This window comes from Pseudophryne corroboree, chromosome 11 (assembly GCF_028390025.1).
Source record: "Pseudophryne corroboree isolate aPseCor3 chromosome 11, aPseCor3.hap2, whole genome shotgun sequence".
NCBI classification, from domain to species: Eukaryota; Metazoa; Chordata; class Amphibia; order Anura; family Myobatrachidae; genus Pseudophryne; species Pseudophryne corroboree.
The window spans coordinates 38,376,857-38,521,035 of record NC_086454.1 but is presented as its reverse complement, the minus strand read 5'-3'; the positions used below and the strand labels follow the sequence as shown (position 1 = coordinate 38,521,035).

General features: G+C 47.1%; 1 protein-coding gene across 1 annotated transcript; it reads left to right on the top strand.

Annotated features, from left to right (window-relative positions):
• The first annotated feature begins 30,541 nt into the window (after positions 1-30,541).
• Positions 30,542-141,413, top strand: RIC3 (RIC3 acetylcholine receptor chaperone). Its single transcript, XM_063944034.1, has 6 exons — positions 30,542-30,738; positions 72,588-72,805; positions 75,875-75,953; positions 106,103-106,196; positions 111,801-111,946; positions 139,328-141,413. The coding sequence occupies exons 1-6, from the start codon at positions 30,624-30,626 to the stop codon at positions 139,813-139,815; spliced, it is 1,140 nt and encodes a 379-aa protein (XP_063800104.1). The 5' UTR covers positions 30,542-30,623; the 3' UTR covers positions 139,816-141,413.
• Positions 141,414-144,179: the final 2,766 nt, after the last annotated feature.

Sequence of the window (144,179 nt, the reverse complement as noted above, 5' to 3'; positions counted from 1 at the left end):
CTATTGGCATTCCTGGGGAAGGAGGAAATTGACACTGAGGGAGTTGGTGGGGTGGTTTGCGTGAGCTTGGTTACAAGAGGAAGGGATTTACTGGTCAGTGGACTGCTTCCGCTGTCGCCCAAAGTTTTTGAACTTGTCACTGACTTATTATGAATGCGCTGCAGGTGACGTATAAGGGAGGATGTTCCGAGGTGGTTAACGTCCTTACCCCTACTTATTACAGCTTGACAAAGGCAACACACGGCTTGACAAATGTTGTCCGCATTTCTGGTGAAATACTTCCACACCGAAGAGCTGATTTTTTTGGTATTTTCACCAGGCATGTCAACGGCCCTATTCCTCCAACGGACAACAGGTGTCTCCCCGGGTGCCTGACTTAAACAAACCACCTCACCATCAGAATCCTCCTTGTCAATTTCCTCCCCAGCGCCAGCAACACCCATATCCTCCTCATCCTGGTGTACTTCAACACTGACATCTTCAATCTGACTATCAGGAACTGGACTGCGGGTGCTCCTTCCAGCACTTGCAGGGGGCGTGCAAATGGTGGAAGGCGCATGCTCTTCACGTCCAGTGTTGGGAAGGTCAGGCATCGCAACCGACACAATTGGACTCTCCTTGTGGATTTGGGATTTCGAAGAACGCACAGTTCTTTGCGGTGCTTTTGCCAGCTTGAGTCTTTTCAGTTTTCTAGCGAGAGGCTGAGTGCTTCCATCCTCATGTGAAGCTGAACCACTAGCCATGAACATAGGCCAGGGCCTCAGCCATTCCTTGCCACTCCGTGTGGTAAATGGCATATTGGCAAGTTTACGCTTCTCCTCCGACAATTTTATTTTAGATTTTGGAGTCCTTTTTTTACTGATATTTGGTGTTTTGGATTTTACATGCTCTGTACTATGACATTGGGCATCGGCCTTGGCAGACGACGTTGCTGGCATTTCATCGTCTCGGCCATGACTAGTGGCAGCAGCTTCAGCACGAGGTGGAAGTGGATCTTGATCTTTCCCTAATTTTGGAACCTCAACATTTTTGTTCTCCATATTTTAATAGGCACAACTAAAAGGCACCTCAGGTAAACAATGTAAATGGATGGATACTAGTATACTTATGGATGGACGAGCGACTGCCGACACAGAGGTAGCTACAGCCGTGGACTACCGTACTGTGTCTGCTGCTAATATAGACTGGATGATAATGAGATGAAATCAATATATATATATATAATATCACTAGTACTGCAGCCGGACAGGTATATATATTTATTATGTAATGACTGATGACGGACCTGCTGGACACTGTCAGCTCAGCAGCACCGCAGACTGCTACAGTAAGCTACTATAGTAGTATGTATAAAGAAGAAAGAAAAAAAAAACCACGGGTAGGTGGTATACAATTATGGATGGACGAGCGACTGCCGACACAGAGGTAGCTACAGCCGTGGACTACCGTACTGTGTCTGCTGCTAATATAGACTGGATGATAATGAGATGAAATCAATATATATTATATCACACTAGTACTGCAGCCGGACAGGTAGATATATTTATTATGTAATGACTGATGACGGACCTGCTGGACACTGTCAGCTCAGCAGCACCGCAGACTGCTACAGTAAGCTACTATAGTAGTATGTATAAAGAAGAAAGAAAAAAAAAACCACGGGTAGGTGGTATACAATTATGGATGGACGAGCGACTGCCGACACAGAGGTAGCTACAGCCGTGGACTACCGTACTGTGTCTGCTGCTAATATAGACTGGATGATAAGGAGATGAAATCAATATATATATATATATATATATATATAATATCACTAGTACTGCAGCCGGACAGGTAGATATATTTATTCTGTAATGACTGATGACGGACCTGCTGGACACTGTCAGCTCAGCAGCACCGCAGACTGCTACAGTAAGCTACTATAGTAGTATGTATAAAGAAGAAAGAAAAAAAAAACCACGGGTAGGTGGTATACAATTATGGATGGACGAGCGACTGCCGACACAGAGGTAGCTACAGCCGTGGACTACCGTACTGTGTCTGCTGCTAATATAGACTGGATGATAAGGAGATGAAATCAATATATATATATATAATATCACTAGTACTGCAGCCGGACAGGTATATATATTTATTATGTAATGACTGATGACGGACCTGCTGGACACTGTCAGCTCAGCAGCACCGCAGACTGCTACAGTAAGCTACTATAGTAGTATGTATAAAGAAGAAAGAAGAAAAAAAAACACGGGTAGGTGGTATACAATTATGGATGGACGAGCGACTGCCGACACAGAGGTAGCTACAGCCGTGGACTACCGTACTGTGTCTGCTGCTAATATAGACTGGATGATAAGGAGATGAAATCAATATATATTATATCACACTAGTACTGCAGCCGGACAGGTAGATATATTTATTATGTAATGACTGATGACGGACCTGCTGGACACTGTCAGCTCAGCAGCACCGCAGACTGCTACAGTAAGCTACTATAGTAGTATGTATAAAGAAGAAAGAAAAAAAAAAAACACGGGTAGGTGGTATACAATTATGGATGGACGAGCGACTGCCGACACAGAGGTAGCTACAGCCGTGGACTACCGTACTGTGTCTGCTGCTAATATAGACTGGATGATAATGAGATGAAATCAATATATATATATATAATATCACTAGTACTGCAGCCGGACAGGTATATATATTTATTATGTAATGACTGATGACGGACCTGCTGGACACTGTCAGCTCAGCAGCACCGCAGACTGCTACAGTAAGCTACTATAGTAGTATGTATAAAGAAGAAAGAGAAAAAAAAACCACGGGTAGGTGGTATACAATTATGGATGGACGAGCGACTGCCGACACAGAGGTAGCTACAGCCGTGGACTACCGTACTGTGTCTGCTGCTAATATAGACTGGATGATAATGAGATGAAATCAATATATATATATATAATATCACTAGTACTGCAGCCGGACAGGTATATATATTTATTATGTAATGACTGATGACGGACCTGCTGGACACTGTCAGCTCAGCAGCACCGCAGACTGCTACAGTAAGCTACTATAGTAGTATGTATAAAGAAGAAAGAAAGAAAAAAAAAACCACGGGTAGGTGGTATACAATTATGGATGGACGAGCGACTGCCGACACAGAGGTAGCTACAGCCGTGGACTACCGTACTGTGTCTGCTGCTAATATAGACTGGATGATAATGAGATGAAATCAATATATATATATATATAATATCACTAGTACTGCAGCCGGACAGGTATATATATTTATTATGTAATGACTGATGACGGACCTGCTGGACACAGTCAGCTCAGCAGCACCGCAGACTGCTACAGTAAGCTACTATAGTAGTATGTATAAAGAAGAAAGAAAAAAGAAAAACCACGGGTAGGTGGTATACAATATTATATATATATTATATACAATTATATATATATATATTAAACTGGTGGTGACTGGTGGTCAGGTCACTGGTCACACTATCATCAACTTGCAAGTAGTACTCCTAAGCAGACAATCACAATATATATTATACTGGTGGTCAGTGTGGTCACAATGGCAGTGTGGCACTCTGGCAGCAAAAGTGTGCACTGTACGTTATACGTACTCCTGAGTCCTGCTCTCAGACTCTAACTGCTCCCCACTGTCAGTGTCTCCTCCACTAGTCAGATAATATACAGTCACACTATCTATCACTTCAGCAAGTAACTAGTACTCCTCCTAATGCTCCCCAAAATTACTACTGTGTCTCTCTCTACTGTCTCACTCTCTTCTCTATAAACGGAGAGGACGCCAGCCACGTCCTCTCCCTATGAATCTCAATGCACGTGTGAAAATGGCGGCGACGCGCGGCTCCTTATATAGAATCCGAGTCTCGCGATAGAATCCGAGCCTCGCGAGAATCCGACAGCGGGATGATGACGTTCGGGCGCGCTCGGGTTAACCGAGCAAGGCGGGAAGATCCGAGTCGCTCGGCCCCGTGTAAAAAAACATGAAGTTCGGGCGGGTTTGGATTCCGAGGAACCGAACCCGCTCATCCCTAATAAATTTAAACAATCTGTATGTCTAATCCTTTGTTTCTTGGATTTTATCAGACATATCCTTATCCTTAAGTTCTGTAATACCTCTGGTTCAAAGCTGCCCACCCTAGGGAATGGTACCCTATCTTTGTCAGTCATACGTACCCATTCAGACAAAAAGTCTTCCGTGTGTGATCCATATTTACCACACATAACAAACCTCGCTGACCCCTTGGGCCGCGGCTCTTCAACCTGAACCCTGGCTACAAAACGTCCACTGCTTGTGCAATTGGATCCCATCGTGGACTTTTTCCTTTTTACGCAATCCCCAATGCACAATACGAATAGACGGTGAAAGTTCTTAGAGCGCTTTCACCCACTCCTTCTCCGCTGAGTACCACGACTCACTCCAATAGTGACCACCGCGAACCCAGTGAGGCCCCTATCTGGTTTCTATTCACTGGAAGTGTTTAGGAGTGACTTACCTATTCCAGTGAATATACACCGCTAGAGATTTTCCTGAGAGAGACCAGCGAAAACTCCCTATACACTTATACACAAATCACGCTTGCGTATGCTCTACACAGCGCTAATGATACCGCGATTTTACGCAAAAGTTCGTAAAGGGGTATCAAGTTGCGCTGTATATATCGCACCCACAAACGCTCGGTCCAATTGCACAGCGTATAGGTACTTGTTACCTATCTGCTGTACAACCGCGGGTCAATGTACAAACTGTGACCCTCAGCCCGGAGCGTAATACAAAAACCTTTTTACTTCAATACTTCGCAATACTAATGCACTATCACGCTCCTTTGCAAATCACCTAACGATTTGCGTATTAAACCTTATACTAACATGAGTCAGCCACTTTACACCTAACGATTTGCGTATTAAACCTTATACTAACGTGAGTCAGCCACTTCACGCCACGATTTGCGTATTAAACCTTATACTAACGTGAGTCAGCCACTTTGCAAATCACCTAATGATTTGCGTATTAAACCTTATACTAACGTGAGTCAGCAAACCTTATAACTAACGTGAGTCAGCCACTTTACTTGATGTACCACACGACGGGATCCCGAATTCCCTGGGTTCAAATATCCACTCACTCCTACGTTCGCTCACTCAAATACACTTTGTTTTTCTGTACAGAAAATTTGGATTCATTCAGGTTGGCAGCTTTACCCCAGAGGCAATTTAAAAAAAATGTTTTTATACTAATCTGCTTTAGAAACCGGGAAGTTTTGTGCTATTGTAGCGTGGCTACTGTCCCACCTTTAAACTAAACGAACTATTGTGTGGTTTTATTATGCGCACACAACCCTACGCAAGCTTGCGTAATTACGCAACCGTGCGTACCTCTATGCTACGTGTGCGGCCTTGAGCCACGTGCACATTTTCACGTTCCGTACCACGTGTACCAATGTGCGTACGCAATAAAACAAATCACACAACTTCTATAAATGTGAGCAATACTAACTATAATCGCTCACAACACAGTTTCTTTCTGTATAAACCTTTACAACCAGGCCAGACTGCGTTTGTGCTTTACACTTACTTCCTTAAACATTTATTTTAGTTTTAACTATATAGCAACAAAATGTAACCGGTTTCACACAGATCTAAATGAATCTAACAATTTGAGTCTTATGGCAACAATATGAGAGGGTATACAAAGGGTATGGGTGCCTTTTGTTGTGTACGCTTTTGGCGCCAAAAAAAATTCATCGATTTTTAAATAGCTTTTTTCCTGTTTACTTTACGGGTTCTACCAGCATCTCCACAAACCATACAGAGCAGACGTCATCTAATCAGCACACAAGTAGGGTTTTTAGTGTATCCACCGACCAAGAAAAGGTTACGTAGGATACTTTCTGTCCACCCTTTTGCTGATAGATTAAGTCTGCTGTGACCTGTTAGGCTGTGAGTATGTGGAATCCCTGACGGAGCCCCCAATTGATAATGCTGATTTATATACAGGAATGAAAAGCTATACCTTAAACACACTTTAAATACACTTTACCATGGAGCCGCTGCGGCCGCTATACTTAATACACACTCTACGTACTCTTTACGCTGTTAGCGTAAAGAGTCCCGTACTGTGTACGGACTTTGCGCACAAACGCCGTGCTGACGGTACAAAGTACACACAGCGCATACACACCCAGAGATACACCGCAAACCCTTAACAGCTATGCAATGCGATAATAATACACTTTAAACCTTAGCAGGGAAAGGAAGACATGACACCAGATTGTAATTTAACTGCTGGGTTCCGACACCACAGCATATTATTACTGAAAGGGGGTTACAATATATACAATACAATACAATACAATACAATACAACAGAATAATGGCTACAGTCAATGGTACATACGTGATTGGATTCGCCGCGCTACCCAGCCTGGTCCTCAGTCATCTGATAGATAACTTTGTGAGTCTTGTGTCTGACCAGGCCTGCAGCAGGCTCTCTTTATACAATTCTTCCAAAACCTAACACAATGGATACTGTAATCTCTTTGTCCATTGGACACAGGGATGGTCATTTACAGTACAGGAGAGGTCATAGGTCGGTTTGAATAGGTGGGCGATGTCTGTTCCAACTGCTCTTGTAGGTGGTCTCCTCTGGATTCCCGCTGCATACATAATGTACAGTAAATACAGTTTATATCTATATTCTGCTCCTGCACATAACTATTCGCAGAAACATGCGATCTTCTTCAAACCAACCCCAGAATATTACCCTTACAATACCCTACGGCTGGATACCAAACACCACCTTATAACCTTGTTCTGTCCCCTCCTATCCTGTAAAGGTGAATCCCTTTGTTCTGTTACCATTTAAACTGCTGTAACTTGCTGCTGTGGTGCAGGGAGGCTATGTGTAAAATGTGCACTATTTGGATTAAATATGTAATGTGTTTTGATGGCTTTCCATGCGTTCACAAACTCTACCGTAAATACCCATACCATGCGCTAATGCGCAGGACCACGGGAGCGACCATACGCAAATTGCGGATATGTGCACGCACAGCAGAATAAGTACGCGCACGGAGGCCATCTGTGTGTAGTTTGTACTTGATGTGTGTACTGCAATATTTTTCGACTTTGACAATATATATATATAAAATTCAGCACTCACCATAGCAAGCTCACTTATCCTTACCATGAGTATATATATATATATATATAATTACACTCACATTTTCAGCAATTTTGAAAACAGAAATCACCAGCACACGTGAAAAGAGTTTTCTTCTTCAAGAAAAATACATGTGAAGCACAATCTGGTAGCTGTGGCCCAACAGCTGTTTCAACCAAACCGGTTGGACCTCTAGCATCTGTCTCCTCCTAAGTGGTGGCCATTTCTGGAGGGACATTTTAAGCATATTTACATGCGGACAACCAGACCACATCTAATCTGCATAACACAGGAGCCGGATCCCCCATGCAGGATCGGACTGGCCCACCAGGGAACAGGGGAAATCCCTGGTGGGTCCCGCTGTCTGTCCAATGTCAGATTCCTGACAATTCACTCAAATGATACAGTGTTACTCTATTAGACGGTCAGATACATGGTCTCTAAGGCTGGCCTAGACTGGTCTCACCCTTTGGTAAGTGGCCACACCCGTTAACAATGGGCCCCTAGCACTGCATTCCCCTGGTGGACCCTTCATGCCCCAGTCCAACACTGCCCCCAAGCCACCGCGTGGCCTGTGGGAGCTATTGCTTTACCACTGTCTGTTACTTACAGGAGTATAAGGATCATTTCAGGAAGCACATTACAGCCTGGACTGCAAATTATTTATTATTTATTAACAGTTTCTTATAGAGCGCAGCAGATTACGTTGCTCTTTACAACTTTGTGCTTTGGTTGACATTAGAGTTGTGCGGTGGAAACTTTTCGTGTTTTGTGTTTGGATCCCCGCTCGTGTTTTGGATCTGGATTGGTTTTGCCAAGACAACCCTTTCGGGTTTTGGTTTTGGATCTGGATGATTTTTTTTAAAAACACAAAAACAGCTAAAATCACAGAATTTGGGGGTAATTCTGATCCTACATTATTATTAACCTCAATAACATTCATTTCCACTCATTTCCAGTCTATTCTGAACACCTCACACCTCACAATATTGTTTTTAGGCCAAAAGGTTGCACTGAGGTGGCTGTATGACTAAGCTAAGTGACACAAGTGTGCAACACAAACACCTGGCCCATCTAGGAGTGGCACTGCAGTGGCAGACAGGATGGCACTTAAAAAAAATAGGCCCCAAACAGCACATCATGCAAAGAAGAAAAAGAGATGCAATGAGGTAGCTGGATGACTAAGCTAAGCGTCACAAGGGTGCGGCACAAACACCTGGCCCATCTAAGAGTGGCATGCAGTGGCTGAATGTTGAAAGTGGCCCGCATTTTTTCAGGCCACTGACAGCATCTCCTGCACGCCCCTGTAATTTTTCAAAAAATTCTGCATCACCAAGTTAATTGTATGTGCAAAACACGGGACATGCTGGAATTTGCACAGATGTAATGCACGCACAATATTGGTGGACTTATATGACAGTGCCCCTGGTCTGAACTTATACGGCAGTACCCTGGGACTTAATACGGCAGTACCCCTGGACTTTTACGGCTGCACCACTGGACTGGACTTATACGGTAGTAACCCTGGACTTATACGGCAGTACCACTGGACTGGACTTATACGGCAGTACACCTGGACTTATATGGCAGTACCTCTGGACTTATACAGCAGTACCCTTGAACTTTTACGGCTGCACCACTGGACTGGACTTATACGGCAGTACCCCTGGACTTATACGACTGCACCATTGGACTGAACTTATACGGCAGTATCCCTGGACTTATACGGCAGTACCCCTGGACTTATATAGCTGCACCACTGGACTGGACTTTAACGGCAGTACCCCTGGACTTATACGGCTGCACCACTGGACTGGACTTATACGGCAGTACCCCTGGACTTATATGACAGTACCTTTGGACTTATACAGCTGCACCACTGGACTGGACTTATACGGCAGTACCCCTGGACTTACACGGCAGTATCCCTAGACTTATAAGGCAGTACACCTGGACTTATTCGGCAGTACCCCTGGACTTATATGGCTGCACCACTGGACTGGACTTATACGGTAGTACCAGTGGACTTATACGGCTGCACCACTAGACTGGACGTATACGGCAGTACCCCATGACTTATACGGCAATATCCCTGGACTTATATGGCTGTACCACTGGACTTATACGGCAGCACCACTGGACTTACAGCAGCACAGGACACCACCACTGGACTTATGGCAGCACAGGACACCACCACTGGACTAATGCAGCACAATACAGCACCACTGGACTGGACTTATATGGCAGCACCACTGGATTTATGGCAGCAGAGGACACCACTACTGGACTTATGGCAGCACAGGACACCACCACTGGACTGATGCAGCACAAGACAGCACCCCTGCACTGGACTGGACTTATACAGCAGCACTGGACTTATGGCAGCAGAGGACACCACCACTGTGACTGGACTGATGCAGCACAAGACACCACCACTGGACTGATGCTGCACAAGACAGCACTGGAATGACACATAAGAGCAGGTTGCCACCCCACACGCCACCCCACCTTCCCACACAGACACTGAGGAGACACGTCCTCTCGCTGCTCTCTCCAGGACTGGAGTGAAAATGGGGGTGACGCGCGGCTCCTTATATGAAATCCAAAACCCGCGAGAATCCGACAGCGGGATGATGACATTTTGCATAGTTCTGATTTCCGAGTCTGGCGGGAAGTCCTGAGCCGGACTCAGATCCGGGTTCAGGACGTGATGTTCTGCGGGGTTCGATTCTCAGGGAACCGAACCCACTTATCTCTAGTTGACATGTGGCCCTTTCTAAGTGAAATCACTTGATTTTGCGCAACATGCATGAAATGTGTATACGCTCTAACAATGACACGGCCTGTAGGGAAACAGCTTCTAGCATGTTCTTATGGGCGGAGCTGAGCAGGATGGGCCATTGAAGACAACACAGGGCCTGGGCAAACTCCTGAGCCACATGTAGCGTCCAGAGGCGAAAGTGATGGTTTTTTTTGCAGGAACTATGTTTAACAGGTGCAGGGCAATATTCTGGTGTGTGACTGGAAAGGGGTGGGGTGGAAGGGTGCTCTAAGAGTAGGCATGGCCCCCTCTGGTGGCGGCACACACTGAGCCATTCAGATGGACTGTTTCCTGAGCTAAAATTTGGCAGTCAGCTCGGTCCATCATATGTACTGAGCCTGGTCATGATTATGAATTCATAGCATTTTCCTGTATATGGGCCCTCATTCCGAGTTGTTCGCTCGGTAATTTTCTTCGCATCGCAGCGATTTTCCGCTAATTGCGCATGCGCAATGTTCGCACTGCGACTGCGCCAAGTAAATTTGCTATGCAGTTAGGTATTTTACTCACGGCATTACGAGGTTTTTTCTTCGTTCTGGTGATCGTAATGTGATTGACAGGAAGTGGGTGTTTCTGGGCGTAAACTGGCTGTTTTATGGGTGTGTGTGAAAAAACGCTGCCGTTTCTGGGAAAAACGCGGGAGTGTCTGAAGAAACGGGGGAGTGTCTGGGCGAACGCTGGGAGTGTTTGTGACGTCAAACCAGGAACGAAACTGACTGAACTGATCGCAGTTGCCGAGTAAGTCTGGAGCTACTCAGAAACCGCTAAGAAGTGTCTATTCGCAATTCTGCTAATCTTTCGTTCGCAATTTTACTATACTAAGATTCACTCCCAGTAGGCGGCGGCTTAGCGTGTGCAAAGCTGCTAAAAGCAGCTTGCGAGCGAACAACTCGGAATGACCACCATAGACTGTAGAATAAGGGGGGACATTTACTAAGCAGTGATAAGAGCAGAGAAGTGAGCCAGTGGAGAAATTGCCCATGGCAACCAATCAGCACTGAAGTAACATCTATAATTTGCATACTATAAAATTATACAGAGCTGCTGATTGGTTGATAGGGCAACTTCTCCACTGGCTGTATCCGCCGTCGGGCACTACACTAATTGTGTAGGGCCCTTTACAGTAGAACTTCACCAATTACAAAAATGTTTTCCTATAACACAGGCTGGGCTGCAGGTTTCAGGTCTCTCAGCACCCCCTATTTACCAATAGTAGTAAATACAATTGTGTTCATTATTCTGCTATTTTATCTTCTTTACAAGCTCACAATGAAATAGCTGGGACAGAGAAATAGTTTATATTTATATTAGCATCTATATACAGAAACAAATGTGGTGTTTGCTAGACTCAGGTGAGTGATCGCAGAGGGCAGAGATCTGCTCACCTGGACGGGTATAACAAGGGGCAGTCTATATAAACGCAGCCGGTGGGCTCTGGCCCATTCTATGGGAGTGTTTAGTGAAGGTTAGAGCAGGGCCGGCCCTAACCAATATGATGCCCTAGGCAAGATTTTGGCTGGTGCCCCCTAGCACCACCACTGGTTGCACCTCTTTCCCAGCACCATCACCCCTCACCCATAGCAGTCCTTATTTTGGTGTTTGTACCCCCTATATTTTAAATAGGAACAGTTCGCACATTTGGCGCACAGCCCAAAAAGGGTGTGTTTTTGCTGGCAAGGGGCATGACCACACAATAGTAACCCCAATTCCAATTAGGCCACACAGTACTGCAACTTTATTCACATTTGATCATGCGATAGTGTCCATAATTCATATTGCATCACACAGTAGTATCACTTTACCTTATAAACGTTACTCCTCACAGTAGAGCCCCTTATTCACATTACATCACACTGAATTGCTCCTTATTCACATTACACCACACCCTATTGCTCTTTATTCATATTAGATGACACAGTAGTGCCCTTTCTATACGCAACGCCACATAGTAGAGCACCCTATACACATAATGCCACACATTAGTAATGCATTTATACACATAATTCCACACAGTAATGCCCCTTACACATTATTAATGTCCTTATAAACATAATGTGCCTTACACATTATGACAACCTTTATTAATGCCTTTTTACACATAATGTCCCTTACATATATGCCGCACATTATTAATGCCCTTATACACATAATGACACATAGTGCCCCCTACACATTTGCTGCACATTATTAGTGCCCCTATACACATAATGACACACATACAGTAGTACCCTGTTACACATATGCCACACATTATTAATGCCCTTATACACATAATGACACACATAGTGCCCCTTACACATATGTTGCACATTATTAATGCATTTTTACATGACACACATAATGCTCCTTACACATATTCCGAACACTTCTGCACAACCAACCCACTCACATGCAAACAGCACTCATACTGCCACTAACACTGTGACCTCTGCCTCTGCTTGGATACAGATGTGTCCTCATAAATCTTGCCTCAATGCTAACGTCGGGCACCTTTTTTTATGAAAATGCATCTTATTTGCATTGCTATGTGGCTAGGATGCACAAGCAGATTCTGCTGATTAAAATGATATGCAGCATGCCTATATACTGTGTGAGACTGTGGCTGTATCTGCATATGAAATGCTATACAGAATATAGGCATGCCGCATATCATTTTAATCAGCAGAAGCTGATGATGCCCCTAGGCATATCAAATGCCCTAGGCAATTGCCTAGTTTGCCTATAGCTATGGCCGGCTCTGGGTTAGAGCTATGTGGCCTGCACATGTGACAGACGTGACAGAGTCTGGAGACGTCAAGGAGAACATTCTGCTGCCTGCAACATCCTCCAGCATGACCGGTTTGGCAGTGGGTTAGTAATGGTGGGCAGTGGCAAACGCAGGATTTCCATGGGGGGGTGTCCATACATGTATGTCACTGCATGGAGATTTTATATATATATATATATATATATATATATATATATATAAAACATCTGTGCAGTGATTGTATATATATATATATATCTCCTATATAATAGCCCAGATCTGTGACTTTGTGATTCATTTGCTAACGCTGGGCGGAGTCACAACACTGGGCGGAGTTAGTCAAATGAGTCACAGATCTGGCCAAATCTACAGGAGACTAGAAGCAGAAGCAGATGGTATGGGCATGTCACAGGCAGGGGTGCAGACCTCCCAGCTTTCTGCAGGAGCTTTCTTCAGGCAGAAGGAGGGACACACACTCGGCGAAAAGGGGGCGTGGCTTCACGGGAGGATCCCCGTTTTCGCCACTGAGGGGGCATGCCCAGCGCTCTTTGAGCTGCTGGCATGCCCCCAGGGGCTGATTATGAGTCCGGGGGGCCCAGGGCACTTGAGACAGGGGAGCCCTATCCAGGGGCGGATCCAGAAAAAAATTACAGGGGGGGCACCATAAGGGACGTGGCTTCGTTGGAATGGGCGTGGCTTCGTTGGAATGGGCGTGGTATTGCAGGAAAAGACTACCTTATACCCCAGTTTTGCAACCTGCACGCCCAGACGTTGGCCACCACAGAAAAGAAAAATAATCCTGATTCATGCCCCTTACATTATTTGTCATTTTTCCTCCTTATAGTAATGCCCAGTATACATTATTCCACATACTGCAATGGCCCTTAGACATTATTCCACACACAATAATGCACATGACACAATATGCACACACTGTAATGCCCCAGACACATTATGCCACACACCGTAATGCCTGTGACACATTATGACAGGAATCGCAATGCCCGTTATACATTATGCTACACACTGCACTGCCCCTGATACATTATAGCACATACAATGTCTGGGACACATTATGCCACACACTGCAATGACCTTGAGACATTATACCACAATGCCCGTGATATAGTATACCATACACCGTAATGCCTGTGACACATACCGCAATGCCCGTTATACCCTATGCCACACACCGCAATGCCCGTTATATATTATGCCACACTGTAATAACCCTGAGACATTATACCACATACCACAATGCCCGTGATATAGTATACCACACACCGTAATGCCTGACACATTATGACACACACCGCAATGTCCGTGATACATTATGCCACACACTGCAATGACCCTGAGACATTATACCACATATCACAATGCCAGCGATAGAGTATACCATACACCGTAATGCCTGCGACACATTATGACACACACCGCAATGTTCGTGATACATTATGCCACACACCGTAATGCCCATTACACATTAAGTCCTACAGTAAGGCTTCTAATTACTTTTCAAATACCTGCTCGTTGTCAGGGGTTTCATGCACTGGGTGTCATGCTCGTTGCCAGGGGTTTCATGCTCTTGGTTCCATGCACGGTGCCAGGGGTTTTCATGCTCAGGGTGTCATGCTCGTTGCCAGGGGTTTCATGCACTGGGTGTCATGCTCGTTGCCAGGGGTTTCATGCACTGGGTGTCATGCTCGTTGCCAGGGGTTTCATGCTCTTGGTTCCATGCACGGTGCCAGGGGTTTTCATGCTCAGGGTGTCATGCTCGTTGCCAGGGGTTTCATGCACTGGGTGTCATGCTCGTTGCCAGGGGTTTCATGCACTGGGTGTCATGCTCGTTGCTAGGAGGTAGTCCTTGTTGCTAGGGCTGTGCTCCCAGTGCCACATATGTCCCCAGTGCCAGATATTCCCCCACGGTGCCAGGTACTCACATGCCCCCAGTGCCAAATATAGCCCCCCCATGTGCCAGGTACACATATACCCCCAGTGCCAGATATTCCCCGACAGTGCCACATATGCCCCCAGTGCTATATATGCCCCCATTGCCACATATGCCCCAGTGCCAGATATTCCCCCCCCCCAGTGCCACATATGCCCCCAGTGCCAGACAATGCCCCAGTGCCAGATATCCCTTCCCTGCCAGTTATTCCCCCCAGTGCCAGATATCCCCCCCAGTGCCACATATGCCCCCAGTGCCAGATACCCCCCCCCCCCCAGTGCCAGATATGCCCCCAGTGCCAGATATTCCCCCCAGTGCCATATATGTCCCCAGTGCCAGATATTCGCCCCCCCCTCCCTGCAAATATGCCCCCAGTGCCAGATATTCCCCCCTAGTGCGTCCCCCGTCCCCCCCCTTCCTCCGCCGCCGCCGCTGCTCCCCCCGCTCCCCTGCTGTTAGGAGGGACACGGAGGGCACAGTGCACGCCTCCCTGTGTCCCTCCTGGGTCTCCGGCGGCCGCGGGTCACTGTAATAAAGGAAGTGCTCACGAACGGCACTTCCTTTATGAGACCAGCGGCCGCCGGAGACACAGGAGGGACACAGGAGAGGCGTGCACTGTGCCCTCCGTGTCCCTCCTAACAGCAGGGGACGAAACGAGACCGCAGACTAACATGCGGACACTCGTCCGCATGTCAGTCTGCACTAAAAATGACAGGGGGGGCACGTGCCTTGGTGCCCCCCCCCTAAATCCGCCACTGGCCCTATCTCATTGCTGTGCCTGCTGTGGGGTTGGGGGCGTGGCCTAATCGCGGACCGCGCGGCCACGCCCCCTTATGCAAATTCCGATTTTTATTTTTATTTTTTTAATGGGATTTTGGCCCCTCAGCTAGGGCTAAATCCAGAGGAGGTGGTCGCTCCCCCCTACACACCCGCACAGGCAGAAGAAAGCAGGGAGACTGCTGCCTCCCTGCAACACCACAGACCTGCCAACACGCAGCAGCGTGTGCTGACTGTAGCACAATGCTGACGTTGTTGCTGGCAGGACGGGGGGGGGGGAGCTTCTGAGCTGGGACAGAGCTACTCCAGCCGGGGGCCCCCTAAAACTGTGAGGCCAACGGTACGTACCCCCTGCCCCCCCCCCCCCCCTTAATCCGGCTCTGCTGCTGGAACCCCCCCTTAATCCGTACCCCCTGATGCCCCCTCTCCCTCTGTCTCCACTATTCACCGCTGCTCTGCTAAGCAGAACAGCGAGTACAGGAGCTTTCCAACTGCCCCCCCCACCGCGGGACACTGCGACCCGCGGGTGGGACAGCGGGACAGACCCCGAAAAATGGGACTGTCCCGCGAAAATCGGGACATTTGGGAGGTATGGGGGTGTGTGAGGGGTATGTCATACAGACAGACGGGCACCGGCTCACTGTGTGCTTGACCCCCCACATCGGCATTCTCAGCAGGGTCTCTCTGGTGCGGAGGAGCGTCACTTTCTGGCACACTCCACGCTTCTTAGCTGCAGTTTTGTGGGGCACTTTCCGCTGTGCAGGTTCCGTACTGCCTCTGTTATCTCCAGCCCCGGCAACCCCATCGCTAGCTGCAGCGCTGCCACCCGCAGTGAGGTGCGCCCAGCTCATTCACACACTTTAGCTGGCGGGTAGCGCTGCAGAAATCCGAGCTGCTTGCAGGCTCCGACCCACTCCTCCCTCCAGCCGCAGCGTCTCCTGGGAGCTAACCAGTCACTCCCAGTCTCCCCTTACCACAGTGCCCGGCAGCCGCGAGGTCCGCGCCACGTACATGCTATGACCCCCTCCTCCCTCCAGCCGCAGCATCTCCTGGGGGCTAACCAGTCATTTCCAGTCTCACCTTACCACAGTGCCCGGCAGCTGCGCGAGGTCTGCGGTGTGTGACTGAGGAGGGGGGGAGGGATGCGGACGGGCAGAGGAAGCAGGACTCCAGCCTGAGAGAGTCAGCCATGCCAAGTCTCCAGCAGCAGCAGATCCCAACAGGTTGGAGTGGAACAGCAGCAGCCAGCAGCAGTGACTCCGGTAAGACACATCTGTCTGTCACCACTGTTTTGTCCCTAATACCAATCTCTCCCGTGCCCTGTGTTCTGTCATGTCCCTGTCACCCCTGGCCTTGCCCTGCCACCCTTATCCTGGCCCTTTCACCCTTATCCTGGCCCTTTCACCCTTATCCTGGCCCTGTCACCCTTATGCTGGCCCTGTTACCCCTATCCTGGCCCTGTCACCCCTGTGCTTGCCCTGTCAACCCTATACTGGCCCCGTCACCCCTGTCCTGGTCCTGCCGCCCCTACCCTGGCCCTGTCACCCCTATCCTGTCCCTGTCATTTCTGTCCTGGCCCCGTCGCCCCTGTCCTTGCCCCGTCACCCCTGTCCTGGCCCCGTCAACCCTGTTCTGACCCTGTCACCCCTGTCCTGGCCCTGTTACTGCATACCCTCCAACTACCTTTTATGGCATGTACAGTACCCGCAGCGCCTCCAGACCTCTCCCCAATGCACCATACCTTTGCACCTTCCCCTCCACCACATGCGGCACTCCACCCCTCCCCCACATGCTGTGCCTCCAGACCTCCTACACCACCCGCGGCTCCCACTCCTCCGCCCCTTCACCACCCACAGCACCTCCATGACCCCTCCACCATTCACCCCCCTTATATGTCTCCCCCCGCACCTGCCCGCCTCCACCCGCAGCATCTGCAGACACCCTCCTCCATCCGCGGTCCACCCCTCCCCCACCAATGGCACCCCCGCACCTGCCCCTCCACCACCTGCAGCACCTCCGGACCTCCTTTCCCATCCGCCGCACCACCCGTACCTGCCCCTACCCTAACCATGGTGCCTGCGGTCCCCTACCCCACCCCCGGCACTCCCGTCCCTTCCCATCCCACAGCACCTCCGGAACCCTTCACCCATCCACAACATCCCCACACTTGCCCCTCTCCCACCCATGGCACCCCTGCCCCTCCCCCACCTGCAGTGCCTCCGGACCCCTCCCCCATCTGCATCCCCCACTCCTCTGCCCCTCCCCCACCCGCAGCACCTCCCGAACCTTCCCCATCCGGGCCCCACCCCCACTTCTGCCCCCCCTCCACCCGCAGCATCTACAGACACCATCCGCAGTCCCCCCCGCACCCGCTACATTCTATACATCGTGCCCTGCAGGTGCTGTTCACGCCGTCGCAAGGGGCTGCGCCTCCTTCACCATCGCACGCCCTTTCATTGTGCAATATTTAACCACTAACAAAGGAATGCTGGTAATACTCCATATAATACAAATATTAAACCCCAGAAAGGCATGCAAGGGTTAAGGGGGCGTAGCCCCTTGCGACGGTGTGAAGAGCGCCCGTAGGGCGCGATGAAGCACCTAGTATATATATATATATAAAATCACTGCACAGATGTTTCACTCCTGAGTGATGAACCATATGCAACACACACATTATATATATATATATATATATATATATATATATATATATATATAGCATATCACACTCAGCAGACAGGCTGACACACACACACACACACACACACACACACACACACACATACAGTATCCACATCCCCACTCCCCATTAGCACCTGGCCAGCACAATGCATTACAAGCAACCTTCCCCCATTGCCCCCACCCACTGAGTCTCCTCAATTGATGATACTTTACAGTCACCTGCCTGCTCAGTAGAGAGGAGACTGACTCACTGCTTCTGCATTTTCCCCCTTCGCCGCTACCCCGCACCTCTTCCGGCTCCCTGAACTCCCCCTGCAAGAACTGCTCCCTCGGGTGAGCTCCGCGCTGCCGCTGCAGTTCCCTTCCCCGTACAGGTACGACAGCTAGTCACTGTCTGTGTCTCTGTTAGGACGCTGCCTGCTGCCGGAGCCGCGCACAGACACAGCCTGCCCGCCTAAGCTCTTCACTTGAAGCGGTATGTACCGCGGTAAAAACAAAATAAATACGTCTCAGTTCTGACGGATCGGCGGCCAGGGGGGGTTTCTGGATACTCGGAAACCCCCCCTGCGTGCGCGGGTGGTGTGGGGTGGCATTTCTTTGGGGAGCCGCACAGCCCTCCATGTGCTCGCCAGAGGTAGCCTGACTGCCATGAGGTATCGAGATGAGATCCTCAGACCCCTTGTGAGACCATATGCTGGTGCGGTTGGCCCTGGGTTCCTCCTAATGCAAGACAATGCTAGACCTCATGTGGCTGGAGTGTGTCAGCAGTTCCTGCAAGATGAAGGCATTGATGCTATGGACTGGCCCGCCCATTCCCCAGACCTGAATCTAACTGAGCACATCTGGGACATCATGTCTCGCTCAATCCACCAACGCCACGTTGCACCACAGACTGTCCAGGAGTTGGCGGATGCTTTATTCCAGGTCTGGGAGGAGATCCCTCAGGAGACCATCCACCACCTCATCAGGAGCATGCCCAGGCATTGTATGGAGGTCATATAGGCACGTGGAGGCCACACACACTACTGAGCCTCATTTTAACTTGTTTTAAGGACATTACATCAAAGTTGGATCAGCCTGTAGTGTGTTTTTCTACTTTAATTTTGAGTGTGACTCCAAAGCCAGACCTCCATGGGTTAATAAATTTGATTTCCATTGATAATTTTTGTGTGATTTTGTTGTCAGCACATTCAACTATGTAAAGAACAAAGTATTTAATAAGAATATTTCATTCATTCAGATCTAGGATCAGTGGCGGAAGTCTGGTAGGCAATGGAGTCGGTTGCCGCCGGGCTCCAGCAGTGAAGAGGGCACCTTCTCCATTGCCTCTTGTGACCGTGTGGCTGCCCCGCTCCAGCTCCTGCCTTCCACCTCCCGCATGACACCCTGGCTCCCAGCCCCTGACAAGTGCGGCTGCAAGGCTCCGGTTCCCGCATTGTTATACCAAGGCTCTGGCTCCCGCCCCCTGACAAGTGCAGCTGCAAGGCTCCGGCTCCCGCCCCCCCTGACAGCTCAGCTGCCCAGCTCCCGCTTTCGCCGGATGACAGCACGGATGGCCGGTTTCCGCTCAACAGCGCAGCTGTCCGGCTCCCATATGCTGATACTCCGGCTGTCCGGCAACTGGTGAGCAGGGAGGAACTGATGGAGGAGAGTGTTAGGATGGGGACAGTGTGTGTGTGTGTGTGTGTGTGTGTGTGTGTGTGTGTGTGTGTGTGTGTGTGTGTGTGTAAATATGGCTGTGTGTGTATTTATTAGAGATGAGCGGGTTCGGTTCCTCGGAATCCGAACCCGCCCGAACTTCATGTTTTTTTTCACGGGTCCGAGCGACTCGGATCTTCCCGCCTTGCTCGGTTAACCCGAGCGCGCCCGAACGTCATCATGACGCTGTCGGATTCTCGCGAGACTCGGATTCTATATAAGGAGCCGCGCGTCGCCGCCATTTTCACACGTGCATTGAGATTGATAGGGAGAGGACGTGGCTGGCGTCCTCTCCATTTAGATTAGAAGAGAGAGAGTGAGATTGATTTGAGACAGAGACACTTGATTTACTGGAGCTTAGGAGTACTGTAGAGAGTGCAGAGTTTAGTAGTGACTGACCACAGTGACCACCAGACAGTGCAGTTTTATTTAATATAATCCGTTCTCTGCCTGAAAAAAACGATACACAGTGACTCAGTCACATACCATATCTGTGTGCACTGCTCAGCCCAGTGTGCTGCATCATCTATGTATATATCTGACTGTGCTCACACAGCTTATAATTGTGGGGGAGACTGGGGAGCAGTGCCAGTTATAGGTTATAGCAGGAGCCAGGAGTACATATTATTAAAATTAAACAGTACACACTTTTGCTGCAGGAGTGCCACTGCCAGTGTGACTGACCAGTGACCTGACCACACTGACCACCAGTATAGTTAGTAGTATACTATATTGTGATTGCCTGAAAAAGTTAAACACTCGTCGTGTGACTTGTGTGGTGTTTTTTTTTTTATTCTATAAAAAACTCATTCTGCTGACAGACAGTGTCCAGCAGGTCCGTCATTATATAATATATACCTGTCCGGCTACAGTAGTGATATATATATATTTTTTATATCATTATTTATCATCCAGTCGCAGCAGACACAGTACGGTAGTTCACGGCTGTAGCTACCTCTGTGTCGGCACTCGGCAGTCCATCCATAATTGTATACCACCTACCCGTGGTTTTTTTTTCTTTCTTCTTTATACATACATACTACATCTCTTTATCAACCAGTCTATATTAGCAGCAGACACAGTACAGTAGTCCACGGCTGTAGCTACCTCTGTGTCGGCACTCGGCAGTCCATCCATAATTGTATACCACCTACCCGTGGTTTTTTTTTTCTTTCTTCTTTATACATACATACTACATCTCTTTATCAACCAGTCTATATTAGCAGCAGACACAGTACAGTACGGTAGTCCACGGCTGTAGCTACCTCTGTGTCGGCACTCGGCAGTCCGTCCATAATTGTATACCACCTACCCGTGGGTTTTTTTTCTTTCTTCTTTATACATACATACTACATCTCTTTATCAACCAGTCTATATTAGCAGCAGACACAGTACAGTAGTCCACGGCTGTAGCTACCTCTGTGTCGGCACTCGGCAGTCCATCCATAATTGTATACCACCTACCCGTGGTTTTTTTTTCTTTCTTCTTTATACATACATACTACATCTCTTTATCAACCAGTCTATATTAGCAGCAGACACAGTACAGTACGGTAGTCCACGGCTGTAGCTACCTCTGTGTCGGCACTTGGCAGTCCGTCCATAATTGTATACCACCTACCCGTGGTTTTTTTTTCTTTCTTCTTTATACATACATACTACATCTCTTTATCAACCAGTCTATATTAGCAGCAGACACAGTACAGTAGTCCATGGCTGTAGCTACCTCTGTGTCGGCACTCGGCAGTCCATCCATAATTGTATACCACCTACCCGTGGTTTTTTTTTCTTTCTTCTTTATACATACATACTACATCTCTTTATCAACCAGTCTATATTAGCAGCAGACACAGTACAGTACGGTAGTCCACGGCTGTAGCTACCTCTGTGTCGGCACTCGGCAGTCCGTCCATAATTGTATACCACCTACCCGTGGTTTTTTTTTCTTTCTTCTTTATACATACATACTACATCTCTTTATCAACCAGTCTATATTAGCAGCAGACACAGTACAGTAGTCCACGGCTGTAGCTACCTCTGTGTCGGCACTCGGCAGTCCATCCATAATTGTATACCACCTACCCGTGGTTTTTTTTTTCTTTCTTCTTTATACATACTACATCTCATTATCAACCAGTCTATATTAGCAGCAGACACAGTACGGTAGTCCACGGCTGTAGCTACCTCTGTGTCGGCACTCGGCAGTCCATCCATAATTGTATACCACCTACCCGTGGTTTTTTTTTCTTTCTTCTTTATACATACTACATCTCATTATCATCCAGTCTATATTAGCAGCAGACACAGTACAGTAGTCCACGGCTGTAGCTACCTCTGTGTCGGCACTCGGCAGTCCATCCATAATTGTATACCACCTACCCGTGTTTTTTTTTTCTTTCTTCTTTATACATACATACTACATCTCATTATCATCCAGTCTATATTAGCAGCAGACACAGTACAGTACAATAGTCCACGGCTGTAGCTACCTCTGTGTCGGCACTCGGCAGTCCATCCATAATTGTATACTAGTATCCATCCATCTCCATTGTTTACCTGAGGTGCCTTTTAGTTGTGCCTATTAAAATATGGAGAACAAAAATGTTGAGGTTCCAAAATTAGGGAAAGATCAAGATCCACTTCCACCTCGTGCTGAAGCTGCTGCCACTAGTCATGGCCGAGACGATGAAATGCCAGCAACGTCGTCTGCCAAGGCCGATGCCCAATGTCATAGTACAGAGCATGTCAAATCCAAAACACCAAATATCAGTAAAAAAAGGACTCCAAAACCTAAAATAAAATTGTCGGAGGAGAAGCGTAAACTTGCCAATATGCCATTTACCACACGGAGTGGCAAGGAACGGCTGAGGCCCTGGCCTATGTTCATGGCTAGTGGTTCAGCTTCACATGAGGATGGAAGCACTCAGCCTCTCGCTAGAAAACTGAAAAGACTCAAGCTGGCAAAAGCACCGCAAAGAACTGTGCGTTCTTCGAAATCCCAAATCCACAAGGAGAGTCCAATTGTGTCGGTTGCGATGCCTGACCTTCCCAACACTGGACGTGAAGAGCATGCGCCTTCCACCATTTGCACGCCCCCTGCAAGTGCTGGAAGGAGCACCCGCAGTCCAGTTCCTGATAGTCAGATTGAAGATGTCAGTGTTGAAGTACACCAGGATGAGGAGGATATGGGTGTTGCTGGCGCTGGGAAGGAAATTGACCAGGAGGATTCTGATGGTGAGGTAGTTTGTTTAAGTCAGGCACCCGGGGAGACACCTGTTGTCCGTGGGAGGAATATGGCCGTTGACATGCCTGGTGAAAATACCAAAAAAATCAGCTCTTCGGTGTGGAAGTATTTCACCAGAAATGCGGACAACATTTGTCAAGCCGTGTGTTCCCTTTGTCAAGCTGTAATAAGTAGGGGTAAGGACGTTAACCACCTCGGAACATCCTCCCTTATACGTCACCTGCAGCGCATTCATAATAAGTCAGTGACAAGTTCAAAAACTTTGGGCGACAGCGGAAGCAGTCCACTGACCAGTAAATCCCTTCCTCTTGTAACCAAGCTCACGCAAACCACCCCACCAACTCCCTCAGTGTCAATTTCTTCCTTCCCCAGGAATGCCAATAGTCCTGCAGGCCATGTCACTGGCAATTCTGACGAGTCCTCTCCTGCCTGGGATTCCTCCAATGCATCCTTGCGTGTAACGCCTACTGCTGCTGGCGCTGCTGTTGTTGCTGCTGGGAGTCGATGGTCATCCCAGAGGGGAAGTCGTAAGCCCACTTGTACTACTTCCAGTAAGCAATTGACTGTCCAACAGTCCTTTGCGAGGAAGATGAAATATCACAGCAGTCATCCTGCTGCAAAGCGGATAACTGAGGCCTTGACAACTATGTTGGTGTTAGACGTGCGTCCGGTATCCGCCGTTAGTTCACAGGGAACTAGACAATTTATTGAGGCAGTGTGCCCCCGTTACCAAATACCATCTAGGTTCCACTTCTGTAGGCAGGCGATACCGAGAATGTACACGGACGTCAGAAAAAGACTCACCAGTGTCCTAAAAAATGCAGTTGTACCCAATGTCCACTTAACCACGGACATGTGGACAAGTGGAGCAGGGCAGGGTCAGGACTATATGACTGTGACAGCCCACTGGGTAGATGTATGGACTCCCGCCGCAAGAACAACAGCGGCGGCACCAGTAGCAGCATCTCGCAAACGCCAACTCTTTCCTAGGCAGGCTACGCTTTGTATCACCGCTTTCCAGAATACGCACACAGCTAAAAACCTCTTACGGCAACTGAGGAAGATCATCGCAGAATGGCTTACCCCAATTGGACTCTCCTGTGGATTTGTAGCATCGGACAACGCCAGCAATATTGTGTGTGCATTAAATATGGGCAAATTCCAGCACGTCCCATGTTTTGCACATACCTTGAATTTGGTGGTGCAGAATTTTTTTAAAAACGACAGAGGCGTGCAAGAGATACTGTCGGTGGCCAGAAGAATTGCGGGACACTTTCGGCGTACAGGCACCACGTACAGAAGACTGGAGCACCACCAAAAACTACTGAACCTGCCCTGCCATCATCTGAAGCAAGAAGTGGTAACGAGGTGGAATTCAACCCTCTATATGCTTCAGAGGTTGGAGGAGCAGCAAAAGGCCATTCAAGCCTATACAATTGAGCACGATATAGGAGGTGGAAAGCACCTGTCTCAAGTGCAGTGGAGAATGATTTCAACGTTGTGCAAGGTTCTGATGCCCTTTGAACTTGCCACACGTGAAGTCAGTTCAGACACTGCCAGCCTGAGTCAGGTCATTCCCCTCATCAGGCTTTTGCAGAAGAAGCTGGAGACATTGAAGGAGGAGCTAACACGGAGCGATTCCGCTAGGCATGTGGGACTTGTGGATGGAGCCCTTAATTCGCTTAACAAGGATTCACGGGTGGTCAATCTGTTGAAATCAGAGCACTACATTTTGGCCACCGTGCTCGATCCTAGATTTAAAACCTACCTTGGATCTCTCTTTCCGGCAGACACAAGTCTGCTGGGGTTGAAAGACCTGCTGGTGAGAAAATTGTCAAGTCAAGCGGAACGTGACCTGTCAACATCTCCTCCTTCACATTCTCCCGTAACTGGGGGTGCGAGGAAAAGGCTCAGAATTCCGAGCCCACCCGCTGGCGGTGATGCAGGGCAGTCTGGAGCGACTGCTGATGCTGACATCTGGTCCGGACTGAAGGACCTGACAACGATTACGGACATGTCGTCTACTGTCACTGCATATGATTCTCTCAACATTGAAAGAATGGTGGAGGATTATATGAGTGACCGCATCCAAGTAGGCACGTCACACAGTCCGTACTTATACTGGCAGGAAAAAGAGGCAATTTGGAGGCCCTTGCACAAACTGGCTTTATTCTACCTAAGTTGCCCTCCCACAAGTGTGTACTCCGAAAGAGTGTTTAGTGCCGCCGATCACCTTGTCAGCAATCGGCGTACGAGGTTACATCCAGAAAATGTGGAGAAGATGATGTTCATTAAAATGAATTATAATCAATTCCTCCGCGGAGACATTGACCAGCAGCAATTGCCTCCACAAAGTACACAGGGAGCTGAGATGGTGGATTCCAGTGGGGACGAATTGATAATCTGTGAGGAGGGGGATGTACACGGTGATATATCGGAGGATGATGATGAGGTGGACATCTTGCCTCTGTAGAGACAGTTTGTGCAAGGAGAGATTAATTGCTTCTTTTTTGGGGGGGGTCCAAACCAACCCGTCATATCAGTCACAGTCGTGTGGCAGACCCTGTCACTGAAATGATGGGTTGGTTAAAGTGTGCATGTCCTGTTTATACAACATAAGGGTGGGTGGGAGGGCCCAAGGACAATTCCATCTTGCACCTCTTTTTTCTTTTATTTTTCTTTGCGTCATGTGCTGTTTGGGGAGGGTTTTTTGGAAGGGCCATCCTGTGTGACACTGCAGTGCCACTCCTATATGGGCCCGGTGTTTGTGTCGGCCACTAGGGTCGCTTATCTTACTCACACAGTCAGCTACCTCATTGCGCCTCTTTTTTTCTTTGCGTCATGTGCTGTTTGGGGAGGGTTTTTTGGAAGGGCCATCCTGCGTTACACTGCAGTGCCACTCCTAGATGGGCCCGGTGTTTGTGTCGGCCACTAGGGTCGCTTATCTTACTCACACAGTCAGCTACCTCATTGCGCCTCTTTTTTTCTTTGCGTCATGTGCTGTTTGGGGAGGGTTTTTTGGAAGGGCCATCCTGCGTGACACTGCAGTGCCACTCCTAGATGGGCCCGGTGTTTGTGTCGGCCACTAGGGTCGCTTATCTTACTCACACAGTCAGCTACCTCATTGCGCCTCTTTTTTTCTTTGCGTCATGTGCTGTTTGGGGAGGGTTTTTTGGAAGGGACATCCTGCGTGACACTGCAGTGCCACTCCTAGATGGGCCCGGTGTTTGTGTCGGCCACTAGGGTCGCTTATCTTACTCACACAGTCAGCTACCTCATTGCGCCTCTTTTTTTCTTTGCGTCATGTGCTGTTTGGGGAGGGTTTTTTGGAAGGGACATCCTGCGTGACACTGCAGTGCCACTCCTAGATGGGCCCGGTGTTTGTGTCGGCCACTAGGGTCGCTTATCTTACTCACACAGCTACCTCATTGCGCCTCTTTTTTTCTTTGCGTCATGTGCTGTTTGGGGAGGGTTTTTTGGAAGGGACATCCTGCGTGACACTGCAGTGCCACTCCTAGATGGGCCCGGTGTTTGTGTCGGCCACTAGGGTCGCTTATCTTACTCACACAGCGACCTCGGTGCAAATTTTAGGACTAAAAATAATATTGTGAGGTGTGAGGTATTCAGAATAGACTGAAAATGAGTGTAAATTATGGTTTTTGAGGTTAATAATACTTTGGGATCAAAATGACCCCCAAATTCTATGATTTAAGCTGTTTTTTAGGGTTTTTTGAAAAAAACACCCGAATCCAAAACACACCCGAATCCGACAAAAAAAATTCGGTGAGGTTTTGACAAAACGCGGTCGAACCCAAAACACGGCCGCGGAACCGAACCCAAAACCAAAACACAAAACCCGAAAAATTTCCGGCGCTCATCTCTAGTATTTATGTGGCTGTGCATGTGTGTGCAAGTGTGTGTGTGTGTGTGTGTGTGTGTGTGTGTGTGTGTGTATACATATATACTGTATGTGTGTGTATACTGTATGTGGCTGTGAGTATGTAGATATGTGGCTATGTGTGTGGTGTAATGTGTGTGTGTCTGTGTGTATATGTGGGGTTGGGTGTGTATTTGTATATGTGACTGTGTGTATGCGTGTACCATACAGTATGTGGCAGTGTATGTATACCCTAAACTCGGGGGGGTGAGGGGGGGGAAATATAATCTTTTTTGCCTCCGGGCATTTGGTATTAACTTACGCCCCTGTCTAGGATGTGTTATTTTAGTGTTCCCTTTATTTTTTTGAGCAGTGTATAATATAGTAATCTGCTATCAAAACAAATCAGCACAGATAAATGAATTTACCAGTGCATAAAAGCCTGAGATACCACATACAGATAAAACTGTATTAATAATACTAAAAGACACCTAGTGGCCCAAAGCAAATTGCTTCCTGCTCCCTGATGTCATTCTACAGTGTCCACCAGGTGGTGCTATTCTTTTGCCTTAAAGTTCTTATTGATTGATTGATTTTGAATAATGTCTGCACGGACCAGGAATTCACCCCCTTCTGTGTAACCATAAACCTACAAACAGACTAATCTGGACTGAAGGCAGACAATTGGGCATAATCTCCATTCAACAGAAGTGATTGCACAGTCCACACTGTAATGTTACCACAAATGTCACCGCTGGAGGTATAATCCAATGCTTTAGTGTTGAAATGCGAAGTCTTGGGTCCTCACCAGAGTGTGATGGGTCGTGGAAACCAAAGGAATGATGAAGGAGCAGATCAGTCCCAAAAGTGATGCCTTAATTTCCGGATTTAAAAGTCCAGTGTTGGTCCGAGCACAAAAACAAATGGAATCCAGTGATATGGAGGTGACAAGAGAAGGTTTCTGACGCGTTTCGCTGCTTGTTATTGCAGCTTTTTCAAAGGTCCTTTGACCCTTGAAAAAGCTGGAGAGGACCCAAGACTTCGCAATTCAACACTAAAGCATGGGATTATACCTCCAGCGGTGACATTTGTGGTAACTATACAGTGCGGACTGCGCAATCAGTTCTGTTGAATGGAGATTGTGCCCAATTGTTGGCCTTCAGTCCAGTTTTTACTAGGAACGAGCACTAGCTGATGTATTATGCCTAATGACAGATTGGTGACTAAGGGGCATATTCAATTAAGGTCGAAACTGCCGTCTTGTCGAAAAGACATCAGTTTTCGACTTTTTCAGGTCCGAAGGGGTTCCGACCTATTCAGTCCCGAGCGTTTTTATTTGACAAGTCGGGGAATTCGACTTGTCGTATAGTACGTGAATTGGCGGTATAGCTGCCGATTCGCGTACTTCTGAGGGAAACGGGGACAAATTCTACAGGTTTTGGCCCCGTTTCCGACCATCTCCGTTCGAGTTAAAAAAAAGTCGGACTGAGATGAGGGACCTGAGAGGAGGAGATGGGGGAGAGCCGCGGGGGGACGGGGGAGAGTTGCGGGCAGATAGGGGACAACAGCGTTACAGCACAGCGCTGCAGGAGGCTGTATCATAGCTGCCACTCACGGCAGCGTCCACCCGGCTCCAGCAAGTGAGGTCCCGCTTGCTGGAGCTGGGTGGACGCTGCCGTGAGGTCTGGCGGCTGTGCCACATCCTCCTGCAGAGCTGCTGTTTTCCCCCAGTCTGCCCGCAGCTCTCCCCCTTCTCCCCCCTATCCGGTCCCTCATCTCAATTCGACTTTTAAAAAAAAAGTCAGCACAGGACAAGCCCGCCCCGCATTCTGACTCCCCACGCCCCCCCCCCCCCCCCCCAGCGCTAACATGCGAGTGCTTCGTTAAGCAGCAAAGCACTCACATGATCAGGGCAGCCACCTGCCTACGTAGCCTAGCTGCAAAGCAAGATGTTTAGGCTTGTGACATCACGCAGCCACCATGGACCACCCCTCAAATAATCCGGACACGCCTCCACTGTCCGGACCGTGGCACCCAAACAGTGCATCAACGCCCACAAACGCCCCGTCACTGCCCCCGCCGGGACTTAGACTGCGTTCTGAAGAGAATGCAGTTTAAGACCTTGCGCGTATGGCACCGCCGTATGCGCATGTGCAGAAGTCGCCAAATAGCGAACACACACACACACACATCTTGTAAATGAGAATGTCCGTGTGTTGGTTTGTTTGTTTATTTGTTTGTCTGTTTGTGATATACTCCGAAACCACTAGACTGATAGTGATGCGGTGTTCACCACTGTGTAGGTAATTTTCCCAGGCAGGTTTTTAGACCAAGTATCACCACGATTGGTCGTCAGGGGGCTGTAGGCGGGGCTCTGCAGGGAGGGTCCTGTGCACTGCTCTCGGCAACAGGCGTACGCAACTCAATGGCGACCGATCAGAACATTGCGGCACATGTGTTACTCTGATAGACTTATCTGCAGGTAAGCATCGTTAATGTGTACTTCTGTGGACTAACATCGATATATATTTCTGTATCTGGCCCTCCCACCAGTGTCAGTGATGTCACATGCAGAGAGTGACGGCATAACGCATGTCGGCAGTCCCCATACTTACTCATCACACACCACCTCATGAGGATAACACAGACACTCCTGATTATCACCCAACAACGTCACAGAATTATACACAGCCATAACAGTATAAAAAAAAATGGAAAATGACGCACCAGACACATTGGCCCTCATTCCGAGTTGATCGCTCGCTAGCTACTTTTTGCAGCCGTGCAAACGCACAGTCGCCGCCCACGGGGGAGTGTTTTCTCGCTTTGCAAGTGTGCGAACGCCTGTGCAGCCGAGCGGGACGAAAAAGCTTTTTGCAGTTTCTGAGTAGGTCTGAACTTACTCCGCCCTTGCGAGCACTTCAGCCTTTCCGGTCCCGGAATTGACGTCAGACACCCCGCCCTGCAAACGCCTGGTCACGCCTGCGTTTTCACTACCACTCCCAGAAAACGGTCAGTTGACACCTAAACGCCCTCTTTCTGTCAATCTCCTTGCGAACGGCTGTGCGAATGGATTCGTCGCTAGAAGCATTGCACAGCAACGATGCTGTTTGTACCCGTACGACGCGCCAGGCGCATTGCGGTGCATACGCATGCGCAGTAGTAACCTGGTCCCTGCGCTGCGAAAATCGGCAGGGTGCGATCAACTAGGAATGAGGCCCATAGAGAGAGAGAGAACACTCTGTAGAGGAGAAAAGGTGAGGATGTCCCAGAAAGTACAATAGTAAATATGACAAATAAAGGGGATGCTACTACAGTAATATCATGTGCTGATATGGGAAATAGACAGATGAGGGAGAAAGGGCTGCGATGGGGGGAGTGCTGGAGAGGGAGCAGGAATGAGGGCTGCGAGACCACGGTGCAGGTGGTATCTGCTAGTGATACACACGTCCTCCTCCTGGACCAATGGGCAGCAGAGCTGAGCAGCCAATAGGGCTGTGTGTTCCTTTCAGGATGCAGCTTCTATGTCTCCTCCTATTGTTACAGCAGCTGTCAGTGGCTGAGCCATTCCCTGGATGGAGATACTGTAACCGGCCGTGTCCTGTGTCTCTCCATCACCCTGTAGGACACACAATGGCTCTGTCCACTATTCAGAGGGTGGCCTTGTTCTCCGGCCTGGTGCTGTGCGTGTCTCTGCTTCTGCCCAAAACCTTCCTGAGCAGAGGGAAGCAGCCTGGGCAGCAGGAGGGTAAGCTGTCTGTGGGGCTCTGGGCTGGCCGGGTGGGTGGTTAGTCTGGCACAGGGAGCACAGCAGCACCCAGGGATGGGGGGGTGGAGGATGCACAGGGTGGCACAGGGCTGGGAATAGGGGCCTGTGCCTTTAAATGGCAATTTAACCCCTTCAGTGCTGCAAATTGCACAAAGCTCCTGTAGAGTATGCTGACTGAGGTTTACCCATCCAGGCTGCCTACATTTATAAAGAATGTTATAGCGCGTTGTGTGTGTAATAAACATCTTATATATATATAGGTCGGGCAGAGTATGTATATATATATATATATATATATATATATAGTATATAATTTTAAACTGGAGGCTATGCTTTTGTTTATGGCCTTATTTATGTATGCCGGTCACTGATATAACATTTTATTTAACTCAGGGGTTGGCAATCTGCGGCACTCCAGCTGCTGTGGGACTACACATCCCAGCATGCCCTGCCATAGAACCAAACCACAAAACAGTGGCAGGGCAGCGTGAGTGGCATAGGTTTCCTGCCCCCGCCATAGCTCATGGTCTAGAATCCCATATTTTATATACTGTAGCCCCAGCTGATTTCTGTATATGGTATGAGGTGCGCCATCTTCTTATTGTCAGATTACCATAGGAGGGAGAGTGTCTGAGGTGGGGACAGCAACAATACAACACGTAGGCTTTAATATTTCATATTATTGGTTGTAGAATAAGTCCAATAGATTTCCATGGAACAGCAGCATCCAGTGACCAAACTATCGCACGTGCTATAGGACTGTCATACAAAGCTATATAGGACTGTCACACAGAGCTATATAGGACTGTCACACATGCTATATAGAACTGTTATACAAAGAAATATAGGACTGTCACATAAAGCTATATAGGACTGTCATACAAAGCTATATAGGACTGTCACACAGAGCTATATAGGACTGTCACACAAAGCTATATAGGACTGTCACACATGCTATATAGAACTGTTATACAAAGAAATATAGGACTGTCACACATGCTATATAGGACTGTCACACAAAGCTATATAGGACTGTCACACATGCTATATAGAACTGTTATACAAAGAAATATAGGACTGTCACACAAAGCTATATAGGACTGTCATACAAAGCTATATAGGACTGTCACACATGCTATATAGAACTGTTATACAAAGAAATATAGGACTGTCACATAAAGCTATATAGGACTGTCATACAAAGCTATATAGGACTGTCACACAGAGCTATATAGGCCTGTCACACAAAGCTATATAGGACTGTCACACATGCTATATAGAACTGTTATACAAAGAAATATAGGACTGTCACACATGCTATATAGGACTGTCACACAAAGCTATATAGGACTGTCACACATGCTATATAGAACTGTTATACAAAGAAATATAGGACTGTCACACAAAGCTATATAGGACTGTCATACAAAGCTATATAGGACTGTCACACATGCTATATAGAACTGTTATACAAAGAAATATAGGACTGTCACACAAAGCTATATAGGACTGTCACACAGAGCTATAGAGGACTGTCATACAAAGCTATATAGGACTGTCACACAAAGCTATATAGGACTGTCACACAGAGCTATAGGACTGTCACACATGCTATATAGAACAGTTATACAAAGAAATATAGGACTGTCATACAAAGCTATATAGGACTGTCACACAAAGCTATATAGGACTGTCACACATGCTATATAGAACTGTTATACAAAGAAATATAGGACTGTCACACAAAGCTATATAGGACTGTCACACAGAGCTATAGAGGACTGTCACACAAAGCTATATAGGACTGTCACACAGAGCTATAGGACTGTCACACATGCTATATAGAAGTTGTACTGTTATACAAAGCTATATAGGACTGTCACACAGAGCTATATAGGACTGTCACACAAAGCTATACTGTAGGACTGTCTATCACACAAAGCTATAGGACTGTCATACAAAGCTATATAGGACTGTCACACAGAGCTATAGGACTGTCACACAAAGCTATATAGGACTGTCACACAGAGATATATAGGACTGTCACACAAAGCTATACTGTAGGACTGTCTATTACACAAAGCTATAGGACTGTCACACAAAGCTATATACTGTAGGACTGTCTATCACATATAGCTATAGGACTTTCGCACAAAGCTATATAGAACTGTTATACAACGCAATATAGGACTGTCACACAAAGCTATAGGACTGTCACACAAGGGGGTAATTCAGACCTCATCGGAGCAGCAAATTTGTTAGCAGTTGGGCAAAACCATGTGCACTGCAGGGGTGGCAGATGTAACATGTGCAGAGAGAGATAGATTTGGGTGGGGTGTGGTCAAACTGAAATCTAAATTGCAGTGTAGAAATAAATCAGCCAGTATTTACCCTGCACAGAAACAATATAACCCACCCACATCTAACTCTCTCTGCACATGTTATATCTGCCACACCTGCAGTGCACATAGGTCCTAATTCAGACCTGATCACTAGCAGGCGATTTTTGCACTGCTGCGATCAAATAGACGCAGCCTACAGGGGGAGTGTATTTTAGCTGTGCAAGTGTGCAAACGCATGTGTAGCAGAGCTGTACGAACAGATCTTGTGCAGTCCCTGCACAGCCAAGGACCTACTCAGCCGCTGCGATCACTTCTGCCTGTCCAGGGCCAGAATTGACGTCAGACACCCTCCCCGCAAACGCTTAGGCACGCCTGCGTTTTTCAAACCACTCCCTGAAAACGGTCAGTTGCCAACCACAAACGCCTTCTTCCTGTCAATCTCCTTGCATTCGCCCATGCGAATGAATTCTTCGCACAAACCCATCTCTGAGCGGCAATCCGCTTTGTACCTGTACAACGTGCCTGCGCATTGCGGTGCATACGCATGCGCAGTTTAGACCTGATCGCAGGCTGAACGAAAACGCAGCCTAGCGATCAGGTCTGAATTACCCCCAAAGTGATATAGGACTTTCACACAAAGTTATATAGAACTGTTACACAAAGCTATAGGACTGTCACACAAAGTATAGGACTGTCATACAAAGCTATAGGACTATCACACAAAACTATAAGACTATTCCACAAAGCTATAGAACTATCACACAAACTATAGAACTGTCACACAAAGCTATAGGACTGTCACACAAACTATAGAACTGTCACACAAAGCTATAGAACTGTCACACAAACTATAGAACTGTCACACAAAGCTATAGGACTGTCACACAAACTATAGAACTGTCACACACAGCTATAGGACTGTCACACAAACTATAGAACTGTCACACACAGCTATAGGACTGTCACACAAACTATAGAACTGTCACACACAGCTATAGGACTGTCACACAAACTATAGAACTGTCACACACAGCTATAGGACTGTCACACCAATCTAAGACTGTCACACAAAACTATAGGACTATTCCACAAAGCTATAGAACTATAACACACAGCTATAGGACTGTCACACAAACTATAGAACTGTCACACACAGCTATAGGACTGTCACACACAGCTATAGGACCCATGTATACCTCTAGCATTACAAAACAATCAGATTCAGTTCATTCAAATTCATAGCTAACATATTTTTCATAAATATTTTTTAGGTAACTATCCCTGTAAAATATCGTTACAGCACATAAAACACTTTGCTAAAGGATATATAAATATACAGGTAAAGCCGGTAATGCAATAAAGACAGCCTATATAGAAATAAGACATTCCTTAATGACAGCCAGAAGGTTCCACCTGATATGTAGCAGAAGTAAAGGGAAGACTAGTCAGTCTATTGGTATTAGCTGTTCCCATAAGTGTGTACAAAGGGGGTAATTCCAAGGTGATCGCAGCAGGAATTTAGTTAGCAATTGGGCAAAACCATGTGCACTGCAGGGAGGGGGCAGATTTAACATGTGCAGAGAGAGTTAGATTTGGGTGGGTTATTTTATTTCTGTGCAGGGTAAATACTGGCTGCTTTATTTTTACACTGCAATTTAGATTGCAGATTGAACACACCCCACCCAAATCTAACTCCCTCTGCACATGTTATATCTGCCCCCCCTGCAGTGCACATGGTTTTGCACAATTGCTAACTAAATTCCTGCTGCGATCAACTTGGAATTACCCCCAAAGTGTACTATTAGGGTGCCACAAATGTGCGGCCCTTGTTCCACATCCCTCATTTACTCACATTGGGGGTTATTCCGAGTTCTTAACAAACTAAAAGCAATTGGGCAAAACCATGTGCACTGCAGGTGGGGCAGATGTAACATGTGCAGAGAGAGTTAGATTTGGGTGGGTTATAGTGTTTCTGTGCAGGGTAAATACTGGCTGCTTTATTTTTACATTGCAATTTAGATTTATGTTTGAATACATCCCACACAAATCTAACTCTCTCTGCACATGTTACATCTGCCCCACCTGCAGTGCAACATAATTTTGCCGAAATGCTAACTTTTTTGGTTTGCTAACAAACCTGAATAACCACCATTATGTTAGCTGTAAATATGAAGCAATGTATTGGACAGGTGTTAAACGCTGTTTGCCTCCAGGTGGCGCTACCACTGCTGAGCTTCATAATTCTTCTAAACTGTCACATATGGGTAAATTTACTAAGGATTCTATGGGGGAGATTCAAATGTTTGAAAAGTCAGTTGGGAGTCTGTTTTTTCCTATCTAATAGACAGGAGAAAACAGACGCCCAACCAACTTTTCAAACATTTGAATCTCCCCCTATATCACCCGTGTTTGTCTGAGATTAAACACGGGTGGGATCGATCGAACACAGGAGCATTTTTTTTTATGAAATACGGAAAATTACATATGCTCCTGTGTTTTGGGTATCGTGTTTTCCAATGGTCTATGCAATCGTATATTACAGGTGTGTTTCAGGCAAGAATCACCAAACACTCTGTAAATAGCTGGTTTTAAATACGGTCTGTGCTTTTCAATTGCGCCCGTACTCCATTTTGTGATTCATGACTACTAAACCCATCTAGATCTTTATATTTTTAATTATCCATGGGTAAGTTATATGTGTATTTATTTTAAACTATTATATGAGTAACCCAAATAAAAAAAATAAAAAAAATGTCACAACACCTTCACATTTAAAAAAAAAAAAAAAAAAAAGGACATGTGTATATACAATTTATTTTATTACGTTAAAACTAAAATGAACATATGTGGTATATGGTTATTGTATCCAAAATCATTGGCAACTGTTTTTGTTTCTATTGTGTTTTTTTTAGAGATGAGCGGGTTCGGTTCTCTGAGAACCGAATCCTACCAAACATCACGTCCCGAGCCCTGATCCGAGTCTAACTCGGGTTTTCCCGCCTGACTCGGAAACCAGAACGAGGCAAAATGTCATCATCCCGCTGTCGGGTTCTCGCAGATTTTGGATTCCATATAAGGAGCCGCGCATCGCCGCCATTTTCGCTCCAGTCCTGGAGAGTGTAGCGAGAGGACGTGTCTCTCTCCTCAGTGTCTATCAGTGTCTGTCTGTGTGGGAAAGTGTTGTAGCTACCTGCTCTGTCTTATGTGTCATTCTAGTGCTGTGTTGTGCTGCATCAGTCCAGTGGTGGTGTCTTTTGCTACATCATTCCAGTCACAGTGGTGGTGTCCTCTGCTGCCATATGTCCAGTGCTGCTGTATAAGTCCAGTCCAGTGGTGCTGTGTTGTGCTGCATCAGTCCAGTGGTGGTGTCTTGTGCTGCATCAGTCCAGTCACAGTGGTGGTGTCCTCTGCTGCCATATGTTCAGTGCTGCTGTATAAGTCCAGTCCATTGCAGTGGTGCTGTGCTGTCCTGCATCACTCCAGTGGTGGTGTCCCTGTGCTGCTGTATAAGTCCAGTGATACTGCCGTATATGTCCAGTGATACTGCCATATAAGTCCAGTGATACTGCCGTATAAAAGCAGTCCAGTGGTACTGCCGTATAAGTCCAGTGACACTGCCGTATATATGGTACTGCCGTATAAATCCAGTCCAGTGGTACTGCCGTATAAAGTCCAGTGGTACAGCCATATAATTCCAGTGGTACTGCCATATAAATCCAGTGATACGCCGTATATGTCCAGTGGTACTGCCGAATAAATCCAGTGGTACTGCCATATAAATCGAGTTCAGTGGTACTGCCGTATATGTCCAGTGGTACTGCCATATAATTCCAGTGATATTGCCGTATATGTCCAGTGGTACTGCCGTATAAATCCAGTGGTACTGCCGTATAAATCCAGTCCAGTGATACTGCCGTATAAGTTCAGTGGTACTGCCATATAAGTCCAGTGATACTGCTGTATAAGTCCAGTGGTACTGCCGTATAAATTCAGTCCAGTGGTACTGCTGTATAAATCCAGTCCAGTAGTACTGCCATATAAGGCCAGTGGTACTGCCGTATAAATCCAGTCCAGTGGTACTGCCATATAAGTCCAGTGGTACTACCATATAATTCCAGTGATACCACCGTACAAGTCCAGTGGTACTGCCGTATAAATCCAGTCTAGTAGTACTGCCATATAAGTCCAGTGGTACTGCCGTATAAATCCAGTCCAGCGGTACTGCCATATAATTCCAGTGATACTGCCGTATATGTCCAGAGGTACTGCGTATAAATCCTGTGGTACTGCCGTATAAATCCAGTCCAGTGGTACTGCTGTATAAAGTCCAGTGGTACTGCCATATAATTCCAGTGATACTGCTGTATAAGTCCAGTGGTACTGCCGTATAAGTCCAGTGGTACTGCCATATAAATCTAGTCCAGTGGTACTGCATATAATTCCAGTGATACTGCCATATATGTCCAGTGGTACTGCCGTATAAATCCAGTGGTACTGCCGTATAAATCCAGTCCAGTGGTACTGTCGTATATGTCCAGTGATACTGCCGTATATGTCCAGTGGTACTGCCATATAACTCCAGCGATACTGCCGTATATGTAAAGAGATACTGCTGTATAAATCCAGTGGTACTGCCGTATAAATCCAGTCCAGTGATACTGCCATATAAGTCCAGTGATACTGCTGTATAAATCCAGTCCAGTGGTACTGCCGTATATGCCCAGTGATACTGTTGTATATGTCCAGTGGTACTGCCATATAATTCCAGTGATACTGCCATATATGTTCAGTGGTACTGCCGTATAAATCTAGTGGTACTGCCGTATGAATCCAGTGGTACTGCTGTATAAATTCAGTTCAGTGGTACTGCCGTATATGTCCAGTGATACTGCTGTATATGTCCAGTGGTACTGTCATATAAATCCAGTGATACTGCCGTATATGTCCAGTGGTACTGACGTATAAATCCAGTGGTACTGCCATATAAATCCAGTCCAGTGGTACTGCCGTATAAGTCCAGTGGTACTGCCATATAATTCCAGTGATACTGCCGTATAAGTCCAGTGGTACTGCCGTATAAGTTCAGTGGTGCTGTCATGTGCTGTATATTATTTACTCCAAATAAAGGGGTTATTAATATTTAATCCAAATAATTTTTACAGGGTTTGCGTTGTGTGGTGTAGAGGTACGCTCTCCTGTGCCGCATATTGTGTTATATAACTCCAGAAAAATAATGGAGAACAAAAATTTGGAGGATAAAATAGGGAAAGATCAAGAACCACTTCCTCCTAGTGCTGAAGCTGCTGCCAGTAGTCATGACATAGACGATGAAATGCCATCAACGTCGTCTGCCAAAACCGATGCCCAATGTCATAGTAGAGGGCATGTAAAATCCAAAAAGCCAAAGTTCAGTAAAATGACCCAAAAAAATAAATTTAAATGGTCTGAGTAGAAATGTAAACTTGCCAACATTTACGACACGGGGGTATATTTACTAATATTCGTGTTTGTGCCGATTTTTAGGGAGTTTAATCTCGAATTTTATCGGTCGTATTGTACTACAACTTTTTGAATCCATCTAAGGTAATTTACTAAGCTGACGAGTTTTCTATTTTCGTTTTTTTCCGATGTCGATGTGATTCGTATTGTCGGCCAGTGTTTTACGGGAGTGATTATTAAAACACTGCCGGACATAACACAATGAATCCCGGCCGGATCTGTGAGATCCATGCAGGGCTTCATTGTGTACAGTATGAGTAGTGTGAAAAATCAAAGAAAAAAATTACGTGGGGTCACCCCTCCTAAGCATAACCAGCCTCGGGCTCTTTGAGCCGTACTTGGTTGTAAAAATACAGGGAAAAATAGCATAGGGTCCCCCCATATTTAAACAACCAGCACCGGGCTCTGCGTCCGGTCCTGGTTCAAAAAAATATGGGGGACAAAAGACGTAGGGGTCCCCCGTATTTTTTAAACCAGTACCGGGCTCAACTAGCCAGAGAGATAATGCCACAGCCGGGGGACACTTTTATATAGGTCCCTGCGGCCGTGGCATTACCCCCCAACTAGTCACCCCTGGCCGGGGTACCCTGGAGGAGTGTGGACCCCTTAAATCAAGCAGTCTTCCCCTCCAGCCACCCAAGGGCCAGGGATGAAGCCCGAGGCTGTCCCCCCAATCCGTGGGTGGTGGATGGGAGGCTGATAGCCTTTGTGTAAAAAATAGAATATTGTTTTTTGTAGGAGAACTACAAGTCCCAGCAGGCCTTCCCCACAAGCTAGTACTTGGAGAACCACAAGTACCAGCATGCGGGGAAATAAGGGGCCCGCTGGTACCTGTAGTTCTACTACAGAAAAATACCCCCAAAAAACAGTACACAGACACCATGACAGTACAATTTTAATTACACACACTTACACACTTACATACTTACCTACATCCAATGCTGCGATTCACGTCCACTTGTCCAGTAGAATCCATGGATTACCTGTAAAAATAAAATTATACTTACAAACAATCCAGTGTAGATCTGTCCTATTCTTTGTCGTCGTAATCCACGTACTTGTAAAAAAAAAAAATTCGATCCTCGCAACTAAAGGGGTTCCATGTTTACACATGGAACCCCTTTCCCCGAATGGCGGGACCCCCCGTGACTTCTGTCTGTGAAGTTCCCACCAGCCAATCAGGGAGCGCCACGTCATGGCGCTCTCCTGATTGGCTGTGCGCTCCTGCCCTGTCAATCAGGAGGAGCGCACTGGTTACAATGTAGCTTAGCGCAGCTCCATTGTAACCAATGATGGGAACTTTGCAGTCTGCGGTTAACCGCAAAGTTAATTGGGGTCACTCTCTCAATTTTGAACCAGTACTGGACGCAGAGCCCGGTGCTGGTTGTTTAAATATGGGGGGACCCCAGTAATTTTTTCCCATGTATTTTTACAACCAGGACCAGCTCAAAGAGCCCGAGGCTGGTTATGCTTAGGAGGGGGGCCCCACGCAATTTTTTCCTTTGATTTTTAACCCTTTCACACCCCTACCCACAGATAAGCATGCACGGATTTCACTGATCCGTGCATGCCTATCAGAATATGGATAAAAAAAACAGGTCTATTTTAAAAAAAAAAATTATACGAATTCGAATATTTACCGGCAGTGTTTGGCTATTGCCGGCAGTGATTGTGAATATGAATTCTTTGTAAATTACCGAGTTGTATACAATAACAGGCGTGTTTGACCGATGGTGTATTCATTCATATTTGGGAACTCTGCCGTTAAAACCAATACGAATGCCCTCACCACTGCCGAGATTTGTGTTTAGTAAATTCCCGAGATGTCACTTTGAAAAAAAAATAAAAAATCGGACAAAATCGGGAGCTTAGTAAATATACCCCACGGAGTGGCAAGGAACGGCTAAGGCCCTGGCTTATGTTCATGACTAGTGGTTCAGCTTCACCTGACGATGGAAGCCCTCATCCTCCCGATAGAAAAATGCTAAGAGTTAAGCTGGCAAAACCACAGCAAAGAAATGTGCGTTCTAAGATGGTATCACAAATCCCCAAGGAGAGTCCAAGTGTGCCGGCGGTTGCGATGCCTGACCTTCCCAACACTGGATGGGAAGAGGTGGCTCCTTCCACCATTTGCACACCCTCTGCAAGTGCTGGAAGGAGCACCCACAGTCCAGTTTCTGATATTCAAATTGAAGATGTCACTGTTGAAGTACACCAGGATGAGGATATGGGTGTTGCTGGCGCTGAGGAGTAAGTTGACAAGGAGGATTCTGATGGTGATGTGGTTTGTTTAAATCAGGCACCGGGGGAGACGCCTGTTGTCCATGAGATGAATAAGCCCATTGTCATGCATGGGCAAAATACCAAAAAAGCCACCTGTACGGTGTGGAATTATTTCTCCACAAATCCAGACAACAGGTGTCAAGCCGTGTGTTGCCTTTGGCAATCCGTAATAAGTAGGGGTAAGGATGTTAACCACCTAGGAACATCCTCCCTTATACGTCACCTGCAGCGCATTCATCAGAAGTCATTGTCAAGTTCAGAAACTTTGGGTAAGAGCGTAAGCAGTCCACTGACACCTAAATCCCTTCTTCCTCTTGTACACCACCAACTCCCTCAACATCAATTTCCTCCTCAGTCAGGAACATCAGTAGTCCTGCAGGTCATGTCACTGGCATGACTGAGGAGTCCTCTCCTAACCGGGATTCCTCTGGAGGATTCCTGAGTGTTACGCCTACTGCTGCTGCTGCCACCGACAGCATCTCCTGCACGCCCTTGTCATTTTTCAAAAAATTCTGCACCACCAAATTAATTGTATGTGCAAAACATGGGACGTGCTGGAATTTGTTCAGATGCAATGCACGCACAATATTGGTGGCGTTGTCTGATATCACAAATTCCCAGGAGAGTCTAAGTGGGGTAAGCCATTGTGCGATGATGTACCTCAGTTTCCGTAAGAGGTTGTCAGCGGTGTGCCTCTTACAGAAACCGGTGATACACAGCGTAGCCTGCCTAGGAACGAGCTGGCGTTTATGAAATGCTGCTACTGGTGCCGCTGCCGTTGTTGCTGTGGGGGGCAATACATCTACCCAGTGGGCTGTCACAGTCATGTAGTCCCTAGTTTGCCCTGCTCCACTTGTCCACATGTCCGTGGTCAAGTGGACACTGGGTACAACCGAATTTTCAGGACACTGAGGACACTTTTCTTAATGTCCCTGTACAGTCCGGGAATCGCTTTCCTAGTGAAGTGGAATCTAGATGGGATTGGTACTGGGAACACACTACCTCCATCAATTGTCTAAATCCCACTGCACCAATGGCGGATACCGGATGCACGTCTAACACTAACATAGCTGTCAAGGCCTCAGTTATCTGCTTTGCAACTGGATGACTGCTGTCATATTTCATCTTCCTTGCAAAGGACTGTTGGACAGTCAATTGCTTAGTTGAAGTAGTACAAGTGGTCTTCCGACTTCCCCTCTGGGATGACGATCGACTCCCAGCAGCAACAACAGCAGTGGCAGGAGTAGGCGTACCACTCAAGGATTCTCCGGAGGAATCCTGGTTAGGAGACGACTTGTCAGTCATGCCAGTGACATAGCCTGCAGGACTACTTCCATTCCTGACTGAGGAGGAAATTGACGTTGAGGGAGTTGGTGGTGTGGCTTGCAGGAGCTTGGGTACAAGAGGAAGAAGGGATTTAAGTGTCAGTGGACTGCTTACGCTCTTACCCCAGGTTTCTGAACTTGACAATGACTTCTGATGAATGCACTGCAGGTGATGTATTAGGGAGGATGTTCCTAGGTGGTTAACAGCCTTACCCGTACTTATTACGGATAGACAAAGGCAACACACGGCTTGACACCTGTTGTCTGGATTTGTGAAGAAATAATTCCACACCCAAGAGGTGACTTTTTGACCAGGCATGACAATGGGCTTTCTCATTACACGGACAACAACTGTCTCCACTGGTGCCTTAATCAAACAAACCACATCACCACCAGAATCCTCATCGTCACCTTCCTCCTCAGCGCCAGCTACACCAATATCCTCCTCATCCTGGTGTACTTCTACAGTGACATCCTCAATCTCAATATCAGCAACTGGACTGGCGGTGCTCTTCCCAGCACTTGCAGGGGTCGTGCAAATGGTGGTAGGAGCCTCCTCTTTCCATACAGTCTTGGGAAGTTCAGGCCTAGACATCGCAACCGCTGACACACTTGGACTCTCCTTGGGGATTTGTGATATCTCTGAACGCACAGTTGTTTTTATCTGTGCTTTAACAAGCTTAATTTTTAACATTTTTCGAGAGGGAGGTGGGCTTCCATCCTCATGAGAAGCTGAGCCACCAGTGAACATAGGCCAAGGCCTTAGCCTTTCCTTGCCACTTCGTGTCGTGAATGGCATATTGCCAATTTTACATTTCTCGTCAGATTTTTTTTTCTGATCATTCATTTTTGCTTCTTGGATTTTACATGCCCTCTATGATATTGGGCATCGGCCTTAGCAGACGACGTTGATGGAATTGCATCGTCAATGTCATGACTGGTGGCAGCAGCAGCTTCAGCACTAGTACTAAGAACTGGAAGTGGTTCCTGATCTTCCACAATTTTTTCCTCCAAATTGTTGTGCCATAGACTTTAATGATGCAATCACCGGCAGCGACTAGTTGCAGCACAGCGTACACTGCAGCTTGCCACAATGCGTATGCCCATGCATATGCATCATGGCAACGATGAGCGTGGCTACATCTGTAATTAATGACCAGAATGACTGATTGTATGATGTCACTTCAGCTTTCCCATGTCACTCTAGTTTCCCACCACGTGCCCCATGTAGCAGGGAGAGTAGATCAAGCACTAGCAGTGACCAGTGCAGTGCTGGTGCCGAGGTGACTGATAGTAGTGGCCGTGGGAGTTACAGGGAGGGTGAGGGCAGGGGTGCTGATGGGGGAGTTACAGGGAAGGTGAGGGTATGGGGTGGTCTTCGGTTTACCGGCGGCCGGGCTCCCGGCGACCACCATACCGGCGCCGGAATCCCGACCGCCGGCATACCGACATCTTTTCTCCCTCTTAGGGGTCCACAACCCCCCTTGAGGGAGAATAGATAGCGTGGCGTGCGTAGCGTGCCACCGTGCCCGCAAAGGGCTCATTTGCGCTCGCCCAGCTGTCGGTATGCCGGCGGTCGGGATTCCGGCACTGGTATGCTGGTTGCCGGGACCCCGACCGCCGGCAAACCATACTACACCCAGGGCATGGATGCTGACAGGAAGCTAGATGGAGTGTGAGGGGCACTGAGGGGGGAGTTACAGGGAAGGTGAGGGAAGGGGCACTCAGGGTGGAGTTAGAGGGAGGGTGAGGGCAGGGATGCTGACAGGGGAGTTAGAGGGAGGGTAAGGGCTGGGACCCTGAGGGGGAGTTACAGGGAGGGTTAGAATAGGGATGCTGAGGGGGGAGTTAGAAGGAGGATGAGTGCACACTGAGGGGGGAGCTACATGGAGGGTGAAGGCAGGGATACTGACAGGGTGTTACATGGAGGGTGAGGGCAGGGATGCTGATTGGAAATTACAGGAAGGGTGAGTGCATGGATGCTGATGGGGTGTTAGAGGGAGGGTAAGGGCTGGGACCCTGAGGGGGAGTTACAGGGAGGGTTAGAATAGGCATGCTGAGGGGGGAGTTAGAAGGAGGGTGAGTGCACACTGAGGGGGGAGCTACATGGAGGATGAAGGCAGGGACACTGACGGGGAGTTACATGGAGGGTGAAGGCAGGGACACTGACGGGGAGTTACATGGAGGGTGAAGGCAGGGACACTGACGGGGAGTTACATGGAGGGTGAAGGCAGGGACACTGACGGGGAGTTACATGGAGGGTGAAGGCAGGGACACTGACGGGGAGTTACATGGAGGGTGAAGGCAGGGACACTGACGGGGAGTTACATGGAGGGTGAAGGCAAGGACACTGATTGGAAATTACAGAAAGGGTGAGTGCATGGACGCTGGTGGGGTGTTAAATGGAGGGTGAAGGCAGGGGCACTGAGGGGGGAGTTACAGGGAGGGTGAGGGCAGGGGCACCGAGGGTGGACTTACAGGGAGACTGAAGGCAGGGGCCTAAAAAAATATGTTTATTAGAATAAATAATATACTCTAAATCCAAGTGTGGATTAATCATTCATATACAAACTATAAGCTACAGAGAGCCATCCCCCCCGACCAGTGCCGTAACTAGACATTTTAGCGCTGTGTGCAAGAAACAGCATCGGTGTCCATCCCCATTATTTAAAATAGGGTCAGTGCACGGTGCAGGTGCGTGCCAAAACTATAGGTGTGTGGCTTCATGGGGAAGGGGCGAGGCCACAAAATAATACAAATTCATATTATGCTGCACAGTAGTCTCCATTATTCAAATTACGCTGCACAGTAGCGCCACTTACACACATTACACCAGGTACAGCCCCGTCACACATTATGCCAGGCAGAGCCCCTTTTACATATTATGCCAGATAGAGTCCCTGTCACACATTGCGGCAGGTAGAGCCCCTGTCACACATTATGACAGGTAGAGTCCCATTTTACACATTACTGCAGAAAAAGCCCCCTTTTACACATTACGGCAAGTAGAGCGCCCTTTTACACATTACGGCAGGTAGAGTCCCCTTTTACACATTACACCAGGTAGAGCCCCTATCACACATTACAGCAGGTAGAGTCCACTTTTACATATTACAGCAGGTAGAGTTCACTTTTACATATTACAGCAGGTAGAGTCCCCTTTTACATATTACAGCAGGTAGAGTCCCCTTTTACACATTACAGCAGGTAGAGACCCTATCACACATTACAGCAGGTAGAGACCACTTTTACATATTACAGCAGGTAGAGTCCACTTTTACATATTACAGCAGGTAGAGTCCCCTTTTACACATCACAGCAGGTTGAGTCCCCTTTTACACATTACGGCAGGTAGAGTCCCCTTTTACACATTACACCAGGTAGAGCCCCTATCACACATTACAGCAGGTAGAGTCCCCTTTTACATATTACAGCAGGTAGAGTCCCCTTTTTACACATCACAGCAGGTTGAGTCCCCTTTTACACATTATGGCAGGTAGAGTCACGAGAGAGAGAGGTGGGGGTATAGGAGAGAGAGGGAAAGGAAAGAGATATGGTTAGGAGGGAGAAAAACAGAGCAAGGTGGCAGGTAGAGAGACAGAAAGTGGTGAGAAGGAGACAGAGAGAGAGAGGGGTAGAGCACATGGGACACACACATGCACGTACACAAAACACACACACTACCTATGTGACGATGGCAGTAGCTCCTGGCATTTCCTGCCCGGCTCCTGGCATTTCCTGTGCGGCTCCCTGCTAGGAGGAGGTTCGGCTCTGGCCCGGGCTGGTGCAGGGACGCTGTTGCACTAGAGGGGAAAAGAGGGGCGGAGCAAATGGGGAGACTGAACAGCGCTGCTGGCTATAATGTACAGTAGCAACTGTGCGTCCAGCAGAGGAGCCGAGCGCAACGCTACTGTTATAGCGGTCAGCGCTGCAGCTGGCGGTGGTCAATCGTGGTGGATGTGGATGGTGCGCCCACTGCTCAAATGCGCTGTCTGCGAAACACCATCCGCCCACACCTAGTTATGGCCCTGTGGGGAGGTACTGGTGAGGTGGGGAGGTACTGACAGAGGGGGTAAGCACTGGCATAGAGGGGGAGGCATAGGTAGAGCGGGGGATGCAGATGAAGAGGGAGGCAACGGACTATAGGGGGGGGGCACCAGCAGAAAGAAGGGAGGCATTGGCACAAAAGGGGGGGTCACTGGCAAGATAGGGGGGGTACTTGCAGAGAGGAAAGGCACTGGCAGAGGTGGGGAGGCACTGACAGAAGAAGGAGGCACTGGCAGGGGGAAGCACTGATAGGAAGAAGGAGGCACTACCAGAGATGGGGAGGCACAGAGGTAGGGAGGCACTGACACTGTCACCAGGACTACTTACATATTCCATGGACTTCTCTCCCCTTTCTCTTGACTCTGCTTCTTCTTGTCCTTTGTGGGAGCCGAAGGGCCTCCTCCATAGCTACCTCCCCCAGCTAACAGATCCATGCTGCTAGCTCACACTCCCTGGGGACCTCGCTCAGGGCCTGACAGGGAGTGCTAATCCCTTCAAATGCAGTGGCTGCCGTAACCTGTGCTGCTGTGATAGATGCTAGCAACAGCAGCAGCAACAGGCAGGACAGTGCGGCTCTGTCAGTAAGAAGGCAGGGGGAGGCAGGTCTTTCATCTGACCGCACATCGCTTCTTCTGTGCATGATCGGTGCCTCTCTATGTTCGGGGGGGGGGGGGGGCAAGCTGCCCACTTGCCCTCCCAGTTCTGACGCCTCTGAGTTATTCTAACAGCAACACCCCTATATTTTTACAGCATACAGCAGCAGTGTGCTTTTAATTTTTAACAACTGCACCCCTGAATTTTTACAGCATACAGGGCCAGTGTAATGTTGTTTTAACAGCAGCACCCCTATATTTTACAGCGGTTTACAGCATACAGGAGGACAGTGCCCCTACACCCTGTACAACACGGTGACAGCCAGGACAGCAACACCCATGTACAGCTGCAGCACATCAAACACCAGTGACAACCAGGACAGCACTCCTAACAGCACAGGGACACCACAGTGACTGCAGCAGCACCCCTAGAGTACACACTGACCTCACCCAACGTCACCACCCACAGAGAGAGACAGGGGTCTGTCTCCCTCACTCTCCAAGTCCAGAGTGAAAATGGCGGCGACGCGCGGCTGTTTATATGGAATCCAAAACCCGCGAGAATCCGACAGCGGGATGATGATGTTTTGCCTCGTTCTGGTTTCCGACTCTGGCTTGGATACCAGCTCGGATGGTGATATTCGCTCATCTCTAGTTTTTTTTATTATTATTATTATTATTATTAATAAAAATAATAAGTATATTGGTTATGCGTAATTTTTTTTGTTTAAATGAGAAATTTTCTATTGTAAGTATGAAATGATCATGGCTGATTTTGCAAACACGTGTTTCCGTGTTCTGTTGTTTTCTATGAAAAGTACTTCAGAGTTTGGCCGCTGGTGTATTTGATCATATTTGTGATTACAGCCGTGTTTTGAACTTCTATTTTAGCCAACACTCCCGTGTTTTGTCTTTGGTAAATTTCTGTGATTGAAAAAATGACCAAACACTCTCGTGTTTACAAATTCGGGCATACACGGAGCTTAGTAAATTTACCCCATACAGCAAAGGTTCCCAAACTTTTTTGAACCACGATGCCCTAAAGTATCAGAATTGATTTCATGGCACCCCTAGGCCAAATGTTTCTTGTTAAGAAAATTAGAAAGAAATATTAAATTAAGTAAACTGTGTTTATATGTCATCCTTAGGTTTAATTGTGCCGTGAGGGACAGGAATCACTTCTGTTTATCCACATAGTTTATGATTGGCAGCCACCAGCACTGGTTTTGTCTATTACATTGACCAAAAATAATTTTAATTGTCCCTGGACCACCAACCAAGGGCACTCCTGCAAGAGCCCTGAGACACCCCAGGGTGCCACGGCACACAGTTTGAGAACCACTGCCATACCATACCTCCCAACTGTCCCGATTTTCGCGGGACAGTCCCGTTTTTTGGGGACTGTCCCGCTGTCCCACCCGCGGGCCGCAGTGTCCCGCGGTGGGGGGGGGGCAGTTGGGAGGCTCCGTCTCTCGCTGCCCTGCTTAGCAGAGCAGCGGTGAATAGACGCTGTGCGCATGCGCACAGCGTCTATTCAGTGCAGACAGAGGGAGAGGAGGCATGCCAGCGGCTCACAGAGCGCTGGGCATGCCCCCTCAGTGACGAAAACGGGGGCGTGACTCGCGATCGCGGGTCCTCCCGCGAAGCCACGCCCCCTTTTCGGAGGCCGCGCCCCCTTTTCGGGAGCGCGCGCGACTTCGCCGCGCGAGTGTCCCGCTCCCCCGGGTAGGAAAGTTGGGAGGTATGGCCATACAGTTTTCCCAAAACATATTATGTCACATTGTAGTGCCCCCAATTCATATTATGTCTCTCTATAATGCTTCCAGTTCATACTGTGCCATATTACAGTGCCTCCAGTTCATATTACAGTATCTGTAGTTCATATTATGCCTCGCTATAGTACCCCTAGTTCATACTGTATCACACTACAGTGCCCCAGTGTATATTATGTAACATTACAGTGACTCCAGTTCATATTACAGTGTCCCTAGTTCATATTATGCCTCGCTATAGTACCCCTAGTTCATATTGTATCACACTACAGTGCCCCAGTATATATTATGTTACATTACAGTGCCTCCAGTTCATATCACAGTGTCCCTAGTTCATATTATGCCTCGCTATAGTACCCCTAGTTCATATTGTATCACACTACAGTGCCCCAGTATATATTATGTAACATTACAGTGTCCTCTAGTTCATATCACAGTGTCCCTAGTTCATATTATGCCTCGCTATAGTACCCCTAGTTCATACTGTATCACACTACAGTGCCCCAGTATATATTATGTAACATTACAGTGCCTCCAGTTCATATTACAGTATCTGTAGTTCATATTATGCCTCGCTATAGTACCCCTTGTTCATATTGTATCACACTACAGTGCCCCAGTATATATTATGTAACATTACAGTGCCTCCAGTTCATATTACAGTATCTGTAGTTCATATTATGCTTTGCTATAGTACCCCTAGTTCATACTGTATCACACTACAGTGCCCCAGTATATATTATGTAACATTACAGTGACTCCAGTTCATATTACAGTGTCCCTAGTTCATATTATGCCTCGCTATAGTACCCCTAGTTCATATTGTATCACACTACAGTGCCCCAGTATATATTATGTAACATTACAGTGTCCTCTAGTTCATATTACAGTGTCTCTAGTTCATATTATGCCTCGCTATAGTACCCCTAGTTCATATTGTATCACACTACAGTGCCCCAGTATATATTATGTTACATTACAGTGCCTCCAGTTCATATCACAGTGTCCCTAGTTCATATTATGCCTCGCTATAGTACCCCTAGTTCATATTGTATCACACTACAGTGCCCCAGTATATATTATGTAACATTACAGTGCCTCCAGTTCATATTACAGTGTCCCTAGTTCATATTATGCCTCGCTATAGTACCCCTAGTTCATATTGTATCACACTACAGTGCCCCAGTATATATTATGTAACATTACAGTGTCCTCTAGTTCATATTACAGTGTCTCTAGTTCATATTATGCCTCGCTATATTACCCCTAGTTCATATTGTATCACACTACAGTGCCCCAGTATATATTATGTTACATTACAGTGCCTCCAGTTCATATCACAGTGTCCCTAGTTCATATTATGCCTCGCTATAGTACCCCTAGTTCATATTGTATCACACTACAGTTCCCCAGTATATATTATGTAACATTACAGTGTCCTCTAGTTCATATTACAGTGTCCCTAGTTCATATTATGCCTCGCTATAGTACCCCTAGTTCATATTGTATCACACTACAGTGCCCCAGTATATATTATGTTACATTACAGTGCCTCCAGTTCATATCACAGTGTCCCTAGTTCATATTATGCCTCGCTATAGTACCCCTAGTTCATATTGTATCACACTACAGTGCCCCAGTATATATTATGTAACATTACAGTGTCCTCTAGTTCATATTACAGTGTCTCTAGTTCATATTATGCCTCGCTATAGTACCCCTAGTTCATATTGTATCACACTACAGTGCCCCAGTATATATTATGTAACATTACAGTGTCCTCTAGTTCATATTACAGTGTCTCTAGTTCATATTATGCCTCGCTATAGTACCCCTAGTTCATATTGTATCACACTACAGTGCCCCAGTATATATTATGTTACATTACAGTGCCTCCAGTTCATATCACAGTGTCCCTAGTTCATATTATGCCTCGCTATAGTACCCCTAGTTCATACTGTATCACACTACAGTGCCCCAGTATATATTATGTAACATTACAGTGCCTCCAGTTCATATTACAGTGTCCCTAGTTCATATTATGCCTCATTAATACCCCTTACACATCGCAAAAATAACCCGGTATCGACCCGGATCACTGTGCGATGTGAAAGGGCCCATGGAGAATTTCCGTGTCACCTGACCCGGTAATTCAACCCAGGTAATAAGAAGGGTCATTCCCGGGTTGAATACTGGGTCAGTGGCAGTGTGAACGGGTTCCCAGGTTGATGTGACCCAGGACCCGTTCACTACATAGGGAGAGGCGGCGCAGAGATGCGCTCATCTCCCAGTGCCGCCACCGCCCCTGATGCCAGCTCTGCCCCCCGCCACTGTGGCAACCCGACCCGGCATATTGCCGGGTTGGGAAGGCTGCTGTTAGGGACCAATGCCGGATCCCACTCGGGAAGGACCCGTTACCAATTCCTAAGTAAGATCTGGCATTGGGGATGTGAAAGGGATATATAGTACCACATTACAGTGCCCCAGTATATATTATGTAACATTACCATGCCTCCAGTTCATATTATCCCAAACTACAGTGCCCACTTTATATTATACCACATTTTATTACATCCACTATACACAACAGTCACTAAAAATAAATGACATTAAAAAAAAAAAAAAATTTTATAAAACACACAGTATTTTAAAATTCTGAATAAAATCAAGTTTTATAAATTTGATTTCAAATTTTATTAAAGATAATCTATGAGTGAAAATAGAACAAATGCAAATTTAAATAGCAGAATCTTACTGTTCTTTGTAGACCAAGTTCATAGAACAATTCCATTTAATTGGCCTTTAGGTACTCCATTCAGCCAGTCTACGAGGTTCACGCAAAGATTCAATATAGCTATTGGAATCTGTGGGGGGAGGGGGTTTAAAAAAACCTTTCATCTTCATGTTATCATCATTTATACAGGTTTGGCTTATGTCAAAAAGTTAACTTGATGTTGAGAACATTGTCATTGAGCTTAAACCAGAATTTGTCTAATGATGGTTTCTCTCCAAATGAAAATTATATTATTGAAGAATCTATTTCAGGATACCAATTCTACTCCATGTACAGAATAAAATAGTTCTATATGACCATTTCTTCCCAATAGGGCAAAAAGGGACTAGCATAACATGGAGTGAACGTGGCACCCATTGCAGTCCCCGCCTTTTGTAAAAAAAAAATAAACTTGTTGCCATAAAATAGAGTCCTTTAAAATTCGGTTTTATGTTTTAAAACTTCAATGCTGATCTTTCAATAATCACTCTGACAAAGAAACCATTTCTCATGCTGTATAGTTGATAACAACAAGCCAACGTCTGCTGTATTTTCAACAACAAGCCAACGTCTACTGTATTTTCATGCCACATAAGTTTTTTCAGTGTATCGGTGGTACTGTATCTCTGATGTAGGGTTTATTATTCACAACTAGTGACTGTAGGTGGTGATTAATGAATGAAGAGAGTTCACTGTGATACTACTGGTGTTATCTATGACAGAACATCCAGGGAGATTGTTGATGCTTTTGTGAATTTGTGGCAACATATAAATGACTGGAGTGATGGGCTCGAAAAATTGTAAAAAAAAAAATTCTGACTTAGAGATTATGCCTTTTTTCTTGAAATGTTATATAATACAGTTTAAAACCTAGTTTTACATTTATTGGTAGGGTTGACCGGTTTGAAAGTAGTATTTTCACTTTGGAATTGTCTTTCGATGAAATTACTATTCTTTTTTCCTGCTGTAGACTTTTTTTTTTCAGTTTTTCTTTTCTAGTTAAATTGAATTTTTACTTCTTCTGTTCTAGTTTCCAACAGCATTTTGTCATTTCTGTCTAGGAAACGTCCCGTTTTATCTGTAATGGATAAAAACGTGATTTCTACTTAAAATCACGAGTGTTCGTACTGGTTGATTGTGTATTGACAGTACCTTCTGATCTGGAGAGATTTGTTTTTTATTGTGTGTTTTCTGACAAACTCCTGGATATATGTAAAAAAATTGTAAAAAAGACCCAAGCAGGTAGTACCGGTAAATTGGAAGTCTTTAAGTATTCCCGTTTTGTAATCTGATAGTATCCTGGAGCTTAGTTTAAGGACATTTCCATTACAATTCCAGATTTTAATGCTGAATCTGAAGAGATATAAAGTTTTTTTTAAGTACTTTCCATTTTCCTGTCCATAGGGTGTTTAATAATAATAATATAATAATAATTTTATTTATATAGCGCTCTTTCTCCAATAGGACTCAAGGCGCTTAACAGATACACAGCATAATATAGTACAGAAAAATAATGAAGTACATTTTTCATAAAATACAGAAGCATGAAGATACTAAAAGAGACACTATGGAAATGCTTGAGTAAACAGGAAAGTCTTGAGTCTACTTTTGAAGGATTCTATAGTTGGGGCCTCTCGCACTGTGCTGGGAAGTGAGTTCCATAGAGTCGGAGCCGCATGACTAAAAGCTCGACCCCCAGATGAATTACGGTAGATTCTAGGTACTGCTAAAAGTCCTTCATCTACAGATCGCAGTAATCGAGTGGGGCAGTATGGGATCAGAAGCTGTTTCAGGTACCTTGGGCCTTGGTCATGTAATGCTTTGAAACTCAGTAAGCCAATCTTGAAGAGGATTCGCCATCTTACAGGCAGCCAGTGAAGGGAGTAGAGGATGGGTGTTATGTGGCTGGAACGGGGCTGGTTGGTTAACAGCCTGGCAGCTGTGTTTTGCACCAGCTGTAAGCGTTGCAATTCTTTTGCTGGTAGACCAAGGTAGAGGGCATTACAGTAGTCTAATCGAGATGATACAAATGCATGTATGACTTTTGGCATATCATCTGAGGGAATTAGGTGCTTGATTCTGGCTATGTTCCTCAGGTGAAAGAATGAGGATTTGATTGTGGCTGATATCTGATGTTTAAGTGTCAAGCCATCATCCAGGACAACGCCAAGATTCCGCACATGATCACTGGTCTGTAATTCTGAATCCCCGAGTGTAAGTCCAGTTGGTTGGCTATGCTGCAGTCTTGTCCTTTGATGTTGCGGTCGTATTATAAGGACCTCTGTTTTATCCGGGTTCAGTCGCAGCCAACTGGCGCTCATCCACTCCTGTAGTTCAGCTAGACAGCCATTCAGGGTTGCTACTGGGTTATCAGTGCCCGGAGCAAAGGACAAGTACAGTTGTGTATCATCTGCATAGCAGTGGTAGACCAGGCCATGGCGCCTGATTATTTCGCCCAGTGGGAGCATGTATACTGCAAAAAGCATGGGGGATAGTATAGAACCTTGTGGGACACCACATGGCAATGGCACTGGTGGTGATGAGTATAATCCAGATGATACTCTCTGTGACCTGCCTGTGAGAAATGATTTGAACCAGTTTAGGACTGTGCCATCCAGACCACAGAAGTGTATCAGTCGCTCAATCAGAAGCCCGTGGTCCACGGTATCAAATGCTGCCGAGAGATCCAGAAGGATTAATATTGAACAGTCACCTCTGTCTTTTGCCATCAGAAGATCATTTAACACACACACCAGGGCTGTTTCAGTGCTATGTCTTCTCCTGAATCCTGATTGAAATGGATCATAAATATCATGGGTTGTCAGGCGAGTTTCCAGTTGATTTGCAACCACTTTCTCAATAACCTTTCCTAGGAAAGGAAGGTTTGATACCGGTCTGTAGTTGGACATGCAGTCGGGATCTAAATTAGGTTTTTTAAGAAGTGGTCTAACAATTGCTTCCTTTAGGGGTCCAGGAAAAATGCCTGTCTGCAAAGAGCATTGAACAATTTTTGCAAAGACAGGACCGATTATATCCGTACAACCTATTAGAAGCTTGGTTGAGGCTGGGTCCAGGCCACAGGTGGTGGGACGCAAAATCCGAGCAATTTCAGCAGTGTCCTTTACATCCACTGGGTCAAAGCTGGTCCATGAAGGCAGGTAGCTTATATTGGCAGGCTTTGTAGTTTGGCTCTCCTTTGATGGCACTGTGGATATTCCAGCCCGGATGGTGGATATTTTATCTGCAAAGAAGTTTGCAAACTCGTTGCATCTTGCTTGGGAAAGGGTCTCATCAGTCTGCAGGCATGTTGGCTTGCAAAGCATCTCCACTGTGCGGAAAAGTTGAGCTGGCCTATTGTTTGCTGCTGTGATCTCATTTGACAGGAACTGTGATTTCTTGCGAGTGATTGTCGATTGATATTCTTCGTTATGCTTTATTAGTTTTATTTTGTCATCCACTAGGTTAGTCTTCCTCCATCGTCTTTCCAGTCTACGCCCCCTTTTCTTGAGCTCACTAACACTGTTGTCGTACCATGGAGCTTGACGATGTGGTTTACGAGGTCTTATACGCACAGGGGCGATAATATCAATTGCAGCCTTAACATCCCTATTATAATAACGGACTAGGGAACAGGGATCTTCACAGGCACCCAGTATAGCAGAGAGATCCATATTTGCTGCAAGAGCCTGGGGAGTCATACCCCTCCTTGGACGGTACCTGGTCAACTCCACGGGCAGAGATCTTATTTGAGGGGTTGCAACTGAGAACCAGAGGGAGTAGTGGTCTGACCAGATGACTGGGTTTATTTTTAGGTCAGTGACTTCTAATCCAATCTGAAAGACAAGATCAAGAGTGTGACCACTTTTATGTGTGGCAGAGGGAATTATCTGTGTGAAGCCCAGACCATTCATTGTGCACAGGAGGTCTTGGCCAAGGCGTGAGAGCTCATCATCCACCCATGCATTGAAATCCCCGAGGATGAGCCATCTTTGATGTTCCAGAACCAGGCCAGCAACAGTGTCTGCAATTTCTTGTAGAAATATCTTTCCATCTCCAGGTGGCCGGTAGATGAGAAGTACTCTGAAACCTAATCCTGTCGAACTCTGGGCAGCAATGCACTCAAATGAGCGAGTAATTTCAATAGGGTGGACCCTAAGTTTAAGTTCTTTTTTGAAGCAGATAGCCACCCCGCCACCCCTGCGGTCCAGTCTTGGGTTGTGGATGACAGAGTAGTTTGTTGGTACCGCAGCCTCCAATATAGGTGCTGCATTTTCGTCTAGCCAGGTCTCTGTAATACAGGCTAGATCTGCAGATTCAATAAGGTCAGCAATTTTTGCAGTCTTGTTTCTTATAGATCTGGCATTACAAAGGACTGACCTGATTGGGCATACCAGAGGGCCTTCAGTTTTCTTTATGTTAAGTGCAGGAGCTCTGGGTATGGGGGTCACAAAGCGAGAGTTGACAGTTCTGTCCTTCCAAACATAGGGCCGTCTTTTGGGTATTACTTCTATTTGATTGTTCTTTGTGTATGGGGGTGAACAGGTGGGCAAAGGACGTAGATGGTTACCGGGGGAAATAAGTTTCCTGCCTGCTCGCTTCCCACGAATGCGCCTGTGTTTTCTTTTTAAAATGCCAAGGGATTGGAGAATAGAAGCCTGTGATGGTGTGATAGGAACTGCAGAACGTGGTGGGCGGAGTGAAAGAATGAAGCTGGAGCAATATGTATACATTTGGTCATCAATGACAGATTACTATGAGTTTGAGCTGCATATGATGATGAGAGAGGGAGAGAAAGCAGTGTTTTTTTGTTTTTGTTTTTTTTTTCTTCCTTTTTGTGTTTTGTTTTCCCCCAATCGGTATTTGATCCAAAATTCTAATGGGTTTATGAACAAAGTTATTGCTATAACCTATTGGGTATATTTGAAGCAAGTGATAAATAAAATAGCTGCTGATTTAATCAATTATCCTAGCATAGGCAGACTTTTGGGAAGGTGTTAGAAGCCAATTCCTACTGTGTAGGTGTGAAAACAAAGTCTCAGTGTGAGAGGCCTTTGAAGTAGGTTTCTTGTGTGTGGGGGGAAGTGATAACATGTCCTGGGAAATGGATCCTGAGTTGAAACAGTGAGCCTTCAGCAATTCAGAGCCTGAATATACTGATATTTGTAGATTAATGCAATAAGTCAGTTATTAGTTGCTCAGAGAACAGAGGTGGATGATGTCTAAGTGAGGGGCTAGATGTAGCCAAAGATAGGTTGTAATCCACAGTACCTTATCTGGGCAATGTCCAATGCAGAGTGCAGCAGCTGCTAAACTGAAGGATTTCTCAGTGGAGGTTTGCAGAGGATTCAGTCCAGGATTCAATCCAGTGTGTATCTCAGCGCAGGAATGCAATCCGTTGGTTTTGATGAGATGCCCGCGTAGAGTAGTACAAGTTAAAGGTAAGTCCTTGGATATTTATGATGATTCATAGGTCAGTTGTGGTGAATTTAAGCTGGTACTCTGTCATCTAATGACAGTAGAGTCCTCCCAAACGGTTCCGGTATGAATGGTCGACCATGTTATGGTCGACAGTCATTAGGTCGACCACTATTGGTCGACATTGACATGGTCGACATGGACACATGGTCGACACATGGAAATGGTCGACACATGAAAGGTCGACACATGAAAAGGTCGACATGATGTTTTTTTTACTTTTTTTGGTGTCGTTTTTTGCGTAAAGTGACTGGGAACCCCAATTAGTGCACCGCGTCCCCTCGCATGGCTCGCTTCGCTCGCCATGCTTCGGGCATGGTGCTTTCGCTTCGCTTGGCACAGATTTCCGTTCCAATCGTAGTCCATGTGGATCGTAAAGTATGGAAAAGTTCCCCAAAAGAAAAAAAAGTATAAAAACTCATGTCGACCTTTTCATGTGTCGACCTTTTCATGTGTCGACCATTTTCACGTGTCGACCATATGTCCATGTCGACCATGTCAATGTCGACCAATAGTGGTCGACCTAATGACTGTCGACCATAACATGGTCGACCATGTGAACGGATACCCTCCCAAACATCTACTAGGCAACGGTAACCATTTAACAATGCCCACATCTTCCAACAGAAGTGCCGTCAGAAAGAGATGTCCACCTGCATCTGCTTACTATGAACCGTGGAAGCCAGCATACACACCCGCTACCACTTCCCACGGGGTGTATCAGCCCCTAGCTCCCGCATGGTCACTGCCCAGTTACCACCCAGAAATAACCATTGCCCTGAAAGAGTATGAATTCAATGGACCAATCCGGAATGCTCTTGTAAACGTGTACGCACACCTTGTCCCTAGAATATAGAATGAACGCGACGCTGGAGGTCTGGACAGTGGACCCATAATCTATTAGCATAGTGAGGTAGTGATGTAAGGCCTATTGTGCAACAGACACTGGTGGATAATTGCTTGCACCAGACAGCTTGGTAAATCAGGGTGGTCATGTGTCTGGCCAGAGTATGTACTGTATATATGATGGTATGTGCTGCACAGTTCTTTGGTGCTGGTGTGATATACTATAGCGTAACCTGTTCTTACTGAACCTGGCAGAAACAACAGCTAGCAAATAGCACTTGGATATAACAAGTACAATTGCAATAGAGTACTTTGGAGTACTGTGTGGTATTGCTGGACTTTGTAGTGCTTGAAACACCACCATCAGCGCTATCAGATAGTGGGGGTGATTCAGACCTGCTTGCTGGGCTGCTAACTTTGCTGTCCTGCGTTCAGATAGTCGCCGCCCCAGGGGGAGTGTATATTCGCCGTGCACGTGTGAGATCCCATGTGTACACCGAGCTGCTAAAACCCACTGTGTGCAGTCTCTGCGCAGCCCAGGACTTACTCCTACAGTGCGATGAGAACAGGCTGATCCGGGCCGGAGATGACGTCAGACACCCTCCCTGAAAACGCTTCGGAACGCCTGCCTTTTTCTGGACACTCCCAGTAAATGGTCAGTTGCCACCCACAAACGCTCGCTTCCTGTCAATCACTTTGCGAACGCGCGTGCGTTTGGATTTTTCGCACCATCCCGTCGCTGACCGGCGATGCACTTTGTTGTTGTATGACGCGCGTGTGCGCAGTGCGGTGCATAGGCATGCGCAGTTATGACTTGATCGCCCACTGTGTGAAAACACACAGTAGCGATCAAGTCTGAATCACCCCCAATACATCTTCTAGTTTTATTTCTAACCCGTGGTGCCAGTTACAGCAGGAAATATAGACACCTATCTTTTTTCGGTATTTATGTTACATATTATTTATATGGCACCATCAGATTACTGAGACCCATCACCCCTTGTCATAATTCCCTGGCGACTCCTGTCCCCAACTGCCTGCCCCCACGTCACCCTACTTATTTCTCCAAGGTAACACCAGTCTCCAGATGCACCCATCACCCAATTCTCCCACATATTATTTGCTTCTTTATCCCTGATGACACCAGTTAGTCTGGCATTACACCAGCACTCTGCGATACTGAGACATGTGAATAGTGAAGTCATGGGGAGATGTATCAGAGCTTGGAGAGAGATAAAGTACCAGCCAGTCAGCTCCGAATGTTACAGGCTGTGTTGGAAAAATGACAGTTAGGATCCGGTTGGCTGGTACTTTAGCTCTCTCTCCAAGGCTTGATGCATCTCCCCCTCAGTGTGCAGCAGTCTGGGAGTCACTGTCCTCAGCTCCTGCCTGCTCTGTGCCTCTGGGAAATCCACTCCCTACTGACGGTGAGTCGTAGCGTGAGCCCATAATTCCACCCAGTGGTGGGCCACTTAGTCCCCGGGGGCCCCAGGTGTGGTGCACCTTCTGCACCTCTAGTAGTTCTGCCCTGATCCCGGAGGCATTTCTTTATCTACCAGTCATTGCTTTTCTACAATGGAGTTCTACCATTGTACAGGGAGTTCGAAAAGTCCCCCCGCAGTGACTGTGTGCTAAGGAAGTCTCCCTGCAGAGAATGTGTGCTAAGTAATATGACAACATAATTGTCTTTAAGCACTATATTTACATAAAATAAAACACAATTTGTTACATACTTATTACGTTAACTGTTCAAAGTGTTGTCCCTCTCTGGCCTCCCACAGCTGCAGAGGAGACAGCACTCACTGCGGAGGGACTTTCAGAACTCCCTGTAATATCTGCCATGGAGTAGGAGGAAGAACGATACAGGTTTCTTTCTATCAGTCTCATGAGCTTCAAACGCGCACTCACAACTACTGTAAGTCAACCTTAAATAAACATTTAGTTAACAATGCAACAAATAGTTCTCCTTCGTCTACTAGGGGACACTGGAGTATATATGTTGGGGTATAGATGGTAATGAGTGGAGCCTGGCACTTTAAATTTTATAGAACTGATATTTCCACAAATACATTTTTTTTTCATACCTGTGACAGTCTCTAGAAGCGAGGAACAGGTACAAACTATCCAACTTCTCTTTAGGCAACGGACTTCGAGAGAAGAAACCGGCCAGATGGAGTTTTTGTGTATTTTCTGTCGGCCTGCATAATGTTTAGTGCGGGAGCCTCTCCATAAATAAACCTGGGCACAACGTCCGCCGCAGAATGATAAAGTGCTGTATGGAAAAGTCTGCCCGGCCTTGATGTAGGCTGTCCGTCAGCACAGGGATTAATATTGATCGCTATTGTTCCTCACCGCATCGGGCAACATTCCCAACAATCCAGAAAGTGACCAAGCCTTGTCACCGACATTGCACATCATAGGAATTGACATTTAATTAAAGATTACAGTGTGTTCCAATGCATTGTTCTCAATTCCATTTCCTTAGCGTGGCACAATGCAATCCATCACTGCTGACACGCCGCTGATAGTCTCGCCTTTTGTCAACCTCAATTACAATTCAATCCCAGGGTGTTTGTTAAATGTCCAGCAAATGGCTCAGCTACAGCACCAGGCGTCCACCGGGGGTATAAACATATTATTAGGAAAACTCGCCCCTTTGGGATATTATTGCCCACTGGCACCTCTTCTTTTGCACTTTACCAACTGCTTGTGTAGCGGCATCGGCATACGGAGGGGTTTCCCCTGGAACCCCAGCCTTAGGGAAGCTACTAAGACCAGGACCCAGGACCATGTCTAGTTTTCATTTGAGATTTTGTTTTTCTGTCATATTAATTAAGTTAAACAGAGGATGTATTTCTAGACCAGTTACCGCTTAGAGGTTTTTGTGTTTTTTTTTTTTATAAAAAAACAAAAAATAATATAAAAGACTCTTCAAATGATGCTTTAGACATTTTATAATTATGAGCACCAAAGTAGGCATTGAAGAGTACACCACTAATAGTGCCTACCATCGATGGAAAGCCATCAATAGTATGGACCATCCATGGGCACGGCAGGTGGTAGGCCAATCAGAGAAGGCGTGGGTGGGCTGAATGATGCAGTGGGGACAGGGATAAGGGGCAAGCCAATCAGGAAAGGGGGGGGCAGGCTGAATGGTGCAGCAGAGACAGGGCTAAGTGGCAGGCCAATCAAGGAAGGGGTGGGGTGGGATGGAGCGGCGCAACTTGCCGGAGCTAAGCTTCATTCCCTCTGCACTAGGCCGAAACAATTGCTTCCTCTCTGCCATAAATGGTGGAGAACCATCAGACCTCGGTCATCAATAGCAAAACAATTGGTTGCCATTGCTAACCATCGGTAGCCATCTATATTCAATACATAATACCTACATATAAAGATAATTAAGTCTAGACATATTGAGGGTCATTCAGAGGTGGACACACATTTGCTCCGAAAATACATTAAAAAGTATAATTGCTGTATGTGCATAACTTGAGACAAACACATCTCAAGACACATCCAGCCCGAAAGCCGTAGCATTTGTGTTGGAACCGGAAGTGTCTTATGCGTACAGATAGTGTTGGCAGTAAAGAAGAGAGTATTGACTGCATAGGAGAGAAAAGAGTTAAACATCTGGGGAGGGGTGGACCTAGCTGTAAGGAAAGTACAGCCTTCTTTAAGGGGAGGGCTTGATATATATAGGGAAGGCGAAGCCATCTTAAGTCTCTTGGTGATTTGGTTTGGTGAGTGCTTCAGTGCAAGCAAAATTTTTGTTTTCCTTGGGCTTTTGCTGTACACATAGTTTATTCATAGTCCATCTGTGGTGATTCTCCTCTCCAGAGAACCCCTCACTATTATAACCTCTCACCTGGTTTGTCTACCTGCTAACATGTCTGCTAGGCCCCGGCGCGTGCTAAGGGCCCCGGCTCGGTACAGTGGCTCGGACGTCCGAGCGGGCCCTGAGGCGGCGGTGGGCAGCCTGAGGGACGGGGCTCCGTCCCCTAGGGCCTCTACACTCACGGCCGCAGGCAGCGCGGACGGGGTCCGGGCGGGCTCGCCGCCGGGGGCCGGGATGGGCACTTCGGCCGGACGAGGACGGCGTGGGGGACCGGTGGTCCTTTCAGGCCACCCGAGGATCAGCGGGCGGCGGCCGTCCCCTCCGGGGGCCGCCGTACCCGGGAGCAGGTCGGGCGCCCACGGGCGCGCGCGTGCGCGCTGCGGTGAGCGCCCGGGAGCGGCAGACAGTAACTCTCCTTCCTCGCCGCGGCCGAGTGTTCGTGCCGGGCGGGGGGAGAGGACAGGTGCGGGAGCAGGCGGTCGCCGCGCGGGGCCTATGCAGGAGCCTCGCGCGGCGGCTGAGGAGGAGGATCAATGCGGGAGACCGTTGGCGGGAGGACGTGGGACGCGCGCCCGAGGCGCGCGCGCGCCCACGCTCGTTCCGGACGCCGCGGGCCGCGCACGTGCGCGCGCAGCGGGGCCAACTCCACACAGATCACCCGCTTCTTCTCCCCGGATGCCGGTAGACGGCAGGGGGAGGGAGCACATGAGGGGGGTGCAGCGTATGCCTCGAGTAGGCAGCGCTGGGCGCATGGAGAGGGCAGTAGGAGGAGGGGGTACAGCGTCAGCGGCAAGGGATGGCCGGGGCCAGCGGGCGGGTGCGCCCTCCGCGGGCCAGGTGACACGCGGGGGAGCACGCGCGGGGGGGCGGCAGGTCCCCATGAATACCGCGGGGCACAGCGGGTCCCGCGGCAGGAAGGGAGACAGGGAGTGGGTCAGCGGCCGCAGGGCCGCGGCGCGGGCCGCTGAGCCCGACAGTGGGTCCTCCACAGGACCAGGGGATTTTTCTGCTTCCCCGGAGAGGGAAGAAGTAGGCTCGGAATTTGAGAGTGGTGGGGCTGTCCGGGGTGCACTTGCCTTCGGTTTAGGGCACGAGGAGCAGGGTCCCCGGGGCGCGTCAGGCGGTCGGTGGGCGCGGGCTCGCGCCCAACCAAGGACCGGCCGTCCATCGGGCGGCGTTTCCGCGGGTCGCGCCGCACGGGTTCCTCCTGGGGCCATGGCGTCGGCGCTGGCCACGGTGGTGGAGGCTCTGGGGCCGTTAGCAGCAGTGGCCTCCCCTAGGGCAAGGACGGATGTTGGCCAGTCTGCGGGACGCAGGGGGTCTGGCGATCGAAGGGCATCAGCGGCGCAGCGAGTAGCACGGGCCTGCCGAGAACTGGGGGCCGCCGCGGCGGAGCTGGAGCTAGGGCCAGAACGGGAGCAGCGGGGGCGCACAGTCACTGCGCATTCCGCACGGGGTGCCCGGCGTGCGCCGCAAGCGCGGGCCGGGCCCTCTTCTGTTTTGTCTTCCACAGAGGGCCGAAGTGAAAGAGATTGGGCAGATTTCGTGGCGGACGATGATTGGACGGAAGAAAACGAAGGATCCGGGTCGGAGAGGTCGATGGCATCCGGTGAGTTGGTACAGTCTATATCAGTTTCCACCACGAGCTCGAGTTCGCGAAGCTCTTCGTCCTCCTCGTCCTCCTCTTCTTTAGCGTCGCAGGCGTCCGACGCGGATAGTACTGCTAGGGCAAGGAGGGAGGCCGAGAAACTTGCCAAAAGGGCGGCAAAGCAGCAGAAGAGGCGCAAGCGACGCAGGCGAATGAGTGTAGAGGAGCGCAGGGCAAAGAAGCGGCGCGATCTGCCGGGGGTAGTGCGCTGCGAGTACACCGCAGTTATGAGGGGGCTGCGAGATAGCTGCCGCAAGAAGATACGTAGGGGTGACTTCGTGGACTTATTCGTCTTGACTAGGGCCATGAAGAGGGACTACAAAGCGGCGGCCGCTAAGACGGGCATGGGGACAGAAGCTTTCCGGTCTTTTGATAATTGGCTGGCCGGTTTCTGGGTGTTTGCGGCATGCTATTTGGAGGATAGGCCGGAAGAACACATGAATGTTATCCGGTACCTGCATCTCCGCGGGCTCGGAATGGCGGCAGTATGACCAAGAGTTTCGGGAGAAACAGGATGGGCTGCGGGTCATGGATTTTGGTTTCAAAGATGTGGAGGTCTGGCTCAAAGTGACCCGGGCATCACAACAAGAGGCGGAGCCCCAGAAACAGGGAACAGGTGTGCGTCGCGCGGGGTCATCAGCCCAGGGGGCGGTCGCGGACGGAGGAATTGCCAGGACAGGCGGATTGGCCGCTCGCGGGGGCGGGCGGTCTGCTACTCGGGGGAAATGCTTCGCTTTTAACAGCGGAACATGTTCCTATGGCAAGCAGTGTCGGTTTCGTCACTCCTGCCAGCATTGTGGAGGAGCCCACCCAGCCTCCTCTTGTTTCAAAGGGGGGCGACAGGGAAACAGGGGAAAGCAGGCTTACTCGAAGCAGGCCGCGAGCGGGACCGCTCAGCAGAGCCCCAACGCCAGTTAAGTTGGAAACGATGGGCAAATGGTTGGATATGTATCCAAATAGAACGGATGCGAAGTTTTTGTTAGACGGTTTTAAGTTTGGTTTTCGCTTGCCTGTTGCAAGCGAGGTATCAGTGCGGGCACAGAGAAACCTCCAGTCTGCACGGGCCTTGCCGACTGTCCTGCGGGAGAAAGTAGATAAGGAGGTCAGGTTGGGCAGGATGGAGGGGCCTTTTAGATCACCCCCGGTGGATGACTTGGTCATCTCCCCGGTCGGGGTGGTTCCGAAGAAGACCCCGGGCGCTTTTCGGCTCATACAGCATCTGTCTTACCCGCCAGGGGCATCGGTCAACGACGCAATACCACCGGCTTATTGCTCGGTGGTGTATCAGTCATTTGACGAGGCGCTAGAGATGGTCCGCAGCTACGGGAGCGGGGCCCTCATGGCTAAGATCGATGTTGAGTCAGCCTTTAGATTATTGCCATTGCATCCTGACTCATTCCGTTTCATGGGTTTCCGGATTGGGACGGAGTATTTCATCGACAAATGTCTGCCGATGGGATGTTCCGTTTCATGCTCATTTTTCGAACGCTTTAGCACTTTTCTTCATTGGTGTGTGGAGTCGACGTCAGGCGGCCACGGGGTTGCACATTACCTCGACGATTTCCTATGCGCGGGTCCGGCGAACGACACAAGGTGCGCCGATTTGTTGTTTAGCACCCAGGCTCTCTTTTACCACTTCGGTGTTCCTGTAGCCGGGGACAAAACGGAGGGTCCGGACTCCTGTTTATCGTTCTTGGGGATTGAAATTGACACAGTGGCGGGGGAGTGTCGCTTGCCTCAGGACAAAGTGTCGAAGCTCCGCGAAACCATTTGCCGGTTCAAAGGCTCGCGTAAGGTCACGCTGCGTCAGGCGCAGTCCTTGCTGGGCATGCTTAACTTTGCTTGTCGGGTAATTCCGATGGGCAGGGTTTTCTGCCGGAAGCTCGAAAGGGCACCGGCGGGGTGTGCCAGGCCTCATCATTTCGTTCGATTGTCCTCTGAATTAAAAAGGGATCTGGCCGTATGGGCTTCGTTCCTGGAGGATTTCAACGGGGTGAGCATATGGCAAGCGCCAGCCGTAGACAGCGACCGGTTGCAGCTGTTTACCGATGCCGCAGGTGCCTATGGATTTGGTTGTTTTTTGGAGGGATCGTGGTGTGTGGCATCTTGGCCGGAAAGCTGGCATAGTGAGGGTCTTACAAGAGATCTGTTGCTACTGGAGCTTTTTCCCATTATGGTAGCTCTGGAAGTTTGGGGCGACCGGTTGGCTAATCGCAGCATAGTGTTTAGATGCGACAATCTGGGCGTAGTGCATGCGATTAATAACCAGAGGGCGAAATCGCTAGTGGTTCTGAGGGTGCTCGGGCAGTTGCTTCTGACATGCTTGCATAGGAATCTATGGTTCCGGGCGCAGCACGTTCCCGGTTTGGAAAACGAAATCGCAGATGCATTGTCGCGGGGACAGTGGGAGAGGTTTTGGCACCCGAGGCCGAAGAGCAGGGTTTTCACTGTCCTGGTTATGTTTGGCAGGTGATCGGGCCGGACTGGAAGGTCTAGCGGTGCGGTCAGTAGCGCCGGCCACGCACAAGGCGTACGGACAAGCGTGGAGCGAGTGGGAGGAGTTTGTCCAGGGTCGTCAGCATCAAGGTAAGAGCAAGCATCGGCTGATGCTTTCTTTTATGTGGCAGCTCTACGTTTCCGGTAGGTCACGAGCGGTGGTGTCCCGGTACTTGGCTGGCGTCTCATTCTTCTGCAAGCTGTGAGGCGTCCCGGATGTAACGAAAAGCGAGGTTTTACGGAAGGCTATGAAAGGGTGGGCGCGAGTTGCGCCGACGCCGCCAGATAGGAGGCGGCCCATCGATGCGGCTTTGTTGCCGGCCGTCATCGAGGCGGTGGGGCGAGTAGCGTCGTCCAGGTTTGAGGCGCTTTTGTTCCGTTTAGCCTTCTCGATGGCTTACCACGGGGCTTTTCGAGTTTCTGAGTTGGTAGCGCCTTCCAAGAGGTCGGAATCGCGCATGCTGGTCGGCGACGTGGTAGTGGGTGAGAGGTCCTTGCTGTGCAGATTGCGGCGCTCCAAGACGGATCAAGTGGGGAGAGGGCGCTGGGTTACGATGGTTCCAGCGCTAGAAGAAAGCGTTTGCCCAGTGGGTCTGGCAATGCAATATGTGGTAGTGCGACCCGCTAAGGACGGGTCATGGCTATTGCATTATGACGGGCTGCCAGTCACAAAATACCAGTTCCGGTGGATGCTGGGTCGCTGTCTGACGGGCTTGGGCCTCTCACCTGCTGCTTTCGGTACCCATTCCTTTCGGATAGGCGCGGCGACGTCGGCAGCTGCGGCGGGTTTCTCCAGAACTGAGATCCAGGCGGTGGGGCGATGGAAGTCGTCCAGTTACAGGCGATATATTCGCCCCGTCACGTGAGAGGGCGCCCGGCGCTTGGGGCATTGTTAATTGCAATTCGTTATGCTGTTTCAGTTCTGTGTTTTATGGAGTTGTGCGTTTGTTAATGTTTGTTCCCCCTTTTTATCCTACTCAGGGATTAGCTACTCGCCGTTGCCGGCATGAGTCGGCAGCGGGGGTCTGGAGTTATTTGCGATTTTTTGCCTGACTTGACGGACTGAATTCTAATCTATAATTCGGCTAATTTGGTCTAATCAGAGTCCCTCAGCAGGTCTTTACGTTTCATCTCCAGCTGAGTTATTACATGTGTTTCCCATTTTATACCCCCCCCCCCTCCCCCTGTTTTTATTTCGTTTATTTTTATTTGATCTTCCCCCTTTGTGTCTTTAATTGCACTTCTAAATTGGCAACGAAGCATGGTGCAGTCGGCTAGGCCGTGACTGCTGCAATAGCGAGTCCTAAAGTTTTCTTTTTTGGCAGATCCTTCAGTGTAAACAATTAATAAGCCTCTTAGTAATCAATTCTACCCCTCTTTTTCCCTTCAGGATGGTTTGAAGACAATTTGACCATTTGGGTGGTTGGCCACTCTTACATTTACTGGGCGGCCAGGTTTGTGGCCTCGGAAGGGTCGCAGGCATTGTTTGGAATACAGGGTGTCAGATGGCTTGGCTGGCGCGGAATGATGTGGGGTGAGCTGAAGAGTAGGTTAGTGAGTCAGGCCAGCAAGCATGGAGTCCCTAAAGTTTTGGTTGTCCATCTAGGTGGCAACGACTTGGGGAAGAGGACATCCTTGGAGCTGCGGTGGGCCATGATACAGGATCTGGCAAGTGTGACCGCGCAATGGACCAATTGTGTGTTGGTTTTTTCCATGATGGTGCCGAGATTGTGTTGGAGGGGTGTGGCGGATGGTCGCCGGATTGATGAGGCCCGGAAAAAGGTGAACGGAGCAGTGGCAAAGTGGGTGCTGTCCCACGGTGGGAGGGTGGTTCGCCACCCGAGGATACGGTTCAGAGACAGCCACCTTTTCCGGCGCGATGGAGTACATCTATCCGATGAGGGGATGATGTTTTTTCTGGAGGATCTAGGTTTCGCTTTGCAGGAGTTAGGGTAGGTTTATGGTGGCGGTGCGAAAGACTTTGGGGATGAGTCTTTCGCTGTTGGCGGAAAAGAACGGCAGTTTCGTATGGTAGAGAAAACTGTAGTGTTTTACAGTTGGTTGTGGTTTAGGTGCACTCACCTCCATCGACTTATGGCCGCTTGACCACCCGTCCGGGAAGGCAGCGGCAGGGCACCCAGGAGCGGTGGGTAGTCACTGTGGGGGTTGAGTTGTCACCTATTACCGGTTTATGGTAAGCTTTTAGTAAATTTATAGGGTTGAGTTATTTAAGTTTAATTTAGATTAAGTGAGCCGTTCTTTTGGGCCGCCACCATATGCCAGCTGGAGCGGCATATTAAATTAATCTCTTTATTACAGGTTTCCTAATGGTTAGGGACAAATAAATAGCTAGCAATTTTCTGCCAAATTCAAGTCTCAGTGTCGTTATTTCTGGTTATGGTTATGAATGCTTTACTTTCAAAGAAAGGGGTCCACCAAATATCACTAAGATGTTTAGAAGAGAGTATTGACTGCATAGGAGAGAAAAGAGTTAAACATCTGGGGAGGGGTGGACCTAGCTGTAAGGAAAGTACAGCCTTCTTTAAGGGGAGGGCTTGATATATATAGGGAAGGCGAAGCCATCTTAAGTCTCTTGGTGATTTGGTTTCCCACCCTCCCGCCCTGGTAGTTGGAAATGGTGGCACGTGGTGCTTTGGCTCTAAGTTGTTGGCTGTTTTCGTTGGCTATTTATTGGCGGAAAAGAACGGCAGTTTCGTATGGTAGAGAAAACTGTAGTGTTTTACAGTTGGTTGTGGTTTAGGTGCACTCACCTCCATCGACTTATGGCCGCTTGACCACCCGTCCGGGAAGGCAGCGGCAGGGCACCCAGGAGCGGTGGGTAGTCACTGTGGGGGTTGAGTTGTCACCTATTACCGGTTTATGGTAAGCTTTTAGTAAATTTATAGGGTTGAGTTATTTAAGTTTAATTTAGATTAAGTGAGCCGTTCTTTTGGGCCGCCACCATATGCCAGCTGGAGCGGCATATTAAATTAATCTCTTTATTACAGGTTTCCTAATGGTTAGGGACAAATAAATAGCTAGCAATTTTCTGCTAAATTCAAGTCTCAGTGTCGTTATTTCTGGTTATGGTTATGAATGCTTTACTTTCAAAGAAAGGGGTCCACCAAATATCACTAAGATGTTTATGCATTTGCAGTACCCTATTTATACACAATGCAATAATGAAATGACTTGTCAATACAAAGCTATATTATAGTCTGCGAGTGTGAATAAATGTGGCCTGGTCAGTGTAAAATGTCATTTAATGACAAACACCTCAACATCTCGTTTTCCCGGTTAAAAAATTAAATGGGGATCTTTTTTCTGTAGTAGTACCAAATGGATATTTACATTGAGCAATGCAAACAGACAGCTGTGACTTCATATACTATGGCCGCCCTGTTACTGACCAGCAGGAGGAATGAATAAATAATAAGCCAATTAGAAGTAGCTAAATAGCGCTGTTGTCCGCCATCATTGTGTAACGTTGCACCAGCCCATCATTGCCCACTGGAGATACACCACCTACAAGGCGTGTATGTCCACATCTAACAGGGTCTCTATTACATGACCACATTACGCGCATGAACAGTCCTTTGCACATAACAAAGATCCCCATTTTTAGCTGTCCCATACCATGTGTGGAATCCACGTGGACAGACTGATAGCGACGTGTGTTTTTTATGCTCAGTTTCCGCAGAGAAGCAGTGAGCGCGGTAGCCTTGTGTGAGGTAACTTGCATAGTTTTGGATGTGACCAGGCTGCAGGAAGCAGTCACATGTATTGCAGTGTGATGGGTATGTGTGAGGGATTCAACTCACATTCTTGCAAAAGCACAATTGCTGTAAATGGATGACTACAGTACTCTAATGGAGGTGGTATCCTGTGATCACACAGCCAAGATGTCTGCCATGCTTCCATGTCGCTAGGTGACAACCTCCGTCCTAATATAGTGCATGAGATGAGATGTGGATAGTTAGGTCGACCCCATATGGTTGACAGGATCATCAGGTCGACGTGGAAACGGTAGACAGATGAAAAGGTCGACAATTACAAAAAGTCGAAGTGGATATAGTCGACACAATCTCTTTAAAAAAAATTTGTGTGTCAATTTGTTTGTTTAACCATATGTGACCCCCGATTGGTGTACTCAGTGACATGCAGTGAGGTACTGTAATTGGCTGTGGAGGCAGTGGCTAGTACCAGAGCCAGATTTACACACAATGTATGAGCCCAAGGGTCAAGATTGGACTGGCCCACAGGGGAACAGGGGAAACCCCTGATAGGCCCCACTGCCTGGTGCCACCTCCTCTAGGGATCAGGTTCCAGTCTGTGTACTTGAATTGTACATTATAAATAAGCAGTGCTGCAAGTATGGCGGTACGGGGCGGTACTGCGTACCGGTAAGAAATTCCCAGCCGGTACGTAGTACTGCCGGGCCGCCACCTTGCAGACACCGTGTTGAAGAGAGGAGAGTGCAGCATGCGCCTCTCCTCTCCTGCCTAGTCAGTCACTCCGATCACGGTGACCAGCGGTTTCTCCCCGAGTCCGGCGGCGTGTGTTTCACTAAAATGCCGGTTCGTGAGCCAATTAGAGCTCACAGACCGGCAGCCAATCAGGAGCCACCGCTGCCTGACCGCAAGCTCTGATTGGCTCACGGACTGGTGCCAGATCTGATATACAGGCCGCCGCCGCAAGAGGAGACCGGACTGAGGGCAGGAGAGGGGCAGGAGAGGCGCGAGCTGCGCTCTCCTCTCTCCAGCAGCAGCAGACAGTGCCAGCCCCAAGCAGCAGCAGCAACAACAATGGTGAGTTGCACTGCTGGGGGCATATCTGGCACTGTGGGGGCATGTGTAGCTAGCAAAGTGAGGGCATATCTGGCACTGTGGGGGCATGTGTATCCGGCAAAGTGGGGGCATATCTGGCACTGTGGGGGCATGTGTATCTGGCAAAGTGGGGGCATATCTGGCACTGTGGGGGCATATCTGGCACTGTGGGGGCATGTGTATCCGGCAAAGTGGGGGCATATCTGGCACTGTGGGGGCATATCTGGCACTGTGGGGGCATGTGTATCCGGCAAAGTGGTGGCATATCTGGCACTGTGGGGGCATATCTGGCATTGTGGGGGCATGTGTATCCGGCAAAGTGGGGGCATATCTGGCACTGTGGGGGCATGTGTATCTGGCAAAGTGGGGGCATATGTGGCACTCTGGGGCATATCTAGCACTGTGGGGGCATATCTAGCACTGTGGGTGCATGTATATCTGTCAACGTGGGGCATATCTGGCACTGTTTGGGCATATCTGGCACTGTGGAGGCATATCTGGCACTGTGGAGGTATATCTAGCACTGTGGGTGCATGTATATCTGTCAACGTGGGGCATATCTGGCACTGTTTGGGCATATCTGGCACTGTGGAGGCATATCTGGCACTGTGGAGGCATATCTAGCACTGTGGGTGCATGTGTATCTGGCAACATTGGGCGCGCGCCACACAGTACCACTAAGATTTTTTTGCTACTTACACCACTGTATATAAGTTACCCCATACATGCCTACATCCTGGCTGCTCTATCCGGGAGAGAGCAGCCAGGTCGGCTCAGCAGGGGGGGCGGGGCAAGCCTATGACGTGTATAGGGGGTGGTGCAGAGGCGGAATGGGGGCGGTGTGGAGGCAAAACGGGACGGGGTTATTGTGGCAAGTCATTTAAGCCACGCCCCTGCTCTGTAATGCCGCGATTATCAGCATTATACAACAGCGGGCATGGCTATGATGACGCGATTCAGCATGAATCGTGTCATCGACTGCCTGGACCGCCCACTTTATTCACTAAGTGGGCGGCCGGGCAGGGAGACCTGAAAAATCGGGAGACTTGCCTGCTTTTCCGGGGGGCCTGGATGGTCACCCAATTTTCAGGAGCCTCCCGGCCATTCCGAGAGAGTAGGCAAGTATGAGTTACCCTATACTGCACAGGGCAATGGTGTATTCTCTACAGTGCGTTGCTGTTATTAATCTGAAACATTGTCATGCATGCACTAGCAGTGTCGGACTGGGTAATGAAGGGCCCACCGGGGGAATGCAGTGATAGGGGCCCATATTTAGGGGTGTTACCAGCCTACAAAGGGGGTGTGGCCAGCCTCTACAGAGGCTTGAAATGCACAATAGTCTTGTGTAGTGTAATGCAACATATCTACCATGTATAATAGAAGTGCACAGTCTGGAACCTGATCCGTAGAGGAAGGAGTGGGGCCCCAGGCAGTGGGGCCCACCGGTGGTTTCCCCTGTACCCCGGTGGGCCAGTCCGACCCTGTGCACTAGCAGTATTTACTATATACAGTATATATATATTTATCAAGGGGCCCAGACCATGCACTCTCTAATGCAGGCCTGGCCAACCTGTGGCTCTCCAGCTGTTGTGAAACTTCAATTCCCAGCATGCCCTGCCACAGTTTTAGCATTCCCTAATAACAAAACTGTGACAGGGCATGCTGGGATTTGTAGTTTCACAACAGCCAGAGAGCCACAGGTTGGCCAGGCCTGCTCTAATGGTTAGATAAACCGATGTGGTGGCTGACCACACCCCCTCTATAGACTGGCCACACCTATAAATATGGGCCCCTATCACTGCATTCCCCCGGTTGGCCTTTTATGCCCCAGTCCAACACTGCCAAGCGTACATGTGGGCATTATACATAGGTGCAGCAGTATATACATGACAGGAGCTGGTAGGCTGGTACTTTATCACTTTCCACTTTATCACTTTTCAACGCTTAGTACATCTGGTCCACCCTGTAACTCCTAAAGCAGCTGATTCCAGTATAATAGTCTCTCTGTATAGCATGTAATGTGGATTGTACAGTATTACCATTAAAGAGCACTTTCCTTATAATGCAGGGAATTCTGGACACTTTTCAGCGGCTTCCCATGGAAAACCTGCGGATGGAAGGACTGCCGGCAACTTTTTCCCAAGATCCCATATGTCGGAAGCTATGTCGAAGGCCAAGGCTGGGGGTGGCGGAGGCGGTGGTGGCGGCAGACAAAGCTTAGTGGGGCAGATAATACCCATCTATGGGTTTGGAATATTGTTATACATCCTGTACATCCTCTTCAAGGTGAGAAACACATTCCAGGCGCATTCTGTGGAGAGGTCTGTTATTGGGAATTGAAAAGTGGGCTTTGTTGTACATTACACCTCCAGGTATTTATAATTTATGATGAAACATTTTCACATTCTATAATCAATACTGTATGTACAGAAGGAGCCACGCTCATCTAGGCTTCTCTGCTGCACCTACTGTAGGTGCACCATGGTTTATTACATAGGTACTCAAACTCAGTCCTCAGGACCCCACACAGTGCATGTTTTGCATGGAACCAAGCAGGTGCACAGGTGAATTAATTACTCACTGACACATTTTTATAGGTCCACAGGTGGAGTTAATTATTTCACTTGTCATTCTGTGAGGAGACCTGCAAAACATGAGCTGTGTGGGGTTCTGAGGACCGAGCTTGAGAACCTGTGGTTATCAGCATAAGCCTGTCATCTATTGTTCTCAGCTGCAATACAATACAGAGAGAACAATACCTCAGGGGATTATAACTCATTTACAGCAGGGGATTAAATCCGACTGCCTGGCTCACTTAATTCTATGTGGCAGGAGAGGTACTTTGCCACCTGGAAGCTACTCACAGGGTCCTGGGGGTAGGTGGGAAGTGTGGATGGACCAGGTTCCCATCCATTTGGCCCAAACCAAGTCTTATAGGCTTCATCAGCCAGCACCTGGGTGCTAGGTTTAAAGAAGAGTCTCTCCCATGAGTCAGGGCTCCTGAAGGCAATTAGTGTCCAGGTGATAGGCCTGCTAGGGACAGTGGGATCCGGAAGACTGGGGCACTAGTGTCAGGATGCCAGGACCTGAAGGGTTCCTTCGGCTGTCTCACCCGCTGCTCCTCCGGCCGCCTCACCTGCTACTCCTCCGGCCGCCTCACACGCTGCTCCTCAGGCCGCCTCACCCGCTACTCCTCCGGCCGCCTCACACGCTGCTCCTCAGGCCGCCTCACTCTGCTCCTCAGGCCGCCTCACCCGCTGCTCCTCCGGCCTCCTCACTCTGCTCCTGAGGCCGCCCCACACGCTGCTCTTGAGGCCGCCCTACGCGCTGCTCCTGAGGCCGCCTCACGCTGCTCCTCCGGCCGCCTCACGCTGCTCCTCTGGCCGCCTCACGCGCTGCTCCTCCGGCCGCCTCACGCTGCTCCTTCGGCTGTCTCACCCGCTGCTCCTCCGGCCGCCTCCCCCCGCTACTCCTCCGGCTGCCTCACACTGCTCCTCAGGCCGCCTCATCCGCTGCTCCTCAGGCCGCCTCACCCGCTGCTCCTCCGGCCGCCTCACTCTGCTCCTCAGGCCGCCTCACCCGCTGCTCCTCAGGCCGCCTCACCCGCTGCTCCTCAGGCCGCCTCACCCGCTGCTCCTCAGGCCGCCCCACACGCTGCTTTTGAGGCCGCCCTACGCGCTGCTCCTGAGGCCGCCTCACGCTGCTCCTCCAGCCGCCTCACGCTGCTCCTCTGGCCGCCTCACGCGCTGCTCCTCCGGCCGCCTCACGCTGCTCCTTCGGCTGTCTCACCCGCTGCTCCTCCGGCCGCCTCCCCCCGCTACTCCTCCGGCTGCCTCACACGCTGCTTCTCAGGCCGCCTCATCCGCTGCTCCTCAGGCCGCCTCACCCGCTGCTCCTCCGGCCTCCTCACTCTGCTCCTGAGGCCGCCCCACACGCTGCTCTTGAGGCCGCCCTACGCGCTGCTCCTGAGGCCGCCTCACGCTGCTCCTCCGGCTGCCTCACGCTGCTCCCCCGGCCGCCTTACGCTTCTCATCTCCCCGGTTCCGACAATGTCAATCTGACTTTAAGAAAAGTCAGATTGACATTGTCGGAACCGGGGCCAAAACCTGCCGGATTTGGCCGTGGAACACGTGGATCCGCGGCTAATCCGACAATCCACGTGTTTTCCAACAAGTCTGGAATTCCTGACTTGTCGAAAAAAACAGCCAGTATTGAATAGGTCGGAACCCCTTCCGACCTAAACCTGTCGGAAGCTGCCGTCTTTCTGACAAGACGGCAGCTTCCGAAACTTATTGAATACACCCCTATGTCTCTGTCACGGGATAGATTGAACAGGGCAATGTTCTGCAGATTCCTAGAGAATAATCTGCAGAATATATCACTGTGTATCTGTAAGAGAATATATCGATCAGACATCAGAGCAATGTTCTGCACATCCCTAGAGAATGATCTGCAGAATGTATCACTGTGTATCTGTAAGGGAATATATAGATCAGACATCAGAGTAATGTTCTGCACATCCCTAGAGAATGATCTGCAGAATGTATCACTGTGTATCTGTAAGGGAATATATAGAATAGATCAGACATCAGAGTAATGTTCTGCATATCCCTAGAGAATGATCTGCAGAATGTATCACTGTGTATCTGTAAGGGAATATATAGATCAGACATCAGAGTAATGTTCTGCACATCCCTAGAGAATGATCTGCAGAATGTATTGCTATGTATCTGTCAGGAAGGAGATGGGACAGAGCAATGTTCTGCACGTGTCTGTACGGTTTGGTAACATATTAAACCTGTAGAGAAGAAGCAGGTAACTGTGTGTAATACTGGAACTGTGATGGACGTACTGTAAAAGTTTATATATTGATCATTTAGAACCTGCTACGAAAGTGCTTCCTCTCTGCTTTTTATAGATCAGATCCCCTGGATAATCAGCAGAGTACAGTATGTGCAGCAAAACATGGTGTTCTGGTTGTTGCAGATGAAGTAGACTTTACTGCGCTCTGAGACATTTTACTAATTTACAAGGGAATGTCACATACTACAGATTTTATTCTGATATTGAGCCATCCTATTGGTGCATCTGGTGAATGCTGCAACACATGCTGCTGTATCCGCAGATGAAGAATCTCTGGGTGCATCTGTTTTGGGTTTTCCGTCTAGGTGACTGGGTGGGCAGGTATCTCATTTCCTTACATACACTATGCACCATGTATGATCTTACTGCAAGTTTGTGTTAAACTACAGTATGTTCCTAATGATGATTTATAATATGAGCAGGTGATATCACCAATGTCAGCCCAATAACGGGCCAATATAAATTATTTGCACTTTGTTTTGCAATTCTCAGCTTTCGTCCAAAGGGAAAAATGCGAAGCTTGAGCCACGAAGTGTGCCGATAGCAAATGGGAACCTGAAGAGGAAGATAAGTAAGTTTTATCTGCGTATTTTTCCAATCTATCGCTGATACTATATTACTAACCAGTAATGGCTATTCTGTTCACTGCTGGGAGTCGTAACAGTTATTACTCATTTCGTTCATTTATTATCAGCATGTTTCAGGTGACTGTTGTCTTCTTGCCCAAATCTCCACCAAAGTGTCCCAGGTTGGGCAATTGCCCCATATTGGGGAAGTGCTGAGGGGGAGAGGCGAACACTAATTTCCCATGGCCAGGCTAATTTTTAAGGGCAAAAAATAGGACAAACCAACCTAGGTTGGAAAGGGCGCTATAGGTGCTGTTCCAATTTGGAGTGTACAGCGGCTGCCTGGATAGGTCAGTTACACCTATATAATGGATACAAACTAAAAAAACAACAACAATAAGGCTGCGCTTACAGAGATGAATTGTCTGAATATCAAATAAGATTTATTATACTTAAAACTAACGATAAAACAATTAAAATTGAATTTTCACTGTAATGAATAGCCTCTAATCACCATTTATACAGCACATATGCTTGTTCCAAATTTACCATGGGACCCTGAGTGCTCAGAACCAAATGAATCCTGGGGCTATAGCATAGTCCCTGGGCCGGAGAAGTATGTTCCAACGCTGGAGGATTAGCAGTTCCAATATTAAATCATAAGTTAGGAAAGTCCTCACCAGTTGTGCGTGTTAAGAACAAAAGTCCAGTCCTTGGTTGCGGATATGGTTAATTTTTAAGGGGCCTGGGCCATCAGTGCAGGGGAAGAATGCCATGCATAGTAGTTTTCATTCACTTTTGGCTGGGTGGGTGTGACCACACTACCATGATGTGGCCATGCCTTCCCAAGCACCTAAGCCAGTTATTGCTCTGTCTGGCCCTGCCCAAACACATATCTTAATGAACTCAGTCAAGGAATACATGGCCAAACTTTAGATTTTTCCAACTTGTGGAAATCTACACATAATGGATCTATGCAGCTGCCATATCTAGGATGTTTCTGTAGTGCCGCCATTATGTTCACCTGACTGGTTTGGGGTAGGTATGTTCGTATCTTGGAGTCATCAGGGCAGGTATGGGACACTGATCTGGGTCCCCCTTGTCATGCAGGCAGGCATCTCTGTGCAAAGTGCAGCCAGTACCTGTCTCTGCCCCACTGGTATTCTAGCCTCAAAAGCAAACATGGCTTGTTAATTAATCAAAGGTTCATATTTAGACTTCCCACATAATTTTTAGCTTAAATACAAATACCGGTACCTTATTTCTCCTGTGTAATAGCCACATGAAATATGTTCACATTAATTGTTATTTAAGAATAGATATAAAATTAGGATAAACAAGACTGCTCTGTGATGTCTGAATGGTTAGATATATAATTTCTTCCAAACAATATGTCCTAGATGCTCTCGAATCACACCAGTCCAGGTACGTTTATAGCTGTTAGAGAAATATACATTTTACATCAAAAACAGATAAAATATGGTGAGTTCTTTGATTCCCTGTTTAGGATAAGTCACATCCGCTTTTTGATTAACCTACGTTATTTTGGTGCCAAAAGAGCATCCTCAAGTAAGCTTTATGAAGACAAAAGCTTTATTGTGCTTGTCAATTTCCTCTCCCTGGGGCACCTGGTAATTGCTTTCCTGCTCACAGGATCATAATGAATGTACATACACCAGACCACCATTCAGTCTTTCTGACTAAGAATACCACTCTATTGATCTGTGTGGGGCAGAAATCTAACCTAACAACAAAAGAACATAACTTGCAATTTTATCCTAATATACCGTATATACTCGATTATAAGCCGACTTTTTCAGCACTTTTTTTTGTGCTGAAAAAGCCACCTCGGCTTATACTCGAGTCAGCGTTATATGCCCCACAGTGCCATGTGTGCCAGATATGCCCCACAGTGCCAGATGTGCCCCACAGTCCTAGATACTTACCCTCCGTCGCTCCCGCGCTGTCGTCTGAAGGAGGGACACGGAGAGCGCAGCGCGCGGCTCTCCTGTGTCCCTCCTGCATCTCCGGCGGCAGCGGCGTCTGTGTGTAAAGGAAGTGCACGAACCGGCACTTCCTTTAACACATGCAGCTGCCGCCGGAGACGCAAGAGGGACACAGGAGAGCCGCGCGCTGCGCTCTCCGTGTCCCTCCTTCAGACGACAGCGCGGGAGCGACGGAGGGTAAGTATCTAGCACTGTGGGGCATATCTGGCACTGTGGGGCATATCTGGCACACATGGCACTGTGGGGCATATCTGGCACACCTGGCACTGTGGGGCATATCTGGCACACCTGGCACTGTGGGGCATATCTGGCACTGTGGGGCACATCTGGCACTGTGGGGCATATCTGGCACATCTGGCACTGTGGGGCATATCTGGCACTGTGGGGCACATCTGGCACTGTGGGGCATATCTGGCACTGTGGGGCATATCTGGCACATCTGGCACTGTGGGGCATATCTGGCACTGTGGGGCATATCTGGCACATCTGGCACTGTGGGGCATATCTGGCACATCTGGCACTGTGGGGCATATCTGGCACTATGAGGTCTGTGTACGGGTAGAGCTGCATTTCCCACCCTAGGCTTATACTCGAGTCAATAAGTTTTCCCAGGTTTTTGTGGTAAAATTAGGTGCCTCGGCTTATATTCGGGTCGACTTATACTCGAGTAAATACGGTACCCATAATTTCTATAGACCTATTAAAATATAATTATTTATTTATTTTATTAACAGTTTCTTTTATAGCGCAGCATATTCCGTTGCGCTCATAGGCGTGCGCAGCTAATTTTATTAGGGGGTGCACCGCAGGAGGGGCGTGTCTAGCACCGCCTTTTGGGCATATCTAGCAATACCTTTTGGGCGTGTCTAGCATCGCCCAGGGACATGTCTAGCACAATTTCACATTTCCTCAGTAAAATCACATGGCTTAATCTAATTTCTCCCTAGTTCCTAATAAAGTTAATATAATACACCCCAGAGAACTAAAATAAAACATTATGGTGCAACCACCGGCTGGTACTGACTGTCTGCTACGGCATAACCCTAAGTTCTAGCTGCCGCCGCACCTTATCGTTGCTTACACTTCCCCAACCTATCCCTGATCCAGTGGCAGAAATAGAGAGTGGTGGGCCTAGGTGCACATGCATTCCCCTCCCCCACTACACCCCAACCCTTGCACCCGCCAGCACTAACACCCTGATTTTGAGTGGGCCACTCTGAAAAGTATGGGAGATTTAGGGGGCCGAACATTTGAGCTTTAATACAACACAAGTAAAGTTTAATATTTACACATGTGCAATCACAGCCACATCTGCCTCGTTCTATGCCACCAGACTCCTCCTCCCTAGTACGTGTGACATTTGTCGAAATTTATATTACGCCACACAGTATGAGCTGAAATTCACATTACGGCACACGGGGGTGGTATTCAGTATGCCGGGTGTTGGGATCTTGGCGCTCAGTATACCGGTGCCGGAATCCCGACACCCGGCATACAAACAACTATTCTCCTTCTAGGGGGTCCACAACCCCCCTGGAGGGAGAATAAATAGCGTGGCGAGCGCAGCAAGCCCGCAAGGGACTCACTTGCGCTTGCCCAGCTGCCTGCATACCATAATACACCCCCACACGGTATGAGCTGAAAGTCACATTAAAGCACACAGTATGAGTGGAAATTCACATTATGCCACACGATATGAGCGGAAATTCACATTACGCCACATGGTATAAGCGGAAATTCATATTACGCCACATGGTATAAGCGGAAATTCACATTACGCCACATGGTATGAGTGGAAATTCATATTACGCCACACAGTATGAGCGGATATTCACAATACGCCACACATTATGAGTGGAAATCACATTACGCCACACGGTAACAGCAGAAATTCACATTAAGCTACACGGTATGATCCAAATTCACATTATGCCACACGGTATGAGCTGAATTCACATTACGCCACATTGTATGAGTGGAAATTCACATTACGCCACACGGTATCAGCTGAAATTCACATTACGCCACATGGTATGAGTGGAAATTCACATTACGCGACACAGTATGAGCGGAAATTCACATTACGCCACACAGTATGAGCCAAATACACATTACGCCACAAGGTATGAGCAGTAATTCACAATACGCCACACAGTCTGAGCCAAATTCACATTACGCCACACGGTATGAGTGGAAATTCACATTACACCACACGGTATGAGCCAAATTCAAATTACGCCACACAGTATGAGCCAAATACACATTACATCACTCGGTATGAGCCAAATTCATATTACGCCGCACAGTAAGCCCCCAGCAGTGCCAGATACCATTAAAACCCCACTCAGGAAAATACTGAGTGCTTGGCTTAGCTAATATATATATATATATATATATATACATACACATATACACACACACAGTACATACTGTAGACACACAGACACATACACACATAAAACAGAAATGTAAATATATGCAAACACATACAACAGAAATATAAAATTATCGATGGAAAATTGTGTTTACCTGCTATCAGATGAATTATGTGGCCCTGGATATCGTCTTTGGCACAGATGGCAGCCACCTGCCACAGAGAGGTGGGGGTGGCAGAAGCACACATCAGGAGGTAGCAGAGTTACTGATAGGGAAAGGGGCAGAGGCACACGAGGAGGGGAGGGGGGGCAAATGGAGAGAGCAGCTGGAGAAGTACAGAAGGAAAAGGGGCAGAGGCACATAAGGGGGAGGAGCAAACACAAAGGGCAGTGGTGGATAGGAGCAGAGACGCAGATGGGGAATGTCTACTGAGTGACTCTGTCCAGCCTACCCAGGGGAAGCATGGGGGCAAGGGATAAGGAGGAAGCTGAGACTTTGGGGAGTGGCAACATATGGAGATGGAGCAGAACTACTCCAAGTCCGGACTGAAGTTCTCTGGAAAGAGGGGGAGCACACAACCCCCATGCCACCTTGTTACACCTGGATCTGATGATCAACTGACAGAGGAAGCCACTGGTGATGATCACACTTGCACAGGCAGACATTTGCCTGTGAGTGAGAACTTAGATGCAGACTGGATCATCAGCACCAGCGGACCTCTCGGTCAGTGGTACTTACTTCCCACCTTGTCCCACTGAGTCTGCACTGCAGGATATAATCCTCGTGCCTCTCAGAATTGGCTCCACCTGCTGCCCATCTCCTCAGTCAGCCCGGCCTCTCATCACTAAAGCACAGCCAGCTGCCTGAGATTACTGTGCCGCCCCTCAGTTCCGCCCGCCACAAGCCTCGTCAGTCAGCCCGGCCCCCTAGCTGAGCTTCGGCGGCTGGCTGATACAGTATAGCTGCCTGTGATCCCTCATCAGCGGCCGCCTGTCACACTGCGGTCCGGCCCCACAGCACATCTGAATGGCTGCCTGGCTGTCCTGCACATCTGACATGAGCCGGCAGCCGCGGGGACAGCAGCAGACACATGGGTGTCACGTCACAAGTGTCTGTGCACCAGTGTCTAAGGCAGGTGGGGGAGGCCGCGTAAAACTGCTTCAGGGTATGTTGGGCTGCAGTGTACCTTGCGGCTCCAATCACTGTGCTGAAGTCCTGGCGTGCGGGGGGTTACGGACATTTGGGGGTGCCTGTGCGCATCAGGCACCCCCCGTGCGCACGCCTATGGTTGCGCTTTACAATTAGAACAACAGTAATAGAACAAAACTGGGTAAAAACAGACAGACATAGAGGTAGGAAGGCCCTGGAAATATAATGGAAAAAATCAGGTCCAAATTGCCAGAGGCAGCATTCCTCTATGACCTGTCTACATATCCTCACAATGGAGTTTCATACCTTCCATCCTCCTGAATTGGACAGGAAGTAGGAAGGTGCTCACCAGGGGTGTTTGCTTAATGCTTCAGAATTGCAAGTCATGCCCAATAAATTATGACCACACCTGGAGGACATGGCAATGCCCATTTGATGTAACCATGCCTCTAATGCATTCTTCCTAACATTTCATGTTCGACGAATCTGGACAGAGGTCATGGCCATGGGTTCCGAAAAAGTGCTAGGCTACCGCTTATCCCTCTCTGCTTCCCCTAAAATCACTCATTCACTACCACTAGCCTTACTGCTTCTCTCACTGACATTGCTGCTTTGGTATGCATGTAAATAGGATCTAACTTGCATATGTGGCCCATGGTTCTGACAAAGCTGAATATATTTGTCCTATTAAAAACACGTTAAAGGTTAAAGAACACAGTACGCAATTGGCGCAAAAGGTACCGCAAGGGTATGCGCAGACGCTGTGCACAGGGTGTGAACTCAGGCGTTGCAGATACTTACAGAATTAAGCTAGAATAACTATACCTTAAGGAATGTACTTATACTGTAAACATTTGTGCAGTGTCAATGTGTAGATGTAATGCAGTGTAACCTTGTTAGCTTAAAAGCTGTATGAGCGACTATGACGCTCTGAGAACCTTTATGCATTTATAATAATCAATCGAATACCGGTCTAAGGTTCTAACGCCTTTAGTGAGAGAATGAACGTTCAAAAAGAATAATACAATACAAGCTATACACTACCAATATAACATAGAATATCTAACCAAGTTACTACACATAAAATACAATAAAGACACAATTACTTTTAAAAGGGGAAGGAGAGAGAGAATGGCTTATAACATTAAATAAGAGACAATATGGTTGCAGAGGAACTTACACATGTGAGAGACAATCGCTGCGCAGTTAGTCAATGCTGAATACCGCATGGGATAGAAGCTAGACTCCATTTTGGGAATAACCTCCCATGATTCCAAAGACTGTAACACATGGTTGAAAGGGGGAGGGGAAAACACCCAGCAGCAGCCATTTCTTACAAACCAACTAATCTTATACCACATTCCAATCCAACTTCCTAGAACCATCTTATTCAATTTCACATTCCAAACAAACTTCGTTTATTGCCTACAGTCCATGTTATATGAATCACCAGATCACAATGTAACCACACATCCCAGCCTGCCATTGCTACAAGCACATGACTACAGTAACAAAAGGAAGTATGCTTTAACTTCAAACCTTCAGCAAGATGCATCATGTAAACTACTATAATCTGTTATAAATCACCAACCATAAATGTATACCAGGAATGCTATGCTACAGATTGTCTACTGTTCCAATTCATTACAGATTTCATAGAGAATTATCACAAACACCCAACAATCACACAGCTGCGCAAGCCTCATTAACCTTAAGCCATTTGTATCTCCAAACCAACCACTCTATAACAATCACTTCACAACAACCTCAAACACATATTTAAACTATTCTATGCCAATCAGCCATGTGATATTGAGATTATGATACTTAGCCTTTGGTGCCTGGTGATGATCCAGCCATGCTTCTGAGAGCTTTGTTCTGAGTGTAGCTACATTACATCTGTTCTCTGAGTTCACAAGCAACTGCACACCTCTCTCTTTTGCCAGGCACTACCTTCCTGTGACTAGTTCCTGGGGGAGGGGTCTCTCTTCCTTTGTATATGCTGATCAGGTTCAGCCCTGAACTGTATCATTCATTGTTCTAACAAAGTGATTTTAGCTTTTATACATATAATCATATCTATCCGCTGCAATGTCCCACAACTTCACAACAAGCCTCAAACTAACCCACACATCAATCTGCTTGCTTCAATACCAAACATGACGGGCGCATCTGGTTCTGTTCAAATAATACACATTCATGACATCAATTCATCAGCCAATTCTAAATCTCCATGATGTCTGGTGCCCGACATTATCATAACCATGTACTGTATGAAACAAGCGCCGAATCCATCTCCGTGCCATGTCTGAGCAAATGCGTGTGTTACCATATATTGCTGTGCTCGCTGCGCATATTTGCAAGTATAGCGACTTAAATGTGTGTAGTTTGTATGTTCTCTCTATGTAATATTTTTGACTTTGGCAGTCACCAATAACTGCCACTTCCTAAAACATTTTCAAAAAGAGAAAAATATATGTCATATGTAAATACATTTCTATGATTGGGTAAGGGAGGAGAGAAGAAGGTGGGAAAAGGTATGACCTAGTGAGATAGCAGAAGCATGTGTGTATGAATCCATGTTTGGGGGGTCATGTATCATCGTGCCGTACGTGTTGTACATCAAGCTTCGAGGTATTGCGAAGTATACATTTGAATTCCTTCTTATCCCGCGGTACGGGTCTGTGGATGGGCTGTCAAACTTTACCGAGCTCTTTTTGGATTTTGGTTGTAACAAAATGGGGAGCACATTTTAGTTGATGATACATGAATGGGGGAATATGTGATTGCTGATATCTGTGCCTGTATTCCCTATACTATGTGTGTAATTACCTGAAGGTTGTAGAGATGAAGAAAAGACATAATTACGGTAAATGCAGTGGTATTCTATGTCAGGTAAATGAACATTTGTCGGTTGAAGTCTTGTTCGGTGTCTGTTGGTTGAACATTTGTCGGTTGAAGTCTTGTTCGGTGTCTGTTGAATGCAGTCTTCTTTGTGCTTTTGCCAAAAGGCGTGTGGGCAAAAAGCTTTGTCAATGTCCATAGACTTACAAAAGTGTTGGGCTAGCGTAATTTTAAAATTTCTAGGGAAACTGGGGGTCTATGGCAAAGTTCATCAAATATCTGTGTATAAGGTTGTCAAAACTTCTTCTTTAATCCATCAGTTGTCTGTATACAGGATCATCAAATTCCTCGTCCAAGTGGGTCTTTTTACCTTGGAGAAAACGGAAAATCAGGTGAAAGAAACGGACCGTAGAAATCGCATTTTCATCACATCATTGTTTCTACATTTGGGTCATAAATCAAATCCATTGGAATTACAATTTCCTCACTCCTTAAACTCATTACCTCAGGTAGTACTTTTCCAATATAACACAATCCTTCAGAGTTTGGGGCAAGCCACTTTATACGCCTTCCTCCCGCATATGAAATATGCATCATCGGGGAGGACATATGGGACGGAGTAGGACATTACCATATTACACATCTTCCATGTGAAATCTCCTAACCCTAATTCTCCCATCTGTTTAGTACACGTATCAGTTTGTACGATATGTGCACAGTATCCTGGTGATACCTCTCCAACTCTCGTAATCCTACTTCCTAGGGTATACATATACCGGAAAGATTTTCCTCTACTGGCTATGTGGCGTATAAGTTCTGTATCTGTTGGCATTCTATCGGCTCTATGTGAAAAGGTCATGGTTTGGTTACTCCCTGACACTTCCCAATTTCCCGGCTTTCGGGGATTGGAAATGTTAAAACATATTAGGGATCTATCCACATGATATTGGTGGAGCTTCAAGCTAGGAGGACTGGAGATATTAAACCTCCTGTCCACCGGTCTCCCACCCTTTAGCTCAAGTACCTCCCCTACCGTTAAAGGAAATGGTACTAGCCCTGATTTGCTATGACCTTGAGGTACTTGAGAGCATACCCAACAATCTGTCTTATTTAACACACTACCCACTAAGGAGTGATAGTCACTCAATGGATGCCGGTCCATGTGGATCTTAAAACTGGATTGGCATTTCTTAATGCACCCATCCTCAACTACATTGTCACAGAGCCTACAGATACAGTTTTCTTCAGCTAACAATCCTTCACAATGTTTACAAATAACATGGCTGCTAGATCGTTTCCGGTACTCGCCTTTGCTTGGTGATTGTGTTGCTATTGGAAATTTACACCTCCGTCTCAGTCATCAGAACCTTTCTGGATCCTTTCTCGACCTCACTGGTACTCTCACCGAAACAGACTGCTCTGGTCAACATCATGGTCAACAGGAAAATCCGGATCACAGTCTCTTGGGGCGAGTCCATCTTACAGGAGGAGAAAAAAGGAGAAATTTGTAATGGGGGTACAGGAAAACAGTTTGAGGGGGAGAGAAACTTGTTACGATAATTAGTTCTCTCGTCTTGTTGTTCTTCTTGTTCTGCTGTCATCTCAAAGGTGCTGTCTTCCAACCGAACATTCCGGTGATGCAATATTCCTTCCAAACCAGCGAACTTTCTGTAAGGAGCAAAAATCTTGCATTACCATTTGTCTAACTGATGTGTGACATACCATCTTTAAAACATGAAAACATGAGTGAGAAGAGAGAAAACAAAAAAAAACAAGAGAGAGAGAGAACAATTCATATATATATATATATATATATATATATATATAACATAACACATCAATAAACAACAACAGGAAAAAAAACATTTTTCAAACATTTTAAAACATTGTCAGATCATCAGGCTGTCATATCTACATGTCCAATGGTTTCCTTGCGCAGTCCCTCCCACCAGCACCTCCATACTCCACCCTCTGTATCTGGCCAGGATACATTGATGCGGATAGGTCATGCTGGGGTTTGGTAGACTTCTGCAAAGACCAAGCAGATATGCAATGTTTGAGTCCTACCAATAATCGTCAGAGATGGGGAGAGAAAAGAAACATTTCACAGATACATTTACAACGTTTCACCCGGTCATTCCTGTGTCTTCAGGAAATGACCTCCCAATTTATTAACTGTTACCTCAGGCTTACCATCAGTCCTAATGATCACCTTTTATAATTTGGTGTGTCATATTCATGCTCATATTCATGTCTAGGGGGTCTGACTTTATGTGGGCTGTTGCAGTTACTGGCATAATGCCCTTCTCTTTTGCACAGATCACAAACCCTGGGCTTCCTCCAAGTGTCAGTGAAGTGGGGTCTTGGTTGATTTGATGCCTCCTCAAACGCTTGGATGCTCATCACCATCAACTGCTTTCCCTGTACCTCCCTGATTCCTTGGATACCATGATTATGTCGTTGTCTAGGGAGTTGACATACCTTCTGTGAATCTTTGATCATACACTTAGATCTTTCCTAGGATCTGGGAAATCAGACATGATTGATCTCAATTCGGTCCGGGATCAGGGACAGCGCATTGCACTGTCCTTGACGGGAATGGTTCCCTGATCGTCAGTCTTCCCATTGGGGACTGTGATCACCCTGACAGGACTAAATTCAATTACATCACCTTGTTTTGGTCTTACAATATGGGGTACATTTGTTTGTGCGTGATATAAAACATTGTACGTACCTGTGGACACGACCTCACCTGACCCTCCGTTAGGGGGTTTGATTATTGCCTTTACCGATTTGGTCGCGTCCACCTGGATGTCTCGTGTGATGGCTGCTGGAAGGGGTGCCGACATCGGGCTGGGCTCACTTTCTTGCTTGTATTCCTGAGGGAAGTTTAACATGGGGTGCGACTTGCACAGGTTAACATTTGTGATTTTTACACTTTCCTTTTCATAAACATTATTACATTTGTTACTTTTGTTCTTAATACAGTTACTAAGTGCATTTTTATCGTACAACATTGTGCCATTTCTCTGCAACCATAATCCTCTCCATTGCCATGTCTCTCTTCCCAAGATGAGGGTCAGATATGTAAGTTAAATTTCTTTGCATTTCACTTTCCTGTTGCCATAACTGTAAACAATCATAATGTCTGATCCGTTGCTTCCCGGATTTTATGAGACAGATCCTTCGCCTTAAATTATGCAGTACCTCTGAGTCAAAACTACCTATCCCAGGAAATGGTGCTTTATCCCCCACAGTCATTCGTGTCCATTCATCACAAAAGGTCTCAGTGTGGGGACCATATCTTCCCCACATTACTAACCGGGCCGACCCCCGGGGCTTGAAAATCTCTGCAGCCTGAACTCTGACTGCTAAACGTCCCTGTGTTGTGCACTTGGCTTCCATTGTGGACCTTTTTAACACAGAAAAACTTCCTAAAATGCACCAAACACAGAAGTCTACGGTGGAAGTTACCCAAGCTCTTCCACCAGCTTCTTCTGCTCCGAGTACAACGAATCCGCCCCTTTTAGCAGACACGTGTAACCGTTACAGGCCCTATCTCTAGAGATTTTCCTGAGAGACCAGTGAAAATTCCCTTCTTTACACAAATCACGCTTGCATGTGCTCCCTACAACACGTATGAGGGCAAGATTTACGCATGGATATACTACCTCATATCACGTTGCGTTATTGGTCACACATACAACCGTGCGGTCCAATCGTACCACTTATAGACACTTGTTGCCCATAAATGGTAGGATCATTGGAGTCTCCCTACTGTGCTCCAAAACAGCCGGAGCGTAATACCACGAAAACTTTATCACACTCCGTCGCACGTTTTCACCAAGACCGTGCACGCACGTTTTCACCTAGACCGTGCTCATCACGTATTCACCTAGACCGTGATTCACCAAGATTTACTTCACCAAGATTTCACCAAGATTTCACCAAGACTTTACCAAGAGGAGTTCAATACACTCATACCGTTTTCAACCCACTATCATTCTATAGTTTTCTGATCAGAAAAATCATTTCCCGTAATCTGATAGCTCTCCCCAGAGGCACTACAGTAAAGTAAGGTATTTAAACTAAGTTTTGGAAACAGAACAAATTTGTGCTATTGTCTTGTGGCTTCTGTATCGCCTTACTATAAATGTAAGCAATATTTCACTATATAAACGCTTACCAAACACCACACAGTATCTTCTATGCTGTGTGCTTGTTTTTACAATTACTCTTTTAAGTATTACTCCTTAATGTATCATTTTTACTCTTTAACTACCAATAGCAACAAATCTTTCTCAGCACGTTATCAATTATGAAATGGCAACCAGGAAAGTGAGATGTGAAGATTACACAAATGAACATGCAATTCTAAATTAATCTAATAACATATATTGATGTAAGCACATGCATATAGATATTTTGACCTTATTCAGTGCTTCTAATTTGCATATGAATTGCTTTTTAACTACAGTAACTCTGTAAAGGCGATTTATTTCAACACTGCTAGGGAACAAAATCAGTCACACAGGTTCATTTGCATTTCAATGGCCATCCTGCACCAAGCATAGTAGGGTGGTAAGGAAACCAAAAGAAAGAAAAAAAACCAAAACTTTGTTTTATCTGTGTATCGTTCTGAAATCAAATACTCATTCCACTATTAACTTATATCAACCTCTATCTGAACCACTCATGATTGACCATGATATAGATTAAATAAATGCATTAAAAAAAACTAATTAAATGATGATTTCTTTTTGACAATGGATGGCTGATTATTTCCTGAGTCAACTGAAAATCAGCCGCTTAGGAAAAAAAAAATTTGACCTTCCCAAAATGGCCACTGCTCCTCCCCCTTTTACCTCCATGAGGGCCACACAAAATGGTGGACAGACCATGCTGCTTCTTGTCACAAAGAAAGTCATCATTCAAACTCCTAAAGTTATTCTAGGCCTCAGTTTTAAAAAAAAAAACTATATCAAGGCTATGCAGCAACTTTTAAATGTACTTTTAAACCTACTTAAACAGATAAACCATCCAATCTGCGTGTGTAGTTGGCACCAAATAGAAATAAAAAAAAAAAAACGATTTTCAAAGACAATAACGTACTGTTCCTACCTTCCAGTTCCCGAATTCCCTCAGCACTCCTTACCAGGTGAAGCAGACAATTAACTGGTCAGCACTGCAGTATCCCCGACCTCCAAACGGTTTAACGAGGGATACTACCTTCTCCGCCCTTTGCTGACCTGATAATGTCTGCTAAAATTATCTAGTGCAGATATGTGAAGACCGGAGGACGAGTCCCCCAATTGACAAAGCTGAATATATTTGTCCTATTAAAAACACGTTAAAGGTTAAAGAACACAGTACGCAATTGGCGCAAAAGGTACCGCAAGGGTATGCGCAGACGCTGTGCACAGGGTGTGAACTCAGGCGTTGCAGATACTTACAGAATTAAGCTAGAATAACTATACCTTAAGGAATGTACTTATACTGTAAACATTTGTGCAGTGACAATTTAGAGATGAGCGCCGGAAATTTTTCGGGTTTTGTGTTTTGGTTTTGGGTTCGGTTCCGCGGCCGTGTTTTGGGTTCGACCGCGTTTTGGCAAAACCTCACCGAATTTTTTTTGTCGGATTCGGGTGTGTTTTGGATTCGGGTGTTTTTTTCCAAAAAACCTAAAAAACAGCTTAAATCATAGAATTTGGCGGTCATTTTGATCCCAAAGTATTATTAACCTCAAAAACCATAATTTCCACTCATTTTCAGTCTATTCTGAATACCTCACACCTCACAATATTATTTTTAGTCCTAAAATTTGCACCGAGGTCGCTGTGTGAGTAAGATAAGCGACCCTAGTGGCCGACACAAACACCGGGCCCATCTAGGAGTGGCACTGCAGTGTCACGCAGGATGTCCCTTCCAAAAAACCCTCCCCAAACAGCACATGACGCAAAGAAAAAAAGAGGCGCAATGAGGTAGCTGTGTGAGTAAGATAAGCGACCCTAGTGGCCGACACAAACACCGGGCCCATCTAGGAGTGTCACTGCAGTGTCACGCAGGATGTCCCTTCCAAAAAACCCTCCCCAAACAGCACATGACGCAAAGAAAAAAAGAGGCGCAATGAGGTAGCTGTGTGAGTAAGATAAGCGACCCTAGTGGCCGACACAAACACCGGGCCCATCTAGGAGTGGCACTGCAGTGTCACGCAGGATGTCCCTTCCAAAAAACCCTCCCCAAACAGCACATGACGCAAAGAAAAAGAAAAGAAAAAAGAGGTGCAAGATGGAATTGTCCTTGGGCCCTCCCACCCACCCTTATGTTGTATAAACAGGACATGCACACTTTAACCAACCCATCATTTCAGTGACAGGGTCTGCCACACGACTGTGACTGATATGACGGGTTGGTTTGGACCCCCACCAAAAAAGAAGCAATTAATCTCTCCTTGCACAAACTGGCTCTACAGAGGCAAGATGTCCACCTCATCATCATCCTCCGATATATCACCGTGTACATCCCCCTCCTCACAGATTATCAATTCGTCCCCACTGGAATCCACCATCTCAGCTCCCTGTGTACTTTGTGGAGGCAATTGCTGCTGGTCAATGTCTCCACGGAGGAATTGATTATAATTCATTTTAATGAACATCATCTTCTCCACATTTTCTGGATGTAACCTCGTACGCCGATTGCTGACAAGGTGAGCGGCGGCACTAAACACTCTTTCGGAGTACACACTTGTGGGAGGGCAACTTAGGTAGAATAAAGCCAGTTTGTGCAAGGGCCTCCAAATTGCCTCTTTTTCCTGCCAGTATAAGTACGGACTGTGTGACGTGCCTACTTGGATGCGGTCACTCATATAATCCTCCACCATTCTTTCAATGGGGAGAGAATCATATGCAGTGACAGTAGACGACATGTCCGTAATCGTAACCACGGTTAGGTGGTATATACAATTATGGACGGGCTGCCGAGTGCCGACACAGAGGTAGCCACAGCCGTGAACTACCGCACTGTACTGTGTCTGCTGCTAATATAGACTGGTTGATAAAGAGATAGTATACTCGTAACTAGTATGTATGTATAAAGAAAGAAAAAAAAACCACGGTTAGGTGGTATATACAATTATGGACGGGCTGCCGAGTGCCGACACAGAGGTAGCCACAGCCGTGAACTACCGCACTGTACTGTGTCTGCTGCTAATATAGACTGGTTGATAAAGAGATAGTATACTCGTAACTAGTATGTATGTATAAAGAAAGAAAAAAAAACCACGGTTAGGTGGTATATACAATTATGGACGGGCTGCCGAGTGCCGACACAGAGGTAGCCACAGCCGTGAACTACCGCACTGTACTGTGTCTGCTGCTAATATATAGACTGGTTGATAAAGAGATAGTATACTCGTAACTAGTATGTATGTATAAAGAAAGAAAAAAAAAAACACGGTTAGGTGGTATATACAATTATGGACGGGCTGCCGAGTGCCGACACAGAGGTAGCCACAGCCGTGAACTACCGCACTGTACTGTGTCTGCTGCTAATATAGACTGGTTGATAAAGAGATAGTATACTCGTAACTAGTATGTATGTATAAAGAAAGAAAAAAAAACCACGGTTAGGTGGTATATACAATTATGGACGGGCTGCCGAGTGCCGACACAGAGGTAGCCACAGCCGTGAACTACCGCACTGTACTGTGTCTGCTGCTAATATAGACTGGTTGATAAAGAGATAGTATACTCGTAACTAGTATGACTATAAAGAAAGAAAAAAAAACCACGGTTAGGTGGTATATACAATTATGGACGGGCTGCCGAGTGCCGACACAGAGGTAGCCACAGCCGTGAACTACCGCACTGTACTGTGTCTGCTGCTAATATAGACTGGTTGATAAAGAGATAGTATACTACTAATATTATATATACTGGTGGTCAGGTCACTGGTCACTAGTCACACTGGCAGTGGCACTCCTGCAGCAAAAGTGTGCACTGTTTAATTTTAATATAATATTATGTACTCCTGGCTCCTGCTATAACCTATAACTGGCACTGCAGTGCTCCCCAGTCTCCCCCACAATTATAAGCTGTGTGAGCTGAGCACAGTCAGATATATATATACATTGATGCAGCACACTGGGCTGAGCAGTGCACACAGATATGGTATGTGACTGAGTCACTGTGTGTATCGTTTTTTTCAGGCAGAGAACGGATATATTAAATAAAACAAACAACTGCACTGTCTGGTGGTCACTGTGGTCGTCAGTCACTAAACTCTGCACTCTCTTCTACAGTATCACAGCCTCAGGTCAATCTCTCTCTCTCTCTCTCTCTCAACCCTAATCTAAATGGAGAGGACGCCAGCCACGTCCTCTCCCTATCAATCTCAATGCACGTGTGAAAATGGCGGCGACGCGCGGCTCCTTATATAGAATCCGAGTCTCGCGAGAATCCGACAGCGTCATGATGACGTTCGGGCGCGCTCGGGTTAACCGAGCAAGGCGGGAGGATCCGAGTCTGCTCGGACCCGTGAAAAAAACATGAAGTTCGTGCGGGTTCGGATTCAGAGAAACCGAACCCGCTCATCTCTAGTGTAGATGTAATGCAGTGTAACCTTGTTAGCTTAAAAGCTGTATGAGCGACTATGACGCTCTGAGAACCTTTATGCATTTATAATAATCAATCGAATACCGGTCTAAGGTTCTAACGCCTTTAGTGAGAGAATGAACGTTCAAAAAGAATAATACAATACAAGCTATACACTACCAATATAACATAGAATATCTAACCAAGTTACTACACATAAAATACAATAAAGACACAATTACTTTTAAAAGGGGAAGGAGAGAGAGAATGGCTTATAACATTAAATAAGAGACAATATGGTTGTAGATAAAACTACACATGTGAGAGACAATCGCTGTGCAGTTAGTCAATGCTGAATACCGCATGGGATAGAAGCTAGACTCCATTTTGGGAATAACCTCCCATGATTCCAAAGACTGTAACACATGGTTGAAAGGGGGAGGGGAAAACACCCAGCAGCAGCCATTTCTTACGAACCAACTAATCTTATACCACATTCCAATCCAACTTCCTAGAACCATCTTATTCAATTTCACATTCCAAACAAACTTCGTATATTGCCTACAGTCCATGTTATATGAATCACCAGATCACAATGTAACCACACATCCCAGCCTGCCATTGCTACAAGCACATGACTACAGTAACAAAAGGAAGTATGCTTTAACTTCAAACCTTCAGCAAGATGCATCATGTAAACTACTATAATCTGTTGTAAATCACCAACCATAAATGTATACCAGGAATGCTATGCTACAGATTGTCTACTGTTCCAATTCATTACAGATTTCATAGAGTATTATCACAAACACCCAACAATCACACAGCTGCGCAAGCCTCATTAACCTTAAGCCATTTGTATCTCCAAACCAACCACTCTATAACAATCACTTCACAACAACCTCAAACACATATTTAAACTATTCTATGCCAATCAGCCATGTGATATTGAGATTATGATACTTAGCCTTTGGTGCCTGGTGATGATCCAGCCATGCTTCTGAGAGCTTTGTTCTGAGTGTAGCTAGATTACATCTGTTCTCTGAGTTCACAAGCAACTGCACACCTCTCTCTTTTGCCAGGCACTACCTTCCTGTGACTAGTTCCTGGGGGAGGGGTCTCTCTTCCTTTGTATATGCTGATCAGGTTCAGCCCTGAACTGTATCATTCATTGTTCTAACAAAGTGATTTTAGCTTTTATACATATAATCATATCTATCCGCTGCAATGTCCCACAACTTCACAACAAGCCTCAAACTAACCCACACATCAATCTGCTTGCTTCAATACCAAACATGACGGGCGCATCTGGTTCTGTTCAAATAATACACATTCATGACATCAATTCATCAGCCAATTCTAAATCTCCATGATGTCTGGTGCCCGACATTATCATAACCATGTACTGTATGAAACAAGCGCCGAATCCATCTCCGTGCCATGTCTGAGCAAATGCGTGTGTTACCATATATTGCTGTGCTCGCTGCGCATATTTGCAAGTATAGCGACTTAAATGTGTGTAGTTTGTATGTTCTCTCTATGTAATATTTTTGACTTTGACAGTTCAATGTAGCCCTGATCAGGCTGGCAGGACAGAGCCCTTAAACCAGAACTGCACCACTAAACTCAGCACAGTTGGGAGGTAGGCGTATTGTGACATGACCACTCCCCCTTACGGAGGAGGTGAGGCTTTGTCCTTGTTTAAAAAGCGCTAATGTTGGGAGGTGTGGATGTATAAACTGCAGTCAGAGAGAATTCGCTATACCCTAAGTCATTTATCTTAGCCCAAGTAACATTGCCATTACAATAAAGTGTGGTCGAGACAGGTACCTGCCACGTAAAACGCTCACAGAGAGCGCACAAGTTATTCAGCCGCTTAGACTGCTTCCTTTGTCATGCCACAAATTACCTTGCTCAAGAAATAAAGAGCCTGTCACTTTAATTAGGGAGGAAAGTGCCCAAGCTTCTGGGTTAGTTAAAAAATATTGTCAGCCGTGAAACTTGCAAATTAATTCCCATAATCGGTTTATGGAAACCACATAAAACAAACATCGCCGGTGACATAAAACGTGCTTTATGTAATAAAGGCTCTCTGAATGTAATTGCAGCTCGGGTGATTGCAGCTGTAGTTTGGAAAAGGGGGGTCTTGTGCCCACTGCAAACTGCGGAGTGTGCAAAACGGATAATTTCATTTTCAGTATTAGTCAGGCTCTGTTGACCCTGAACCAAAGAGACTGAGATTATTCCCTTATAATAATGTGACAAAATGTATATAGGAGACAGCCATCCGCATGCGTGATTGCTTAATAATACCTTTAGGTGGCGCTGATAAATGCAGTCTATCCAATTGAACAAATACTATTATTTCTTTATTAACAGTATTTCTGCAGCAGGGTACACTGTGTTCCACAGGAAAACATCGGGGTGTAAAGTGGATCTTGATCCAGAGGCACCAACAGGCTAAAGCTTTAGGCTGTCCCAGGATGCATTGGGGCCTCCTCTGTAACCCCGCCTCCAGGCACTGTGAGCTCAGTTTCGAGTTGGTGCCTGAGCAGCAGGTCACCTAACAGGTGGACAGCACTGGGCAGCCCTGAAAAATCTTGCTAAGAAGACTTCAAGGGCCGCAGCGCTGTTACATGTCAGGGTGACATTAAGCGCTGCGTCTCCATCACCTCCCAAGCGGCGTCGCATACTCCCATAGTTCAGTTCCCCGGTACTTGTGGAGAAATATATTAGTTCAGTGCAGTTTTATTGTCATACTAATAATTATCTGCATCATTGCTAATGTGACTGTGTGTGCCTGTATCTGCTGTGAGGTTTCACTTTCAGTCTTTCCCAGATATCTATCACTATATTCTGTACCCTAAGGGACTAGGTGCGTCAGGGTCGTTTATATAGTGTGTCCCAGTATTTACCTATTATTCTACTGTGCACTCAGTCACATAATACCGGATTTATTTGCAGGTGTTGTGTGCTGGGTACTCAGTCAAATACTATCGGATTTATTTGCAGGTATTATACTCAGTCTGGCTTCATTTTACTAAACCGCTCTATGTTGCATTTGTGTACAATGTCTCACAGAAAGAACAGTAAGTCTGTGGACACTCCTGCATCCTGCAGATTTACCAGAGGGGGAAGCTGTGTATGATGGTCTGTGTACTATGTGTCATACAGCCTCTAGTCAGTCCGCAGCTCCTGTACCCAATCAGGAGCCACCCTGGGCCGCGTTCTCAAGCCTACTGGGTACTCTAGTGGAACGCCTAATGCCCCCCTATGTTACCACCTGTATCGTTGCAGCCTCAAATAGTCCCTATGGTTAATCCGCCTTGGGCGGAAAACTTGTCTAACCAGTTGCAGCAGTTAAATCACTACTTGGTCAGACTAAAATCTACCCCAGGTCACTCCCGTGTCGCTGGGTCATCTACGTGGGCAGCTTCCTCCTTGCAATCGGCAAATCTCTCAGATGTTTCATCTGAAGAGAAGGGGGAACATACTGTCTTGTCATACACTGAATCAGGCGTTTCTGACGAGGATTCTACAATGCAAATTGACGTCCCTGTTCTAAGAGAAGTTGCTATTAAGCAAATCCTGCAATTCACTAATGATGAGGAGCCCACTACTGTCACCAAAACTGACATGTTAAAACAGCAGAAGGTGGCTAAAATTACCCCATTCTGACCATTTGGTGGACATCAGGCAGGAACCCTGGTCTAATCCAGGGAAGAAATTCCCTCTCTAAATGGGCCTTACTGTAGCTCGCTACCCTCTCCCTGCAGAGTTATGTAACAAGTGGGAAAATTCACCACCGGTGGATTCAAGGCACCCGTCTTGTGGTGTCATCTACCCTACCTGTCACCACTGTCACCTTACTGAAGGAACCGACAGATAAGCGCGTGGAGGGTTGCCTGAAGTCTATTTATGTACTCCCTTACAGGTGCTGTACATAGACCCACTATAGCAGCCTCCTGGGCTGCAAAAGGGATTGAAGCATGGATTCAGGCATTAGAGGAAGAGCTGCCTCAGGATATATCTGACACTGCCAGACAATACCTGTCTCATATCACCACCACCGCCTTTTACATTCAGGTGGCGTCCTCTGAGGCAGGTGTGTTGGCGGCCAAGGCATCGACTACATTCATCCTGGCTCGCCGTGTTCTGTGGTTGAGGTCATGGAAGGTGGACCTGGACTCCAAAAAGAGCTTGGAGGTACTTCCTTTTAAGGGAGACATCCTATTTGGGGAAGATCTCAATAAGAATGTGGCTGACTTAGCGGCTGCTAAGACTGCATTTTTCCCGAATACCAATCCTTCTGCACAGAAGGCAAATGGTACCACTTTTCACTCCATTTGGCCTCAAGGGAAAGCAAAAGGTCAGGCATACCCGAGACAAGCTTGTGCTTCCAAAACCACTAAGCCCAAGGCAAAATAATCCTGGTCTGCCCGTCAACCTGTGTCACAACTAAGGGCTGGTGCTGACCTGGGGATGCCTCAGTTGTAGGGGCTGAGGTGTACGTGAATCTTTAGCACAGATGCCCGAAGGCGTGACCAAGACAACTTCGTAAAAGTTTGAAATGTTTATTAAACACAGTTCACGAAAGACAGTGGTACTCAGTAATATGGATTTGAAGCATGATATTAGCACTATATGGTCTTGGAAGACCTGGAGATGATAAGTCCAGATAAACAGCTAACTGCTGTATAGATGGTATGCGTGGGAAATGTTCAGCAAATGACACGCTGGAAGCTGGAGATGCAGATGAAGTGCTAAATGAGGTGAGCACTTGTGAACTGCCAGGAAATGCCGGATAGAACCGACACAGGTGGTGAGCTGTGAAATGGTGTCAGATACCAGTGTAATGGAAGGTCAGATGCAGAAACAATGGCGATGCTAGAGATCGATGACAGAGCACCAATGGTGACTGGAGATCAATGTTAGAACACCGATGGTGACTTGAGATCGATGGTAGAACACCGATGGTGATTTAGGATCGTTGACAGAACACCGATGATGGCTTGGGATCGATGGCGGAACACCGATGATGACTTGGGATCGATGATGGAACACCGATGGTGATTTGGGATTGATGACAGAACACAGATTATAACTTGAGATCGATGATGGAACACTGATGGTGATTTGGGATCGATGACGGAACACCGATGATAACTTGGGATCGATGATGGAACACCGATGGTGATTTGGGATCGATGACGGAACACCGATGATGACTTGGGATTGATGGCGGAACACCGATGATGACTTGGGATCGATGGCGGAACACCGATGGTTACTGGAAGCTGGACGCTGGAAGCCGGTGTCGGGTAACTGCCGGTCACAGGATGCAATGATGGGACACTGCAGAGTCAGGCTGCACCGCAAGATGGTAGCAGGTGCGGGTCTCTCGTGGAGCTGAACTCAGGAGCTGGAATACCTGGAACAATAGCAGAACAACCACAGGCAGGAGAGACTTGTATCACTGGGTTTGACAACCGAAGCACTGACATCTTTCCAGCCCAGGAACAGGATATTTATACCTGCTGGGAAGCAGGCATTGGCTGGCTGATTAAGCAGAGTGCAGCTGTTAGGCTGTAAAGTAACATGTGATGTAAACAAACATAGCTGCGCCCATGTTTGAATTTGGAGGGAAAGACTGTTTGTAACTTGCATGTGAGTTTTAACCATGATGCTGCCAGAATCACAATGAAGAGACTTGAGGCAATAGGATGCAGCATGCAGACAGCGCATATGGAATCCAGGCTTGGAACGCTGGGACAGTCTCAGGAGGCATTTGGAAGGTAAATACAGATGAGAAATTACCCGGATCGTGACAGCCTGCTTCTAAACAAGACAAGCCTGCTGCATGACGGGGCGGGCCTCCCCGTGGGGGGATCCCAGGGCGGGGGGCCGACTTCTGCGATTCACCCAGGTCTGGTTAAAAACCACTTCAGACGCATTGGTGCGAGAAGTTGTCTCTCACGGGTACGCTGTCTCTTTCAAGAGACGTCCCCCTCGCCAGTTCTGCACAACGGTTATTCCTTCGGATCCGTTGAATGAGCAAGCTCTACAACTGGTTGTGCATTCCCTCCTGGATACAGGAGTGATAATGCCGGTACCTCTGTCCCAGACAGGCAGAGGATACTACTCGACCCTGGTTCTAGTCCTGAAACCCAATGGGTCTTTCCGGCCTATACTCAACCTCAGATCACTGAACAAGTTTGTGAGAGTGTCCAAGTTCCGTATTTAAAAACTGTGCTCAATTTTACTGGCCACGGAACCCGGAGACTATATGGTATCCCTGGATATACAAGATGCTTACCTGCATATACCTATTGCCACATAGCATCAGCAATATCTGTGGTTTGTTATTGGCAACCTTCACTATCAATTCCACGCTCTGCCGTTTGGAGTGGCCACGGCCCCTCGGATCTTCACCAAGGTTATGGCCGTGATGACAGCTCATCTCCGTCGCCAGGGAGTCAGGATCCTGCCGTATCTGGACGATTTGCTGATTCTGGCAAACTCCCATGATGTCCTCCTCAGTCATCTACAACTGACAGTGAACTTCCTACAAGCCCACGGGTGGCTCATCAACTGGAAGAAGTCCTCACTGGTCCCTGCTCGGAGCATGGTGCACCTGGGGGCACTACTGGACACACACAGTCAACAGCTGTTTCTGTCTCCAGAGAAGGTCCTGAAACTTCAGGACAGGATCAAATACTTCCTCTCTTGCCCAAGAGTGTCGATACACTCAGCGATGCAAGTACTAGGCCTTATGGTGTCAGCTTTCGACATGGTGGAGTACGCTCAATTTCATTCCCGCCCTCTACAGAGGTTAATCCTTTCCAAGTGGGATGGCCTGCCTCATCGGATCAGGTCTCACATGATCTCCTTGACTCCGGAGGTTCGTCTGTCGCTAACCTGGTGGCTACAGGACCAGCGGTTGAGCAGGGGCTGTCCCTTTTGGATCCCCTAATGGGTCCTACTGACTACGGACGCCTCTCTGAGGGGTTGGGGTGCGGTGCTGGAGCAACACTCTTTCTAGGGGCGGTGGACCAAGGAGGAATCACTCCTCTCGATAAACATTCTGGAATTGCGGGCAGTGTTCAATGCTTTGTCTCTCGCCCTGCCTCTGATACAGAACAGGCCTGTTCAAGTATCGTCAGACAACGCCACCATGGTGGCATACATAAACCATGAAGGCGGCACTCGAAGCCGCATGGCAATGATGGAAGTGTCAAAATTCCTTCATTGGGTGGAACGCCATCTGCCAGCAATATCGGCAGTGTTCATTCCGGGAGTCCTCAACTGGGAAGCAGATTTCCTCAGTCGTCAGGACGTGCACGCCGGAAAGTGAAGTCTTCATCAAGAAGTCTTTCAACTCCTAGTGGACAAGTGGGGTCTACCAGATGTAGACCTGATGGCGTCTCGACACAATCACAAAGTTCCGGTCTTCGGATAATGAACCAGGGATCCTCAAGCAGCGTTCGTGGATGCACAGGCAATTCCATGGAACTTTTGGCTGCCCTACGTGTTCCCTCCAGTTTCACTCCTGCCTAGGGTACTGCAGAAGTTCAAGCAAGAAGGAGGAAAACTACTTCTAGTCGCTCCAGCGAGGCACGGACGGCATTGATTCTCAGACCTACAGGGTCTGTCGACAGAGCGTCCTCTTCTACTTCCTCAGCGCCCAGACCTCTTCATTCAGGGCCCTTGTGTCTACCCGTACCTGGCCAGACTGGCTTTGACGGCGTGGCTCTTGAAGCTTCACTACTGAGGGCCAAAGGATTCTCTGAGGCGGTTATCCAAAGTATGCTGAAGGCCCGCAAACCGGATTCTGCACGGATTTATTATAGGGTCTAGAATTCTTACTTCACCTAGTGTGCTACTAAGAATTACGATGCTTACAAATTCAGTACTTCCAGACTTCTGGCTTTTCTGCAACAAGGCCTTGACTTAGGCCTTCGTCTGGATGCTTCCTTTGGACACCGGGTTCTCATAATCGCTACGGCGAATCCCCTCTCATGAGGAGCTGCTTTAGGACATCCCCGATGTTTCCCTGTGGAAACCAATGTACCCCGCTGCAGTAAAGGAGATTTATGGTAGACTTACCATTGTTAACTCTCTTTCTGCGAGGTTCATTGGTTCCATAGGGCGCTCGCCCTGACGCACCTAGCTTCTATGGGTTTGTATGGCATTAGCCGCTAGTCCCTTCTCCTGTTGTGAGAACGTGGTTCTATGTGACTAACATCTACCTTCTCTTTTACCTGCTCCTGCATTGGACTGGTTAACAAAACTGAGCTCACAGTGCCTGGAGGCGGGGTTATAGAGGAGGCCCCAATGCATCCTGGGACAGTCTAAAGCTTTAGCCTGTTTGTGCCTGGATCAAGATCCATCTCTTCACCCTGATGTTTCCTTGTGGAACCAGTGTACCTCGCAGAAAGAGATTTAACAATGGTAAGTCTACCATAAATCTCCTTTTTCTAGCTCTTCCATTTGTATCCATTTTCTAATGACTGTTCCTGTTTTTTCTCCTAAAGTCAGTTAAAGCAGAATATTTATAATACTACCAGGTTACCAAGCGTCGCCCATATCTAAAAACCGGATTTCCAAAAATACTCTGCAATCCCAAAATTTTTTGAGGGCGACTGAGATAGTGACACCTTTGCTTTCTAATAAATCAATGTACACAAACTTTTTTCATGCACAAAATCGCTAAAAGATTGTACAAAATTATCTGCAGGCTATGTATGTAAATTGTATATAAAATGTAAATGTATTTCGTGTTTAGACTTGAGTCCTATCCCCAATATATCTCCTTGTGGAATGCCAATATTTAAAAATATAGACAATTCCAAAATCCAGAATACTTCTGGTCCCTAATATGTTCTCGGCTATAAATTAACTCCAGTCATCTTACTAAACAAATGTAATCTTTTGTGCAGCTGTACATTAAGGGGGGTATTTAGCGGTGGCCGATATATTAAGAAAATCGCAAACGGCCATGTTTTGGCCGTTTGCACATGCGCAACGCTCGCATAGTGCATGCGTGCACTTTCACTATGCCATCCAATCCCGGGAGAATGCGATTGCATAGTGAATGACAGGCGGCGGGCAGTTGGGGGGTGGCGGTGGTGGTACGGCGTTCGGGGGGAGAGGAGCAGGAAATGCAGGCGTTTCATGGGCGTTTTCAGGGCGGCCGGATGATGACACCTGCATTTCATGCGACGGGAAACACGGCGGCGGGCACCTGCATACGCAGCCTCTATTTACCGATTTCTGCGATGCGCAACTGCATCGATGGGCAGCGCTACAAATGCTGGAAAGCGTTGCTTTGTGCTAGGTGGCCCCCAGCATGCAATTTTCTCAGTAGCAGCTTTTGTTATTTTAGCAAAACTGCTACTGACTTTGAATAAGCCCCAGGGCCAGTTCCGGGGCTTCTGGCCCCCGGGCGGCATTAGGGAGTGTGGCTTCATACAGGGGGCATGGTCATTTACGCCCCCTGTACAGACTGAAATGATGTGCGGTGCGCGATGACGTCATCGCGCACCGCATATCAAAGGTCCTCTCCACGAAGGGAAACTAGACGCGTAGCGTCTAGTTCCCTTCGTGGAGAGGACCTTGGCTGTGCGGTGCACGATGACGTCATCGCACACCGCACAGTAAAGGACCTCTCCACGAAGGGAAACTAGACGCGTACGCGTCTAGTTTCCCTTCCCAGCGGCAGCAGGGGGACAGCGGGCATCGGGGGCCGGGGGGCACACAGCAGCAGCGGATCTTGCCCTGGTGCGGCGCCCTCCGGATGGCGCCCTGCGCCCTCCGTAAAGCGGCGCCCCGGGCAAAAGTCCTGCTTGCCCGTGGCAAGATCCGCTACTGATAAGCCCCTAAACCTAATGGGGCCTAATGTATATTCTGAGCATAAAACACGTCAGTGAAATATGTGGTGCTGTTTATTTAACTAAAAGTCCAATAAAATATCAACTACAGAGCACAGAGCCCCAAGAAAGGAGAGGCAGGGACATCTCACACTGTATTTTCACAAGTGTTCAATGACATAACACTGAATGAACATTTATAATCCAACTAAAATCAATTGTTAAATGTACCAGAGGAAGACCACTGTCTGTCATCCTCCTACTACAGTAATAACCCATAAGGGCAAATACACCTGTACATGGACAGTCCAGACACTGATCCCATTGTTTGGCACTTGGGCAGAGCCGGATTAAGGGGGGCGCTCTGGGGGTAAGTACCCTGGGCCCCCCGAGGCTTTCATCCAGCTCTGCACTTGGGCTATGTAAAATTATTGGACCAGTAATATACTGTAGGTGTGAATCAAATCCATTACACAGCTGTATAATACAGACTTTTACCAATATTTGTAATGGTAAGATTTTCTGTCCGACAATTTTGGTGAGTTTGGTTTGCAAATTATGATTGGACATGAGGAATTGTACAAAAATTTTATATTTGGCTGAAGCCATAACTCTCACTTAGACTGGGGCCACACATAGCGGCCAAGCGGGTCCCATTTAGCGTTAGAGTATTGTTCTGCCACAAGAGGGTGCTGTGCACACCTACTGCTGATACCATATGCAGTGGTGGTGGGCCGGGGGGGGGGGGGGGGGGGAGTGTTAAGTGGAAAGGAGTTGGAGACAGCAGCACAATCCCAGAAACAGAGGGCGACGTCTCCAGGGTACACTCTGGCCTAGCCCCCCCCCCCTTTTTTTTTTTTTTTGCCACATCCACAACCTTAATTTACTTAAAATGTGATTTGATGTTGAAATTCAGCTTAATCCTATACTCAACCAATCACAAGGGGCCCCTCAAATACTGTTATTTAAAGTATTGTATCATATTCACAGTGCCATCAAAGGAGTGCCAAACTACAAAGCCTGCCAATATAAGCTACCTGCCTTCATGGACCAGCTTTGACCCAGTGGATGTAAAGGACACTGCTGAAATTGCTTGGATTTTGCGTCCCACCACCTGTGATCTGGACCCAGCCTCAATTAAGCTTCTAATAAGTTGTATGGATATAAATGGTCCTGTCTTTGCAAAAATTGGTCAATGCTCTTTGCAGACAGGCATCTTTCCTGGACCCCTAAAGGAAGCAATTGTTAGACCGCTTCTTAAAAAACCTAATTTAGATCCCGACTGCATGACCAACTACAGACCGGTATCAAACCTTCCTTTCCTAGGAAAGGTTATTGAGAAAGTGGTTGCAAATCAACTGGAAACCTGCCTGACAACCCATGATGATATCTATGATCCATTTCAATCAGGATTCAGGAGAAGACATAGCACTGAAACATCCCTGGTGTGTGTGTTAAATGATCTTCTGATGGCAAAAGACAGAGGTGACTGTTCAATATTAATCCTTCTGGATCTCTCGGCAGCATTTGATACCGTGGACCATGGGCTTCTGATTGAGGGACTGATACATTTCTGTGGTCTGGATGGCACAGTCCTAAACTGGTTCAAATAATTTCTTACAGGCAGGTCACAGAGAGTATCATCTGGATTATACTCATCACCACCAGTGCCACTGCCATGTGGTGTCCCACAAGGTTCTATACTATCCCCCATGCTTTTTGCAGTATACATGCTCCCATTGGGCGAAATAATCAGGCGCCATGGCCTGGTCTAACACTGCTATGCAGATGATACACAACTGTACTTGTCCTTTGCTCCGGGCACTGATAACCCAATAGCAACCCTAAATGGCTGTCTAGCTGAGCTATAGGAGTGGATGAGCGCCAGTTGGCTGCGACTGAACCCGGATAAAAAGGAGGTCCTTATGATACGACCGCAACATCAAAGGACAAGACTGCAGCATAGCCAACCAACTGGACTTACACTCGGGGATTCAGAATTACAGACCAGTGATCGTCTGCGGAATCTTGGCGTTGTCCTGGATGGTGGCTTGACACTTAAACATCAGATATCAGCCACAATCAAATCCTCATTTTTTCACCTGAGGAACATAGCCAGAATCAAGCACTTAATTCCCTCAGATGATATGCCAAATGTCATACATGTATTTGTATCATCTCGTTTAGACTACTGTAATGCTCTCTACCTTGGTCTACCAGCAAAAGAATTGCAGCGCTTACAGCTGGTGCAAAACACAGCTGCCAGGCTATTAACCAACCAGCCCCGTTCTAGCCACATAACACCCATCCTCTACTCCCTTCACTGGCTGCCTGTAAGATGGCGAATCATCTTCAAGATTGGCTTACTGAGTTTCAAAGCATTACATGACCAAGGCCCAAGGTACCTGAAACAGCTTCTGACCCCATACTGCCCCACTCGATTACTGCGATCTGTAGATGAAGGACTTTTAGTAGTCCCTAGAATCTACCGTAATTCATCTGGGGGTCGAGCTTTTAGTCATGCGGCTCCGACTCTATGGAACTCACTTCCCCGCACAGTGCGAGAGGCCCCAACTATAGAATCCTTCAAAAGTAGACTCAAGACTTTTCTGTTTACTCAGCATTTCCATAATGTCCCTTTTAGTATCTTCATGCTTCTGTATTTTATGAAAATGTACTTTATTATTTTCTGTACTATATTATGCTATGTATCTGTTAAGCGCCTTGAGTACTATTGGAGAAAGAGCGCTATATAAATAAAATAATAATAATAATTATTATTATTATTATTATATATTTGTACATAAGCTTTGAGCAGCCGGTTGCATGTTCTTGAACATGTAATAAACTGTATAAATGAGAGGGAATGATTTTACTGTAATTTAGAATATCTATAAAATTTACACAAAACTACAGGACCGCAGCAAAACCAAAGCAGAGAGACAGGAGTAATTCACGGGGAGATGATTAACTGGGCTTTATTTATTTATCAGTGTTGCGCACACAAATGTCTTGTTGATCCTATACTAGAATCATATCCTCCCCCCACTGACATGCGCAGGGATGTGATAGCGAGAAACATCGCATCCTCCCAATTCAGAAGTTCACAACAGACCCAGCACGGAGCATATAGAGAAATAAAACTAGAGAATCCTAATTGGAATCTCTGGGCTATTTACCATTGATAAATCAGCTCATGGTTTATTCGTTCGTGATTTTTTTTTTCTTCCACTTTCATTGCCGGGAGATGATGATAAATAGACTATTGTGTTATATAGCAGGTTATCCTGTATTTATCATGCAGCATTTCTCGTTTTAGCTGACTACGAGCTCAGCCAACTGCAAGATAAACTTAAAGAAACCGAAGAAGCGATGGAAAAAATTATCTCCCGCCTGGGACCCAACAGCGAGAGGTATGGTTTAATTTAATGAAAGTCATAAATCACTATCTTTGGGGGTAAAACATAAAATAAATACTACGTTATGTTCCCTTTTTGCACTTGCTACAACAGAGGGTCTTTTATATTGCAAATGTAGTTTTAATAAGCAGAATTATTAAGGAATAACATGATGTATGTGCCAGAATAATCTCTCGCAGGATGTCGCATGCGTCACATAAGCCTCCAAGACTTTTATATGACGGAATGAAAGGAACGGTTCAGCAGGGATATTACAATTTGCTTATATGAAATGTACAGAGCAGGATTTATGGGGTGGTGGGTTCCTCAGTCCTACCTCAGCATTCCTCTCCTACATCCCCACAGATACAGCGTTCAGGGCCGGTTCGAGGGCTCTCGGCGCCCCGGGCAGGGAATGGGGGGCGTGGCTTAATACAGGGGCGTGGCCAGTTACGCCCCCTGTACAGTAGAAGCGCCGCTTAAATGCTGAGCGGTGCGCGATGACGTCATCGCACACCGCTCAGCAAAGGTCCTCTCCGCGAAGGGAAACTAGACGCCACGCGTCTAGTTCCCTTCACAGGGGACCACAGCCGGGACCACAGACGTAGATCCGTGGGACACAGCGGGCAGCGGAGGGCACAGCAGTGGCGGATCTTGCCATGGTGCGGCGCCCTCCGGAAGGAGGCGCTCCGGGCAAAAGTCCTGCTTGCCCGTGGCAAGATCCGCTACTGACAGCGTTGGACGCAATAGCCTTTGCAACTGAGTACTTGCATGCAGCGATACTGTGCAAATATGCTAATGCAGTAGCCACTGTAATCTGTATGAGAAACGCATGCCAGCAGTCACACATTGGATCCTCTGAGCAATCCTGCGATTGCTAAAAATGTCTGTCGCAACTAAGCCACCAGAGCCATCATAGTTACGTACAAAAACGCAGACGCTGGCTGCAACATGCATTTGACTAGCCACATCCCCTGTTACCTCCCACTAATGCAGACTGACTGTTAATTACTTTGCGTCTAAATTCTGACTGCAATCGCTGTCGGTAATCAATCACGGCACGTGCGCAGTACCAAAAAAAAAAACAGCTCAACTCCAAAAACATTTGCACTGTGTATATAGCGCAGGAATCACCAGAGCATCCTACACTAAAGTTTTCCATACACTCTGACTACTCATATATTTTTTCCCTTTTGCAATCATCAATATACCATCCAATTCTTTCTTACATTTGTTTGGTATCTGAAAGCGATTTATATACGTCTCTGTCTGTATTGTATATTTTGGGGTGCCTTTGTGAATTTGGTTAGTGAATCATCCGTAAGCATGGATCTGGATGGAGCTATTTTCTCTTGGCCTATTTTGAAAATCGTCTTTTAAAATCTGGCACTCCCAAATTTCCCATGTCGGTTAGTGGGAATGCAGGAAAGGCGTTTGTTTTAGACTTTTAATCGTGTTTCTTCTCGGAGAATTGATTTTTGTGAGCCTCTGGCGTTGGCTCCCATGACTCCAGAACCTTCCCAGATGAAGAGAATGTCATCGATGTACCTGTGCCATGATGTTAAAGTTCTCTATTTCTTTTTCCTGAGGGATAAATTCTGGTAGATCCTTAAATGATTGTATTAGGATTTGAAGGATCTCTCTTTTTATTTTTTTAGTAATGACCCTTTAGCTTATCTCTACTTTCTTTTAATGCCATATTCATTATGAAAAAGGAATACGTGCAAAAAATGTTGTCCCGTTCTGTAATAAATTATTTGGATTAATCATGAAAAGATGGTGGCTTCTTTATCTTCAGCCCCTTGAGTCTACTTGTTCCGCTTGGTATTTCTCCAATGTGGCCACTTGCCACCAAATGTTGTTAGCCATCTACCTATTTTTTTCCGAGGCTGTTTCCAAATTATCGCCACTAATTTCATTTTGGTTGAAATTAAAATAGAAAGTGGGACCTCTCAGTTAAATGTAACAGGGTGCTGCTTATCTGTCTCAAGGCAGTGTGTGATAGACATTATTCTCCTTATTATTCATCTCCTGTAACTGCACGTAATGGCATAGAACAATCCAGATCCCATCCCAACTTACCAACTGAAGTTACCCAAACTTTAAAAAAGTGCTGTGGCAAACCGTGCCTCTTACAAAGCAACTTCTAGGTGCCCCAGGCTATTTGTGTATTTATTACACAACTCTTGTACAAGACAAGAAGGATTAATATTTTCCAGCAGTTCCCAAGACTATAACCCTTCGATTTACCAGAGGAAATAAACATTTCATTTTAATCCTAAAGTCCAAGACCTTTTCTACCACAAATTCATCTTTCCCCAGTACTCTGACTGGAGAATTTGTGGTTGGAGTGGAAACTGATGCTAACATGTGAGATGTAAAATACCGGATGGCTCTTCCTCATAGTATTTGGTAAATGCAGCTTAATAGAGACTGAATAGAGAACATCTGACAGTGGAAATGGTTCAACAAACCTTTTCGGAAGAGAAGGTTGTGTAAGTTTTAGTTTCTTTGTGGACATACTCTGTCTCTGACTGATATAAAGCCTTATTTATTGGCCTCATCTTTATAACTAGACTGTGCTGGATATGAATTGGCTGCACCTTTTTCTGTGTCTCATTTAATTATTTTTTTAACTCTTGAATTGGTGGAACACTGTGGCTACTGGAAACAAGGAATGACTGTGGATGATAGCCGTAATGAACAAAGGATGGACTGAGCAACGTGGAGGCATGTAGAGAATTGTTCTGAGTAAATTCTGCTAGAGACAAATGTTCCACCCAATTATCTTCCTGATGGTTACTGTAGAGGGTGGTCTTCAGTATGCCGGCTGTCGGGATCCCGGCGCACAATATACCGGCGCCGGAATCCCGACAGCCGGCATACCAACACTTATTCTCCCTCGTGGGGGTCCACGACCCCCCTGGAGGGAGAATAAAATAGCGCGGTGCGCGTAGCGTGCCACCGTGCCCGCAGCGTGGCGAGCGCAGCGACCCCGCAAGGGGCTCATTTGCACTCGCCACACTGTCGGTATGCCGGCGGTCGGGCTCCCGGCGCCGGTATGCTGGTCGCCGGGAGCCCGACCACCGGCATACCATACTACACCCACTGTAGATGCTCAGATCCTGCTCCAGACACGGTTCTACCCATCCAGTTTGACCATCTGTTGGCTGATAATATCTGGAAGATGATTTCAGCCTTTCCTTGTGGGCTGTAGTCACTCCGATCTTTAATTGGTTTATTTGTTCAGAGTATGAGATCCGCTCCAATTTTTAATCATGTTGCTCTTCATGATGTCTTATCTCTAGTACTTTTTATTTTACTTGGCTTGAATCAGATCTAGTTCTACGTTCTCCAATTTTTTAAAGAAAAATAACTTCATAAGATTTTATAATCTGCATTGTTTTTAAAGGGTTCAATACATTGCTCTTTTTTAATTCTATTTCTATAAATTGTTCTGTAAAAATTATCGGTTTCATTGAAGCTATTTGATCAACTCATGTAGAATCCATTCCATGCGCTACTGCACAGTCTCCATGGTAATCCTTTAGGGAGGTATCAATCCTTTACCAAGATGGCCGCCATATGGTCTTCTCAGCTTGTGCAGCTCCATCTTGCTCCAGTGTCAGAGCGCCACAGTGGAACACGGACGTGTTCTACTTAGCTCCAAGAGACTATGCCATATCCTGAGACACCTGTTAATGCTGTATACTGCTTCCGCTTGCATATGCGCCGCTTGCCTCATACATCCCCGGGTTGGTGCTCTGTGTGTTCTGCACAAGCTCAGCTCCATCCTCTGGATACTGTTATATGTAATTGTGAGTATGGCTGCATAAACACAGTACTGCTCAACAAACCACACTACTGGTTAGTACTGGGCTGTTTGGTTGCAGTGCATCCGCTGGGGTATATTATAACTCTACTTATTACCATCGCCAAATAGTACACACATATTCAACATGCAGTACATACATTACGATAATACATAAACCTCTAGAGACACTTAAGATTGTTTCATGGTTGTTGTTTTTTTTAGTGAAAGAATTTCATGTACACAAAATATACACAAAGTGAATGGTGTTTTACCCCCGAGGCTTGTCGTTATGACCTCTAGTTCCTTCCCAACATTTTCTTTCTAAATACATCACATTTCTAAGTATAAAAGACAAGTACAGTATTGTAAATATAGTACCACAAAGAGCTAAAATGAAGTTTAAATACCGGTTATCATTAAAATTCACACTATGACATCTGTTACTCATAGTAACATAGTATCTAAGGTTGAAAAAAGACAATTGTCCATTGAGTTCAACCTATTTGTGGTCTCCTATGCAGGATTAATTGGTCTAAAATTTTGACTGATGCTGATGTCAGCCGTTGCATTTTATCCCTCTTTTTATAGTAACTATAGTGCGTGACTACGCACCGTAACCCTGGATATCCTTATCCATTAGGAATTTATCTAACCCATTCTTAAAGGTGTTGACTGAGTCCGCCATTACAACTCCCTGAGGCAGGGAATTCCAAACACGTATTGTCCTTACCGTGAAAAAGCCTTTATGCCGTATTGTGCGGAATCTCCTCTCCTCTAACCTGAGCGAGTGTCCACGAGTCCTCTGTGTTATTCTAACCAAAAACAGGTCTCGCGCAAGCTCTGTGTATTGTCCCCTTACATATTTGTAGATGTTGATCATGTCCCCTCTTAGTCTCCTCTTTTCCAGTGTAAACATGCCTAGTCTTGCAAGCCTTTCCTCGTATTCCAGCGTCTCCATGCCCTTAATTAGTTTGATCACCCGCCTCTGAACCTTTTCTAGTTCCAGGATATCCTATTTGTAGTATGGTGCCAAGAATTGTACACAGTATTCAAGGTGTGGCCTCACTAGTCATTTATATAATGGGAGTATAACACCCTCGTCCCTTGCATCAATTCACCGTTTTATGCATGCTAATATCTTATTAGCCTCTTGGGCAATGTCCTTCTGTGTGATTGTATAGGTGTCCCTCATACAAATGGGTGGGTATAGAAGAACAACACTGTCTAGATAGACAGCCATTAGGTCGACAGGGTGAAGAAGTCAACAGGGCCAAAATGTTGACAGGTAAAAGGTAGACAGTAAGTAAGATCAACGGGTTCAAAAGGTCAACATGAGAATGATCCACACAAAAAAAGACTGACAAGTTTTTGTTTTTTTTGGGTGTCATTTTGTATGTTTAACCATATCTAAGCACAATTAGTATAAACGTGTATCCTCGTGCAAAGTTACTATTCCCAAGTCCATGTGGAAAGAAATTAAATCAAGCACAAGTTGGAAAAACAAGAACAAAAGGCCAAAAATACTTGTGTCGACAATTTGTGTGTCAATTATTGTCATGGTGACCATATGGGGTCGACCTAGACAATGTCCAACAATACATTGGAACACCATACAAATAGCACCGTATGGACAATGCACTTGTGTCTTCCCAGTTCAGAATTTGGATCTGACTAACAACTTCCTGCTTAATGAATGAATATTTGGTACACAAAGCATCTGAATTAATCTCCTTCTATCCAAGTGACCACACCAGTATAGTCTGATAGCACCGCCGTAGGCTGAAACCTCTCTTGTTTTCCATTAGGGTGGATAACGTCAGCACCAATGAGGAGCAACAGTTACTGGAGAGATTGAAGGAGATCACCAGAGTCATGAAAGAGGGCAAGATTCTGGATGGGGTCTCCCCGGAACAAGAGGCGGAGGAAGCTCCGTACATGGAGAACTGGGAAGGTATGAGGTGTAATGTATATGCCAGCATCACAACAGTAAATAGCACTCACAGTCACTATTAATGGGTATAAGTGCAAATACAATTGTAATGTGAGAAAAGGGCTCTTTGTCAGGTTCAGCAACAGGGGGGGACTAAGGGGACACCTGTACAGGGCCCCAATGATAAGCAACACAAAAAAATTGTGCCATCAGAGCCACATCTGCCTCTTCCCATGCCATCAGACCCCTCCGCCGCAGGACGCCAGCATTTGTCACACATGTCCCCATGCTCACCAGCTACTGACAGTAGTGCCCCTTATTCACATTACGCCACACAGTATAAGTCAGAATGCATATTATGCCACACAGTATGAGCCAAAATTTACATTACACCACACAGTGGTCCAGATGTAGTCTTGAAAAGTGATAAAATTGAGAGAGATAAACTACCAATCAACCAGCTCCTGTTATTTTTTAAACACAGCCTTTAACATGGCAGTAAGGAGCTGATTGGCTGGTACTTTATTACTCTCCATTTTATCACTTTTCAAGGCCAGCTGGCCCAGTATGACCCGAAACTCACATTATGCCACACAGTATGAGCCGAAATTCACATTATGCCACACAGTATGAGCAGAAATTCACATTATGCCGCCAGTATGAGCCGAAATTCACATTATGGCACACAGTATGAGCCAAAATTCACATTATGGCACACAGTATGATCCGCAATTCACATTATGCCACACAGTATGATCCGCAATTCACATTATGCCGCCAGTATGAGCCGAAATTCACATTATGGCACACAGTATGAGCCGAAATTCACATTATGCCACACAGTATGAGCCGAAATTCACATTATGGCACACAGTATGAGCCGAAATTCACATTATGCCACACAGTATGAGCCGCAATTCACATTATGCCGCCAGTATGAGCTGAAATTCACATTATGGCACACAGTATGAGCCAAAATTCACATTATGCCACACAGTATGAGACGAAATTCACATTATGCCAGAAAGTATGAGACGAAATTCACATTATGCCGCCAGTATGAGCTGAAATTCACATTATGGCACACAGTATGAGCCGAAATTCACATTATGGCACACAGTAAGAGCCGAAATTCACATTACGCCACACAGTATGAGCCGAAATTCACATTATGCCACACAGTATGAGCCGAAATTCACATTATGCCACCAGTATGAGCCGAAATTCACATTATGGCACACAGTATGAGCTGAAATTCACATTATGCCACACAGTATGAGCCAAAATTCACATTATGCCAGACAGTATGAGCCGAAATTCACATTATGCCGCACAGTATGAGCTGAAATTCACATTATGCCACACAGTGTGAGCCGAAATTCACATTATGCCTCCAGTATGAGCCGAAGTTCACATTATGGCACACAGTATGAGCCGACATTCACATTATGCCACACAGTCTGAGCCGAAATTCACATTACGCCACACAGTATGAGCCGAAATTCACATTACGCCACACAGTGTGAGCCGAAATTCACATTATGCCACCAGTATGAGACGAAATTCACATTATGCCACACAGTATGAGCCAAAATTCACATTATGCCGCACAGTATGAGCTGAAATTCACATTATGCCACACACACAGTGTGAGCCGAAATTCACATTATGCCTCCAGTATGAGCCAAAATTCACATTATGGCACACAGTATGAGCCGACATTCACATTATGCCACACAGTATGAGCCGAAATTCACATTACGCCACACAGTATGAGCCGAAATTCACATTACGCCACACAGTATGAGCCGAAATTCACATTATGCCACCAGTATGAGCCGAAATTCACATTATGGCACACAGTATGAGCCGAAATTCACATTATGCCACCAGTATGAGCCGAAATTCACATTATGGCACACAGTATGAGCCGAAATTCACATTATGGCACACAGTATGAGCCGAAATTCACATTATGCCACCAGTATGAGCCGAAATTCACATTATGGCACACAGTATGAGACGAAATTCACATTATGCCACACAGTATGAGCCAAAATTCACATTATGCCAGAAAGTATGAGCCGAAATTCACGTTATGCCGCACAGTATGAGCCTAAATTCACATTATGCCACACAGTATGAGCCGAGATTCACATTATGCCACACAGTATGAGCCGAAATTCACATTATGGCACACAGTATGAGCCGAAATTCACATTATGCCACACAGTATGAGCCGAAATTCACATTATGACACACAGTATGAGCCGAAACACCGAGCCCGCAGCATGGCGAGCGCAGTGAGTCCGCAAGGGGCTTGCTGCACTCGCCCCTCCCTGCCGGGATCCCGGCGTCAGTATGCCGTACTACACCCTTCTCAACAGGACATCCAGTCCATCCAAAGTCAGTCAACGTTTCATTTTATTTCTAAAATGTTGCTGCGGCCTATAATATCTATCTATCTATCTATCTATCTATCTATCTATCTATCTATCTACAGTGCCTTGCTAAAGTGTTCACCCCCCTTTGCATTTTTCATGTTTTGTTGCCTCACAACCTAGAATTAAAATGGATTGCTTGAAGGTTTGCATCATTTCATTCACAGAACATGGCTACAACTTTGAAGATTTTTTTTATTTTTATTTTTTATTGTGATGCAAACAACAAATAGGACAAAATAACAGAAAACTTCAGCGTGCATAACTATTCACCCCCCTCAAGTCAGTACTTTGCAGAGCCACCTTTTGTGGTAATTACAGCTGCAAGTCGCTCTGGATAAGTCTCTATGAGCTTGCCACATCTTTCCACTGGGATTTTTGCCCATTCCTCAAGGCAAAACTGCTCCAGCTCCTTCATGTTGGATGGTTTCCGCTTGAGAATAGCAATCTTCAAGTCTGACCACAGATTCTCAATTGGATTGAGATCTGGGCTTTGACTAGGCCATTCCAACACATTTAAATGTTTCCCCTTAAACAACTCGAGTGTTGCTTTAGCAGTATGCTTCGGGTCATTGGGGGTAATTCTGAGTTGATCGCAGCAGGAACTTTGTTAGCAGTTGGGCAAAACCATGTGCACTGCAGGGGAGGCAGATATAACATGTGCAGAGAGAGTTACATTTGGGTGGGTTATTTTGTTTCAGTGCAGGGTAAATACTGGCTGCTTTATTTTTACACTGCAGTTTAGATTGCAGATTGAACACACCCCACCCAAATCTAACTCTCTCTGCACATGTTATATCTGCCTCCCCTGCAGTGCACATGGTTTTACCCAACTGCTAACAAAATTCCTGATGCGATCAACTCAGAATTACCCCCACTGTCCTGCTGGAAGGTGAACCTCCGTCCCAGTCTCAAATCACAGGCAAACTGAAACAGGTTTTGCTCAAGAATATCCCTGTATTTATCACCATCCATCTTTCCCTCGACTCGAAACAGTTTACCAGTCCCTGCTGCTGAAAAACATTCCCACAGCATGATGCTGCCACCACCATGTTTCACTGTGGGGATGGTGTTCTTGGGGTGATGGAATGTGTTGGGTTTGCGACCAGACATAGCGTTTTCCTTGGTGGCCAAAAAGTTCAAGTTTAGTCTCATCTGACCAGAGCATCTTCCTCTATACATTTGGTGAGTCGTCCAAATGCCTTTTGGCAAACTCAGAACGTGCCTTCTTATTTTTAACACTAAGTAATGGCTTTTTTCTGGCCACTCTTTCATAAAGCCCAGCTCTATGGAGTGTACGTCTTATTGTGGTCACATGCGCAGATATACCAGTCTCTGCTGTGGAACTCTGCAGCTCCTTCAGGGTTACCTTTTGTCTCTGTGTTGTCTCTCTGATTAATGCCCTCCTTGCCCGGTCTGTGAGTTTTGGTGGCCGGCCCTCTCTTGGCAGGTTTGTTGTGGTACCATGGCCCTCATTCCGAGTTGTTCGCTCGCAAGCTGCTTTTAGCAGCTTTGCACACGCTAAGCCGCCGCCTACTGGGAGTGAATCTTAGCTTATCAAAATTGCGAACGAAAGATTAGCAATATTGCGAAAAGACTTCTCTGTGTAGTTTCTGAGTAGCTCGAGACTTATTCTGCCAGTGCGATTAGTTCAGTGCTTGTCGTTCCTGGTTTCTATCTATCTATCTATCTATCTATCTATCTATCTATCTATCTATCTATCTATCTATCTATCTATCTATCTATCTATCTATCTATCTATCTATCTATCTATCCACACAAACACCCACACACTAATACAGTAGAAATGTCCAAAAATGTGTGTGCCTGTGTGTGTAGATATATATATATATGAAAAATATATATATATATATATATATATATATATATATATACACACACACACACATAAAATAGAAATGTAAAAAATAAATATATACGGACACGTAAAATAGGAATGTAAAATAAATAAGTATATGCACATAAAACCGATAAATAAATATATACGGACACGTAAAACAGAAATGTAAATAAATATACTGTATACACACAGACGTAAAAAAAACAAAAAACATTTTCTTATATATATATATATATATATATATATATATATACACACACACACAAAGAAAAATGTATATGGTCTTCGCCACTGATCTCAGCAACCAGCCATAGTGGGATGTGGATGGCCGAGGAACACATGAGGAAGCAGCGGAGGTACACAGAAAGGGGCAAGGGCACATGGGGAAGGGGGGGGGGCAGAGATAGTGTCAGAAGCACAGAAGGCAAATGGGCAGAGGCACAGAGGAGGGAAGTGGCAGAGGCACATATGGGAGAGGGGGTAGAGGCACATATGGGAGAGGGAGCTGAGGCACGGAAGTGGGGGGGGAGCATACACAGAGGGGGAGGTCGGGAAGAGCAGTGACAAAGCTGGGGAATGTCTTCTGAGTGCCTCTGTCCAGCCCAGTCACCCACCACCAGCCCCCCCCCCCCCAGTCTGCAGGTTATTCCTGCCCCTCTCATCTGAGTTGGCTCCACCTGCCGGCCGCTTCCTCAGTCAGCCCGGCCTCTCAGCTCTGCCGGCTGACTGAATGACTATGAGAACTCTGAGCGGCTCCCTCAGCCCCGCCTGCTACCAACCTCATCACTTGGCCCGGCCCCTTAGCTCTGTCAGCTTGCCGCCCTACCCACGCTTCTGTCAACAATAACGCGGCACGGCCCCGCAGTATACCCGAACGACTGCCTGTCATACACGTCAGGAGGGGAGGGGGAGTCACCCGTACAACATCTGGCCCCACCAGCGCGCCGGTGTGAGGGGAGTGCCAGACATTAGGTGGACACCAGGCATCCCCCGTGCGCACGCCTATGCCTATAGAGGTTGTGTGATCCCTGTGCAGCAGTGACAGAAAGGGTTCATCTCTGCATCTTGTCACTCAAAGTACATTGTTGCGCTTTTATTTTTGCTGGGAGCTGTAACCCACAGATCAGCTGCAATAATTACTCTTATACATAATACAGCCAACACTTCTATATTCCTTTATAGTGGATGTAGGGCCCGATTCAGGTTGGATTGCAAATTCTGCTAAGTAGCAGAATTTGCAATCCATGTGACCGCATACTGGGGAAAGACCATAGCATGCTGACCTCCCCCCCCCCCCCCCCCCCTCTTGATCAAGCAGAAATTGCGATCGCAGCGCAATGTCTGCTTGATCGCAGAAATTAGGGTTGCCTCCTACCGGTGTAGCTTGGCTGCACCCACAGGAGGCCCACCGCCATCTTTCTGATCACGGCAGCTGCGTGTGATGTCACGCAGTTGCCGCGATCACGCCCCCCGTTCACGCCTTACCACGCCCCATTTAGAAGCCACGCCCCTGCAACGCTCCATCTCCGCCTAGGAAATAAAGCTTTGCGGTCCCCTTCCCCACGAACGCTTCTGCCTGATTGACAGGCAGTGGAATTCGCATTTTCTGCGCCCCCCCCCCCACAGTAAATGCCGGTGCATGCGCAGGATGGGCGCTGCGCATGCACCTGCATCCTTATCATTTTTGCAGTTGGATCGCGTTTTGCAATCCAACCTGAATTAAATCATCGTAATTCTCAGTATATGTCACTGACAGCTGCACAGTACCACTTGTGTAATCCTTTGCAAAGAATGTTAGTCCCAGTATATGTTACTGACAGCTGCACCACGGCACTTCTATAATACTGTATACTGGATGTAATTCTCTGTATACAGTATTACAGAAGTGCTTCCTATATTATATTGTAGTTACTGCGATGCTCTCTTGTCTTTTATGGTCATAACGGCAATACTCTCTGCATTATATGGTGGCCACTACAATACTCTCTGCATTATATGGTGGCCACTACAATACTCTCTGCATTATATGGTGGCCACTACAATGCTCTCTGTATTATATGGTGGCCACTACAATGCTCTCTGTATTATATGGTGGCCACTACAACACTTTCTGCATTATATGGTGGCCACTACAATGCTCTCTGTATTATGTGGTGGCCACTACAATACTCTCTGCATTATATGGTGGCCTCTACAACACTTTCTGCATTATATGGTGGCCACTACAATACTCTCTGCATTATATGGTGGCCACTACAATGCTCTCTGTATTATATGGTGGCCACTACAATGCTCTCTGCATTATATGGTGGCCACTACAATGCTCTCTGTATTATATGGTGGCCACTACAATACTCTCTACATGATATGGTGGCCACTACAATACTCTCTGCATTATATGGTGGCCACTACAATACTCTCTGCATTATATGGTGGCCACTACAATGCTCTCTGTATTATATGGTGGCCACTACAATGCTCTCTGTATTATATGGCGGCCACTACAATGCTCTCTGTATTATATGGTGGCCACTACAACACTTTCTGCGTTATATGGTGGCCACTACAATGCTCTCTGCATTATATGGTGGCCACTACAATGCTCTCTGTATTATATGGTGGCCACTACAATGCTCTCTGCATTATATGGTGGCCACTACAATGCTCTCTGTATTATATGGTGGCCACTACAATGCTCTCTGTATTATGTGGTGGCCACTACAATACTCTCTGTATTACATGGTGGCCACTACAATGCTCTCTGTATGATATGGTGGCCACTAAAATGCTCTCTGCATTATATGGTGGCCACTACAATACTCTCTGTATTATGTGGTGGCCACTACAATGCTCTCTGCATTATGTGGTGGCCACTACAATACTCTCTGTTTTATATGGTGGCCACTACAATGCTCTCTGTATTATATGGTGGCCACTACAATGCTCTCTGCATTATATGGTGGCCACTACAATGCTCTCTGTATTATATGGTGGCCACTACAGTGCTCTCTGTATTATATGGTGGCCACTACAATGCTTTCTGCATTATATGGTGGCCACTACAATGCTCTCTGCATTATATGGTGGCAACTACAATGCTCTCTGCATTATATGGTGGCCACTACAATGCTCTCTGTATTATGTGGTGGCCACTACAATACTCTCTGTATTATATGGTGGCCACTACAATGCTCTCTGTATGATATGGTGGCCACTAAAATGCTCTCTGCATTATATGGTGGCCACTACAATACTCTCTGTATTATGTGGTGGCCACTACAATGCTCTCTGCATTATGTGGTGGCCACTACAATACTCTCTGTATTATTTGGTGGCCACTACAATGCTCTCTGTATTATATGGTGGCCACTACAATGCTCTCTGCATTATGTGGTGGACACTACAATACTCTCTGCATTATGTGGTGGCCACTACAATGCTTTCTGAATTATATGGTGGCCACTACAATGCTCTCTGCATTATGTGGTGGCCACTACAATACTCTCTGTATTATATGGTGCCCACTACAATACTCTCTGTATTATATGGTGGCCACTACAATGCTCTCTGTATTATGTGGTGGCCACTACAATGCTCTCTGTATTATATGGTGGCCACTGCAATACTCTCTGCATTATATGGTGGCCACTACAATGCTCTCTGCATTATATGGTGGCCACTACAATGCTCTCTGCATTATATGGTGGCCACTACAATGCTCTCTGCATTATATGGTGGCCACTACAATGCTCTCTGTATTATGTGGTGGCCACTACAATACTCTCTGTATTATATGGTGGCCACTACAATACTCTCTGCATTATATGGTGGCCACTACAATGCTCTCTGCATTATATGGTGGCCACTACAATGCTCTCTGTATTATGTGGTGGCCACTACAATACTCTCTGTATTATATGGTGGCCACTACAATACTCTCTGCATTATATGGTGGCCACTACAATGCTCTCTGCATTATATGGTGGCCACTACAACGCTTTCTGCATTATATGGTGGACACTACAATGCTCTCTGTATTATATGGTGGCCACAACAATGCTCTCTGCATTATATGGTGGCCACTACAATGCTCTCTGTATTATGTGGTGGCCACTACAATGCTCTCTGTATTATGTGGTGGCCTCTACAACACCTTCTGCATTATATGGTGGCCACTACAATGCTCTCTGTATTATATGGTGGCCACTACAATACTCTCTGCATTATATGGTGGCCACTACAATGCTCTCTGTATTATATGGTGGCCACTACAACGCTTTCTGCATTATATGGTGGACACTACAATGCTCTCTGTATTATATGGTGGCCACTACAATGCTCTCTGCATTATATGGTGGCCACTACAATGCTCTCTGTATTATGTGGTGGCCACTACAATGCTCTCTGTATTATATGGTGGCCACTACAATACTCTCTGCATTATATGGTGGCCACTACAATGCTCTCTGCATTATATGGTGGCCACTACAATGCTCTCTGCATTATATGGTGGCCACTACAATGCTCTCTGCATTATATGGTGGCCACTACAATGCTCTCTGCATTATATGGAGGCCACTACAATGCTCTCTGTATTATGTGGTGGCCACTACAATACTCTCTGTATTATATGGTGGCCACTACAATGCTCTCTGCATTATATGGTGGCCACTACAATGCTCTCTGTATTATGTGGTGGCCACTACAATGCTCTCTGCATTATATGGTGGCCACTACAATGCTTTCTGCATTATATGGTTGCCACTACAATGCTCTCTGTATTATATGGTGGCCACTACAATGCTCTCTGCATTATATGGTGGCCACTACAATGCTCTCTGTTTTATGTGGTGGCCACTACAATGCTCTCTGCATTATATGGTGGCCACTACAATGCTTTCTGCATTATATGGTGGCCACTACAATGCTCTCTGTATTATATGGTGGCCACTACAATGTTCTCTGCATTTTATGGTGGCCACCAGAGGCGGATTGGCCATAGGGCTTACAGGGAAGACTCCCGGTGGGCCGACGCACCCGAGGGGCCTGTTTTGTTTGAGGACATGTGGTCCTATTTATAGACATAATGAATAAGATGCAAAATAATTTGCATATATAAAAATTTCTTTGACCTGTGATTGCAGATGATCTAGTGTATGCTCTGTCTGCCTGCTTGGCTGACATATAAGATTGAGTGAATAGTGATTGGGATACGGTTGGTGTAATAAGCAAGAAAATATATCTTTCTAAAGAATTATATAGTTTCCTAAATTCTAAAGGTGTATCACATACTGTGCTCATCAGGGACGTGCAGTCAGGGGAGGCAGGGGAGGCAGTGCCTCCCCTGTCATTAATGATTAAGATAATACAAAGAAGATGCATATGACACATATTCTGTGTCATATGTATCCTCTTAATATTATTCTTAGCATTGCTCCTCTCTTTATGTGTTTGGGAGGCACCGATCGTGGTGCCTCCCGTTGTCACTGGGGAAAGGTATTAGAGCGGGGGGCGGGCCCGGGCGGGGCCTAGCCATGGGCAGTAAAAGCCCATTGAAAATATATGGGAAAGCGGCACCATTAGAGGTGCCGCTTTCATACAGGGACGTGCTTTCAACCTATGAAAGCACGTCCCTGTCAGTGAGGCCACAGTGATTGGCCAGCGGATCCGTCACTGGATCCGCTGTCAATCACTGTGTGGGTGACGCTGGCGGAGGAGGTGCGGGCGGCTGGATGCGGCGGTGGTGCGGGCGGCGGGATGCGGCGGTGGTGCGGGCAGGCGGGTTGCGGCGGCGGTGCGGGCGGCGGAAGTTTACCTTTAGCCTGCAGAGTTTGGCAGCGGAGCGGTACCAGTTTCAAAAATGGCGCCTCAGCGTAATTTTTTAAATTCAATAATGGCCGCCGCGAGCCAATCACGGCTCGCCGTGTCATCGCGCCGCCCCCTCCGGCTGACTTATATAAGTCAGCGCAAGGCAGAGGAGCGCAGTCCGACGGCGGAGGAGGAGCTGTGAAGAGCTCCTGAAGAAAGAAGACGCCGGAAGTCCTGGATGGGCGGCGGCTATGCAAAAGAGCTTAGCAGCCGCCGCCCACCAGGTGAAGACGATGGAAGCCCTTGGGAAGGAGGCGGCCATGCAAAAGAGCTTATAGGCCGCCGCCTCCCAGGTGAAGACGTCGGAAGCCCTGGGGAGGCGGCGCCCCCCCAGGTGAAGACGCTGGAAGCCCTGGGGATGTGGCGCCCCCCAGGTGAAGATGCAGGAAGCCCTGGGAAGGCGGCGGCCACGCAAAAGAGCTTAAAGGCCGCCGCCTCCCAGGTGAAGATCCAGTTTAATAAAACGTATTTTTAAGATCGTGTGGTGTTTTATTTTTTTTCTTTACAGGTGGCCTACAGGTGCCAGCGGGCCCTTTATGTCCGGGCATGCTGGCACTTGTGGTTCTCCAAGTGCCAGCATGCTGGGGCAGGCTTGCTGGGACCTGTAGGCCACCTGTACAGATCAATATTAACATACAATGAACCCCGCACCCACTGCCACCAGGGGTGCGGGGCATAGCACCCCATTTTTATTTTTTGGGGTTCCCACTTTCCGAGGAATTCCAACCATGGGCTGACTGGCTCGGGGGGATGATTAATGTTATGGCAGGGGGACCCCACACTGAGTGTCTCCCCTGCTATGGCATTACTCCCCCTGGCTGGTTCTGCCTAGTGCTGGTTTTACTGATGTGTTGGGGGACCACACTTTTTATTTTATTTATTCCCCGGGGATGGGGGGGGGGGGGGCGATGGGGGGCTTGTTAGCCGCCAGTGCCTCCCCAACCAGTGACCTCACCGCACGTCACTGGTGCTCATAATATGTAATTTTATTTCTTTTTAACTTCCCCCTTGATGCTGGACATGCCCACTATCTGGAAAGTCTTGGGGGGAGGATGCTGCTGCCATGGCCCATGGTTAGACCTTACAACTCTGGTGCTGCCCATGTGGGGCCACTAGTACAAATTTTTCCAGGGCCGCTTTTTGTTCCCAATCCGCCCCTGGTGGCCACTACAATGCTCTCTGCATTATATGGTGGCCACTACAATGCTCTCTGCATTATATGGTGGCCACTACAATGCTTTCTGCATTATATGGTGGCCACTACAATGCTCTCTGTATTATATGGTGGCCACTACAATACTCTCTGCATTATATGGTGGCCACTACAATGCTCTCTGCATTATATGGTGGCCACTACAATGCTCTCTGTATTATGTGGTGGCCACTACAATGCTCTCTGTATTATGTGGTGGCCACTACAATGCTCTCTGCATTATATGGTGGCCACTACAATGCTCTCTGTATTATGTGGTGGCCACTACAATGCTCTCTGCATTATATGGTGGCCACTACAATGCTCTCTGCATTATATGGTGGCAACTACAATACTCTCTGCATTGGGTGTAGTACGTTATGCCGGCGGCCGGGCTCCCAGCGACCAGCATACCGACACCGGGAGCCCGACCGCCGGCATACCGACAGTGTGGCGAGCGCAAAGGAGCCCCTTGCAGGCTCGCTGCGCTCGCCACGCTATTTATTCTCCCTCCAGGGGGGTCGTGGACCCCCACAAGGGAGAATAGCTGTCGGTATGCTGGGTGTCGGGATCCCGGCGCCGGTATACTGTGCGCCGGGATCCCGACATTCGGCATACTGAAGACCACCCCTCTGCATTATATGGTGGCCACTACAATGCTCTCTGCATTATATGGTGGCCACTACAATACTCTCTGCATTATATGGTGGCCACTACAATGCTCTCTGTATTATCTGGCCGTCATTGCAATGCTCTCTGTATTATTTAGATGTCACTGAGATGTTCCCTGTATTATATGGAGATCACTGATGCTCTCTGGTTTCTATAGTGCTCAATATACTATTCTCTGTATTATATTGTAGTCACTATAATGTTTTCTACATTATCTAGCAGTCACTGCGATGCTCTCCGCAGGCCAGGCAACAGGGGAGACAAAGGGGACACCCATGCAGGGCCTCGAGGTTCAGGGGACCCCGAGGATAAGGGGCACAAAAAATAATACAGAATCAGAGGCGCTAAGACTTCAATCAAAATGGCTAAATTGCCTATTATAATGGCAATACTATACCACTCAGAACATTGAAAAAAAAATGGTATTTAAAATTCAGATAGTTTTAATTCAACATAAAATCAATGGATTACATAAAACTTTTACACCCCCATCAAACAGTACATATAAAGAAGTATATACACATAATTGCACTGATTTCAATCCACTTTTTAAAGTAGTGTAATTCAGCAGAGAGATGATGTCAGTTTGTGATGTGGATATTGAATTTCCAACCCAAGGCGTTTTCGTCACAGCGGACTTCATCAGGTGTTAAATCAGCAGAAGGGTGAATGTACACATACAAGTGTTTTTTAGAATGTTCACAATGTCATTTTGCATGGCGATGAAAAATGTAATAGTTGAGAAATCAATATATATATATATATATATATATATATATATACAGTATGTATATATATATATATATATATACACTACATACACACTTTTTTTTTAAAAGCCACTCACTGCTTTAAAAGGGGGGTGGTCAAGGGGATTGCGGGGTCCCCAAAGATATCAGTGTCCCGGGCCCCAAGATATCTGTTTATTCAGATGTATATTAAAGCATTAAGGTGAATGAAGCTGCTTAGGAGAGTGCAGGGTTTTCTGTTTGTGTATATTTGAATTCGGTAGTCACAGCCCACCGCACCCCAACCCCTGAGAATGGCGAGTGCAGTGGTTCCTCGTGTTTGTTCGTTTGTTCGTATAACAGGGTTAATTAATTTATAATTGGCCCATTTGTGACCATATCTCTCTCTCTCATGCACCTCTAAGCTCATTTACCTTTAACCTGGATCAGCTGATATTTAGGTGTGTTGGTGACTGTCTCACTTTGAAAGCCAGTAGTCTGTTGGCAGGTGAGCTGTAAACCAGGTAAGCACACTTGTGTAGTTGTTATTTGTGTTGGTGACTGTCTTACCTTTTAAAAGCCATAAGTGTGGCAGGTAAGCTCTAAACCAGAAAAGCACATTTTCCCCTATGAGACAGCAGTTGCCAGGTTTCTATTAAATCTATGTGAAAGTTTATATGATAGAGTAGGACTTGCAGTAAAATGGGGTCCCGTGGAGTGAGACGCAAGCTTACATGCATTGTACAATTCATAAACCAAAACCCCATTGTTTATTCAGATGTATATTAAAGCATTGAGGTGAATGAAGCTGCTTAGGAGAGTGCTGGGTTTTCTGTTTGTGTATATTTGAGTTCGGTGGCCACAGCCCACCGCACCCCAACCCCTGGGAATGGCGAGTGCAGTGGTTCCTCGTGTTTGTTTATATATACAGTATGTGTATATATATATATATATATATATATATATATATATATCTCCTATATATTTGCCCAAGTCTGTGACTCTGTGCCCGTAACGCTGGGCGGAGTCACAGGCACAGATCTGGCCAGGAACAGTCCCCTCCCTCTCTCCGGCCCAGTCCCCTCCCCATCTCCGCCCAGTCCCCTGTCTCCCTTCTCCCCGTACACTCTCTCTGGTGACACCGCAGCCGCTGACTGTGAGCGGAACTCACACTACCCGCGTCACAGACTAGCGGCTGCTGCAGAGTTCAGGGGGACATGCTGAGCACTGGCAGCTGCTCTCGCTCCCTCTCCCTCTCCCACCCGCGGCATCCACCCGTCACTTACCCGCGGTCGCGGTTGAAAAGGGGGCGTGGCTTCGCGGAAGGGGACGTGGCTTCGCGTCCCGACCCCCGTTTTCGGCACAACTCGCCCCCCCTCCCACCCGCGGCAACCACCCGCATCTTCCCCCCACCCGCGGCATCCACCCGTCACTTACCCACGGTCGCGGGTGAAAATGGGGCGTGGCTTCGCGGAAGGGGGCGTGACTTCCCGTCCCGACCCCCGTTTTCGGCACAACTCGCCCCCCCTCCCACCCGCGGCAACCACCCGCATCTGCCTCCCACCCGCGGCATCCACCCGTCACTTACCCGCGGTCGCGGGTGAAAAGGGGGCGTGGCTTCACGGAAGGGGGCCTAGCTTCGCGTCCCGACCCCCCGTTTTCGGCACATTGTGGGTCGGGGCAGTGCTGGCTTCTGCACTGTGACAGGAGCCGGCACTTTGGTGTCACCCCTCAGAGGGTAACACCCGGGTGCGGCCCGCACCCACGTTGTGGCGCCACTGCTCCCGCCCCCACCCGTAGCACAAACACCCGCCGCATCCACCCACCACCCGCGGCACTCCCGTCCCCTCCCCCACCCAGAGCACAAACACCCGCGCCACCCACCCGCGGAACTCCCGCCCCCTCCCCCACCGGTAGCACCAACACCCGAGGCAAACCAACCGCATTCGCCCCCCACCCGCGGCACTCCCACCCGCAGCACCAACACCCGCAACACCCACCGCATCCACCCACCACCCGTGGCACTCCACCCCCTCCCCCACCCGCAGCACCAACACCCGCACCACCCGTGGCACTCTGCCCCCTCCCCCACCCACAGCACCAACACCCGCTGGCCCCCCCTGCGGCACCCAACGCATCCCCCACATCCGCTCCCACCCGCGGCACTCACGCCCCCACCCGTAGCTCCCACACCTGCAGCACCCCCCGCCCCTCCCCCACCCGCTGCAACCCTGCCCCTCCCCCATACCCACCTCTCCCCCCTGCTGCACCCTTCACCCAACCCGCACCACCACCGCAACTGCCCCATCCTGCACCCACCCCTCCCCCACCCGCACCACCTCCCCAACCCTCGGAACCCCAGCAGCTGCCTCCCACCACCCAACTGCACCACCACTGCTCCAGCCCCTGCCCCCCCTCCGCACCTGTCCCCCACCCACATCACCTCCCCCACCCCCATCATCTACAGACACCTCCCCCACCCCCAGCACTTCTACAAACCATCACCCAACCTCCCCCTCTGCAACCCCAACTCCCCCTACATCGACCCTCCCCCACACACAGCACCTCCAGACCCCCTCCTTCATCCACAGCCTCCTGCACCTGCCCCTCCACCACCAGCATCTACAGACCCCATCCACACCCCCTCCCGCCCCCCCAACCCACCCGCAGCATCCTCACACCCGCCCCTTCCCCACCGCCGCACCCCCTCCCCTGCCCCTCCCCGCCGCAGCTGCACCAACCGCCCTACCCCAACTGCGGTATCCCTGCACCGGCACCCTCCCCCAACCACCGCAGTAGCACACCTGGCCCACCGCAACCGCCGTAACCCCACACCCACCACTCATCCACAGCGCCTACGGACCCCCTCCCCCATCCGTGCTATCCCCGCACCCGCCCCTCCCCTAGCTACCGCACATCCACATCACCTACCACATCCAGATCACGTACCCCACCCGCAACACCCCCGCCACTTCCACAACCACAGCACCTACCCGCCCGCATTATCTACAGGCACCCTCCACATCTGCGGACCTCCCACACCTGCCCCTCCCCCACCCGCAACACCTCTGGACCACCACCCGAACCACCCCTCCGGACTCCCTCCCCCATCCACAGCTCCCCCGCATCCACCCCTCCCCCATCTACAACATCTACATCCCCCATCCGTGCCATCCCACACCTCCCCCAAGCACAGCACTTCTAGAACCCATCACCTAACCTCACCCCCCCGCACCTCCAAACGCACACCCCTACTTTGCCCCTCCCACACACACATCACCTCCATACCCCCTCCTTCATCCACAGTCCCCCCCCCCTCCCCCACCAACAGCAACTACACTCCCCATCCGCGCCCCCTCTACACCTCCCCCTCCCCCACCCACAGGACCTCTGCACCCTTTACGCCATCCATGCCCCTGCACCCACCCCTCCGCCACCCACAACACCTCTGGACCCCTCCCACACCCAACCCTCCACCACACGTAGCACCTCGAATCACCATCCACAGCCGCTACAAGTGATTCCCACGGATAGGAACCTCACTGAACCCACCCCCTTTCCAAACCCCCCAAACTCTTTTGTGAGTATAGTTGCTAGCAATGGACATTGGATTAATTAGAAACACTAATACTGTGGCCATTATGTGTATAAGCAACACTGCTACCTATGCCCATTGTGTATAAGTGGCGCTGCTACCTGTGCACACTGTGTGTATAAGCGGCTCTGCTACCTGTGGTCACTGTGTGTATAAGCGGCTTTGCTACTTGTGGGTATTGTGTGTATAAGCCGCTCTGCTACCTGTGGGTATTGTGTGTACACGTGGCTCTGCTACCTGTGCCCATTGTGTGTATAAGCACCTCTGCTACCTGTGGGCACTGTGTATAAGCGCCTCTGCTACCTGGGGGTATTGTGTGTATAAGCGGCTCAGCTAGCTGTGGGCACTGTGTGTATAAGCGTCTCTGCCCCCTGTGGGTATTGTGTGTATAAGCGGTTCTGCTACCTGTGGGTAATGTGTGTACATGTGGCTCTGCTACCTGTGCCCATTGTGCGTATAAGCCCCTCTGCTACCTGTGGTCACTGTGTGTATAAGCGCCTCTGCCCCTGTGGGTATTGTGTGTATAAGCGGTTCTGCTACCTGTGGGTAATGTGTGTATAAGTGGCTCTGCTACCTGTGGGTATTGTGTATATAAGCGGTTCTGCTACCTGTGGGTATTGTGTGTATAAGCGGCTCTGCTACCTGTGGGCATTGTGTGTATAAGCGGCTCTGCTACCTGTGGCCACTGTGTGTATAAGCGCCTCTGCTACCTGTGGGTATTGTGTGTATAAGTGGCTCTGCTACCTGTGGCCATTGTGTGTATAAGCGGCTCTGCTACCTGTGGGTATTGTGTGTATAAGCGCCTCTGCTACCTGTGGGCACTGTGTGTATAAGCCCCTCTGCTACCTGTGGGCACTGTGTGTATAAGCGCCTCTGCCCCCTGTGGGTATTGTGTGTATAAGCGGCTCTGCTATCTGTGGGCACTGTGTGTATAAGCGCCTCTGCCCCCTGTGGGTATTGTGTGTATAAGCGGTTCTGCTACCTGTGGGTATTCTGTGTATAAGCGGTTCTGCTACCTGTGAGTATTGTGTGTATAAGCGGCTCTGCTATCTGTGGGCACTGTGTGTATAAGCGCCTCTGCCCCCTGTGGGTATTGTGTGTGTATAAGCGGCTCTGCTACCTGTGGCCACTGTGTGTATAAGCGGCTCTGCTACCTGTGGCCATTGTGTGTATAAGCGGTTCTGCTACCTGTGGGTATTGAGTGTATAAGCGGCTCTGCTACCTGTGGCCATTGTGTGTATAAGCGGCTCTGCTACCTGTGGCCACAGCACCTTTGTATCTTATCTACAGTGCATTGCTGTTACTCATCTGGTACTTCATAATGCAGACACTAGCAATATATACTACACTCTACACTATGTTATTCATTGTGCCCTGCGGCCACTCTGCACGCCCTCACAAAGGCCTACACCCCCTTGACAATCGCACGCCCTCCCCCCTTAAAATATTTACCCACTGCCATAAAAAAAAACCCAGGTAATACTCCATATAATAACAATTATAGCACAGCTGAAGCCCGTGCAGGGGATAATGGATCGTAGCCCCTTGCAACGGTATTTTCTGTCTAACACCTTCCCTCTCTTTATCCTCTCCCTACCACCCTGCATCTCCCTATCCTTTACCGATCGCACAGCGTTTCTGTACATTCCCTTTCTCTCCCCCTACGCCTCTCTATCTTATCTCAACCGGAACCGATTTCTGTATGCCCTCTATACTGCCTTGCGTTTCTGATTCTGTTATCTACCGCCCTGCGTATGTTCAAAGGCGTGCAGAGGTTAACGGGGCGTAGCCCCTAACGACGGTGTGAAGAGCGCCCGTAGGGCGCGATGAATCACCTAGTATATATATATATATATATATATATATATATATACACACTACATACACACTTTTTTTTTAAAAGCCACTCACTGCTTTAAAAGGGGGGTGGTCAAGGGGATTGCGGGGTCCCCAAAGATATCAGTGTACCGGGCCCCAAGATATCTGTTGCTGGTCCTGCTCTTTGTACTACATAATTATTCATTAAGGTTGCAAACACTGACAGCCACAGTGCATCAAGGAGAAGTGGACTGGGGTCAGTAATGTCCTATGATTATTACAGCATGTATAAAATGTCTCCTGTTATTTCTATTTAAAAGCTAAACATATAGAAGCATATAAATTGCATTTGATATAAAGTCTAGAGATGAGCGCCGGAAATTTTTCGGGTTTTGTGTTTTGGTTTTGGGTTCGGTTCCGCGGCCGTGTTTTGGGTTCGACCGCGTTTTGGCAAAACCTCACCGAATTTTTTTTGTCGGATTCGGGTGTGTCTTGGATTCGGGTGTTTTTTTCAAAAAACCCTAAAAAACAGCTTAAATCATAGAATTTGGGGGTCATTTTGATCCCAAAGTATTATTAACCTCATAAACCATAATTTACACTCATTTTCAGTCTATTCTGAATACCTCACACCTCACAATATTATTTTTAGTCCTAAAATTTGCACCGAGGTCGCTGTGTGAGTAAGATAAGCGACCCTAGTGGCCGACACAAACACCGGGCCCATCTAGGAGTGGCACTGCAGTGTCACGCAGGATGTCCCTTCCAAAAAACCCTCCCCAAACAGCACATGACGCAAAGAAAAAAAGAGGCGCAATGAGGTAGCTGTGTGAGTAAGATAAGCGACCCTAGTGGCCGACACAAACACCGGGCCCATCTAGGAGTGGCACTGCAGTGTCACGCAGGATGTCCCTTCCAAAAAACCCTCCCCAAACAGCACATGACGCAAAGAAAAAAAGAGGCGCAATGAGGTAGCTGACTGTGTGAGTAAGATAAGCGACCCTAGTGGCCGACACAAACACCGGGCCCATCTAGGAGTGGCACTGCAGTGTCACGCAGGATGGCCCTTCCAAAAAACCCTCCCCAAACAGCACATGACGCAAAGAAAAAAAGAGGCGCAATGAGGTAGCTGACTGTGTGAGTAAGATAAGCGACCCTAGTGGCCGACACAAACACCGGGCCCATCTAGGAGTGGCACTGCAGTGTCACGCAGGATGGCCCTTCCAAAAAACCCTCCCCAAACAGCACATGACGCAAAGAAAAAAAGAGGCGCAATGAGGTAGCTGACTGTGTGAGTAAGATAAGCGACCCTAGTGGCCGACACAAACACCGGGCCCATCTAGGAGTGGCACTGCAGTGTCACGCAGGATGGCCCTTCCAAAAAACCCTCCCCAAACAGCACATGACGCAAAGAAAAATAAAAGAAAAAAGAGGTGCAAGATGGAATTGTCCTTGGGCCCTCCCACCCACCCTTATGTTGTATAAACAGGACATGCACACTTTAACCAACCCATCATTTCAGTGACAGGGTCTGCCACACGACTGTGACTGATATGACGGGTTGGTTTGGACCCCCCCCAAAAAAGAAGCAATTAATCTCTCCTTGCACAAACTGGCTCTACAGAGGCAAGATGTCCACCTCATCATCATCCTCCGATATATCACCGTGTACATCCCCCTCCTCACAGATTATCAATTCGTCCCCACTGGAATCCACCATCTCAGCTCCCTGTGTACTTTGTGGAGGCAATTGCTGCTGGTCAATGTCTCCGCGGAGGAATTGATTATAATTCATTTTAATGAACATCATCTTCTCCACATTTTCTGGATGTAACCTCGTACGCCGATTGCTGACAAGGTGAGCGGCGGCATTAAACACTCTTTCGGAGTACACACTTGTGGGAGGGCAACTTAGGTAGAATAAAGCCAGTTTGTGCAAGGGCCTCCAAATTGCCTCTTTTTCCTGCCAGTATAAGTACGGACTGTGTGACGTGCCTACTTGGATGCGGTCACTCATATAATCCTCCACCATTCTTTCAATGTTGAGAGAATCATATGCAGTGACAGTAGACGACATGTCCGTAATCGTTGTCAGGTCCTTCAGTCCGGACCAGATGTCAGCATCAGCAGTCGCTCCAGACTGCCCTGCATCACCGCCAGCGGGTGGGCTCGGAATTCTGAGCCTTTTCCTCGCACCCCCAGTTGCGGGAGAATGTGAAGGAGGAGATGTTGACAGGTCGCGTTCCGCTTGACTTGACAATTTTCTCACCAGCAGGTCTTTCAACCCCAGCAGACTTGTGTCTGCCGGAAAGAGAGATCCAAGGTAGGTTTTAAATCTAGGATCGAGCACGGTGGCCAAAATGTAGTGCTCTGATTTCAACAGATTGACCACCCGTGAATCCTTGTTAAGCGAATTAAGGGCTCCATCCACAAGTCCCACATGCCTAGCGGAATCGCTCCGTGTTAGCTCCTCCTTCAATGTCTCCAGCTTCTTCTGCAAAAGCCTGATGAGGGGAATGACCTGACTCAGGCTGGCAGTGTCTGAACTGACTTCACGTGTGGCAAGTTCAAAGGGCATCAGAACCTTGCACAACGTTGAAATCATTCTCCACTGCACTTGAGACAGGTGCATTCCACCTCCTATATCGTGCTCAATTGTATAGGCTTGAATGGCCTTTTGCTGCTCCTCCAACCTCTGAAGCATATAGAGGGTTGAATTCCACCTCGTTACCACTTCTTGCTTCAGATGATGGCAGGGCAGGTTCAGTAGTTTTTGGTGGTGCTCCAGTCTTCTGTATGTGGTGCCTGTACGCCGAAAGTGTCCCGCAATTCTTCTGGCCACCGACAGCATCTCTTGAACGCCCCTGTCGTTTTTTAAAAAATTCTGCACCACCAAATTCAAGGTATGTGCAAAACATGGGACGTGCTGGAATTTGCCCATATTTAATGCACACACAATATTGCTGGCGTTGTCCGATGCCACAAATCCACAGGAGAGTCCAATTGGGGTAAGCCATTCTGCGATGATCTTCCTCAGTTGCAGTAAGAGGTTTTTAGCTGTGTGCGTATTCTGGAAAGCGGTGATACAAAGCGTAGCCTGCCTAGGAAAGAGTTGGCGTTTGCGAGATGCTGCTACTGGTGCCGCCGCTGCTGTTCTTGCGGCGGGAGTCCATACATCTACCCAGTGGGCTGTCACAGTCATATAGTCCTGACCCTGCCCTGCTCCACTTGTCCACATGTCCGTGGTTAAGTGGACATTGGGTACAACTGCATTTTTTAGGACACTGGTGAGTCTTTTTCTGACGTCCGTGTACATTCTCGGTATCGCCTGCCTACAGAAGTGGAACCTAGATGGTATTTGGTAACGGGGGCACACTGCCTCAATAAATTGTCTAGTTCCCTGTGAACTAACGGCGGATACCGGACGCACGTCTAACACCAACATAGTTGTCAAGGCCTCAGTTATCCGCTTTGCAGCAGGATGACTGCTGTGATATTTCATCTTCCTCGCAAAGGACTGTTGGACAGTCAATTGCTTACTGGAAGTAGTACAAGTGGGCTTACGACTTCCCCTCTGGGATGACCATCGACTCCCAGCAGCAACAACAGCAGCGCCAGCAGCAGTAGGCGTTACACGCAAGGATGCATCGGAGGAATCCCAGGCAGGAGAGGACTCGTCAGAATTGCCAGTGACATGGCCTGCAGGACTATTGGCATTCCTGGGGAAGGAGGAAATTGACACTGAGGGAGTTGGTGGGGTGGTTTGCGTGAGCTTGGTTACAAGAGGAAGGGATTTACTGGTCAGTGGACTGCTTCCGCTGTCGCCCAAAGTTTTTGAACTTGTCACTGACTTATTATGAATGCGCTGCAGGTGACGTATAAGGGAGGATGTTCCGAGGTGGTTAACGTCCTTACCCCTACTTATTACAGCTTGACAAAGGGAACACACGGCTTGACAAATGTTGTCCGCATTTCTGGTGAAATACTTCCACACCGAAGAGCTGATTTTTTTGGTATTTTCACCAGGCATGTCAACGGCCATATTCCTCCCACGGACAACAGGTGTCTCCCCGGGTGCCTGACTTAAACAAACCACCTCACCATCAGAATCCTCCTGGTCAATTTCCTCCCCAGCGCCAGCAACACCCATATCCTCCTCATCCTGGTGTACTTCAACACTGACATCTTCAATCTGACTATCAGGAACTGGACTGCGGGTGCTCCTTCCAGCACTTGCAGGGGGCGTGCAAATGGTGGAAGGCGCATGCTCTTCACGTCCAGTGTTGGGAAGGTCAGGCATCGCAACCGACACAATTGGACTCTCCTTGTGGATTTGGGATTTCGAAGAACGCACAGTTCTTTGCGGTGCTTTTGCCAGCTTGAGTCTTTTCAGTTTTCTAGCGAGAGGCTGAGTGCTTCCATCCTCATGTGAAGCTGAACCACTAGCCATGAACATAGGCCAGGGCCTCAGCCGTTCCTTGCCACTCCGTGTGGTAAATGGCATATTGGCAAGTTTACGCTTCTCCTCCGACAATTTTATTTTAGGTTTTGGAGTCCTTTTTTTACTGATATTTGGTGTTTTGGATTTGACATGCTCTGTACTATGACATTGGGCATCGGCCTTGGCAGACGACGTTGCTGGCATTTCATCGTCTCGGCCATGACTAGTGGCAGCAGCTTCAGCACGAGGTGGAAGTGGATCTTGATCTTTCCCTAATTTTGGAACCTCAACATTTTTGTTCTCCATATTTTAATAGGCACAACTAAAAGGCACCTCAGGAAAACAATGGAGATGGATGGATACTAGTATACAATTATGGATGGACTGCCGAGTGCCGACACAGAGGTAGCTACAGCCGTGGACTATTGTACTGTACTGTGTCTGCTGCTAATATAGACTGGATGATAATGAGATGTAGTATGTATGTATAAAGAAGAAAGAAAAAAAAACCACGGGTAGGTGGTATACAATTATGGATGGACTGCCGAGTGCCGACACAGAGGTAGCTACAGCCGTGGACTACTGTACTGTGTCTGCTGCTAATATAGACTGGTTGATAAAGAGATGTAGTATGTATGTATAAAGAAGAAAGAAAAAAAAACCACGGGTAGGTGGTATACAATTATGGATGGACTGCCGAGTGCCGACACAGAGGTAGCTACAGCCGTGGACTACCGTACTGTGTCTGCTGCTAATATAGACTGGTTGATAATGAGATGTAGTATGTATAAAGAAGAAAGAAAAAAAAACCACGGGTAGGTGGTATACAATTATGGACGGACTGCCGAGTGCCGACACAGAGGTAGCTACAGCCGTGGACTACCGTACTGTACTGTGTCTGCTGCTAATATAGACTGGATGATAATGAGATGTAGTATGTATAAAGAAGAAAGAAAAAAAAACCACGGGTAGGTGGTATACAATTATGGATGGACTGCCGAGTGCCGACACAGAGGTAGCTACAGCCGTGGACTACCGTACTGTGTCTGCTGCTAATATAGACTGGTTGATAATGAGATGTAGTATGTATAAAGAAGAAAGAAAAAAAAAACCACGGGTAGGTGGTATACAATTATGGACGGACTGCCGAGTGCCGACACAGAGGTAGCTACAGCCGTGGACTACCGTACTGTGTCTGCTGCTAATATAGACTGGTTGATAATGAGATGTAGTATGTATAAAGAAGAAAGAAAAAAAAAACCACGGGTAGGTGGTATACAATTATGGATGGACTGCCGAGTGCCGACACAGAGGTAGCTACAGCCGTGGACTACTGTACTGTGTCTGCTGCTAATATAGACTGGTTGATAAAGAGATGTAGTATGTATGTATAAAGAAGAAAGAAAAAAAAACCACGGGTAGGTGGTATACAATTATGGACGGACTGCCGAGTGCCGACACAGAGGTAGCTACAGCCGTGGACTACCGTACTGTACTGTGTCTGCTGCTAATATAGACTGGTTGATAAAGAGATGTAGTATGTATGTATAAAGAAGAAAGAAAAAAAAACCACGGGTAGGTGGTATACAATTATGGATGGACTGCCGAGTGCCGACACAGAGGTAGCTACAGCCGTGGACTACTGTACTGTGTCTGCTGCTAATATAGACTGGTTGATAAAGAGATGTAGTATGTATGTATAAAGAAGAAAGAAAAAAAAACCACGGGTAGGTGGTATACAATTATGGACGGACTGCCGAGTGCCGACACAGAGGTAGCTACAGCCGTGGACTACCGTACTGTACTGTGTCTGCTGCTAATATAGACTGGTTGATAAAGAGATGTAGTATGTATGTATAAAGAAGAAAGAAAAAAAAACCACGGGTAGGTGGTATACAATTATGGATGGACTGCCGAGTGCCGACACAGAGGTAGCTACAGCCGTGGACTACTGTACTGTGTCTGCTGCTAATATAGACTGGTTGATAAAGAGATGTAGTATGTATGTATAAAGAAGAAAGAAAAAAAAACCACGGGTAGGTGGTATACAATTATGGACGGAGTGCCGACACAGAGGTAGCTACAGCCGTGGACTACCGTACTGTACTGTGTCTGCTGCTAATATAGACTGGTTGATAAAGAGATGTAGTATGTATGTATAAAGAAGAAAGAAAAAAAAACCACGGGTAGGTGGTATACAATTATGGATGGACTGCCGAGTGCCGACACAGAGGTAGCTACAGCCGTGGACTACTGTACTGTGTCTGCTGCTAATATAGACTGGTTGATAAAGAGATGTAGTATGTATGTATAAAGAAGAAAGAAAAAAAAACCACGGGTAGGTGGTATACAATTATGGATGGACTGCCGAGTGCCGACACAGAGGTAGCTACAGCCGTGAACTACCGTACTGTGTCTGCTGCGACTGGATGATAAATAATGATATAAAAAATATATATATATCACTACTGCAGCCGGACAGGTATATATTATATAATGACGGACCTGCTGGACACTGTCTGTCAGCAGAATGAGTTTTTTATAGAATAAAAAAAAAAACACCACACAAGTCACACGACGAGTGTTTAACTTTTTCAGGCAATCACAATATAGTATACTACTAACTATACTGGTGGTCAGTGTGGTCAGGTCACTGGTCAGTCACACTGGCAGTGGCACTCCTGCAGCAAAAGTGTGCACTGTTTAATTTTAATAATATGTACTCCTGGCTCCTGCTATAACCTATAACTGGCACTGCTCCCCAGTCTCCCCCACAATTATAAGCTGTGTGAGCACAGTCAGATATATACATAGATGATGCAGCACACTGGGCTGAGCAGTGCACACAGATATGGTATGTGACTGAGTCACTGTGTATCGTTTTTTTCAGGCAGAGAACGGATTATATTAAATAAAACTGCACTGTCTGGTGGTCACTGTGGTCAGTCACTACTAAACTCTGCACTCTCTACAGTACTCCTAAGCTCCAGTAAATCAAGTGTCTCTGTCTCAAATCAATCTCACTCTCTCTCTTCTAATCTAAATGGAGAGGACGCCAGCCACGTCCTCTCCCTATCAATCTCAATGCACGTGTGAAAATGGTGGCGACGCGCGGCTCCTTATATAGAATCCGAGTCTCGCGAGAATCCGACAGCGTCATGATGACGTTCGGGCGCGCTCGAGTTAACCGAGCAAGGCGGGAAGATCCGAGTCGCTCGGACCCGTGAAAAAAAACATGAAGTTCGGGCGGGTTCGGATTCCGAGGAACCGAACCCGCTCATCTCTAATAAAGTCCAAGTACTGCTGATACGGAGGCTTCCTTTAAGACATTGATAGCGCAAATAGAGGGTTCATTCGGCTTTAGGAGCGTACAGACTCCACAAATTCAAAATGTCACATGTCTGAGGGCTCATAATATGTTACGGGTACAATCATCTATAGAACCCTATTAAAACTTGCACTGCAAGTCAAGGGCAAAGGCCCTCATTCCGAGTTGTTCGCTCGCAAGCTGCTTTTAGCAGCATTGCACACGCTAAGCCGCCGCCCTCTGGGAGTGAATCTTAGCTTAGCAGAATTGCGAACGAAAGATTCTCAAAATTGTGAATAGAAATTTCTTTGCAGTTTCTGAGCAGCTCGAGACTTACTCTGCCAGTGCGATCAGTTCAGTCAGTTTCGTTCCTGGTTTGACGTCACAAACACACCCAGCGTTCGCCCAGACACTCCCCCGTTTCTCCAGCCACTCCCGCGTTTTTCCCAGAAACGGCAGCATTTTTACACACACTCCCATAAAACGGACAGTTTCCGCCCAGAAACACCCACTTCCTGTCAATCACACTCCGATCACCAGAACGAAGAAAAAACCTTGTAATGCCGTGAGTAAAATACCAAACTTCATAGCAAATTTACTTGACGCAGCCGCAGTGCGAACATTGCGCATGCGCAGTTAGCGGAAAATCGCACCGATGCGAAGAAAAATAACGAGCGAACAACTCGGAATGAGGGCCAAAATGCGAATCTGCCCGTATTTTTAGAGCAGAAATCATTTACAAGGCAAAAATGATTGCCGCTTAAAAAAAATATATTTTAAAACATTACTTAAATCATTTAAAATATTAGTGTATTGCAACATTTACTAACACTAGTCACAGTACCTCATCCACGTTTAATGTTTGCCATTTGCACATACTGTAAGTATGAATACGTTTTCAGTGTGGCCTCTAACATGCGAGAACCATTTGGTCCTAATTCTACGATTGAACTTGATCACCTTTCTCCAATTTTTAAACAGTCACAAATTTTTTGAAATTTTGGCAAACTATTTCATTGTTCTATTGATTTGCCAAACCAATTCTAGTTAAAAGTAGTGATGAGCGGATTCGGTTTTACTCGGTTTTACTCGGTTCTCAAAACGGCATCTTATTGGCTATCCAAAACACGTGACATCCGTGAGCCAATAAGATGCCGTTTTGAGAACCGAGTAAAACCGAGTAAAACCGAATCCGCTCATCACTAGTTAAAAGTAAGTACAACTGAAGTTTGGAAATGTTTTGGTTCATCGGTGTAACTATTACTCTTTATTGAAATAATAGAGATCATAGCGAAGTACAATCAGTATTTTCTTGAATGAAAAGAGAACTTAACTTGAAAGTCTTCTACAACAATTGAGTGCATTCGGTTTTTGGTTTAGAGGCCTTGAATTGGCACCAAAATACGGCCACTGTTAGACTATAACTATTTCTTTATGTTTATTTATATCCATTTTTTTTTTCATTGTGGTGTAAAACAGGTTACCCGGAAGAGACATATCCTGTGTATGACCCATCAGCTTGCAAGCGGAGGCCCCAAACGATTTTCGTAGACTGCTCTGTGCTGTCCCAGCCCTCAGCAGAGGAGATTGCGGAGCAGATGGAATTTGCCGAAGTCTACGATCGTTTATACGCAGAGAACCCTGAAGACGACAGCGGTAATGCCGCAGCAGAATACAAACTCTATACTGATCCTCCACATAGCTGTACCATCACCCCCAAGGAAGAGCTCTGCGACGAAGATAGTGCTGAGATGTGGTGCGATAGTGAGGATGAGGAAGATGATCCAGCGATTATAGCGGAGAACGCGGGGTTCAGCTCCGACAGTTGCAGCGAAGGGGATCCCTCTGCGGGTGATTGTACCACCAAGTCACCCATGGACGGAGAGCCACCAGGATCAGTCACCGACTCCAACCAAGATGGAACAGACACTGTACGGAAAAGGAGCAAAAAGTCATCGGAATGCTAAACATTCCGGAATGCGTTCTTGTGGTGATTGGTTAGGTGCTCCTTCCATACACAGGTGTTGTGGGACAGGGGAACCAAATTGTCTATTTGTAAACTCAAGCATGGAGCAGATATGGTGATCATTATTACTACCAGAAGGCACTATGGCCCAGAGGGCAAACTATTCACACTTGGGCCTCTAGGTGCTACTCATTAGCTAGAGAGCCTTATCCATATTATAGCATGGATTAACTCTGCAATCCTATGTCCTGAAATGGGGAGATGTAGCCTCTGCTCTTCATCTAGACTGCTGGTTTCAAAATGCTGGCTATAATAGAGATATCTGACAGCGCAATGTTATATCTTTACATGCGTCATCTTCTCTGCAGTGCAAAATTCCTAGTTGTGTTGCATGAACATCACCGTGTGCCGCTCTTATTTCATGCTGACTGGGTCGTACTAAAGAACTGCAATCATACGAAGCTGTAGAACAAGTAAAAGGATTTTCAGATTGTCCCTAGTAGGGTGTTCATCACTGTGCCATTTTTAACTTTTAGTCTATTACTGTTCTTGCTGTAATCTGTAGCATGCATATATAATGCATTTACCGTCCAGTGTTCCTGTGAGACAAGAATCATCGATACCATCTATACCACCAAGCACGTTCCCTGCAACCTATATTATACAAGCAATAGTTACCGACTTGCTAGCACTCCCAAGGAAGTAAATTGCACAGCAAATAGTGTCCCAGATAGTGCGGAGAGAACAACATTTTGACATCTGACAGTGAGTTGTCAAGTGTGTACGTTTAAGGGTTCTGAACAACTTTAGTAGAGAATGCATCACAGAAATAAAGGATTATTAACCAGATATTGCAGCTATCTCCTGCATTAATGGCAGAATTAGAGCACACTGTCATCCCAATACACTGCTATTGTGCAATCAAGCTCCGTAAATCTAAAGGTTTTTTAGCAGTGGACTGCGATAGCTATTGATACATTGGCTTGCTCTTTCCTAGGACAGCGCTACCGGAGTGGGATGAGGTATCCAATTAGATCTCTCCGCCTTCGCAGGCTCTCACAAAGCGCATGCGGGACCTAAGGTAGAGCATGCATTGTATTCTGACATACTGCATATCCGAGCTGATGTCCTGGGTAATTGCCTCCAAACTCGTTCCAAAATGCCTCAAATAACGGCGATATGGGGAACAGTAAAATTTGGGGCACATCTTACAATCTTGACAAATAGGCCCCCTAGAGGCAGAATTTACAGTGCAGCTACATGAACAGTGTGGAGGTCATTTTGAACATGTAAACACTGAGAAGAGGGTTGATAATATACTGGGGACGTAGTTGAGGACAGACTTATATGAGGTGGTAAGGCTCTTTTATTGATCTCATTGAAATGAAAGTGCCAATGTATTTCTTAATATTAAACAATAGAACAGGCAATTTGCATTCCATGTATAGAGCTGGGCTGCGCTACTAGGTGATTACTGGACTCGGAAATAAAAGTGCCATTTACTAGTTATATTTGTTGGGTTTTTTTCACTCTTGCTACAATCAGACTATTTGTGACTACCATTAAATAAAGAAGTACATAATGTTCTTTGCTATTTTCCGTATCCGCCTTTGATCTTTATTTTTAGTTGGAATAATCAGTGGAATGCTGCCTAAAGTGAATACAATGTAACACTTCTGTTCTTGCACCCTGCTAGGGTATAAAGTACAGGGTACCCCCTCCTGAGAACTTCTGCAGAACAATAATACTATGCGCTGTGCAACTTTGTAAGAGATGTTATATTTCCGGATAATTCAATTTCGTAGCTGACTGCGCAGTGTTGGGGATGCTATTTTTGAATACCTTTTGTGCCTTCATGAATGCATCACACCTGTTGGCTTGATCCTAGCTTTTAACTATAGAAATAATCCGGTGACCGAGTATTTCTACAGCAATTATACACAACACTTTAATTGAGGAAAATGGTTCTTGTAGATCAGAGATTTTCAACCTTTTACAACTCGCGGCACACTGAACAAGATTTAAATATTGCCAAGGCACACTCAGATATAATGGATATGCATGGTGCAGTTGCGTGTCCTAGGATGTCATGTCGCAGCTTCTCCATAGGTAATGCCTGAGCCACATCTGAGAAAGCCAGAAGAGCCCAACACTGCCCGGGGCCCAAAATTAGAACTGGTTCTGCAACCGCTAAACCCACCAGTATTGATCGTGCCAGGGCCTCAGTAGCGGCAAAACACTGACGGGCCTGGCTCTGCTTCTATGGCGGCACACCTGTAGACTGCTCAGGGCACACTAGTGTGTCACGGCACAGTGGTTGATAAACACTGCTGTAGATTGATCACATTTGGCAACGTGTTCCTACTGGTATTTTGGGGATTTTATGTATCCTTAACACAAGACGTCTTCAAGAAAGCAGCCAATCGGTTTATTTGGAGCCAGTGACATCACTGAGACATGATGCACTTGTGTGCGGCGCACTCCTAATGACATCACAGTGATATTAGAGGTAAACTAGGATTGTGCTGCATGTAAAATCATATACAGTGATAATGACTAGTCTCACTCCATCAGTAATCGGATGGACCAATGGGCTGATTCCGAGCATGAACTAAAAATGGCGAGCTATGTATACAAAGCATATGTACATGTATGTCCTTCAATGACTTGAGAACCCCCCCATACATCAGAGATGTATTGGGGCAATGGCCTGATCCCGTAACGGCTGGGTTGGGGAATCAAGAATATTAAACATGTTTAAAAATCCTGATTTCCTGATCTGGGAATTTAACACGTTTTCAGCTGGAGAATCGGGGCAGGTGATGTATGGGGCCTCTAGATAAAAATATTCTTGTGCAAGTACCATACTTCTATTATGGATAAAGGGAGTCATTCTGACCCGATCGCATGCTGCAGTTTATCGTAGAGGTGCGATCGGGTCAGAACTGCAAATGCGCCAGCGGCACAGTGCGCCGGCGCATGCCGGATGGCCGAAGGCCGTTGGGCCGCTAAAATTCGCCTCTGCCTGATTGACAGGCAGAGGCGGTCGCAGAGCGGGAGGGGGCGGAACAGCAGTGTTTGGCCACCATTTTGTGGGCGCCATTTCGTGGGACGGGCCGCAGCGGCTGCGTGATGTCACACGCACTCGCTGCGGGCCGGAGAGTGACGAGTAGCTCCCGGCCAGCACGCTAAAGCTGTGCTGGTCAGGAGCTACTCTTGAAGTGCAAAGGCATCGCCGCTGTGCGATGCCTTTGCACTTCTGCGTGGGGGAAGGACGGCACTGACATGCGGGGCGGACTAGACCTGTGCTGGGCGTGCCCCCGCATGTCAGTGTGAATGATCGTAGCTGTGCTAAATGTAGCACAGCTACGATCATCTCGGAATGACCCCCAAAGTGCCGTAGATCATTCACTAATACATGGGGATGTCAATCACAGCTCCTTAATGTGCGTTATCAGACAACCGGGAAGCAGAGGGCAATTCATGTCAACAGGATGAAGGGGAGAGGATTAAAAAAGTTGGGGGGGGAAATGTAAATGAAAACTGTTGCACAATTAGTAATTATTAATAATTAACAATAATACAATTAATAGTAAATTCTAAATCATGTGTAGTTAATGAAGCAGCCCTTGCAGCTGTTAACGCATGAACATCACACGTCTGTTTCTCTGCCCTCAGTATACACAGCACAGTACAGACAGAAAGTACAGTACCATAGTATAAAGCTGCAGACTTAGGGGCCCATATATCAACGAGTGATAAAACTCATTGGGACAGATGGAGAAGTGATAAACCAGTGATAAGAGCAAGGTGATAACGCACCAGCCAGTCAGCTCCTAAAGGGGGGTACACACGGAGAGATCCGTGCTTAAAATCTAAGCAATCTTGCTAGATTGCTTAGATTTTAAGCACGGATCTGCCGTGTGTATGCCCTCCAGCGATAGCGATGTGCGGCCCCGCGCATCGCTATCGCCGATGCTAGATTGAGCTGCATGCAGGCTCAATCTAGCGGGTCGCTCACTTCACCGTTGTGTGAAGTGAGCGGCCCCCCGTCGGCTTTCCCCCTCGCTCAGCACATCGCGCTGTGCTGAGCGGGGTGAGAGATGTGTGCTGAGCGGTCTGTGTTAAGATCGCTCAGCACACATCTCTCCCGTGAGTACCCCCCTTAACTGTCAATTTACATGTTGGAGCTGATTGGCTGCTGCGTTTATCACCTTGTACTTATCACTGCTTTATCACTTCTTCAGGCTTAATATATCTGCCCCACTGTGGATGATAAAACTTGTTGCGTATGATAAGTGGTGCTCCAGCCAATGAACTACCAACTGTCATTTTTCAAACACATGACAGTTAAGGCCCGTACAC

Bases quoted from the DNA above. Each gene is read 5' to 3' on its own strand.
- RIC3 (XM_063944034.1), top strand. From the start codon at position 30,624: ATGGCTCTGTCCACTATTCAGAGGGTGGCCTTGTTCTCCGGCCTGGTG. The intron at 30,739-72,587 runs GTAAGCTGTCTG...CTTATAATGCAG, and splicing joins GCAGCCTGGGCAGCAGGAGG to GGAATTCTGGACACTTTTCA. The intron at 72,806-75,874 runs GTGAGAAACACA...TGCAATTCTCAG, and splicing joins TCCTGTACATCCTCTTCAAG to CTTTCGTCCAAAGGGAAAAA.